We start from the raw sequence: 144,179 nt of genomic DNA, 5'->3' as shown, positions 1-144,179 counted from the left end.
TTTTACTTTTGATACTTAAGTACATCCAATATCCAAACACTTCTCCACTTTTACTTAAGTAGAATTAAAATTTTTACCAGAGTACTATTTCATCTGGGTATTCCTACTTGAACCTAAGTAAAAAGAACTGTGTACACCTCATCCACCACTCAAGCATGCCAGAATTATCTCCCGGGCAATTAAAGATCCGGTTAAAAGGTAGAAGGTGGAAGGTGGGAGGGGAAGGCTGGGCGGCATCAGTCGCACAGACAGTAATGACGGCGCCACTGCTGTTTAACAATCAAAGATGGGAGGCGGGGGTTCGTAAGGAAGTCTCTCCCTGAAAATACAGGTGTTTGGTACAATCAAAGTGCAGCTTGCAGAAATGACTGGGTTTGAAGTTGAAAGAGGAGGCATCAGGGAACGGTGGTGAGTGAGGGCCTATAGTGTAAGGGAGAGGGGGGGGGGGGGGGGGGGGGAAGTGACTCAGAAGACGACTGTGGGCAGCTCCCTCCTCTCTGGGATTTTGAATAATCAACCAGGATAAGGAAATGGACTACTAGGTGCTTACTGTTCACTTTGTTTTGATTCCCTTTTTCTCCCTCCCAAGGGGAAGTGGGAGCTTTACCGGGGCCTAGCTCTCTGGAGGCGGTCGGCGTGTGTTGGCGGTGGGATTTGTCTAGGACTCACAGTGAAGTTCCCGTGGGACTAAAGAGCAAACCAGGCCAGCAGGAGACCACGGAGACGGAATCACAACCGCCCCGTGTAGTATATACAGAGCATTTGTCTTGGGGAAAATATTAGTAAGGGTGCAGCTTAAAAATAAATAAATAAAACAAACTCTCAAAGAGGTCGTTAAAACTTGCCCTGTGCTTAATGTCGACGATTAAAATAACAACTTTATTAAACTGGTCAAAAATGAATGTTTGCACTGCCACACAGCCTTCCTCAGGAGGAAATGACCAGGGGTGGAAGAAGTACACAGTTCCTTTATTTAAGTAAGAGTAGAAATACCCAGATAAATAAGTACTGTGGTAAAAGTAAAAGTCTTCCATTCAAATTCTACTTAAGTAAAAGTAGAGAAGTATTTGTTATTGCATTGACTTAAGTATCTAATGTAAAAGTATGCATTCTACAGGACATTTGTGTATTTCAGTGCTCGGGTGCGTTCAATCCTCGATCCATTGACCTCTACAGGTTATGTTAAAGGTATGTCGTCCAGTTATGCTGCTCCGATTATGTCCTCTGTGAAAGTATATAATCTTCATACATTTTTACCATGTTTTCTATGCAAAATCTTTTTCTTCAAAGTAACTAGTAACTGATGGGTTCAGATAAATGTAATGGAGTAAAAAGTACAATATTTCCTTTGAAATGTAGTGGAGTAAAAGTATAAAGTTCCCTAAAATGAAAATACTCACATAAAGTATACAAGTAGCTCGAAATTGTACTTAAGTAAGAGGAAAGGTCATGTGGTAGTAGAAATGTCAATGGAAAGATCTTTTTAACCAGTTAAATGAAGTTATTTTAAGAACAGACATTGGGCGTTGTACTTTACCATAGATATATACTAGATGGCGCAAGGCGGAGTCTCCCGCGTAGTTCACCGGTGGCCATCTTGCTACAGTTAACTACTGCTTTAAGGTGAGTGATCTGCACAAACAAAAATACTCTTAACTCGCTTTTTAGTACATGCACTATAGACATTCATGTTATGAGTGGGCGTGCTGCCCTGTATGTGGCAACGTCGGTCTCCGTTGTCCAGCAGCGCAGATGAGTCATCTAGTCTTTATATATATATCTATGCTTTTTACTACCCCTTGGGAAAATATTGTCAGAAATATAAAATGTTTAGAGTATAGCTGTAGCCATGGAGGCAGTCAAAATCGGACACATAAGCTGTATATTCCTGACGGTCATCTTACATCCTATTTTTTCAGCTGATGAATGAAATATGGGACCAAATCAAAATTAGCCCTCAAAACTAACCAGCTCTTTACTCATGTTTATGAATATAAATTAAGATATGATACGATGTTCCTTTATTAATCCCATTGGGGGAAATTCAGGGGTCATGGCAGCACAGGAGAGGGGAGGGGAGGTACAGGCAGGGTAATAGAAATGACAATAAAATATATGTGAGAATAAAAAATATAGGCGGATTATCAAAATATGCATATACAAGTAAGAACTATGGTGCTAGTAAATTAATGAGTGATTCATGTGAGTCCTTGTGCAAGGTGTTCAGTAGTTAAGAGTCAAACAGAACGCAGCGGCCCGCCTGATCTCAAACCTACCGAAGTCGGCCCATGTCACCCCACTTCTTAGGGACCTGCACTGGCTCCCCATTGCTGCACGAATCCGCTTCAAGGCCCTTGACCTAGCATACCGTGCGGCAAAGGGAACTGCTCCCGCCTACCTCCGGTCAATGGTCTCTAACTACACACCCTCAAGACCCCTACGCTCTGCATCTTCTGGCCGCCTCAGACCTACTCCTATCCAAGCTCCGGGAGGGTCATCAAAGAGAAGTCGCCTATTCTCAGTCCTTGCCCCACAATGGTGGAATGAACTACCCACCCCAGTTAGGACAGCCGAAACACGTCCAATCTTTCGCCGTCGACTAAAGACTCACTTCTTCAACCATTATCTGAATTAAAAAAAAAAAAAAAAAAAAAAAAAATCTAACCCTAACTAACCATACTGTCATGCACTTGTCCTAATAAACTAACCTACACTGTAGCACTCAACACTTTGATGAACATTGTTACTCAGCTGATAGAGTTGTGCTCTTCCTGATGGCTTGTCGTACAGAACTTGTAAGTCGCTTTGGATAAAAGCGTCAGCTAAATGACTAAATGTAAATGTAAATGTAAACAGTTCTCAAGTTCTCCAGGCGTTAGTTCTCCATCCGTTGGCCAACCTGCATGGCTACTAGCACAAAGAACTGACTGAGGCGTTTAGAAATGAGATACCAATAAAAGGGCCACAGTATGGGTGGGGTCTGTAGTAAGAATCAGACATGACAAGGCTTAATTACACACATTAATTAGGCACATTTTTAAAAGAAGTGATTATTTTAAAATGGATCATGCAGAGTTTTCCTCCCTGTCCAGGTAATAGCCTGCCATCTGTGCACCTTAGCACCAGTATGTGGATTGATTATATCAGTTGACTGCAGGTGTGGTGGTTAGATTTAACTATATATCATAAATCTATGCAAAAGTCAAAGATCCTTTTTGTGCACAGTTAGGCTACATTCAGGTATGCAGAACCAGGAGCCATAGAAACGACGATTTGGGAGAAATTGAAAACAAAACCAATTTCACATTTGTATTGTCCTTTATATAATTAAAATAAAAAGTGTACTCTATAGTAAAATGTCATCTATCTTGGATAATTTATTTTGGCTGGATGATTATAATAGACTTCAGTTGTGTTTCAGGAAAAATACTTTATTTGTGACAAATGTTATTTCTAAAGCATGGGAGAAAAGACTGAGGGTTAGATCCACAAAGAATGGATTTCACAGTGCTAATTGCACCCTTACTTACAATTCATTATGAATTGAAAATGGGGGACCCTGATGTAAACAAGACGAAAGTCTTTCTCTGGTCTGCATCCCCTTAACAATTGTGTGTATTGAGCCGTACTGTATTGTACCCATTCTGCAATCTGCTAATAAAATTTGCATTCAATCAATCACAGCGCAGGTGATTTTTCAAAAAATAATCAAATCAAAACAATCAATCAATCAGTCTAGCAGCATGGCTCGGGTCTGGGGGGCAACTATAAAAGACATGTGGTTCACAATTATGGGACATTTAGTAGGCTGGCTGAGACAGAGTGACTGGTAATCTCAAAACCAATCACTGAGCGATTGCCACACTTTAAACCCCACCGTAAATGCTTTTGGAATTTTCAAATAGAATAAAGCATTCCACCATAATTACACAGCAATACTTAAGTGTTATCTCTGAGATTCCGGTTATATTTTGTCACCTTTTCACGACAGCTAGAAAGATAGAGGAACCACAAACATATAAGCAAACAATTTAGACATCTAAAGACCCACACCAAGAACAATGCAACCACCAATAGAAAAAGACTGTCAAACAAGCCTTCTTAACAGATTAAAAACATTAGGAGAATTTGTAAGCTCCACTTGTAATTCATATAAACGCAGTGAAATTAAACGTTATTAAAAAGTCTCTTTTTTTAATTGAGCTGCATTTTATCCATGAGGAAATATGCATGACTATTGAGAGGCTTTTGGTAAACACCATTTAGACTGTGTGTGTGGTCTTCAATTCAGAGGCTTGATCTCCTCCATGTGTACATGTACATTATACTGGGAATAGAAGATCAAACCCAGAGGAATTGTTTCTGTGTGAAGATTGCAGTGCTGTTTATGGGGGCTAACGAGTAATAGATCTCTCTTACAGCTCCATGGCCAGCAAGGTGCATTATGGCACTCTGTTTCAATTGCTTTTCAAATAAATCTCCCCATAATTTGTCTGATTTCGTTAATCACTCTCTCCATAATCTCAAAGAAACGCTGCTGCTCCTTCCAAATTCACCTATAATGCTGAATTTCTGAAAACGTAAAGAAGCTTGTCAATATTTGCTTAATCTGCTCGTGGATAATATTCTGCCTATACGGTATATCAGCATCATGTAATCAGTCAAAGGCTCAGCATTTTCTTTCTTTTTTTAAAGTGCTGCTTCAGAGAAAGAGGAGATGGCAGGCTCCCACTTCCCGCCGGTCTGTCTGTGGTCTTTGTCAGTTGATTTGAAGTTGCTCCACCGACATGCTGTGACAGGAAAGGAATTAACTGAGAAAGACAGAAAAAAACATCAAAGGGCTACTCTGATAAACTATTAAATGTGTGATGCTGCACACATAAGAGCATTGCAATAAATTAAGATGTGATACATTACAACGTGGGGAGAAAGTAGCCATTAAATGGCTATTTGGCACATAGCCTACTACTGTATATTGTTTTGATAAAACTAAAACAGCCAGCGAAAACAGCCAGTGAAAGAATGAAAGTGAAAATATCAGATTCAGATTCAGACAACTTTATTGATCCCACGTGGGGCAATTCATATTGTGGACAGAGGACACACTGATGAGGCAAAGTAGGTTCTCTTTAATGCTGGAGGAAATGGAGGTTGTGTAGGCCTACTACTATATGTGGGGAGAAGAGGTAAATTAAGGAGCAGCCATATAGACTGTATGTTGGCTGTCAGCAAGATAGATTTCCTATACATAGGCTAATCTATATTCATACAAGGACTAAGGATTGGCCTGGGGCGAACAACGCCCTCTCAGGGAGAAGCAAGACACCTCTCTCCAACGCTATAGTCTATCTAAAATCTCATGCTGGAGTCTGCTGCTAATTATGACACAAACACAAAACTGGGTTAGCAGTGGCTTAACCCTTTCACTACCACACTACAGCAGGTTAACCTTTCACTACCACACTACAGCAGGTTAACCTTTCACTACCACACTACAGAAGGTTAACCTTTCACTACCACACTACCTTTCACTACCACACTACAGCAGGTTAACCTTTCAGTACCACACTACAGCAGTTAACCTTTCACTACCACACTACAGAAGGTTCTGTATCGTTAGTGGCTTAGCTTGGCATCGCTACTGCACTATCTCGCGTACGTGCACGCGTACTGAATAAACCACAAATGTACCTCTAATACCAGTATTAGTCTGACCACACCCCTCATCAGCTTACCTTCATAAGCAGGTGTGTGGTCACCTGCTCTCCTCCTTCTCGCTTTCACCACAAGGAAGAGGTGCCTCGGTAGATCCCCACACTTGACACCATGATGGAAGAAATTGGATTAGGAACAGCTTGGGAAACAAGGATACGTTGACATCATATCTTTATTTTCTCTCTCACTATTTTCGAGAAAATACGGCGATATTGTCTTCGTACTGGAGTGTCTAGAAGATGATGATCATTCTACAAACCCTCCACCGGTTTTCGTATTGGGAGCACGCCGCTGCATGCTTCTCAACTGCAGTTCCTTGCTGTGTTTGTTGGGGTGAAACCTGTCAGGCCACAGCTGAACTGTCGGACATGCCGCTGTTGTGAGGAGCGGTGCGTTCCAGGTTGGGTGAGTAGTGTTTGCTGGCGGGCTCCACTTGTCTGTTAGTGCTATGGGGGCTACTTGACAAAGTTTATGGAAACCGGCCCCAGGCTAGGGTCCTTTGTTTAGCCGTCTAGGCGACAGAAGGCCTTGGTCTGGCGACCATTATAGTTTTAACTAGTGGGCCGCGACCATTGACACTGGTGATCCCTGTGTGTTCTGGACGAGTGGATTCTCTCTGTCACCGTGTTAAGACCCCATCTTTCATATCCAAATGAGAGTATTCCTTCACGAGGGGATATGTGCATGTAATGTGCGATAGCGGCAGATTCATGTTCAAAGTCAGCTATACAGGCCAGTTGGTACTGTGCTGATTCCGCCGGACGTGTTAATGTCACCGTTGTGAAGCGGTGTTGACGTCTTGTTTTCTCTTTTCTCTTAAAAAGTGAGGAGGGTTCAGAACGGCGGCCTGTCTGGGTGAGTGTTATGTCATTGTTTACATGTTCATAGCTTACGGTTAGCCGGTCGGTGGCCTGGCGCGGGGTAGCTTGGCTTCTCGCGCGCCGCCGGGAGCTCGCTCCTGATCGCGTGCGTCGTAGATCGGCGTCTCGCGAGCGGAAGCAATAGCACCCGAACGGTTGGAGCAGCCGTTAGCTTGATGCTATTCTGTTGAACGTGCTTTGATTTTAACATGTTTTACACTCTTGACCACGACGTCATCCTTGACAGGGGATGTTCGTCGACCCTGCCTGAGCCTAGACGGGGATTGCGTCAACAAAGAGGACTGTAGCAACTGGTGGAGCGGCGACGCTGCCCGGATCGAACAACACGGGACGGCTGTGTTCTACGGTGGCTTGTGACTGCACTTCGCTGATCTGCGTTCCGGGCAGGTACGGGGTTGGCCAGACCTCATAACACGTCTTCTGGTTTTACCTTGCTAAATGTATTGTGAATAACGGTGTTTTTTCCCAAAACGTGTGTTGTTGCAATGCATTTGAGATACGTTGCGGGTTGTGTGTGAGCTGTTTTTGTCACTGGCAGTTAGCTTCTCCGTGCAGGTCGTGATGTATTGATCTGGTTGTTGTGTGAGAAACATCATGGTGTTTATGTGTACCGTGTACTCACTACTAAGGCAACTAACCTATGAAGCTATGCTTGGTGACGAGTGAGTAAAAGAATGTTCTTTCTCAGACTGTAATGACAATGAACAGTGAGTTCACACATTAACAGGTTTTCCTGTTTTAACTGGCCGTATTGAGGGTAAAATAGGAGGATTGTGTTTCCCCCCCCGGTTCCCTGGGGACTTTATCACCTCCTATCAGACATGTTGTGCATTAATTGTGTCTTTTGTGTGGTAGGGATACGATGTAACTCTCAGCTTGATTGCTGAGGTTGTGCTAAATCTGCTGGAGAAACTTATTTCCTAAAGGGAAATTGGTTTGGTTGCTGTCATGTGTGCTTAGCAAGGCCTGTGGTCGATACTAATCAAGAATGATGTATTCTCTCATTGTGAAAAAAACGGCGTTCCTCTGTTGAGTGTTTTTGCCATTTTTTGTAGGTGATGATGGGTTGTGTGTGTCATGTGACCTACAACTGGGTTGTACTGGCCACAGAAGCACATGTGTATGTTGGACCGGGGTTCTTAGAGCCCTCTCTATTCTGTGTTTTTCCTTGGTAAAAATCAGATAGCAGGTTAGCTCGTGCGCTGTGTGGAGCTGTGAAACGCTTCATAGAGCTGACTATGACTGTGTCATATTCTCTTTTTGTCGTTACGTCGTATCATGGGTGTGGGGTCGTAAAGGGGTGAACTGGTAACCTTTCCTCTCCCCATTGTTCTGTCGGTCAGGGGTACACCCCCTGTCCTTCAAGGTTCCCGTCACGTGGCGGTTCGGCACGTTACGGGGGGGGGGGGGGGGGGGGGGGAGGGAGTTCCTGGTCCCACGGCCTGGTATATTGGGCGTGTGCACCGCAGGAATTCCCCCGCCATAGAGTACGTCACCGTGCGCGTCTCTGTTGGTAGGACTTCCGTGTGCTGTTCAGGTCCATGTGATGGATCTGTTTTCAGGGGGGGTGGTCAGGGCTCCTCCTCACCAAGCGCCTACTCAGGCCTTCTGTGAGTTCGGACTCCTTCTTCCATGTGAGGAAGCCTCCATCAGAGTACAGAGCCTTCCTCCTCAGATTGTCAAAGTGAGTGGACCCTCTAGAAGGGTCCTTTTCTATTGTATGTATATTCGATTCAATTCGTTTATTGAGTGTGTATGGGTTCGGTGCCTCTTCCCCGGAGGCCCTAAAACCAGTTTTTTACATGGCTCAAGGTGCAATATATTCTTTTCAATCTGTACAGCTCGCGTGGGAAGTCTCTCTGGGGATCCCCGTCTCTTTCCTATGGGAGGGTGGTGGGATGTAAAAATGTGAACATTTTTTACCCCGGCTGTGTAGACTGGGATACATACTGTTGATGCTTCCTTCTTTCTATTCCAGAAGTGTTGGAGTTAGGGAGTGTCACACCCCTCTTGTCGTTCCCCTGGGCGCCTTGGGGATTCAATGACAGGTCTAAATAGCCTGTTCATTGATGGGGGTGTGTCCCGACGCACGTATAGTGCTAGCTCGCTGTAAACAGGCGATTGACTGGCACGCCTTAGTTGCTTGTGGTTGAAACAGCGTTTTTATAAAGCAACTGGGATGGGGGTTTTTCCTCTTCCGGCGACCACATCCCATGACCTGGGTGGGTTGTCGACGGATTCTCGTTCATGTCTGGGGGATGATGACGGGATGGATCTGAACATATGTAGTGGGGTCTCACGCCCTTGGGGTGGGCCACCAGGCGCGGTTCGTCCCGACGTCTGGGTGGCGCCTTCTTTTCATGTTAAGATCAACACGCATATCTGCCCTTCTCCTGGAGTAGGCATGTCGGCGTGGTTAGGGCACGGGACTGGTTCTGGTCACGCTGGTCCAGATCAGTTGAACCCGTTGTCCGCCGGGGATGCAGATCTGCTGTTCTGGTACCCTGAGGGACTTGGGCTTTTTTCAGGGGGAAAAATGCCAGGTCGGTCTGGGTGTCACAGGGTTAAGCGCTATGGAGACCCTGGTTGGGTATGTTTTTACTCAGCACTGTCGTCATGGCTTACAGCCATGCCATTCTGTACGCGCTCGATCTCGTCGGATCTCGGCCGCTACACAGGTTGGTCCTGGTTAGTACTTGGTTGGGAGACCGCCGGGGAATACCAGGTACGGTGTGCTTAGGGGCTGGTTCTCCATTATTTTTCGCTCCTCTCTCACGCATGGCGAAGAGGGGCCTGTGGGGGTGGTTTTTTGACCTCCTCTGGTGACCCTGTGCTTCCCGTACCGCCAGGCCCGGTCCGAAGTGATGTTTGCGACCCGTAGGCCTGGGTTAACCCTTTTTGGAAACTGAAACACTTGTACTGCGGTATAGCCGGTGTATACCCGCAGGTGTGTTTTGGAGTTTTTTCTTGAGGGGTTATAGGAACAACCACCGCATTGGGTAACACCGAGGTGGTTGATTCCCTGGTGTGTTGGAGCAGTGTCAACTCCCGGGTTCACCGTTTGAGGGTGCCCCTGCACGTTCATGACGTCTGCCAATCGTGTCAGCCTTCTCTGCCTCGACCCCTCTGGGTGGGGGTTGTTAAATGGAGGCTTGGTCATGCAACACCGCCAGCTTACGCTCCTTCCGCCGGGGCGGCTGTGTTCAGCTGTCCCCTCTGGCGCCTGTCTCGTCCGCAGTCTCCAGGCTAGGGTTAACAGCCTGTTGCCTGGTTTTTCCCCGGTGCGCTGCCTGCTTCCGTTGGTTAACCTTTTTTGTGTGCTTACGGCCATGCTGACTGCCTATTCTGCAGGGTCAGTGTGCCAGGCGGTGTACTATTGGGGGGACGGGGCCCGCTCGGCTTACGGCCATACCGACCTGAACACGCCCGGTCTCGTCCGATCTCGGAAGCTGGGCAGGTTCTGGCCTGGTTGGTTCCGCCTGGGAATACCAGGTGCAGTAACTGAGGGGCCTTTGTCCGAATACGCTGGCGATGTGGGGGGCGGGGCACTACGTGCCCACCTGGTGGGGTCTTGATGCTGGCATCATGGACTTCTCCGGGCCCCCATTCCAGGGAGTCCAGTCCTTTTGGTGGGTCTGGGTCTTCCTTCGTGCTCCGCTGCTACGGCCTTGCCACGGGGTTGGGTTTGCCCTTGACCCCGTGATTCTGGGGGCAGTAACGAGGTTGTTCCTCCGTTCGTTCCCGGGTGGCATGCGGGTTGTGCGTGTGTGTAGTCGTGGGGTCAAGCCACGGTCTGCTCACCCTGTGCGTTGAGTTGCTTGAGTGCCTCTTCGCACGGTCGGGTCCGTCGCCCTCCCGTGACGTCCCTAATAGGGGGGCTACCCTCCATTAGGGGGGGTCGGGGGGGCTCGGCCCTCCCTGTTCTGATGGTTTTGGGGGGCTGTCAGCGGGGTGTATTTGTCAGCCAAGTGGCTCCGCTTGGCCTCCCTTGTGCAGTAGCGATGCCAAGCTAAGCCACTAACGATACAGAACGTTAGGTTATGACTATAACCAAGTTCTGTTAGTTAGGGGCGATGCTTGGCATCGGACGCCGCTGCAGCCCTTGTCCTCACCTTGTGGTGAAAGCTTGGGAAGGAGGAGAGCAGGTGACCACACACCTGCTTATGAAGGTAAGCTGATGAGGGGTGTGGTCAGACTAATACTGGTATTAGAGGTACATTTGTGGTTTATTCAGTACGCGTGCACGTACGCGAGATAGTGCAGTAGCGATGCCAAGCATCGCCCCTAACTAACAGAACTTGGTTATAGTCATAACCTAACGTTAACCTTTCACTACCACACTACCTTTCACTACCACACTACAGCAGGTTAACCTTTCACTACCACACTACAGAAGGTTAACCTTTCACTACCACACTACAGAAGGTTAACCCTTTCACTACCACACTACAGACGGGTTAACATTCTGTAGTGTGGTAGTGAAAGGGTTAATGTAAGGTTATGTATATAACCAAGTTCTATGAATACTGGTGACGCTCAGCGTCATCTGCATGCACTTCACTTCGTGCACGAGCACTGAATAAAAATTCCACAATGTACCTTTACATCCCAACATTCGTCTGGCCACACCCCTATCCGCTTACCTTCATAAGCAGGTGTGTGGTCACCTACTCGCCTCCTTCCCAAACTTTCACCACAAGGCGAGATCAAGGGCCGCAGTGGCGTCCTGACGCTGAGCGTCACCAGTATTCATAGAACTTGGTTATATACATAACCTTACGTTCTATTTCATACTGGCTGCCGCTCAGCGTCATCTGCACTACAGGAGCTGAGCGGGAGCCTGAAGCTCGACAAATGTACCCCACTGAGGCCCCCCACAACCATCAGACCGGGGAGGACCGAGCCCCCCGATCCTCCCTAATGGAGGATACCCTCCCTATTGGAGAACGGGAGGGAGACGGATCCGACCGTGCGAAGAGGAACTCAAGCAACTCAACGCACAGGGTGAGCAGATCGAGCAGACCCTCGTTACTGCCCCCAAAATCACGGAGTCAAGAGCAAACTCAACCCTGTGGCAAGGCCGTAGCAGCGGAGCGCGAAGGAAGACCCAGACCCACTGAAGGGACTGGATCCCCTGGAAAAAGGGGGGCCCGGAGAGGTCAATGACGCCAGGCATCAAGACCCCACCAGGCGGTCACTTAGTGACACCGCCCCCCACATCGCCAGCGTATTCGGATAGGGCCCCTCCAAGAGTGGGCCCTTTCCCCCCCAATAGTACACCGCCTGGCACACTGACCCTGCAACACAGGCAGTCAGCATGGCCGTAAAGCACTCAAAAAGGTTAACCAACGGAAGCAGGCAGCGCACCGGGGAAACCAGGCAGCAGGCTGTAGACCCGAGCCTGGAGCACTGCGGACGAGACAGGCGCCAAAGGGGTCAACTGAAAACAGCCCCCCCCGGCGGAAGGGGCGTATGCTGGCATTGTTGCGCACCATGACAAAGCCTCCATCAAAAAAAAACCACCCAGAGGGGTCGAGGCAGAGAAGGCTGACACGATTGGCAGACGTCATGAACGTGCAGGGGCACACTCAACCGGGTAACCCGGGAGTTGACTCTGCTCCAACACACCAGGGAATCAACCACCCTCTAGGTACCACATACGGTGGTTGTTCCTTTTTTTTTGGATCCACCTTTTCTCCCATTTTCTATATTTTCTCCCATCCCAATTTCGTATCATCCAATTCAACCCTCCCCTGTCACGAACGCTGTTTCTTGCCTCCCACAAGCCGGCTGCAATGTGGACTAAGTCATACATAGCACAAGTCCCCTCCGGTACTTGAGGTAACAGCAGTCGCATCTTTTCACCTGCGCAGCTCGATCTCTCAGTGGCGAGGAGTAACGCGTGGGAGGCTCACGCTGCCCCCGACACTTCCTGATTCTACTGCGCAGGCGCACCAACCGACCTGTAGGAGTCGCTGTCCACAACGCCCGATCCCCACCCATCAGTTTCCCACCCCCTAATACGGCCAATGTGTATTAGTACGGACGACCAGCTAAACTGAAAGCAAATGTGGAGCGCTGGGCTCGAACAGGCAAGCCCAGCGTCTCCAGATTTCGTGGCGAGCGCCTTGCCCACTACGCCACGTAGCCGCCCCATACGGTGGTTGTTCCTATAACCCCTCAAGAAAAAGGGTTATCCCAGGCCTACGGTTTCAACGAAACATTACTTCGGACCGGGCCCGGCGGCTCGGGAAGTACACAGGATTACCAGAGGAGGTCCAGAAGACCACCCCAACAGCCCCCTTTTCGCCATGCGTGAGAGAGGAGCGAAAGAAAGGAGAACCAGCCCCTTACAATAGTGCCAGGTACAACATGTACCGAACAAAGGGTCTCCATAACGCCTAACCCCGTGACACCCGGGCCGACCCGGCATTTTTCCCCCTGAAAAAAGCACAAGTCCCTCAGGGTACCAGAACAGCAGATCTGCATCCCCGGCGGACAACGGGTTAACTGACCTGGACCAGCGTGACCATAACCAGTCCCGTGCCCTAACCACGCCGACATGCCCACTCCAGGAGAGGGGCAGGAATGCGTGTTGACCTATGTTCCGATCTATTCCGTTAACATCCCCCAGATATGAACGAGAATCCGTCGAGACCCAGTAACAGGCTCTCGGAAGAGGAAAAAATCCCCCATCCCAGTTGCCCTATAAAAACGCTGTTTTAATAACAAGCAACCAAGGCGTACTAGCCTCCTGCATGATTCTTAACAGAAACACCCCGAGCCAGCACTATGTATGCGTCGGGACCCAAAACACATCAATGGACAGTCTAACCAGACCCCACATTGATCCTTCAAGGCGCCTGGGAGAACGACAAGAAGGTTGTCGTGCTTCACATTCTCCACTCTTTTTTATTAAAAAAGAAAGAAACACCGACTGACATGAATCCCATGTGACGCAGCCGAGGGTAAAAATTGTTTAAATTTTTACATCCCGCCACCCTCACCACAGAGGAGAGACGGAACTCCTCAGCGAGACTTCCCACGTGAGCCATAGATTGAAAAGTCACGGTAACATTGAGTCATGTGACCAACCGACTCAAGTTACACGTATATCGAGCGTAGTAGAACAGTAAGTCCCTACGCTCTGCCCCGACAACTTGACAACAACAGACCCTACATACGGGTCTAAACTCACGGAAGCCGTCGTCCAATAGAAACGTGCCTAGTGACGTTTGCTATGACGGGGGGAAACCCAAGACTCAATCGCCTGTGATAGGTGCAGAGTCTGGGAAACCCTTCCCCCCCCCCCCGTGCCAAGCCGCCTAACAGCTTGGCCCTGACCAAATGAAAAGAGAGTCCAATAAACCCCCTGACCAATCAGAAGAGGGAAGGAGGGGTTTATCCGGTACCCCCTCACAAGCCCAACCCTTGCATACGACAACAACAATAGCCATATGATACCTTCAGTAGCAATGCTAATGAATAGCGCAAGCTAATTCAATGCACGCTAACCACAGACACATCTGTGAACAGGGTTTATAGCAAGACCAAGTTGTGTGTGTGTGTGTGTGAACCCGACACCCGTATCCATGTTGTAAGACACAGAAAAAACTGATAGAGAGAGAGAGCGGCTGAGCCACGGTACGTTTTCATACGAGCATTACTGCAAACCAACACAATAGTGTTGCAGCTCAATATCACTGTTTAAGCAACAGAGCACACAACTAACCTCTACCTTTATGTGGAGATTCAGGTCGAGGCAGAAAAAACCCTTTTTCAACCGAGTGTAGGCTGCAGGCCTTGCTTAAGCTCTAACATGAAGTAACGTCTAGCCCTCCTATCAACCCATACTAGCGAAAGATTCACACGTTGCATCCCCATCATATGTTTGGTGAATAAACACACAGTTTGTTAACAAAAAATACAGTCCCCCTTTAGGGGGGACTCTTTATTTTTCAACAAAAATCATAGAGGGGCCGGGAAGGGAACAGGGGGGGACCACAGAGGGAAAAAGTCAACTGAAGTTTTAGCAACGCCTGCCACGAGCCGCTCGGGGCTTCCCACCCCGTGGAGCCCCGGAGGGACGGTAAACGATCGGCGGCTGGTCTCGACGATCCCTACCGTCACCTCCGGGCGTAGATGGGCCGGCTGCAGTGGTGGAGGCGCCCTCTCTCCTCCTGGTCTTCTTTGCTGAAGGTCCATCAGTGGCGGTGGTAGCAGCGGCGGCCACGGCGGAGGAACCTCGACGACGCGGCGGCCGTCTGACTCCACCGGCAACATCAGTCAGCTCCGTGCCGCCCGTCAATATCCCGGACATGAATCTCGCCAGCTGCGCGATGTTAGAAGTGGCAGCTAGAGATTGTGTTCCGGAGATAAATGACTGGTCGCTCCAAAATGCCAACCGCCTCGCCGATTTCCCTTGGGGAACCGGCTTCCGTAACGGCTCCCACACCACCTCAGGACAAAGGCCTATCAAGCCGTGGCACGCCCTCCTTCATGCCGTCTACCAAACCCGCCACCCATGTGACTTGCACGTAGGCGGGAGTAAGGCCCATGATGTGGGAGACCACCTGGCCCTGACGGACGTAGGCCGCCATTGAGGGGAAAAATGGGTAGACAACGTCCACCCCTCTCACCGGGCGACGTTGCCATAGATGACCTATGAGATCGTCAGGGACAGGAACAGGCAGTGGCTGCGGCAGCGGCACGCCGTTTGCGACTGCCGCCGCCGCCATGAGCTCGGGGAACAAAGCAAGCAGTTCCCCCTGCATACTTTCCTCCTCCGAGCCCGCGTCCCTCACATACAGCAGACTACTGGTTAAGGAGCCACATTCTGATGTGGCTGATAGCAGGGCATCCCGCCGCCGAGTCGGAGGTTCTAACCCAACATCTGCGGACGAGGAACCCCAAGGAGACATCTCACCCCCCTCCAGTGTTACCTGGACAGGCAGGGGACATGTCTCCACCGGGCCTTCAAACAAGAACCCGTCCGCCTCTATCATGTAGTCCTGTCTCCATCGGGCATGTAGAGACCGACGCATCCTCATCTGGCTCCAGCAACTCACCAAAACCAGGCCGTTCGCGTCTGCAAGCCACCATCTTGCGACGGGAGCGAGCTGACGCAAAAAGTTTGCGTCTCAAATCCCCCGCAACCAAAGGAGCCAGCCGCCCAACAGCGGACGATGGAGAACCGCTGGTGAAGAGTGGCGTTGCGAGTGCGACCCTCCGAAGTAGACATTATGACTTAGCTTTTTTCTTTCTAAATATATGAGAGAAGAAAAAAGCAAGAAAAAATTTAAACACGTCTCAACTTTCTTCAGCTAACAACCTCGTCAAGTGTGGGATCTACCGAAGGCACTTCCTTGTGGTGAAAGTGAAGAAGGAGGCGAGTAGGTGACCACACACCTGCTTATGAAGGTAAGCGGATAGGGGTGTGGCCAGACGAATGTTGGGATGTAAAGGTACATTGTGGAATTTTTTATTCAGTGCTCGTGCACGAAGTGAAGTGCGTGCAGATGACGCTGAGCGGCAGCCAGTATGAAATAGAACCTTCTGTATTGTCGCAGTGAAAGGGTTAACCATTTGGTAGTGTGGTAGTGAAAGGGTTAAAGCAGTGGTTCTCAAAGTGGGGGCCCTGTGGGACCTTGAGAGGGTTCCTGGGGGTCCCCGTCAAAATGGGGAATGGTTTGCTTTCACTAATATTCACTTTTATTCACAAGAAGGTAGAGAGGTGGCCTTGTGACTGGAAGGTCGCTGGTTACATTAGACCCACGGAGCGGCAAGAAAACCTGGGCTGGGGAAGTGAATGCCCCCCCCTCCCCCTGAAAAAAACCTCAACATAAACGGTTGGAAGTGCCTATGAGCAAGGCAGTGCAGCTGCTCAGTGGCCAACAGTCGGGCAGCTCCGAGATGTGCGTGTGTGTGAATATGAAGCAGGCCATTCCTGAAAAAGAGGATACATGCTCAATGAATCTACCCTGGTTAAATAAAGGGGGGAAACTGCAGTTGTATCCCCCCCTCCAGAATTGTAGGCTAAATCTCTCATATATCTATGGTAATCTGCATGGGGGGGGGGGATACCTTGTACTAGCTGTCTTTGTATAAAATAATACAAGCTGATCAAACCATGTGTATCATATATGGCCTAACTCAATGAAAACGTGTCCCAGCTGCAAAGTAAAGTTTGTGTTCACATAGTCTGTCCTAAAATTATAGTCCTAAATCCTAATGGTGGCCATGGCCCATGGCGTTCTTTGGAATTTCGCTGGACGCCGATTCTCCCATTGCCTCTCCTGTTGTCTCTAGTTAGCAGCAGCTTCCTCACCTCCTGCCGAGGGCGCATCTTCAAAGGGGAGACAGACAGACACCAGAGAGGGCGGAGCTTTGAAGAAGTAAAGATACATAGCCTATCATCAACTGTGTCACCGCTGAGTGTAGAGTTTACCTGTGCGCGAAAACGTTATCGCTTCGCTTGGACCGTTTTAGATGGAGAAAATCACGTGAATATGAGGACAATATTTTTCTATCTGTTTACAAAGGGAAGAAGAAGTAGTAGAAGTGAACTAAACCACTGCAAGTGTTTTTCTAGCGAGTTAGATTTATTCTTAACAAGATTGCCTAATAACTACAGCACGCAGATGTTTTCGCAGCCAAAGGGACAAACAGGTAACCATGCACGTACAATGTATTTTTTAGGACTATGTTGATTTATTGGCACTACGTTGACTATGTTGTTGTCTTGTTGTAGCCTACACGTTAGACTTGACGCGATATATCAATTGAATTACGAATGGCAAAAGCGATCATAGGCGCATCCTCGTTTCCGTTTATTTTCTTGTGCGGGAAAAGAAAGAGGCAGGTCTGTCACACAGTGACCCACCTAAAGGAAAGCTAAGAGAAATGTATTCCTTTTTATTTCAATTTACACATAGCCTAATTTAAGTCTATTCAACAAAACCTGCCAAAAGTTGTCTTTTGTTAATTATTTTTTAATTTTGTAAGCCTTTATTGATGTCAATAGTCTATATTGATTACTTACATTGGTCGCTGTGTAGCTTTAATGAATAAAACACGTGTTGAATATATTTGGCCGTGACATATAGGTCTATTCAGATAAAAAAAAAAAAAAGATATTAGCCATCAAAGTGGAAATGGGGTTTGTCTGACAGGTTTCATAATTGTTACAGACTTTGAATGGACCTATAGTTTGTATTTGTTTGTTGTTTTTGGTGTTGGCTATACCTTTGATAACACAAAGGGGCAAGTATGGCTGACAATTTATTTTATTCAGAGAAATAAAATATGTCAATTATGAATGATGATCATTATGAATTGAAAATGGGGGACCCTGTAAACAAGACGAAAGTCTTTCTCTGGTCTGCATTCCCTTAACAATTGTGTGTATTGAGCCGTACTGTATTGTACCCATTCTACAATCTGTTAATAACGTTTTCTATCATTCAATCAATCAATCAATCAATATAAAGAGGCAGAATAGACCATAACATGGAGAATCAAAATTATTAAAGGACATCATCTACTATATATAACCTATAGCCTATACCCCCCCCCCCCTTTTTTTTTTTTTTTTTTTTTTTTTTTTTATAAAATAAAATATATGATATATTATTGAGAATCTATAGTATTATTATTATACACCAGATTCTGTTGCAGGGCAGTTTGTGTTCCCATACTATTCTCACTAGAGTAGATGAAGGGGAAAATGACCTTGAAGACGGTATTCAAACTACATTTGGAGTTAAAGAAAATGAAGAAATGACATGCTAAATAAACAAAAAGGAATTTCAAAGTGCAAAGGCGATACAATATCAATAGTACATTGGTCAGCATGAATATATTGTTTGATGGCGATAAGTCAACATTGCAAATTATATCTACATTGCAAATGATCTACATTGCAAATAGGCCTATATGTCACATTATGTACAGTTTGACTGGCCGTATCTTTTTAATAGTCTTTTGTTGATTTTTATCTAGTTTTAGCTCCATTTATGTTTTTTTTACTAGTTTTAGCCCTTCTTATTTTATGTTCATTACTCTTTTACTAGTTTTAGCCCTTCACATTCCATGTTCTTTTGACTCCTTCCTAGTTTTAGTCTTGCTTATTTTCTATTTTTATTTTTTACTCTCTTGCTAGCTTTTATGTTCTTTTACACTGTATCGCTTTGAGATTTGTTCCACAATTATAAAGCGCCTCTACAAATCAAATATATTATTATTATTATTTATACACTGTCTGCTGAAACCGGCATCCTTACAAAGAAACAAACAAGCACCATTACTGTTAAAGGATATGACTTGTTTTCCATGTTCTTGGGTTCTTGGGCAGTAAAAGAAATAGGCGGTCAATCTCTATGCCAGCATGTGTCTTTATTATGACACTGGAGAGTCAAGACAGACACAACTCCACACAGCAGCACACAGTGGCAGGTCTCAAAAAGGTTGAAATCAGATACATCTTTTTGTAAGATTTACATCTCTTGTTATTCTCTTTATTTTGGTTGACAGGAGACATGGGTCATAAATCATAGGTATCGTCTCAAGGCTATCGGAATGCAGAACTATGCATCTACAGTATGAAACTATGAAAACTATGACGTTGAATTTGCTTCAGGGAATGCACGTTATGCAATGATGTACAAACCACTCACTCGCTGACACTGTTAACGAACATGCAGTTGTCTTCCATGTAAACTATCATCGCATCACTGGGACCTTCTCATAATATTTCAAAATGAACTATCCATCTCAAGCCAATTGCTTGTCCCCTCGGTTGAACAACACAGCTGAGATCAGATCCTGTTGTAAGGTGTAGTGGAAGTACCATGTTACAATTTATCATTCGGGTATACAAATGTTGAAAGGCTCTCAGGGTTTTTAAACAATGGCTTGGGACAGGGACCCAGAGGCGGGCCGCAGTAAGATACAACCGCGTCCCCAAATTATTCTGTATTCTGGAAAAACCCTATATGTCAAAGTTGATGTATGTTATGGTGCCAATGATTTCTGTGGATCCTGCGACGCAAAATTGTCTGACTAAAACACTGAAAGCCGGTAGTCTTAAGAGTTTCCTTTTTTATTTATTATTTATCTATTTATTAGCTAAATAATAAATCCCAAGGAAGAAAAAAAGGAAACTCATTGGACACTGTATCTGGGCTTATACTTATACATGCGCTTTGCCAATTCTTTCTTTCACAGGTCGAGTCAAATTAATGTAGGAAAGTCATCCTTTCATATGCTATACCCCCCCCCCCTCTCTTTCTGCCTCTCTTCGCTGTAGCAGACTTGTAAACTAGGGGCTGTGTTGGGTCTTGGTCGGGCAGGTTTTATGACCAGAGCACTGTCGTCGTTCTGTACCCTCCTCCTCCTCCTCCTCCTCCTCCTCCTCCTCCTCCTCCTCCTCCGCCTCCTCTCTGGCTGCCCTGGGGCCCTATGCCAGCTGTTTCCCCTCGGAGCTCGCAGAGCTACCAGCACTTTTGTGAATGGAGGAGGATGCCGCTCTCTTTGTTTGTTTACGGTTGTGTCAGAGAGTGGAGGAGAGCGAGAACAAGGGACGGCTCCACCGTGCATCTGACTTACATTCCCCAAAAATTACAGAGCAGAGGGAGAGGCTCGGGGGCAACATGAAATAAATCAGCTTGACCTTTAACACCAGACCTTTCATTAGGGAATTCCAAACTAATTGCTTTACGATTTCATTATAACTAGAAAACATCTCTTGGATCTCATGGATTTAAGTGAGCCCTTGAGAAGTAATCATATTGATGTTGGTTTGGGCCATTATTGACCTAACAAATTGAGATCACCGGAGGGGAGTCGTTGAATGTCTAGCTTGACACCTCCTCTGTGCCGTTGAACCCTTTACCTGCTCAGCCTCTGGCTCGGATGGATCTAGATATGGGAAGGGATGCCAGTCCTCCCTGGAAGCTACAGTATAGACCCCTGTAGGGTGACTTTACGTTTGTTTGGCCCCTCAGATATCATATCACACCCAGTGATCTGCAAGACCAGATACTAACCTCTGAAGTTTCAGACTGCTTTACTATTTCCTGCAGTAAAGATAATTGTAGATGTTTGGGGAGGGGGTGGGGACATTGGGGTTGGAAGGCAACAGATTGTTTGGAGCCGGGGCATGTTTGGAGCCGGGGCATGTTTGGAGCCAGCACAAGCCTCCTGTAGGTTGGGCCATAGCTTCTTTTCAAAATCGTCAACTTCTTGAATTTTAACGAGTGTTTCGTCAACTTTGGAAATTCCAAGCCAGCCTCTTGTGGAGGGAGGTGTGCTTATTAATTTTGTTCCGGGGTCCCTTGTGCAGCACCTATAGCAGGAGTGTAGTGGGGACAGGATGCTGGTTATAGGAGCGTGTGCCCATAATTATATAGATAAAGTAATTGTTCTCCTGTTGTTTTTGGACTTCTGTTTCTCAGGCTCCCAAATGCCGTCAGTCTCAGGCTCCTAAATGCCGTCACTCTCCAACTGTTGATGCTTTCTGCCGCCAGGGTGTAAGAGGCGGGGTGTTTTACGGGGCTCTTTCTGTAACCTGCCCAGAGGGATGTTGTTGTAAATCATGATTCATAAAAAAAACAGGTTCTTCTGTCTGCCAGACTTCATCTCTGCAAACCCCAGAGACGTACAAATAGACTTTGGCCTGCAGCCATACCTCCCTGGATCTTCTTCCTTTACCACCTTCTTCTCCTGTCAACACTCCCCCCTCGCTCCTCCCCCCATCTCACTATATTTATCTCCCTCCCCCTCTGCTTCTGCACCGGGCCGACGATGTTGTTTTCTTAGCTCTAGTCTTCTGACTGTCCTCCATGGGAAGTACCTGGCAGCGGATGCATGTCACAGGTTTCTGCCCGGACACGTCTCTCTCTCTCCTCTCCCGCTCCCTCTCTTCTGTCTCTGCGGCCATGCAGCGTGAGAATTGTGGTATCCATGGCAACGGGAGAGGTGTGTCGGGGCGGCGGGGAGTGCGGTATTGAACATGTGGTTAGTTGGATGATTTGGGCCGAGGTGTTTACACATTTCGCATGCGTAAAGGTTTAGATTTACTATATATAATATATATATATATATAATCTCTCAAAGACATCTCGCGTTGATGTGGTTTAAATGTGTTGCTAGGTTACTTTAGGCCTACTGAGGGCAGATGAGACAGCATAATGGATTTTGTAACAATGTATCTTTTTGCTTTTTGTTTGCAGGTTTTTCAGTACATTCCCACCAAACCATGTGGTAGACGTCTCAGCTTCACCCAGTAGACCAACACCACCGCCCTGACCTTCGACCTCGCACCCGCGACAGCCGGTGTCATGGCCCACCCTTATGAGCCCTGGCTACGGACGGCAACCCCTGGAAGCAGCTCAGACGACATGAACATCCCCTCCTGGTGGGACCTCCACACCGGGCCCGGGAGCTGGATGGACCTGCAGGCGGGACAAGGCGTGGGGTTGCCTGCAGTGGGTGCAGGCAGCTCCATGGGATTGCAGGCATCTTTGGGGCCGTACGGCTCCGAACCGCAGCTGTGCACTTTGCCTCCGGCTCAACTCGGCCCGGCCTCCCACTCCGCTCACCTGTTCTCCCAGGATGGGTTCAAGATGGAGCCGATGTCTTCTGAGCTACTGCAGCCAGAGGCGTTCTCCCTGGAAGAGCCGCAGGAGAACACGGCCTCCATCCGACCTAAGCCCCAACGACGCTCCTCCTCCAGGGGTGCCGGCCAGGCTGTGTGCCGCTGCCCTAACTGCGTCCACGCCGAGCAGCTGGGTCAGAGCACCGACGACAGCAGGAGGAAGCACATGCACAACTGCCACATCCCCGGTTGTGGCAAAGCCTACGCCAAGACCTCCCACCTGAAGGCCCACCTACGGTGGCACAGCGGGGACCGGCCGTTCGTGTGCAACTGGCTGTTCTGCGGCAAACGTTTCACCCGCTCCGACGAACTGCAGCGCCATCTGCAGACGCACACCGGCGCCAAGAAGTTCAGCTGTGCCCTGTGCCCCCGCGTCTTCATGCGCAACGACCACCTGGCCAAGCACATGCGCACTCACGAGTCCCCGCCGGGACACGGGGAGGAGAGGGTGAACGGAGAGGGAAGGATGGAGAAAGGTTTTGATACGCCCACACCTGCTCTGTCATCCTCCCAGGTGTCCGCAGCTGACGCCACAGAGCCTTCTCTTAAGCTGAAATGTGAGTCAGACCAATCACTCTCCAGTGTAACAGGACAGTCTGGCTAATCGCGTTACTTCAAGAAGAGATTATTTTGTTGGTGTTTTTTTTTTTTTTTGGTTTGTTAAGATTGCAGGCTGTTGGTCTTCTCACTCATAGGCACGCCATAGGTTTAATATAGGATAGAACTCGAGCCTAAGTTTGGAATAAATCTAGATATTTCCTAGATAAGAATCTTGGACTGAACAGAAAACATCTCTCTGCTGGCTTGTAGATTTACCACATGGAGCAGCACACAGATCAAGACGCATAGACAGAGTAGTGCTAAAAGTAAAGAAATCTGCAACGACTTGACTATTATAGCAAAGAGAGACGAATACCATGAGGCATCTACTCTGAAGTGAAGTCATGTGAATGAGGACTTTCTCATGCATTTGAGAGGTAGCTTAGAAGGCAACCAAGATAGAGCTACAGCTCGCTGCTAGGACTTCTGTCGCTGCTAGTGCTACTATACTACCAGTAGATATCCAAAGAGACCTGGAATGAGCTAATTTGAAGGTGGCTTAAATAATGTGTTTACAATGAAACCAAGTAACTAAATCTGTTACTTGAAAACTTGGAGATATAGATCCTCCAACTGCCGGATCTAATTTGCCTCGTCAGCGGAATCTTCTTCAAGGTCTATGTGACCATGGAGTAATAACACAAGGAGGATTCTTCTTTTTGTCTGGAGCAATAACACAAGGAGGTTCACCATTTCTCCTTTCCAACAACTCTTACCTTGATGTGTAGCCTACTGTACATGTTGTAACAAGACACTGGAAAATGATACAACATTTGTATTTTTTCTTTTAATGGTATATCAGACATTATGTATAATTTATATCACAGACTTAATGTGGTATATTGGTGCAGTTAAAATAGCTAACAGTAAGTCCAATGCTGAGCTATGGCAGTAAGCGTGCTGCCATGCCCAGTGATGTCGTTGTTATTTTTTAAATATTTGAATTTAATTTTAATGCTGAACACATAATTCAGCTGTAACCATTTTGAGTTACATTTATGCTATATTTGACTGACTGAAGCATTATATATGTTCAGACTTGGCAATATCTTGATTTTGCAAGGAGATGTTAATAACGTGATATTTTAGGCCTATGCCTATATATCATCTATGGATATGTTTATAACTATATGGATATGTTTATATCCTTTTATGTCAAATCAACAATAAGTAAAAAATTACTAGTAATAGTCAGTTCTGAATACTGTATGAACCACTGTTTGGTTAAAAGGAAACCAAGTTCTCCCTTGATCCACTATCAGAAAAAATCTAGTCGTACAAAATATATTTTTGGAATGCAATATAAATGTCCTGCTTCCCTAAGATTGAACATGTAAGCAAATATTGTGCTCTTGCATTATGAGCTACAACATAAAAAGCACATAAGATTAAGAAATATTGATTATCACTAAACATGCAGGATAACAGTAATTGTGTTTTTTTGTTTTTGTTTTGGATGGCTAACCATATTCACAAATACAATAAATAGTACTTAGGTAGTTCTGTAGCAAGCAATACAAGCATTTTGCAGTTTTAAACACTATTAGGATGTATACTGAATGATCACAGATTATAGGCTGAGATTTTGGTTTAATATGTTAGGGAGCTTACATTATTGTAGGCTGATAATTTCTTTATTTATGTATAGAATTAAAGGAATGGGAGGCAGTTATTATGTATTAGTCAATCATTTTGTATTGACAATTTATTATTTCTATTGTTGGTTGTTGTCATTACTATAAATTGGCTTAATAAAATGTTTTACGTTAGTCAGTAGGACCCAATTGAAAACTGTTAAATGTTTTTCAGTGGTATAATGTTTTAGCTGTAGAAAGTGTTATAAAATCATTTAAAAACATTTAATAATTTAAGTAATGTGTAGTTGCTTGCATTGTAATCTAGAAATGTTTTTTGTGAAATAAATATAAATATTTAATGTCTGTTTCAAAGCTTGATTTTATAATACAATGCTAGATGCTGGGTCATTGATTGCAAATTCGTTTTGCATCATTTAGTTCACTCACTCTTTCTCTCCCTCACACACACACACACACGGTTCGGGGGTGACAGTGGCTCAGGAAGTAGAGTGGTCGTCTGGTAATCAGAAGGTTTCAAGGTTTGAAGGTCCGGCAGTGTGTTGAAGTGTCCTTGAGCAAGACACGTAACCCCCTAACTGCTCCCGATGAGCATGCAGGTTGGCACCTTGCATGGTTGCCTCCGTCGTCAGTGTGTGAAGGGTGAAGGTGAGGCTTACATTTTAAAGCGCTTTGGATAAAAGCGCTATATAAATGCAGTCCATTTACACACACACACACACTCACGTGTTCACAAAACAAAAAAGGATTTAAAATGAATGCACGTGTGCAGCAAAGAGTTCTAATATAAAGTGTGTAGGTGAGGTAGCATTTAATAATAGATTTATGTTATATAGTGCCTTACATAAAGTATCTCAAAGCGCTTTACATACATTACATCAGGGCCGGACTGGGGAAATAATTCATACCGGGAGATATAACGCGAAATATAGCCCCAATCAGGCCACTTTTTAAGTGGGGGGTCTGGGGGTCCCCCACCCGGAAGTTTTTAGTTACAAAGACTTAATTTCCTGCATTCTGGTGAATTTTAGTGCATGTGAATCACAAACTAATGAGCCAACAATTGCTTAGTACAATGTACTGTTATTAACCTCAAATAAAACTGTTGTGGCACTAGCAATGGTACTCTCTCCACCTTCAAAAAGAAAAAAGCAAGAGCACAACATATTTTTCTATTTACTATTATAATACAGTTAACCACTCTCTCCACCTATTCAAACAAGGCAAGAGCACAATACCATATTCACTTTACTGATGCACTACCCATCAACAGTTAAAATAGCCCTTTACACAAACATTAAATAACAGACCTTTCATTACAATACTATAATAACAGTAGCCACTGCCAGCACACGCATGCATGCACAACGAAGACAGAAGATTGCGTTGTCTCAATCATTTTAACTATAAAATGAGCTCAAAGTATGAGCTCACTGACTGAAATTTCCAACAAAAAGCATCAATTGTCAAATAATATTGATCACATTAGACTAGATGTTTTTGAGGAAATTAGAAAGGGAACAACAACTTAACCCTTGTGTCTGATCAGATTCTTATTTTTTTGATAACTTTGCAGTGATTATGTTTGTAGCCAATGTGGCAAAAGTGTGTAATCTTTGAATTATCTTGAATTATTTTGACTCTCTCTTTCATAAATTGTTTATTCAACTTCAGCCCCAATCATAACCACCACATATTGTTTTTTGTAATGTCAGATTTAACAACTCCTTTTGGGAGTGTGCCATCTGCCATTCCATTCGCCGCCTCCACGGTCAATCAGTTGTATCGCCTGGTCCCGCCTCCACCAATCACAAGCGGCAGCACGGCTCCATTGTGTGTGTGTGTCCGCGTGAGGGAGAGAGAGTCAGATAGTTCTCCAACTCTATAGCAGACAGTGAAATCCTGGTTGTTCCCCACCCACCTGGTTATCTAAAAACGATCGCGCCGCACCGCCGCCACAACTAGAAACAATGGCCTATAATAAAAAAAAAAAAATTGCAGGCCAGGCCACCGGGAAAACTCCCGGTGCTCCCGATGGCCAGTCCGGGCCTGCATTACATTATGGTATATGGACAAACACAGTATGGACTTTCACAATGACAACATGGTGGAGATACTACAGAGAAAGGGAGACAGCTTAGAGACTAAACAGAGAGACAATTTAAATAAGTAATAATACTAAAATATAGGTGTGTACAGAAGTGAAGATGTAAGTGATGCAGGGGTTGGAGGGTCAGGAGTGAGGGTATGTGAGGTTGAACAGGTGGGTTTTGAGGTGGGACTTAAATGTTTCTACGGATAGGACTTCTTTGATGTGTGATGGGAGTTGATTCAAGAGTATGGCATTTGATGGGCCTACGGTACATGATGATGTGAAACCAGTGATGAAGGAAGTACACCACCAGAGGGTATACAGCAGAGGGTAGTACACCATGGAGTACAGCAGAGGGTAGTACACCAGAGGGTAGTACACCAGAGGGTAGTACAGCAGAGGGTAGTACAGCAGAGGGTACCTTTTTATTTGTCAAATAAATTTTGCCATGCACCATAGAAAAACCCTGATAGAGATAGTACCTGGTTAAAAATGCTAATTATTGGGAGCATTCGGTCTAATTATGTTAAATGGGCTGGTGGTCCACTTAGAATGGCTTCTTCCTACAACTTACTGCAATAATTTTTTACGCACACACAAACAAACAAACAAACAAACAAACAAACAAACAAACAAACAATGACTTTTCTATGATTACTCCATGACATGATAAGTCTTAAATAATTGTGTTTAATGTCCCAGCTAGCTGCACCTATCATTCCACTTGTGTATTCAGGAAACCTGTTGTGCTATTATTCTTTCAAAGGCAACAAGATGTAACAGCAGCCAAGCTTGACATTACAATACAACATTGTATCTGTAAAACAAAACAAAGTTTCTAGATTTTTCTTAAAACCATGAGTAACTGAAAAGAGGGGAAAAGGGATCACATTCTACCAGACCAAGTCCTTGCCTCTTACCTTAACTCTGGTCCTGGAGGCTCCAGTCGTTAGCCCCAAGCCATCTCTCCCTCAGGTTAATGCTGCATGCCAGTTTTAACTTCTTGGAACAGATCTTCAGGATGCCCAAATGGGCCAGGGAAAATGCTAAATGGGTTAAGGTTAAACACAACACAATACAAACAAAGAGATCAATAAATCACACATGGCAATACATGGAGTGTGATTAATCATTTTGTAAGTAAACATTTAAATCAGTGGCAATCTAGAGGATTTATTATTATTATCATCATCATTATTACATCAGAAAAGTAACTTGATATACAACTTACATTAAATCCCTATTATAAACTTGAGGGCTGAAAACACATTAGACCCAACAATGGTCTCATTCACCAACAGACTTACGACAAAAAGGGCTTTCTCTTAGGGCCATTTGAGACATTTTCGGGCAAGACATGAATATAGAGAATATATTATAATATAATATTAATTATATATGTTTTATTGGGACGGTTGGTGAATCCCAAAATCGGCCCGAAAAGGTCTCAAATGGCCCTAAGAGAAAGCCCTTTTTGTCGTAAGTCCTTGGTGAAGTCCTTGGTGAATGAAGTACCTGGAACAAAACTTTAGCAACTTAGCAAGGCTTATGGACAGATATGATTAAACTGCAGAATTAGAGGTAGACAGGTAGACCTTGGTGATGTGAGTCAAATTAGATTTGATTCGATTCAATTCAAATGCATTGTGATCGTACAGCACAAATACAGTACAACAAAAATAAGTTGGCATCTATACAGAGTGCAAGTTAACAGTAGAAGCCATTCCAGAAGGACTGAGGCATCAGATGAGAGACTTGGTTTATCAACAGTTTAACATGTAGTTCATCATTAGTTCCTGGATACTTAATAGTTATTATTGTGCCCCTTGAAGTAAAGTTGTTAACTATATATCTGTCTATATACTAATAACTTTATTTATATAGCACCTTTCATACGTGGATTGCAGCTCAAAATGCTTCATAGCAAATAGCATAAAATTTGCATACAGTTGACAGAATAAAAGCAATGCATAAAGGGCAGACATAAGAATAGGTATAAAAGACAATAAAAGTAGTGCAATATAGAAAGTACAGACATAAAAATAGGCATAAAATAAGTACAATAAGTACAGTGTTGCTTGAAAGAAAGCATGCGAGCAACATTGCACTTGTAAAATTCAGCCAGTCCCCCAAGAGTATTTGTTTCGAGAACTATACTGGAATGCAAGCACATGGTACACATATAGTAGTATAATAGTAGTTATGTTGCAGTCATGATCAAATGCACAGGGAGTCCAACAAAGGGATCCCAATGGACTCTTCCACATATTACACACTGAATGCACCTAGGAGCACCTTTGGGTGCTAAATGTGCTAAATGTGAATCCCTAATTCACTGTACTCTCTCTCCTACACTGCCTAAACAGATCGGACCATGAACCTATTTATTATCATGCTATTTAATTGCTATCCAATAGAACTACAGCACAAATACAGTACAACGAAAAGAAGTTTGACATCCAACCAGAGTGCAAATGTAACACTAAAGTGCAATAGTAATATACAATGCACAGGTAATTAAACTGGGTACAACATATATAAATGAGTACTACTGAGTATAGTGCTAATCAGATGTGTACAGAGTTGTAGTATTAATAGGTGCAGAGATACAGGTATAAAGACACCTGGCCAGCAGCGTAACTAGTAAGAGTAGGTAAGACTATAGGATAGGTGCTATTTATTATTAACTGAACAGTGTACCAGAAGTATGTTCTTGCTTTTTATTTATTTATTGATAAAGTCAAATGATAATAGTCTAAAAGCCTCCTATTATCAAATGTCCTTATTGGTTATTTCATACAGTAACTAATAGTTGAATGAAGTGTGACAGGAGCATGACAACTGAGTGACACATAGCTCTCTCTCTCTCTCTCTCTCTCTCTCTCTAAACGTTATAGGGTGTATAGGGTGTATACGGTCGCCAGTTTCGAATTGCAGCCTCCCGTAGGTGCTCTTTAAGAGCGGTTTTGAATGTGGGCAGGGATTCACATTCCTTTACAGCTTTGGGTAGGGCGTTCCACATTGTTGTGGCATAATTGCGAAACGTGTTTAGTCCCTTGTTTGAGCCGAATCTGGGTTTAACATGATTTGTTGAGCTTCCTCTGGTGTAGTGGTTGTGGTATTCACTGACCTTTGGGAAGTATTTTGACATGTACATGGGCACCCCGGTCGTATAGTGTATCTTGTAGACCAGGCCCATTGCAAGTTGCTGCATATGATATATGTCACAAATGTGTACTATAGGAAGTTCCAAGTCAGCCAGAAGATCCTTAAGAACTTCTACTCATGTACAATAGAGAGCATCTTGACCGGCAACATCACCTCCTGGTTTGGGAATAGCACTGCAAAAGACCGAAGCAGACTACAAAGAGTGACACGTGCAGCCGAACGCACAATTGGAGGGGGGCTCCCCACCCTCCAGAACATTTACTACAAGCGTTGCAAGGGCAAGGCTAAGAGAATCATTAAAGACTCCAGTCACCCGAACAACTGCCTCTTTGAACTGCTGCGGTCAGGCAAGCGATACCGGAGTCTCAAGGCGAGCACAGAAAGACTCAGAAGTAGCTTCTATCCCCAGGCCATCAGGCTGCTAAACGAACAATGAATGAACACTACACAACAACAACCACCAAACGCACATAGCACACACATCCACACGCACACACTCACTTTAAACAAACACACTGTAGCACCCACTCCACACACTTTATAGCACACACCCACTTTAAACAAACACACTGTAGCACCCACTCCCCACACTTTATATTTATGGATGAAGGATTGCACTACAACTCGTACACCTTACTGTAAATTGTACCTAAAATTGTACCTCATCCCATTTCTGCTTTGCACTAGATAGTACTGTACATTAGTACACTGCATAGTATTGTGTATTGTATATTATATGGTAACTCAGAACATTGTACATATGTCTATACCGAACACTGTGACCTCATTTTCTTCTTCTAAATTCATGCTATATTATGTTATTATGTTATTTGATACTATCTTGTCTAGCACAGTCTCTGGAGCGAAACAGTAAGAAGCATTTTGTATGAAAGTATTCTGTACTTCTGTATGACAACTATTAAAGAACTTGAACTATATACTGTGTGTATGTCATGTATGTCCCTATGCCATAAATGTCATGATGTCACGTATGTTATGTCACAAATGTCACTATGAATTGAAAATGGGGGACCCTGATGTAAACAAGACAAACGTCTTTCTCTGGTCTGCACTCCTTAACAATTGTATGTATTAAGCCGTACTGTATTGTACCCATTCTGCAATCTGTTAAATAAAGTTTTCATTAATTCATTCATTCTGTGTATAAGTGTGCAATTGTATTGCTGAGAGACGGATGCAAAAATTAGGGAACTATTGGAAATACTTTAATAAAGTAAAAGCGCTGTAATCGTTGAAGTACAGTAGGCTAATTTCACTCCAGTATGGTTTGGATTGGAACGCTCCAGTTCTATGGAACGCCCCCATACGCGTGATTACATGTGCACGCCGCATTTCTCGGAGACGCTCTCTGATTGGCCACTGACGCGTTTGCCCAATCCGTGACGAGCTGTGTCTTTTCCCATTTCCTCGTCGAACAGCCTGCAAACTACCTGGCGTTCTATCGCCATGCTCTAAGACAAACTCTAACCTTAACCAACTTCGAAAGAGTGCCTAAGCTTAACCGTCGAAAGAACTTGCCGTCACGCTCTAAGACAAACTCTAACCTTAACCAACTTCGAAGAGTGCCTAAACTTAACCAGTGTAGAAACAGGCGTCGGCCAATCAGAGAGCGTCTCCGAGAAATGCGGCGTGCATATGTAATCACGCCCCCCATACGTAATGACCGGAAATGAATCATAGCTAACAGGAAATAAAGACACAGAGGTTCGCTTCTAGCTAACGTTAGCTAGCTAAGTTACGTGCCCGTCTCCGTATTTCAGCTACTTTTATGTTGTTCCCCATAGTGTAGTGTAATTAATTGGACTAGTATAGTCATATATTCCACTCAAAGGACAGTTTTGTTCATAAAAGTTAATTTTTTTGGACTAAAACGACAAGGTTGCCAAGATGGGAGGCGGTGACCTCGTAAGTATCAGCTCATTTAGCTAACGTTATGCTAACAACACTTAGCCGTCTGCATCGGATGAAGTGATTGATTGATTGAAAACTTTATTAACAGATTGCAGAATGGGTACAATACAGTACAGCTCAATACATACAATTGTTATGGGGATGCAGACCAGATAAATACTGTCGTCTTGTTTACATCAGGGTCCCCCGTTTTCAATTAATCATAAACGGATGAAGTGCCTAGTTTAAAGCCCCAGTCTGTATGTATTTGACCATATCAATGTGGGGTATATTCACATACACCATGACGAGTTTTCATGGAAAACACACTACCTGCAACTTTCTTTTCAACTCATTGTAAATCGGATTATATATCTGTTTTACCAAGGTGTTTACAAACATTACCAACGTAAACTAAACTTTTACAGTTTTTAATACAATACATGCAATTTAAAAACTCAAAGTAAACTCATATTCACTGTTGTCGTGTGTTAGTCTTTCTATCGATTGCCCAACTAGTGGTGGTGGGGGCTACCCATTTGTTTACGTCTGGATCACTGATTAAGCTTTATTTCTAAAGCACAATTCATTCACAAGTTGCAACGCAACACAAAAAAAATGAAGCATACAAGACTGTAAGATAACTAAAAACAACATTATATCATCATGACATGGTGCTTTTTCCTCATTGTCTGACAGAACTTGAAGAAGAGCTGGCATCCCCAGACTATGAAAAACATTGAACGCGTCTGGAAGGCTGAACAGAAACACGAGGCTGAGAGGAAGAAGATCGAGGAGCTCCAGAAAGAGCTGAGAGAAGAACGAGCGAGAGAAGAAATAACTCGATTTGCGCAGGAATCGGGCGCTCTGAAGTATGTTATCATTAACAATATCCATGCTTCCTGCCCTTGTCAGTGGTGTCTTATAGAAACAAGTTGATTGCCAGTCATGTGTTCTAATTGGTTGATTTTGTACGGCGACAGGAAGAAAGATGACCGCTTGGACTGGATGTACCAGGGCCCAGGTGGACAGGTGTCCAGGGATGAGTACCTGCTGGGACGTCCCATCGACAAGCAGATCACTGATCAGTATGAGGAGCCCGAGTGTGGTCCGTCCACCCAAACTGGCCTCCTGCCTGGATCCATCTTTAACCCCACTACCCCTGCCTCCAACCTGGACTTGGCTGCCAAGATTAGGGAAGACCCCTTGTTTGAAATCAGGTCAGGTCTAATGTCTCTGGTGTTCTTCTTTCTCGTGGCTATGTCACACTGACATTTTCCAAATGTCCTCCTTGCATGCTGGGGTTAAAAAGTGCGTTGTACACGCTATGATGCTACCTACCTGGAGTTCAGCCAATCACAGGCACTGTTCAACAGCTGAAATCATCTAAGGTGTTCTGACATTGGTTGTGCTGTGTCAGCAGGGTATCTGCAGGGTATTAAAAAGTACTGCATTCATAATCCTCAATTCAAGGCCATAAAAGGTATTAAAAAGCACAGGTATTACATTTTTGGGGGGGCAGCCCAGCTGTCGGGAGATGAAATATTATTAAATATGTGAATTGTCTTTGTATTCAAGTCGTGCTACTATGGTCATGAAATTGGTATTAAATGTTGCTCTAAGTGGTATTAAAAGGTTTTAGAAATCTTAAATTTAACTAGTTTAAACCTGCAGATACCCTGGTCAGGAAGTCAGGCAAGTGTCAACGTTGAACAAAGATGAACTTTTGACCTACTAGCAAATAAAGAGAAATACATTTGTGACTGCGACCGGACTTCAATCGCATGCTTTTCTATTCACAGAAGTTGAACGTGAAGAAAATGGTGCTACGCTGTGATCTATCCGCTTTCCCAACTAATCATTTTAAATTATGTTCTGCGTCTTTACAATTCTTCTTGTTTGTTTTATTTTTTTCCCCTAAAGGAAACGAGAGGAGGAAAAAAAGAGGGAGGTCTTGACCAATCCTGTGAAGATGAAGAAGATCAAAGAAATGGTAAGATAACTGTGTCCGGGCTCCACTGACTCATGTTCTGTTTGCCACAGAGCACAGCGCTGGTTTTTACCTGCTTTGGCGCCTGTGCTCTGTTTGGTGTAGTGGTCCTACCAAGTTGGTCTTGTGCAAAAGGAGTCGTCATGAAAACACAACACTTGCGTAAAAATAGGATTCTGCGCACAGCACACAACACAGCAACAGGTGCTCCATGAACTAGCTATTGTATCATTCATCCATTCTACTGGCAGGGAACCGTTACGGTACTTAGAGCTACTGTGTTACATCACCGACATGGTCAATGAAGCAGCCCTGTAACAAGGGAACAAAATTTACTTTTTGACTTACCAGCCAATGTGGCTGGTAGATAAAAAAAAATACCAGCCAGGCAGATTTTCTTTACCAGCCAAAGATTATAAATAGCTTTTTAGTATATCACCATGTGTTATTATTACTATATACAGGGCTCTACGCTAACGTTTTTCCCATGTCCCAAATTACGAGCACACAAAGAAATTTAGGAGCACAGTGAACATTTTTCAAGTAACAGAGTTTATTAACAAACTATTTATTACATGCATATTATACTGTGCGTGTGCATACTAAGGGGCAAACATCTGTGCAAATAGCACATATCACCAAAATCACACATTGGCCCATGCAAAGGATATCGGTTGTCAAGCTGCTTTTGTATGTTGTAGTAGGGCTGGGCGATATGGCCAAAAACGTTATTGCGATAAAATTATAAAATTATTTTCATATAACTCGATATTGATAATTATCGTCGATATAATGTCTGTCAAGTTTAATTAACTTCTTATGCCCGGCGCCGATGGAAGGGCTATTAATAGGCTTGTTTTGCTGCTGCGAATGTCTCGCGTTGATGTCGTCATCAGTCCGCGCACGTTAGCAGTTAGCTAGAGCAAGCAGTGTATCCCATGACAATGTACTAAATATGACCCTAAAATACTCCGTTTCGCCCCAATACATTGCAACGACGTCCACCGCATACCCCACACTACTCTAACCGTTACCCTCAGAATTCACACCACACACCCACTCGGCACGTAAACTATAAAATAGCGCCGTGCCAGGCCATGTGAGCGGATCGGAGCGTGAGCGGCGCGGGGCGCGGAGGGGGCGGTTTTGACGTGAGCGAGGAGTGGGTTTTAAAATGAGTCGGCGCGACGTCCGGAGCGAGAGTTCTCCTCCGCTCCAATCCACTCCAGGCCGCTCACAGTGGTTTAACACTGTTGATGTAATATATACATGCAGTACAATGCCAAAGCAACAGATGGCGATGTACAAACATGAAGGCCATTTTCAACCAATGAGAAGGGTTCAGGCTTCGTCACTGTAGAGACGCCCACCATAGATATCTATGACGCCCACACTCACTCCTGTTAGAAAAGGTATCGACGCCATTGTTGTTGACGTTAGCTTACATGCTAACGTTAATGGCAGCGACCATAGCATTGTGGCTCGGCTAGCCTATCATCGCTTAATAGAACTAGTGAATGGATAAACAACGTTATTTAACATTGCAGAATGGCTACAATTACAATGCGGCTCAATACAAACAATTGTTAAGGGGCCGAGGGGGTGTAGACTGTTGTAGTTTGAGCTCATTTACACCATGCTCCAAAAAAGAAAAAGAAAAACTGCCGAGCGATCTGGCGCGGGGAGCGCTCGATTCAAGGTGAGTGGGGAGCGAGCGGAGAGCGACTTGGGGGCGGGGTCAACATGAGCGATTAGCGGAGCGGACCAAGCTTTAAAGAGCGAAGAGCGGATTTCTCGGCCGCGCCGATCCGCTCACGTGGCCTGCGCCGTGCAAGCTAATTATCCTAGCCAGCCTTGTTTCCAAGCGGTGTATCCCATGACGATGTACTAAATATGACCCTAAAATACTCCGTTTCGCCCCAATACATTGCAACGACGTCCACCGCATACCCCACACTACTCTAACCGTTACCTTCAGAATTCACGCCACACACCCACTCGGCACGTAAACTATAAAATAGCGCCGTGCAAGCTAATTATCCTAGCCAGCCTTGTTTCCAAGCGGTGTATCCCAAGTTCAAGTTCTTTAATAGTTGTCATACAGAAGTACAGAATACTTTCATACAAAATGCTTCTTACTGTTACGCTCCAGAGACTGTGCTAGACAAGATAGTATCAAATAACATAATAACATAATATAGCATGAATTTAGAAGAAGAATGAGGTCACAGTTGTTCGGTATAGACATATGTACAATGTTCTGAGTTACCATATAATATACAATACACAATACTATGCAGTGTACTAATGTACAGTACTATCTAGTGCAAAGCAGAAGTGGGATGAGGTACAATTTTAGGTACAATTTACAGTAAGGTGTACGAGTTGTAGTGCAATCCTTCATCCATAAATATAAAGTGTGGGGAGTGGGTGCTACAGTGTGTTTGTTTAAAGTGGGTGTGTGCTATAAAGTGTGTGTAGTGGGTGCTACAGTGTGTTTGTTTAAAGTGAGTGTGTGCGTGTGGATGTGTGTGCTATGTGTGTTTGGTGGTTGTTGTTGTGTAGTGTTCATTCATTGTTCGTTTAGCAGCCTGATGGCCTGGGGATAGAAGCTACTTCTGAGTCTTTCTGTGCTCGCCTTGAGACTCCTGTGTCGCTTGCCTGACGGCAGCAGTTCAAAGAGGCAGTTGTTCGGGTGGCTCGAGTCCTTAATAATTCTCTTAGCCTTCCCCTTGCAACGCTTGTTGTAAATGTTCTGGAGAGTGGGGAGCCCCCCTCCAATTGTGCGTTCGGCTGAACGTGTCACTCTTTGTAGTCTGCTTTGGTCTTTTGCAGTGCTATTCCCAAACCAGGAGGTGATGTTGCCGGTCAAGATGCTCTCTATTGTACATGAGTAGAAGTTCTTAAGGATCTTCTGGCTGACTTGGAACTTCCTTAGGCGCCTGAGGAAGTAGAGGCGTTGTCGTGCCTTCTTCACCACACTGTTAATGTGTATGGTCCATTTCAAGTCCTCGGATATGTGGGCTCCGAGGTACTTGAAGCTGTTGACTCTCTCAACCGGTGCCCCGTCGATGCTGAGGGGGCTGTAGTCCTTGACCCCCGACCTCCTGAAGTCCACAATCATCTCTTTTGTTTTGCTGACGTTCAGGGAGAGGCTGTTTTCCTGGCACCATCCCGCCAGGACCTTGACCTCTTCCAGGTAGGCCCTCTCGTCGTTGGCAGAGATCAGGCCCACCACCACTGTGTCGTCAGCAAATTTGACGATTGTATTGCTACTCCGCTGAGCCACACAGTCGTGTGTGTACAGGGAGTAGAGGAGGGGACTCAGAACACAGCCCTGGGGGGCCCCTATGTTGAGGGTGATGGATGAGGAGGTGCAGTTGCCTGCTCTCACCACCTGGGGTCTGCCAGTCAGGAAGTCCAAGACCCACTGGCAGAGGTCATAGCCCAAGCCCAGGTCCCTGAGCTTGGCTATGAGTATGGAGGGGACTATGGTATTGAATGCCGAGCTGTAGTCGATGAATAGCATTCTCACATAGTTCCCCTGCCTCTTGTCCAGGTGTGATGCTGCTGTGTGCAGCACATGGGATATGGCGTCCTCCGTGGACCTGTTGGGGCGGTATGCAAATTGCAGGGGGTCCATGTTGATGGCAATGTACTAAATATGACCCTAAAATACTCTGTTCCGCCCCAATACATTGCAACGACGTCCACCGTATACCCCACACTACTATAACCGTGGCCTCAGAATTCACGCCACACACCCACTCGGCACGTAAACTATAAAATAGCGCCGTGCAAGCTAATTATCCTAGCCAGCCTTGTTTACTACTTGAGTCCTACGTCTCCTTCCGCTGTCGGCCATCTCCTTCACTGATTGGTTGTTAGCGCGTGTGTTCATATCCAAGCTTGGAAAATCGATATATCGAAACTTTGCGACCACGTTTCATGTTTATTTCGAGGAAATAATTTATCGCGATAGTTATCGTTATCATTTTATCGCCCAGCCCTATGTTGTAGTGTTGTCACGATACCAACATTTTGACTTTGATACAGATAGGAAAGGTAATGGAATATATTATTAGATGACAGAACATGGACAATTATGTATACAATTATTTAATTCATTATAATTTAAACGCTATTGAATAATAGTTAATTAATACAATTATTCTGTTACAGCTACTGAGCTATATACTATAGCTACTGTCCATCAATATCTTCCTTTTGAATGAAATAGGTTCGGGAGAGAGACACACACTGAGAGAGACACAGAGATTCTCAGCCCCCCTTCCCTCACTATGCCTCTGAGCGTTCCCAGTAGTTAGCGTTAACTTAACAGTACAGGTTAGCTTAGTTGGAGTACTCGGTTAGCAGATAACATTACAGTAGTTAATGTTTTAGCACGACGTGGGTATACAGGACTGGCGAGGATGCAAAGCAGGTTAGACAATTGGAACCGCTGCTTGCAGAGTTTTCGTTGCACATAGAAGCAGACTCCAGATTAGTTGTTACAGAGCTGGCCCACACTGCTCCGTGTCTTGTCATGAAATGACAATTGTGCAGTTGATACGCCCACTACGCAAGACGATTACTCGCACACTGTGCTCCTAAATAATTTTTCAGGTTCGCACAAATCTATTTTTAGGGGAAAATGCGAGCAAAATGCTCGCACTGTATAGCTCTGATATAATACTCTCATATGCTCATATATGGCTCCCAATTTTTTTACACGCCAGAGTGGCCGAGTAGCCTCTGTAATTTACCATGAGTAAATGGTATGCAATTCAAATGCGATTAATTAATTACAAATCCTGTAATTAATTAGATACATTTTTTTAATCGCCTGACAGCACTAGTTTTGTATGTTTGTCCGTTTTCATTTTGACAGCAATTTTAAGATTTTTATGTTTCAGTGGAGGAGTTGGACGCGCCTTCCCAGAAGGAGACTCTTACTGTGGTGCTATACTGGTACTTCAAAAAACAACATAAGGATGTATGGCAGCACTCACTAACTTTGAAAAAAAGGACCGGGACAGTGCCTCAGTTTCACCAATTTATGTTGGCCGTTTCACCCTAGTCGTGTCCTTGTCGGTGAGTAGACATATATAAAGTAGATGACCCACCCACTAGGGATGGGTACCGTTCACATTTGAACCGATACGGTACCGGTACCTGTGAATCGATACCGGTACCCAACGGTACCTTTTTTCGGTACTTTAGTCTCTAAAAATTTAATCTACCTACCTCAGTTGTGGGAAAAAAATCCAAACTTCAAATAACCACACTTTCGATCGTTTTCGGCTTGCCATTGCCCCGACTGCTTTGTTGTTGAAGCAAGTCAAATCCTAGGTAAGCGTGAATCGATACTCGGTAGTACCGACGTGTTTCGTTAAGTACCTTTTTAAAAGTACCGAATTCGGTACCCATCCCTACCACCCACGCTGCTGGCCAATGGAGAAAGATGTTGCCACATGGCAGCCATCTTGCCACAGGCAGCAGCCCACTCATAACATGAATGTCTATGGTGCATGTACTATTGAAATAACCATATCTTGCTAAATTTTCAACCGATTTACAAACAATTTGGTTTATTACAACATTATTAATGTGGCTATGATTCAGGGTGCTTGCACATGTTGAAATTATTTTCATATGAAAGTCCATTATAAGTATGCAGTATGATAACTACATCTCTGACGTTATAACAAACCAAACCGTTTGAAAATCGGTTGGAAATTGAGCAAGCAATGGTGATTTCAATATTACATGCACCATAGACATTCATGTTATGAGTGGGCGTGCTGCCACGATGGCCGCCGGTGAACTATGCTGGAGACTCTGCCATGCACCATCTAGTTATATATATCTATGAGTGCAGTATACGCGTTGGATCAATAAAAGGATTGATTTTTGGAATGGCCATCAGGAATTGGAATAATCCATTTGGATACCATCTGATCTCAGGTAAGGAATCTATTTGATCAGTCTTAGGATAATCAGACCTATTTTCACGGAGATATAAGCTTTTCCCCTATATGTGATATGGCTGTTTGACTGTGCGAGCGATCAGGAACTAAGAGAATCGATTTTCAGCTCGCGGCACCAGCGTGCATACGTACACATATACTATCGATAATCTAGCGTTTATTTGAAAACGATTAATAAATAGGCCGAAAAATGACAACGTTCTAGAATATTACAGTACAGGGCGTTTATCGCGGATTCTTTTTTTCCCCCTTGAAAACGAGGGCTTATTTTTCAAAATGCTATAAAACGGAAATGAACCGATAAAAAAACAATCCGCTTCGACAATGTTGACTGGAAAATGAGTCATTGATAAGCGACGGGCAGATTACACACACAGCCATAATTTAAAACATAGATTAGGCGATATTAATGCTAACATTGAAGTGGATGGTGGGCATTCAAGCACTAAATGTGCACCCCCTGCTGGGCACTGAAAGTGTTAATGCCCTGTTGTTGGCAACGCAGATCTCAGTACTGCACCAGCACTAACGACTAACGTTAGGTAGCTAGCGACATCCTGGCGATGATGTGGGAGTCAAGTGGTAGCAGTATGGGGGGTGGGGGGGGGTACAGGTAGGATAGGTAGTAATACTAATAGAACATAGAACAAAGTCCAAGTAGTAATGATAACAGTAGTAGTAGTGAACAGTAGTGAGCGGCAGTCAATCAGTAATAGTTATGATGGTATACATCAGGGATCAGCAACCTTTTAGACATGGAGTGCCTGTTTGAAATATAGTTGTAACTAGTGTGCCTCAACAATATTCCATGCATCGTAAATATTTTTTCTCATAATCAGGTCTTTTTAACACTTTGATCGCCATGGTTAAATTCATAATTTACCATCCCTCGCCAGCTCTATTTGTCTATGGAGAAGTTCCCCTTCTTTGCAGGGCTATAACTTTTTAAATTGTATTGCTAAATTGACATTATTATGACCCATTCAATGTCTTATATCTATTGTTCAGGGTGTAGCAACGTTATACTTTTTCATTCACATATTCATACTAAAATACGGTCTAAAGTATAAGTATGTTTTTATCGTTTTCTGCAGCTTTCTCCAGAACTTGATTTATAGCCCTAAATGCATTATATTGATGATCAAATACAGTTTGGTAGGAATCTGTGCGAGATAAAAAATGTCAACTGGATGTGCTTCTAGGAGTTACTACTTATCATCTGATGATGGGCGGGGGGTCGTTTATAATTCCGTGGGCAACGTTATATCATTCATCTAGTGTGGGTGATATGATCATCAGAGCAGTTTATATGGAACAAACGCTGAATCTTACCGTAGCTTCCTCGGGCCGTTGGGCGATGAGCGTGGAGCAGAGATATTCCTATTATGGGATGTATAAATACCCGATCCATTTCCAGGTTGTATAATAGTATATACGTCCAAATCATGTTGTTTATCGAGTTATTTGCACCGATCGGTGTTCACTGTGTCAAGATGGAGTCCCTCTAACGATAGCGAGTGCCCGGACGAAATATGGGTGAGCACCACTTCATCCACAGATCACTTCCTGTTGGGCGATCTGCCGATCGGCCACCAGATGGCGCTCTTGAACCGCTAGAGAGTTGAGTGGAGCTCAGCAGTATATCTCAGGTCCCCGGGGGAGAAATATGATTTCGATCACAGATTTTTGAAATATTGATATCAAAGACGTGTTACGGCGTCTTCGGCAGAATGAGCATGGCGGGGAATGACGAGTTTCGGCGTCTCCGGCGATTAAAGTGTTAATGATAATTTTTACATTATTACATCATTATTGTTATTGTTATTATTAACAATATTATTATGATGGTTGTATCAACCCTAAATCTGAGTTGGGGGGGGGGGGGGGATGCAATGCAGACAAACAGCTGCATACAGTGCGACCATTTCACTCACATTTGCCCATTCATTTTTGGACACATCACACACCATCGGTGTGTGTACTGTACGTGTGCTGTCATAGCTCCACCTACAGGCCTAATGGAGAACACCAGGATGTGAATGGAGGGTGAATGTGAGGTATATCGTGTAAATAAGTTTTGATTGATCGCAAGACTACGCTGTAAATTTTTTTTTAAATAAGTTACCAGAACTTAAAAATATTGAGTTCAGTTACTGTGCATTAAGGTTTTCAGTTTTCAATCCATAATAAGTTAACAGAAAAATAAGTACACAACCACATTATTTCAACCTAATAAAACTTTTTTTTTATCCACTTTTTTCTCCCATTTTCTATATATTTTTCTCCCATCCCAATTTCGTATCATCCAATTCAACCCTCCCCTGTCACGAACACTGTTTCTTGCCTCCCACAAGCCGGCTGCAATGTGGACTAAGTCATACATAGCACAAGTCCCCTCCGGTACTTGAGGTAACAGCAGTCGCATCTTTTCACCTGCGTAGCTCGATCTCTCAGTGGCGAGGAGTAACGCGTGGGAGGCTCACGCTGCCCCCGACACTTCCTGATTCTACTGCGCAGGCGCACCAACCGACCTGTAGGAGTCGCTGTCCACAACGCCCGATCCCCACCCATCAGTTTCCCACCCCCTAATACGGCCAATGTGTATTAGTATGAACGACCAGCTAAACTGAAAGCAATGTGGAGCGCTGGGCTCGAACAGGCGAGCCCAGCGTCTCCGCATTCGTGGCGAGCGCCTTGCCCACTACGCCACGTAGCCGCCCTTCAACCTAATAAAACTATGTTTATTGTCATTGTTTTAAGAACACAAGTTGACTTGGTAATACTCACATTTTGAGTAAAAAAAATTGCTTTTAACATGTGCAATGTTCAATGAAATAGAAAAATAAATAATAAAATTTGTTGATTAATCCCACTGGTCACAATGGTGACCGTAATAATGTTTTTGTTATAAGGCTCTGCAAATGTTACTGAATGATGTAGCAATGTATTTCCAGCTCAATTGAAATAATAAACAAATAAAGGGTCTCAATTAAATATGTGGTAGTAAAAAGAACCTGTGGGAGGATTTCAACAAGATAAATGTGACAACAGTGCAAAATATTTCACTATAATATTAAAAAAATATATATATATATATATTTTTTTTTATTATTATTGCTGCCCCCTGTGCCTATAAAAATGCCCCTGCGTGCCTAGGGTTGCCTACCCCTGGTATACATGGTCCAAACGGTAGTAACACACTGCACCAGAGTCTGTGCAGTGTTTATTATTAACACATTGAGTGCCAGCAGGGGCCGCACTATTTATCGCTTGAATGCCAGCCTTTTTGGACTGATTTTCCGATATTTCATGATTTTCACTGAGCTATTTCTATATTCTATATTATGGCTATGTGTCTAATACGCCCGTCGCTTATCAATGACTTGCTTGCAGTCAACATGTACGAAACTGATTGTTTTTTCAGCTGTACATTTCCGTTTTATACCGTTTTGAAAAACTGTTTTTTTTTTTGAAAATTTCCAAAAAAATAAAAGATTCCGTGAAAATAGCTCTTTAGTGGAATACACAAAACACGTTGTCATTTTTCGGCCTATTTATGAATAGTTTTCAAATAAACGCTAGATTATCGATAGTATATGTATAGTATATAGTATAGTATATGCTAGAGAAGCGGGCTGAAAAATCGATTATCTATTTCCTGGTCAGCGCTAACGTCATACACGCACACACACACAGACACGTTGAGATATATGTGAAAAATACATCTGATTACCCCAAGACTGGTAACGTAGATTCCTTACCTCACATCAGATGTTCTGCAAAAAGATTATTTCAATTCCTGATCGCCATTCCAAATATCGATCGCGTTTATTGATCCAACGTTAGGTACTCGAAACACATATTCCACGCTGTTCTGAGGGTCCACAATGAATCCGATCGGCTCGGGTTACATGCCTGAGAAGTAAAATGTGGAACCTGGATTTTTTTTTTCTCATACATTTTCATTGAGTCCAATCCAATGGGTGCATTACCATCCGGGAGACGATAGGGGGCGGTATTTTCTCTGTTCGAGCTCATAGACAGTCCCAATGGTAACGTGAGGCTAGATTGATGAAAAATGAATGGATATCGCTAATAAAAGCAATAGCGATTAAATTACCAGATTTCTCGTCATTGGCACTCAACGCATGGCATGAAATAACGAGATTTCTCGTGGTTGGCACTCAAAATGTTAAGAGTCAGATAGTCCTAAGAGTCGTTAGCTCTCCAGCAATTGGCAGCAGTCCGTGCCCACGGTTGTGGAGCCTGATGGCTACTGGCACGAAAGACCAGTGGTGTGTCGTGGGGGGAGAAGTCTATGGCTGAATGTGCTCCTCATCCTGGCTAGCTCCTCACAGAGGGGTTGGGAGGGGTTTTCCAGTATAGCATCCAGCTTTTTCCTCGTCCTCTTCTCTGCTACCACCACTAGCCACATCACAGCATTTTCTTCATAGGTTTTTCTGTTTCTTTCTTGAATATGAGTGGTCAATACGCTAGGGGCAGTGGTATGGTTTTTCCAAAGACAGGAAGATAGTGGCTAGAAGGCATCCAGCATTACAGCAGGCTGTCCGTGACCACAGAAGAAGTGTGCTCAGACTGTGCGCATTGCATTGTGGACCCTAGATGACATCTCGGCAGCTTTATGAATGTCCGCCGTTTTAGTTCATGGAAACTCATGGCATTGTAGTTTTCATCACATTCCTTTTTGTTATTTTTGACTGTCTTCAGTTTAGCCCTCTCCCGGTGCTAACCATCTATAGTTGCAAACACTCTTGCAACAATATTTCGATAAAGCTTTTCAACATCCGATATACAAGATCTTGGCGTAAAAGTGTAACAATGTCGCTAGATAGAGAGATAGCAGCTGTTTCTCTGCATCTTGAAAACGTCAATGTTGTTCTTTCGGGGATCATATAAATAGATTGCGGACATCAATTCACAAACGCCATGATTCAGTACTCTAGATCAGGGGTTCTCAACCTTTCTGCTGCCAAGGCACCCCTGTGTTCAATAAAATATACCAGGGCACCCCTACATACGATTAAGACTTTCCCGGTCCTGTCTTTTTTGCTACAATGATGATACAATGACTCTTTATTTGCCGTGCTGTCGTTGAGATGTTTTGTTGTTTGTTTGTCTTTGTTGCTTGTTGGTGAATCTGCAAATATGAATTGCCCCACGCGGGATCAATAAAGTTGTCTGAATCTGATGACAAACGTTTTTTTTTTTTTAAATACAGAAAAGGATCACTAAAGTGCTATCTGTTGCAGCTGCACTGTTCTCCATAAAAATAGCATATTTGGATAAGTTTGACAATTTCTCAAAAACAGAAAATCATGTATTTTTTTTAAATACAGAAAAGGATCACCAAGTTACCATTTCTCAAAAAATATAAATAAATACAGAAAATAAGCACTTGTTCACTCAGTGGACATTTCTAGCTCAGTGCGAGGTCCGCTGCTGCTGGCTAATAATACGGTCAATACGTGGGGAGATCTTTGACAAGGCAACACGCATGTCATCATCAAGGCTCAACTTGGCCCTATATTTTGTTTTCAGAGCTGTCATGGATGAAAAGCCAGCTTCACACAGATATGTGGGGCTGAATGGTATCAACACCTTAACTGCAGCATCATGAGATATTTGGTACTCAGCACCACACTCTGAAACTAGCTCTCCAGGTGGTATCAGATGAGATTTCAATGAGTTCTTCCAAGAGTTTGGATGGAGATGTGTCAGGAAGCTTTGTCTCAATGTTGTCTGTAAAGTTTTTTTTTATCCAGAGTAACTTGGTGATACTTTTCTGTGTTTTATTAAATAATGATTTTCAGATTTTTAGAAATGGTCAAACTTATCCAAATATGGTATTTTCATGGAAAACAGTGCAGCTGCAACAGATAGCACTTTAGGGATAATTTTCTGTAATCCAAAAAGAATTTGGATTCACTATAAAGTGCCTGTTCACTATAAAGTGCCACGTTTTGATATATTGAAATTTTTTGGAACACGCAACCTAAAACACCTTCCTCTCCCAAACCGTTCCTGCAATTGTTTTATGTTGCATGATGATCATGGATACATTTATTATGTATTGTATTTTTTATGTTTAAATATCAACATAATCTGTCTGTCTACCCTCAGTACATTTACTATCAATATAATATAGTAGTCTGACTTCATCATCTTTTCAAACGCACACACATAGAGGGAGAATGCCCCCCCCTCCCCCCTTCCTTCATCCTTCCAACTAAGTCCCCACCCTGCTGTTCTCTGTCGCTCTGAACAGGGCTTTTAGCTTGTTGTTAGCTTATGGTAACGGGACATTAATTCCGGTCTTAAACACAACGTGGTCATAAAGGAATGGCAAGGATTGCAAAGCATGTTATATGCATTTGACCCGTTGCGGAATAAAACAGCAGGGATTTGTTTTGGGTCGCAAAAACACTACCCTTGCAGCTGCTGTTTTCAATGTCCGCGTTCCAGATCCAGACGCTACTACTGCTGAGCTGAGAGACGCTACTGCTCAGCCTGCTGTGTGGAGATGCATCCTATTGGCTGTGTGCTGGAGCGGATATGAGTCACGACACCACGGATTTTCAAAATAAGAGTATCATAATGACCTTAATGTTGCTAGCTTTCGGAGCCTAGTTATTATAGCTGGAGCTGCGCGTGGGCATAAATGAGACCCGCTATAGGATTTTCAAAATAAGACTGTTGTCATTCTATATTTTTAAAGAACATTGCCAGGCATCTCGCGGAACCCCTGACAGCTCTCCGTGGAACCCCTGTGTGCCGCGGAACCCCTGTTGAGAACCGCTGCTCTAGATGATCCCTCTGTGAACAGGCTGAGAAGGGCAGCGGGAGGCAGAGTTGAGTCGGGTACCGTGTATCTTATCCCTCTATCAAGAACACTCCTCCCACATATGATTTAATGTAAAACAGCCTCAACAAACCGCTTCAGCACGTTGAATGTCCAGTAGTCTGTAAATACATTTTCCTCAACTAAAAGGCAAACCATTTATCATAGTCCTTTGTTAGTATAGTTTGCATTTAGTTGTAAAAAGCAAACAATGTTGTTGCTGATGATATATATTCTGTAATATATATCCGCACAAGAACCAGCTGGTTCAGGGACGGCTTTTACCAACAACCCACAAGACTCCTGAACAAGGACAAGAACAGGAGATAGCCCTATTAAAAACTCTTGAACACACACACAAGACACATGCACCCTGCACTTTAAGATGCTATACACTTTTATGCAAGACACTTTCTGTAGAAATTTACTATTTTATTTTATCTACCTAATTTTTTGTATTTTATTTTTTTATAATTTTTTAAACAAACACATAAACAAACATGACAACACACGATAAGATATACAAGCATTAGTTGACAGTGCACATCCAATTAAATCACCATTTAGTTAATTGTCTTATACAGGATATACCCCTAATACCTGTTATCTAAAAACCTATACACATATGCTCTAGCTCGTACCCCCCCCCTCCCGGACCCCCCATTGGATAATCCAACCATTATAACTTGTTCCTAACCATACACTACCATTATATGCTAGCTTTTATTCTCTCCACCACTTCTAACCACATTGTCATTTTGGATTCATTGAGACCCAAAATTCTTGCTGTAGATATTTCTTGATAAATCACATCGAGATATGTAAGAATCCAGACCTTCCGGCACATTTTTTCCGGTTGAAACCATCGTGATGCTATCAGCTTTTTAGCCACTGTGATACCAGATAAAACCAATCTCTTTCGCTGTGGATGTTCTGCATACTCAAAAACATCATTCAGCAGTAATACAGAGGGGTGTACAGGTATATTCAGAATTAAGAGATTTGATAATTGCCTGGTCACTTCTTTCCAGAATATCTTAACTGGTGGGCAGTCCCAGTACATGTGCATAAATGTCCCCTCGTCCCCATTTGTACATAAGGAGTATTTGGAGTCTTGTTTAAGACTCATTCTGTTCAGTCTTATAGGAGTCAAGTATGTCCTATGGATATAGTTAAGATTGATTTGTTGATGGTCCGGGTTCCTTGATGCAAGTCGAACATTTGCCCAGGCTTCTTGCCACTCAAAGTCTATTTCCAGGTCTGGTATATCCCTCCTCCAAATAGAGTCTAGATGGAGGGTTTCTTACGAGGCCGTTAGTAATTGATGATAAAAATCTGATACAAAACCTCTCGATGTCTCTCTTTCATAGAAAAATTTGTGGTATCTGTGGTGTGCAATTGGTATCGTTAATGGAACACTGTGAGCCTTCAAACATGCCAATAACTGCGCGTAAAAATAATATGTGGACTTGGTGAGATTACATTATTTGCGTATTTCATCGAAACTACAAAAACCCTGTTTGTTGAAAACGTCTCCTAATGAGTGTATGCCTTGCTTTTCCCATCTAGGGAATCTTATAGGTTGTTTTCCAATCAAGAGTGCATTGTTATTGAATAAGGGAGTATGATTATGCCATTTATGTGGGATAGAATCTTTTTTTTGTGTTTCACGCCATATCCGGATCGCATGAGTGATTATGGGGCCAAATTTCCGTTCGCATTGCTTAATTGATAATTTGGTGTATACTATGTCCTTCAGCCTATATGGAGCTACTATATTTTCTTCTAAATTTCTCCAGGATACTGATGCTTGGGGATCAAACCATGTTGTTAGTGGTCTTAAAGTGTACGCCTTAAAATAGTGGTAGAAATCTGGAAATGCCATACCACCGTCTGCTTTGTTTCTCTGTGCGGTGGATCTTTTTATACGTGGTGGTTTGTAATTCCAAATAAATTTGTATGTGGAGGAGTGTAATTCTTTCCAGTAACCCTTTCGAGGGGGTAACGGTAGCATTGAGCTGAAGAAGTTGATTCTAGGTAGGACGTCCATCTTAACTATTGATATCCGTGCCTGTACTGAGTTTTTAAGTTTTGACCACCTGACAAGGTCGTATTTGATTTTGTTTTGGATTTTTATGTAATTGTGCTTCACCGTTTGGCTTATGGTAGGAAATATTTCAACTCCCAAACATCTAAAGTGTTTTACCATCGGTATCTTTTCTGGGAGGGTTATATTTCTTTTTGCAGGGGCGTTAAGTGGGAGGAAGGCCGACTTCGGCCAATTTATCCTAAATCCCGATAAATCGCCAAAGTCCTCAATCAACTTGAGAAGATGAGGCAATGCAGTGTTGGGGTTTTGCATTAACAGTATTACGTCGTCCGCATATAAACTAATTTTGTGTTGTGTGCCCTTGATTACGATTGGTTCTATGGATTGGGATTGTCTTATATATTGTGCTAAAGGCTCTAATGATAGATCGAATAGTCCGGGACTAAGAGGGCAACCCTGTCTGGAAGAACGTGATACCGGAAAGATTTCGGAGGTGATTGTGCCTGTTGTAATCATGGCCGATGGGTCTTTGTATAATACTTTAATCATATCAATGAATCCTTTTCCTAACCCCATCCTTTCTAATACTGCCCATAGATACGACCATTCCAACCTGTCAAAAGCTTTCATTGCATCCAGGGACAGCATCGCCTTAGGTGTGTTGTCTTCCTTGTTAGCATCTAGTACGTGTAGTAATCGTCTTATGTTATCAGTGATCAAGCGGCCTCTTATGAAGCCAGTTTGGTCCGGATGAATTAAAGACATCATATGCTTTTGTAGTCTGATGGCTAATACCTTAGAGTACAGTTTGATATCGGTTCCGAGGAGGCTTAAAGGTCTGTAACTACCGCACTCCGTGGGGTCTTTGTCTTTTTTAAGGAGGACTGTTATGAGTGCAATATTGTCATTCTTATGGAAGTTCCCCTCCTTGACTGAGTATAAAATCATATTTAGTAATAAGGGACCAATTATGTCCCAACAGGATAGGTACATTTCTGCCCTACCACTTTGCATTTCAGATATGGCCTCCCTAAGTTCATCTAGTGTGATCGGTGTTTCTAACTGTTTAGCGTCATCCTCTGAAAGTTTAGGAAGGTTAATTTGATTAAGATATGTGTCCGTTTTGTTTTGATCGAAGGTTGTTTCTGATTTGTATAAGTTGGAGTAGAATTCTTTGAATGTCGTGTTTATTTCTTTGGGTTCTGTAACAAGTCCTTGTTGTGCTCTAATGGTAGTTATATCTGCAAATTTTGCGTTGACTCTTAATCGCATAGCTAATAGGTGACTTGGTTTGGAACCTTGGGAGTACTGCTGTTGTCTTGTGCTACGTATTTGCATTTCAGATTGTTGTATGTATATGGCGTTAATCTCTTTTTTTAGTATATTGACTTGATTTTCCAGTTGAACCGAGTTGTTGTATTGTAAAGAATTAAATAACGTTGAGTAAAGCGTTTCCAGTTCAGCCAGTTTTGAGCATCGATTCTTGCGTATTTGGGAGGGAAAGCTATCAGTGAAATCCTTGATCATTCCCTTTGCCGACATCCATAATATTCTGGGATCCTGCACCGAGTTTGCATTCATCCGTAGGAATACCGTAAGAGCTTCGTTGATTTGTGTAATGAATTCCTTGTTATTAAGCAGCATCGTGTTAAATCGCCATCTTGGGGCTCGGGATGATGGTATACCAAATGTTCCTTTTAGGAGTAAATAACAGTGATCTGATAATGCATTAGGTATCATTTCCACATCGTAGTTATCAAATAGTCTCGGGGATGTAAAAACATAATCTATTCTGGATAATGTGTTATGTCTCGCAGATCGACAAGAGTACTTCCGGGTCGTGGGGTTAAGTGATCGCCATAAGTCATTTACACCTTTAATCTTCGACCAATCCTTTAATGCATTAGATGAATTTTTTTGTTCGCTGGAAAAGGTGGGGTTTGATTTGTCCATCCTTGGCATTCAAATCTGCACCAATTATAAATGAGTATTCGGGAAGGTCTAACATTACTCTGGTAAGTGTAGTGAAGAAACTAACTTCGTATAAATTTGGGGCGTATACCGCTACCAACGCTATTTTCCTGTTCTTGTGTAAAATCTTAGCTATAGTTATCCGACCATCTGCATCAGACCATACTCCCTTCAATTCAATATTCAACTTCCGTCTAACGACTATGGCTACTCCCCGAGTTCTCGTTCCAAAGGAAGAGTGACTAATGTTATATGTGTTGTCCGCTAACGTATCTGTCTTTCTCTAAAATGTGCGTTTCGCTTAGCAGAGCCACGTCCACCTGTTCTTTTTTCATCAGTGTGAGCACGCTTTTGCGTTTGTGTTGATTATTTATTCCACCAGTGTTCCAGATCATTATATTCAAACTAGCCATAATCTATACATGTTGTTGTGTAGTTGTTGGTAATGCTTCTGGAGTGCGAAGCTACAATAGATGTACATCCAATTATTGAGGTCCCGTTGAGAGCCGAGCTTAAAAACATACATGTATACAATTAAAAATCCCCTATTCCCCCCTCCCACCGAGAATCATACAGGACTGTGTTCCATGAACACAACCTTCGCGTATAACTCCCTCCCTTAAACCACTGGATATCCCAGAATGATCCAATTATCCTTAACATTCCTATGTATACCATAGGATCTAACATTCTAAATTCTACCATAAGTAGAATGTCAACTGTGGCTTGGCCGTTAAATAAAAATTAAAATAAGATAAAACTAAAAATAAAGACAAAAAATAAGCTTCAATTATCATGCCATAATCACTTACATTTTATAGGAACTTGTGTAATTTATAATAACCCAAGAATAATATAGAGGTATTGAACTGAGAAGAGAACCTCAATAAATCAGAGAAAATAGAAGAAAAAAAAAGAAAAGAAAACATTAACTCTTGAAAGAGCTTTGCTATGCTTAATCACGTAGAGTATAAATTGGAGAAGTAGTGGAAATATTTCCAATTAGTAAAAAGCAGTTTTTAAATACGTATATGCAGCATTTCCCCTGGCCAGGGGTGGGCGATGATCCGTTATGAAGAATATTATTCCGAGATGGGCCCACCGGTCCTCAGCCAGCCGCTGCTGTGATGGTTCTGTGGTTCTGCAGCTAGATGCTATTGGTTATTCCCCCAGAAGGTCTTCTGGCTGTATGTCTGGCCACATATTGCTGTTATTCCAGAATGTTCCATATATCAAAGAATGTTTTAAATGTTCTAGATCAGTGGTTCTCAAACTGTGGTACTTGGTGGTACTGCTGGTGGTACTTGAAAACATTTCCAAAAAAGCTAAAAAAAAAAAAAAAAATTTGCAGTCAGGCCACTGAACTTAGAAGCAGGCCAGGCCAGTGTTTCTGGTTGCAGCAGCGCGATAGTCAGATAATCTAAGTGGGGAACAACCAGGAGATCACTGTGACAGAGTAATGCAGTCTAAACAGTCATAAATCTTTCATTCAACTTCAGCCCTGATCATAACCATTTATTTTTAGATTTCTTGTAATGTCAGATAAAAAATGAAATACTCCCACTTTTCTGAAAATAATTGGTGTTAAATCTGACATTACAAAAAATCCATCAAAATATGTGTTGCTGCTAATCATTGACACATGCCTAGCCTGTAATAATCCCCCCCAGAAAAATGTACTTTGCATTTGATATATTGTAAATATTTTACTTTTTGTGTTTTTTTTTTAACAATAATTTGTGATGCCATCACACAAACTGGCATTTAAAGGGTAAACATTCAGAAATGTATTGAATGTGTTTTCTTTTCTTTTTTTACAATAATTTGTGATGCCCATCATAAACACTGGCATTTAAAGGGTAAACATTCAAAAATTCCTGCACCAGAATGCAGGAAATTAAGTGTGTGTGTGTGTGTGTGTGTGTGTGTGTGTGTGTGTGTGTGTGTGTGTGTGTGTGTGTGTGTGTGTGTGTGTGTGTGTGTGTGTGTGTGTGTGTGTGTGTGTGTGTGTGTGTGTGTGTGTGTGTGTGTGTGTGTGTGTGTGTGTGTGTGTGTGTGTGTGTGTGTGTGTGTGTGTGTGTGTGTGTGTGTGTGTGTGTGTGTGTGTGTGTGTGTGTGTGTGTGTGTGTGTGTGTGTGTGTGTGTGTGTGTGTGTGTGTGTGTGTGTGTGTGTGTGTGTGTGTGTGTGTGTGTGTGTGTGTGTGTGTGTGTGTGTGTGTGTGTGTGTGTGTGTGTGTGTGTGTGTGTGTGTGTGTGTGTGTGTGTGTGTGTGTGTGTGTGTGTGTGTGTGTGTGTGTGTGTGTGTGTGTGTGTGTGTGTGTGTGTGTGTGTGTGTGTGTGTGTGTGTGTGTGTGTGTGTGTGTGTGTGTGTGTGTGTGTGTGTGTGTGTGTGTGTGTGTGTGTGTGTGTGTGTGTGTGTGTGTGTGTGTGTGTGTGTGTGTGTGTGTGTGTGTGTGTGTGTGTGTGTGTGTGTGTGTGTGTGTGTGTGTGTGTGTGTGTGTGTGTGTGTGTGTGTGTGTGTGTGTGTGTGTGTGTGTGTGTGTGTGTGTGTGTGTGAGAGAGTGTCAATTCTCCACTTGCACAAATTGAAAGTAGGCACTTCCGGCTGACTTCCGGTTGCCAATAGTACTTCCTGTCCCATCCAAGTACATTGGTTTTAGCTACTTTTCTCCCCTTATTTAAACAACTTTGTCGGCACAGAGAGGCAATGAAACGTTTGTATTATTATAGTATAGAATGTATTTAATAAGCAAACGTTTGTCAGCAGGGTTTTTGGGCTGTATTTCATGTAAAAACGTTTACTGTTAGTTTCCTTGCTCAGCCAGCATTAGCCTTCATTAGCTAACAGAAGCTAGTGGTTAAACAGGCCGGATTAGCTTTGAGCTAACTATCTTTCCCGACCCATGTATTCCCATTCTAAACATAACGTCAGTTTACAAAACATGACCTGTCTATATAACGTTGAGGAACAAATTATAAGTGTGTGGGTGTGTGTTTTGGTGAACATTGGACTGCAAACAGAAAATGCATCACAGTTAGACAGTAGCTACTGTTAGCTGCCCTCCGGATTAGCTTTGAGCTAACTATCTTTCCCGTTTACAAAACATGACCTGTCTATATAACGTTGAGGAACGTTATCTCCCGGGACGAGTAGCCACGTTAGTTAGCCAACAACCAGCCAGGCAGCGCCGTTATCTCCCGGGACGAGTAGCCACGTTAGTTAGCAACCTGCTCTCACCATGTCTCCCTCCCCAGCCCCCTGCTCTCATCCAGTCCCCTGCTCTCACCATGTCTCCCTCCCCAGCCCCCTGCTCTCATCCCGGCCCCTGCTCTCACCATGTCTCCCTCCCCAGTCCCCTGCTCTCATCCCTGCTGGCTAACTAACGTGGCTACTCGTCCCGGGAGATAACGTTCCTCAACGTTATATAGACGGGTCATGTTTTGTAAACTGACGTTATGTTTAGAATGGGAATACATTGGTCGGGAAAGATAGTTAGCTCAAAGCTAATCCGGAGGGCAGCTAACAGTAGCTACTGTCTAACTGTGATGCATTTTCTGTTTGCAGTCCAATGTTCACCAAAACACACACCCACACACTTATAATTTGTTCCTCAACGTTATATAGACAGGTCATGTTTTGTAAACTGACGTTATGTTTAGAATGGGAATACATGGGTCGGGAAAGATAGTTAGCTCAAAGCTAATCCGGAGGGCAGCTAACAGTAGCTACTGTCTAACTGTGATGCATTTTCTGTTTGCAGTCCAATGTTCACCAAAACACACACCCACACACTTATAATTTGTTCCTCAACGTTATATAGACAGGTCATGTTTTGTAAACTGACGTTATGTTTAGAATGGGAATACATGGGTCGGGAAAGATAGTTAGCTCAAAGCTAATCCGGAGGGCAGCTAACAGTAGCTACTGTCTAACTGTGATGCATTTTCTGTTTGCAGTCCAATGTTCACCAAAACACACACCCACACACTTATAATTTGTTCCTCAACGTTATATAGACAGGTCATGTTTTGTAAACTGACGTTATGTTTAGAATGGGAATACATGGGTCGGGAAAGATAGTTAGCTCAAAGCTAATCCGGCCTGTTTAACCACTAGCTTCTGTTAGCTAATGAAGGCTAATGCTGGCTGAGCAAGGAAACTAACAGTAAACGTTTTTACATGAAATACAGCCCAAAAACCCTGCTGACAAACGTTTGCTTATTAAATACATTCTATACTATAATAATACAAACGTTTCATTGCCTCTCTGTGCCGACAAAGTTGTTTAAATAAGGGGAGAAAAGTAGCTAAAACCAATGTATTTGGATGGGACAGGAAGTACTATTGGCAACCGGAAGTCAGCCGGAAGTGCCTACTTTCAATTTGTGCAAGTGGAGAATTGCTTGCTGTGTGAGAGAGAGAGAGAGAGAGAGAGAATGTTAGTTATTATGTTCTCAATGCCCCTTGCATTGTATGAGTTGTGTGGAAGCGTTTGCTAGTTCTAGTGCTATCCCTTTGTACATTGTGGCTGTGTCTGACAAGTTAACAATAAATAATGGTATTAGGAATACATTTGCCTCCTGCGTGAACTGTGCATAGCTGAATAGACTGTATTTTAACGCCGGTCATATGGTGGTACTTGGAGAGCCAGCTACGTTCTCAGGTGGTACTTGGTGTAAAAAGTTTGAGAACCACTGTTCTAGATTATTCCAATATGTCGTTTTTACAGTGTTGAATGTTCCAGTATGTTCCGGAATGTTGTTAGAATTCCATACTCTTAAAATAAGGACCGCTTCAACGTCATGTTCATCTTCTCTGTATCGTTCCAATTTTAAATCCAATATGTCCTCAATAATAAAAGTCCAACGGGGAAAACATTCAATAACTCCAAGCTCGTAGGTCTCTCTGTCCCAAATCAGCGGTTCATTAAACTTTATACAATATGGTGTCCATGCCTAACAGAGATTAAAAGGCTGTTTATACACTATCCTGCATTTTGTGCTGCCATATATTTGACTGCATCTTCAGGCGAGTTGAGGAAAACCCTTTCTCCTTGTTTATCGACGATGCGAAGTCTTGCAGGGTATATTAATATGGGTTTGTATTTCTCCAGATAGAGTTGGGACATCACCGTCTTGTACTTGGCCCGCAAGATCACCACATCCCGACAATAATCTTCAAAGAAGTGTATTGATATATCCTTGTGTTTCAGATTGCCTTTCATCCTGCGGGTCTCACGAATGATCATTTATTTTGTTCTGACTTGACGCAGGACAACCATTATCACTCTGGGTCTGACGTTATTGTCGTTGGATCGGGTCCCCAATCTGTAACACTGCTCCACCTCAGGTACCGTAGGAAGGATTGTTGGTCCCAGGATTTTCTGTAATTCTGTCGCAAACGCTTCAGGATGTGTGCAGCTCACCGACTCGTCCAGTCCGACTATACGAATATTCAACTTGCGACTTTGATATTCCATCTCGAATATTTTAGCTTTTTGTCCTTCATTGATTCGCTTAAAGGAAAACTCCAACATTTTGGGAAATTAGCTTATTTAACATCTTCCCTGGAGTTAGACAAGAAGATGCATACCTTTTTTGTCTCTGTGCGTGCATTTAGCTTAGGGAACAGTCGCTCTGTTAGCGTAGCTTAGCTTCATCACTAGAAGTGGGGGAGGGTTTGAGCCTGACGTTCCCTACAGTGCCCTACAGTCACGAAATACACTCCAAATACAACTCCAAAACGTTACCATGACTTAAAATCCTCTTACCTTGACGATTAAAAGCCTCCTCAATTTAGAAAACAGTAATCCAATGGCTGGTATTGATATACTACTAACTACTGCACGCTAACGGAGCTAACCGGACACTCAAGCAGATAACGAGAGCAATGACTTCCTTTCTGGGGGGTTTCAAAATAAAAGAGCGACGTCTATAGCAGCGGAATACGTTTATTTTGTACATTATCTAACGTTAACACGAACCTAAACTAACTTTAGGTTAGTTGTAACGTTAGTTTAGGTTCGTGTTAACGTTAGATAATGTACAAAATAAACGTATTCCGCTGCTATAGACGTCGCTCTTTTATTTTGAAACCCCCCAGAAAGGAAGTCATTGCTCTCGTTATCTGCTTGAGTGTCCGGTTAGCTCCGTTAGCGTGCAGTAGTTAGTAGTATATCAATACCAGCCATTGGATTACTGTTTTCTAAATTGGGGAGGCTTTTAATCGTCAAGGTAAGAGGATTTTAAGTCATGGTAACGTTTTGGAGTTGTATTTGGAGTGTATTTCGTGACTGTAGGGCACTAGGGAACGTCAGGCTCAAACCCTCCCCCACTTCCAGTGATGAAGCTACGCTAACAGAGCGACTGTTCCCTAAGCTAAATGCACGCACAGAGACAAAAAAGGTATGCATCTTCTTGTCTAACTCCAGGGAAGATGTTAAATAAGCTAATTTCCCAAAATGTTGGAGTTTTCCTTTAAGCTCAGCCGTTATATCGTTGAGCTCCGTCTTGAGTTATTTTTTTTTATCCACTTTTTCTCCCATTTTCTATATTTTCTCCCATCCCAATTTCGTAACATCCAATTCAACCCTCCCCTGTCACGAACGCTGTTTCTTGCCTCCCACAAGCCGGCTGCAATGTGGACTAAGTCATACATAGCACAAGTCCCCTCCGGTACTTGAGGTAACAGCAGTCGCATCTTTTCACCTGCGCAGCTCGATCTCTCAGTGGCGAGGAGTAACGCGTGGGAGGCTCACGCTGCCCCCGACACTTCCAGATTCTACTGCGCAGGCGCACCAACCGACCTGTAGGAGTCGCTGTCCACAATGCCCGATCCCCACCCATCAGTTTCCCACCCCCTAATACGGCCAATGTGTATTAGTATGGACGACCAGCTAAACTGAAAGCAAATGTGGAGCGCTGGGCTCGAACAGGCAAGCCCAGCGTCTCCAGATTTCGTGGCGAGCGCCTTGCCCACTACGCCACGTAGCCGCCCCGTCTTGAGTTCTTTGTAGTTTCCCTTCATCTCAGCCGTTAGTTTATTGTTGATATCAGCTACGTCTTTGTAGATCCGACTGAAATTCTGTTGGTGTTCCTCCAAACCAGTTTCCAGTGCTACGGTGCGCTTAATATGTGCGTCGGCATCCACCCTTAGCGCTTCTATTTTGCATTCGATAGATTCTTTGATAGCATCTACTTTTTCGGTCGGTTATTGTCTTTTCCATTTTTTTCATTTCCCGGATGATATATTCCGTATCTGCGGAGATGTTTATAGGGGTTGAGGGGGATGCCAACTCGTCCATATCCTCTGCTATTTTTCGCACGTATCCCGCGGCCATAGGCGGGTCCTCTGCGCTTGGTTTTGCAATCGTTTTATCTTTCCTTGTTAATGGCATCTCGAATCTTTCAGTCAATATAGTTAGTTGATAATCTCAGTTGATATATGCGTCAAGTTTTACACGCATTGGTGGTATATAAATATGTTTTTAAAACGGAAAAAAAAAACGGGTGAGCAGCTGTGTCACATGCGACTTACTTCATTCTATAGCTAAACCGGAAGCCATCTACCTAATTTTTATATTTAATGTATCGTACTACTACTTATTGTTATTGGACACACACACCCTGCACCTTATCATGCACATACACTACACGCAAGACACTTTCTGTAAATAATTTACTATTTTATCTCGCCTCTTTTTATATTTTATTTTGATGTTACTACTACCGCCTATTGTTACCATTCTTGTATTCATTGATGTTTCTTAATTGTGCACTGTTGAGTCTGAGCTCGAAACACAAGAATTTCATTACCTGCAATTAGGCCTGCCGCGATAAGCAATAAATCGATTAATTGCTGCGATAATTAAAATGAATGCAATGATTTTGACGGGCGCGATTAATTGCTATTTGCGCGTTTGTTTTAATGAGGCGGAACCAGTGCCCCTTGTCAGTCACTGTCCGTGTTGGGAGGCGGGCCGCTGACGTTACTACAGAGCACAGCACGGGAGCTCCGTGGGGCAACGTCACATAGCTTAACTACATTTCTCAATAGTGTTGCTCCTTTTAACCAAGTAGCGTTATTTATAGTGTAACGTTAGCTATTTTTAGACCCAAGTAGTTACTCGCTACTGCCCGGAGAAACTGGACTGCTAAATAAAGATGAAAGATAGAGCTTTGATTCTCATTCCATGCTAACAACATTAGCTAAATAGCTAACAAACGAAATACAACGTATAGCATAGCTACAAGTACAACACAGAATAACGTTAATACAATTACATGCATCATTGTTTACAATGAACGGGTGGGGCTAGTCAAAGGACTGGACACGGGGACAAGTTAAACATGAATTAATTTATTATAACACTCCGGTAGTTTCGAGTCGTGCTGCAGTGCTTACGCACCACAGCTATTCTATTATATACTGCTTTGACGCTTCCTCCTCATCGTTGATTGCCTGTAGTAGCTGCATCTAACGTTAGTAGCTAACGTTAAAACTAACCTAAAGTTAGTTGTTCACCAACATTTGTTTTATCATTAGCTCAAAAACAGAACCGGACGAGACAAGTTGTAGGCTCATAGGTTCTGCTTAGGATAATCACAACAATACTTCCGGTCCGGTCGGTGGGCTTCAAAATAAAAGTCTAAAACACCAGAAAAGACGGAGCGGTGGGCTTCAAAATAAAAGTTTTGGGAAATAAATGTCTCAAAACAAATTCTCTAACCGGTCGCAATAATATCGCTTATCGCGATATTTTCGGGGGCAATTAATCGCCCAGCAAAATGTGTTATCGTGGCAGGCCTACCTGCAATGCCCCCTGTATTGTTGTGTATTTGACAAATAAAGAACTTGAACTAATAAACAGGGAACAGTCATAACATGTCCTGAAAAGCAGCAACATATATAGCGGTTAACTCTGAATTGACTCTGAAAGGATATATTTAGTGTTTTTGGTATCGCATGTTATCTGTTGTGCGGTTTGCCAGAATTGATTGAGTTGCAGCTTGAATAGCTACAACCAACTCGACTGCCCAGAACAACAACCAGTCACTCGATAATGAGCTTTTGGTTAGAATCCTAACGGTATGATGCCAGGTGACATTTCAGGTGAAACATAATGGAATAATCTGCTCTTTCACAGCTTCGTCAGAATCTTGAAAAGAAAGACAAGAAAAAGAAGAGGAAGAAGGAAAAGAAGGAGAAGAGGGAGAAGAAGGAGGAGAAAGAAAGGCGAAAGGAGAAGAAACACAAGAGAAGGAGCTCAAGCTCTGAGGAGGAAGATGACAAAAAACACAGGTACGCAAGAGACTTGGTGATTTAATGGAACATGCCAACAGAGCTCATTCGCATCGGCGACCCTAAAAACAGTGCATGTGTGTTCCTGTGTGTGTGCCGCCCATCGCTGCATGCCGAATAAAGACTTCTGAGTTAAGTCCTGCATTATATTCTATTATTATTATTATGGGAAGGGTGCTTACCGTCTTCTCCAGAGTCGGACAAGAAGATGGATACCAATTTCCCCTCTGTGCGTTCAGTAGAAAGCTATCCGGCTACACTAGCCTAGCTTAGCACACTGAATGGAAGCGGATACAGATCAGCTAGTCTAGCTTGAAGCTCCGGGAGAGGTGTTTCTTTGGCCAACAGCTAGGCTCGCTGGTTCATATCTGCTTTCATCCGCAGATATCTTCTTGTCTGACTAAGCACATGTCCCATAATGTTGGCATGTTCATTTAAACATAGCCTAGCCGTTATACTAATAGACTGGAAAGTCACTTTGTATGAATGAATGAATGACCTTTATTTATATAGCACCACCCCCCCCCCCCCCCCCCCCCCCTGGCCTAATAAAATACACACCCAAAATGTTTCAACTCTACCAAAATGCACCTCATCTTATATTTTTGTATTGATGTAAATACAGTTAATGTAAATTATTATCAGGATGCTCAATGACAATGACACTATGTAACAACCCATCATCAACACTCACTGCACAGTGCACGCACATCCACATGTACACTCACTTTAGACACTTTAACACACTTTATATTTATCTATTATTAAAGAGATTTGCACTACATTCATACCTCATTTGCACTAAGTTTTGTACCTCATCTCCTTTCTGCATTGTACCTCACTGTTACTCATTTTACTCTGTATTGTATATATGTATATTGGCTGAACATTCCCATACTTACTTTTTACTTACTTCTTCTTAACTCATTCAGCGCCGCGGGCCTAGCCCATCTTTGTTCCTACTGCGCCACCGCTCTAAGAGATAGGAATGCGTGGCGGTGTTTGCAGGGCTATATCTATATTATAGCTATGGAGACAATACTATGGCTCATTTGACATCAACTATCATTGATCAAACATCGTTCAAAAGAATACCTTTTTTCATGTATACGTTCGCGTGTTATACCGTGGTGAATATAAGTATAATTTCAGAGTGATCCTGGCTAATTCCACAACTGCGCTATGGACCAATACGTGAATTTTACTAAAAACGTTGGCGTTGCTCGCCTGGACACACTACTATTTCCAAATCAAATGTATATAATAGGTATTATGTTTCATCATGAATGCATGACAGGGGGGGGGGGGTCGTTTTTTATGCTTTGATCGTCACCAACGGCATATGTTCTGGAGTGCGTTACACATGGTCCAGGCCTGTACAGTGCGAGATATATCTCGCACGTGCTACAGCAACAGCGGTCTGTGCGATGAATGGATTTACTTCACTAGCACTGGTGCGATAGGGATTCGGTTCATATAGATACTCTTATTTTGAAAATCCTGTAGCGGGTCTCATTTCTGCCCACGCGCAGCTCCAGCTATAATAACTAGGCTCGACAGCTAGCAACATTCAGGTGCATATGATACTCTTATTTTGAAAAAACTCCGTGACAACTCGACGAGTCATATCCGCCCTATCCGTGCTTGCAAGCAGAGCAGCGTGTTGGTGCGCACTGCTGCTGCGTAACACAGCAGTGCGCCTACACGTCCCGAAATAAGTCCGTGGTGTTTTTTTTTTCTCGCAACGGGTCAAATGCATCTACATGCTTTGCACCGTCGCCATTCCTTTATGCGCACATCGCCCGAAATTAACGTTTATGTACCATTACAATCACTACAACGTTAGCAAGCTAACAAGCTAATCCTGATCACAGGCAGAGCCAGCAGACACAGTGTGGAAAGGGAAATGGGGGGGCACTCTCTCCCCTTCCCTGTGTGTGTGTGTGCGTGCGTGCGTTTGGAAAGACGATGAAGTCACTAGTCAGGACTCAGGACAGGAGTATATTATAGTAAACTGAGGATGGACAGATAATGTTGATATTCAAATATAAAAAATTTCGAGAGGAGTGGAAGTTTGAAGACAGACTAGACTACAATATGATGCAGGGGTGGTGAGTTGAAACAGTGTGTGTGAATGAATGAATGTAAACTTTATTTAACAGATTGCAGAATGGGTACAGTACAGTACGGCTCAATACACACAATTGTTAAGGGGATGCAGACCAGAGAAAGACGTTTGTCTTGTTTACATCAGGGTCCCCCATTGTGTGTGTGTGTGTCCCAACCGACCCCACTTCTATGTTTCAATAAATTATTTGCATTTAAAACTATTAACGCTGACTCATTCCTTCAGTCCACTCAAAATTATGCTAATATTCCTTATGTTGTTTATGATATTAATTGAAAATAGCATATGAGAGTATTACTATTATAGTAATAATAACACATGGCGATATACTAAATGACAGCCAAACATGGCACTGCAACTAAATAACACAAATACAATAGGCACATTTGTGACTGTTACAAATATAACATGTTTTATACTTGTGCTACAAGATTTTGGCCTGTGCTACAAAACTATCAACCTCTGTAGCACCAGTGCTATGTGCAAAAAAAGTTAACGTACAGCCCTGACATGGTCGTTGTGATCGATGTGAAATCATGGTTGGATCAAAGCAGGGTTGATGTCATATAGTCCAAAAAGAATATTCCAATTGTCTGATCGCGATTTCCAGTATTGGTGTCCATCGTGTCGCCAACATAATCCACCACAACACATGCATCGGGGGCATTGGACGAGTTTCAATGTCATGAGTGAACCACTAGACTCGCCTGACCAAAAAAAACTGCGCCCGGAGTGAATTAAACGTAATACCGGGTGTGAAAAAAAGGTTTTCGAAGGGTGGGCGATACTGCCACCTACCTGGATGCGGCCGGTATTGCACTCTAGCAATCTCAGAGTGGTTCCTTATGGTAACCCAGAGGTCCGTGTGAGAGCAATGAATAAAAATATTGAATAAAAGAAATAACGATGAATAATAATAATAATTTTCTTTTTTTCCCCTGTATGTAGCACACTCAGGGGCTCATACATAAACAAGCATTTCATCATAAAGTATTCTGTATTTTGTTGTGACGAATAATAAACAAACTTGAAACTTATTTACAAGAGATCTAAGCATTTGTTTCAATGACGTCTTCTCAGGTCACACTCAAGGGAGGAATCTTCAAACAAACATCATTCTCACCACACTGGCTATGGGCTCCAGGTCAGTAAGCAGTGCAGTATTTCCTGACAGTACCGGTGACATCTTAACACTTTGAGTGCCACGCTGTTTGGTTAATTTACCTTTACAATGCCAGCCTTTCTAGTTGTTTCCGTGGTTGTTGCACTATGTTTGCGAAGCTGTGTTTGTGTTCTGTATTATAGCTGTAGAGACATGGTGTGGCCCATTTCGACAAACATTACTTGTAGTCCAGCCTGGGAATAATAGTTTGTTTCCACACGCTGTAGTTTGTAGTTTATTACACGCTAAACATCGCATTTTCAAGATAATACAGTATTTTTTCATAGATCGCGAGATAAAACGCATTATGTGCAATAAGCCCAAACCGTTCTGGCTGATCCCCTGAAACCCAGAATACTCCCAAATCACAGGTATATGGCTTGTATATATGTATCATCACAAAATCATCAAGGGGGGGGTCATTTTAACTAAAAAAACTATGATCGTGTTTGCCAAGCATGTTTTTCGTCTGGTGAAACACATAACTGTGATCGTTAGAAAAACACGTTTCAGATTCAGTAAAATAGACATAGAATGTACCTTACCTTAGCCAGAAGGTATTCCAAAAGAATAATTCCAAGTGATCGCATCGCCATCGCGATTACCAGTTTATATGTCTATACACGTTTCGATGGTCAAATACGCTTATGCAACGGAATTCCGAGGCGAGGACTGTGAATTTCTGTCCGAGGAGAAGGAGGGGCCACTCGCGAGGAGAAACTGAAACTGACTATCAGCCCAGAGCCCCATGCAGTTCAGACACGGGACGATACTGCCACCTGATAGCAGTTCCAATGTGTCGGGACGTGCCTAAATGATGCAGCAACTGTGTAGAGCGGGGATCAAAGTAAAAAGATCCAAAAACAACTTTTTACGTTTATGGCACTCAACGGTCGGCGGCCAAACACATAAAAAGCTGTTTTTGGCACAGACTTGTGTTAATGAAGTGCACTTAAGTTGAGATGATATTCGGTTGTTCAACCTCCATTAGAAGTTTATTACACACTAAGGTCTCATCTCCTCCCTCAGGTACCTGCCGGGAGACATCATCAATCCACAGCTCCTTCCAGCCACTCTGGGCGCCACGAGAGGAGCCTCTCTCGATCGCCTCACAGGAACGGCAGAGAAGACCACTCCTCCCACAGATCAGACAAGAGGGTCCACGGCAGAGCTCCTAGTCCACAGAAGGAGCGTTACCACAGACAGAATAACCACAAATCCAAGTAAGGGTCTTGCAGTGCTCCGGTAACAAACACAACATAATGTATAATCGTTGAAGTGGTCGTACTGAGACCATCATGCTACAGGGTATCTGTGGGGTATTAAAAGTCTTACATTTAATTTGCACAGGTATTACATTTTTAGTTTTAGTTTTTTGCTGGTATGATCGTGAAATTGCTATTAAATTTATCTTTAAAAGTCTTCAATTTAAGTAGTTGAAACCTGCAGTGTTACAAATATTTGAATGTCTTAATTTAGACAGCTTTCTGCTGAAGAATTGGAGCGGAGACGAGTGCAGATGATGGACTTCGCCAAGCAGAGAGACGAGGAGAGAGAAGATAACGTGAAGAGCTACAAGAGACAAGAGGAGCAGGAGAAAGAGCGGGAGAAAAGTGTCAAGCATGATCCCTACGCTGGCTTCATCCAGTAAGTGTTTGCTTGATATAAGGCTTGGTATCCACTTGGGCACCTGTGTCTTTACAGAGGTAGCTTCTCTAGTAGTCGTCAATGGAAAGGATATACGATAGTGGTGGGTTTTCATTGGAAAGAAGGGTGCACTTTTGTGAATTCTTTTGTAAATTCCCAAACAGCTTGGCACACTTTTAGCACTTCATTTAGATTGGTAGACGTTACAGATATTAAAACTTTCAGCAAATGAGCACCACTCTTCAAATGGGTTTTCAGTAGTCGCTTAGAAACTAGAGTGGACACGATCAGTGTTTCCCTCAAGCATCGGTTAACGACGGTGATGTACCCCTCCTGCTGACTTGTTGTTCACAATTTGTAAGTCGCTTTGGATAAATGCATCAGCTAAATGACTAAATGTAACTGTAATGCCAATGTTTCCTTCCTGCAGCAACATGAAGTTGGAGAGTGCTTACAGCTCTTCCTTAGAGGACAGAGTGAAGAGGAAAATCCACTCCATACAGAGGACCCCGGCTTCCTTGGAGAAGAACTTCATGAAAAGATGAAGACCTTCGCCACATTAAAACCTTTGAGCTGGTAGCAAAGACCCTGTTTCTTTCTTTATTGAGATATTGTGGTCCATCTCCCTTTTGTGTTTTTTTTCCCTTTATTGTATCAAAGAAGATGGAAGGCTGCTCTGGTGGGATCCAATCCCATCTCAACAGGTGTCCAGGTTGTTCCAGAGGTAGTGGTCTCAAAGGAACACACCAATATTATGGGAAATGTGCTTTCAGTCATTTCTTCTTTTCTTTAAAACTCCAACTGTTAGTGGTCTGTATCTGCTTCCATTAATTTGTACTGTGCTAGGCTAGCTTGCAGCTGGATAGCTTTTTACTGAACGCACAGAGAAGAAATGATTATCCATCTTCTTGTTTGACTCTAAAGAAGACTGAAAGCGCATTTCCCATAATGTTGGTGTGTTCCTTTAACTCTTTTACGAAAGGTATGGTTTGAATTATGGTGAATGGTGATACTATGACTTTTACCACGACAGTACCATTTCTCCCATTTTCTATTTTTCTCCCATCCCAATTTCGTATCGTCCAATTCTACCCTCCCCTGTCTCGAACGCTGTTAGGCCATGCCTCCCACAAGCCGGCTGCAATGTGGACTAAGCCTTACATCACGTGTCCCCTCCGGTACTCAAGGAAGCAGCAGTCGCATCTTTTCACCTGCACAGCGCGATCTCTCAGCGTCGGGGGTCTGCGTTTGAAGGGCACGCCGCCCCCGTCGCTTCCTGATTCTGCTGCGCACCAACCGACCTGTAGGAGTCGCTGTCCACAACGTCCGATCCCCACCCATCAGCTTCCCACCCCCTAATACTGCCAATTGTATTAGTATGAACGACCAGCCAAGCTGATAGCAATGCGGAGAGCTGGGCTCGAACCCAGCGTCTCCTGCATTGGTGGTGAGCGCCTTGCCCACTGCACCACATAGCCGCCCCATTATACTTTTTTTTGTAAAGGAACAACTAAGCTATCTCTGGGGATTGAATACTTTCCTGTTTTAAGGGTATATTTATGCACCTTTGCATTTGCTCACTGGTTAAGCTATAGACAGTTTTGAAGTGACAACAACATTCTAAACGGGCCCACGTTTATTTCCTGTTGCAATGTTTGCTAATGCAATAGTTGACGGGAAATACACTTGGGTCCAAAACTTCCCTAGCAACAGAATTCCAGTGAAACAGTATAGTTCTGACAAAAGTAGAGGGTCTGTGTCAGCCAGTTCAACATGGTCAGTTTCCAGCAAGCCACGGATAAGAGATTAGTATTGTTTTGATTTTTTAGTAGGTCCTCATTTTATCAGATGTTTTTATACGATATGTATATTATGAGATGGTATACTGTATTCACAATAAAAAGGATTTCCAGAACTCTTGTATGGTATGGTCTCTTTATATTAAATTCTGTAGATACTTTTTGGTATTATGTATTTTTGATGCAGGCTCATGGCCACATGAATTGCTGTCATATTGGGCTTGGTTTGTTTTGGCCCACTAGGATTCGACTGAAATCCACCTAAGTTTGCTAGGTGAGGGGAATACAACACAATTCCAGTAATAAATTGTAATGAGTTACATTTCTTTGAGTGAAGGGTGAATGAATGAAAACTTTATTTAACAGATTGCAGAATGGGTACAATACAGTACGGCTCAATACACAATTGTTAAGGGGATGCAGACCAGAGAAAGACGTTTGTCTTGTTTACATCAGGGTCCCCCATTTTCAATTCATAGTGACATTTATGACATACACAACATGCATGACATTTATGGCATAGGGACATACATGACACAGGTATATAGTACTGTTACATTTGTGACATGATATGCAAATATACAGTACCGTTACCCATAGATCCTGACAGAGTATATGATGGGGAGGAGACTGTACATTGGGTGGGAGACAAATATACATACGGTGGGGAGGAGACTACATTAGGAGGGGGGGGGGGGGGGGGTTGGACATTTATGGTGGCCAGTTTCGAAATGCAGCCTCCCGTAGGTGCTATTTTATAGCGGTTTTGAATGTGGGTAGGGATTCACATTCCTTTACGGCTTTGGGTAGGGCGTTCCACATTAATGTGGCATAATTGCGAAACGTGTTTAGTCCCTTGTTTGAGCCGAATCTGGGTTTAACATGATTTGTTGCGCTTCCTCTGGTGTTGTGGTCGTGGTATTCACTGACCTTTGGGAAGTATTTTGACATGTACATGGGTACTTTAGTCGTATAGTGTATCTTGTAGACCAGGCCCATTGCAAGTTGCTGTACTCTGTCGTCTACTCTAAGCCATCCTAGGTAGTCAAAGTGGGCAGGGGTGAGGTGGGTTATAGGAGTAAGGTCAAGTAGTAGTCTGACCAGTTTGTTTTGTGATGTTTGTAATCTTGTTTTTAGCGCCTTTGAGGTGCTTTGGTACCATGAGGTGCAAGCATAGTCGTAGTACCCTTGAATGAGTGCTCCTGCCAGAGTCTTCAGGGTATTCTTGTTTACCAGAGAGGAGATCCGGTACAAGAATCGAGTTTGTTGGTTGACTTTTTTTATTACCTTGGATGCCATTTTGTCACAGGAAAGATTAGCCTCTAGGATGGACCCTATATGTAATTTCATCTTTCCTTGTGACAATATTGTCACCCACTGTAACTGAGAAGCCGTCGGTCTTGCTGAGTTTGTTATTTGATCCGAAGAGAATGGACTCTGTTTTACCCAGGTGTAATGATAGTTTGTTATCAGCGAGCCAGGTGCAGATTCTGCCGAGTTCTGAGCTGAGGGTTTTTTCAACCTGTAACTTGTTCTTGTCAGAGACCAGCAGGGCTGAGTCGTCCGCGAACAAGAACAAGTTGCAGTCACAAGCTGACGACATGTCATTTGCATAAATTAGGAACAGTAGCGGTCCTAGTATGCTTCCTTGTGGAACACCACAGCTCACTCTGAGGGGGGGGGGGATAGAGTACCGTTTACCTCCACCATCTGTTCTCTCCTCTCAAGGTAGGATTGCATCCAGCTCACTGATAAGTGATAAACTATCAAAACCAATAGCTTTTAGCTTGTCAATCAGAATGGAGTGATTGACAGTGTCGAAGGCCTTTTGTAGGTCCAGCATGACCATGCCGCAGTATTTGCCCGAGTCCACCTCTTGTTTGATGTGGTCGTTCAAATAGAGAAGGCATGTGTCAGTGGAGTGGGATGTTCTGAAGCCAGATTGGAATTCGTAGATTAGATTTTTTTTCCGCTAGGTACTTTTCGACCTATTTTTTCCATGACTTTCGAGATGGAGGTAAGAATAGAAACAGGGCGGTAGTTGCCTGGGTCTAATTTGCTGCCCTTTTTGTGCAGAGGGGTCACTCTCGCAATTTTGAAGTCCTTGGGGACGTGTCCCTGTTTTATGGAGAGGTTTATTATGTGTGTGATGACTGCGGGTGATGGCGGCTGCTGAGTCTCTGAGGAATTTGGAGGGGATGTTGTCATGGCCAGTGGCCTTGTTAGGTTGGAGGGCGCTCAGTTTTTTGAGTACCTCATCTGTTGTTACCATTTTCAGTTTGAAGTCGTCTTTGCGGACCCCTAGGTTTTTGTAGTATGCTACTATGTGTTCATCATCATTATGTGTTCTACCCCATAATGCCCTTAGTGGGAGGGTAGTTTGTTTACCAGTGTTGTGGCTATGTTTGTGAAGAAAATGTTTAAGTAATTGGCTACATCTAGCTTGTCTGTGATGAGTGTGTTGTCCGTTTTTTTTTTTTTTTTTTTACTTACATTTTTATTCAACATTTATGGACATACAACATAACATTTATATTGACATCCATAGCATATCGACATTCATATACGGGTACATTCATGAAATTAAATATAAACATACAATAAAAGAACACTGTTAAACAGACCTAAATAATAAAGTACAAAAAACATAAAACAATTGTCATACCCAACAGAAATAAAAATAGAAACAACTAACTAAAGCAAAGGTGTGTGACACGGGTTCAGAGACCCTCCTTGAACCTCTTTCCTCCTTTACCCTTCGCCCTCTTGTGTTGCATTTGGTTCCTCCTCTGTGATGTCGTTTTCGTTCCCCTTATAATCCTCCCACTTTCCCCATCTTTCCCCAAATTTCTCTTCCTGTAGCCTCAGCATGTGTGTTATCCTCTCCATATCCTGTATCTCCTCTACTATTCCTACCCATTGTGCTATTGTCGGTGGATCTTCTTTGTACCACAGTCTCGTTATTGCTTTTCTGGCCGATATCAACATTATCTTTATTATATACTTGTCCCCCCCTTGTATTCCCTCGTGCGTCAGGTCCCCTAAGTAAAGCACCAGTCCCGTTTGTGGTAACCCGTATCCTAATATTCTGGTTATTGCCTCCCCTATCTCCTCCCAATACCCCTTCAGATTCTGACATCCCCAGAATATGTGTGTGTGATTTGCCCCCTCTTTCCCACACATCCTCCAGCATGTCCTTTGTGTTGGTGCATACTTTCCCTTCAACTCTGGGGTTATAAAGAATCTGATTATGTTTTTCCATCCAAATTCTTTCCATACCCTTGATCCTGTTGTTGAGAGCTGCACCTCGCATATGTTACCCCATTCCTTCTCTGTTATTTCTATCTATAGTTCTCTCTCCCATTTCTCCCTTATATAATCGGTCGTGTGTCCCTTGCTGTTCATTATAGCCCGGTACAGTGCTGAAATTACCCTTCCTTTCCCCCCTTCGTATGCCCATACTATCATCTCGATTATTCCATTCTGTTCTTTGTCCTTGTCTCCTCTTATTTCTTTATTGTAGTAATCTCTAACCTGTAGATCGTGTTGTCCGTCTTTATGTTTATGTGTGAGAATCTGGTTTTAAGTTTTTTACTGCAGCCTAGTTGATTATTGAGTAATTTCCAAAGTTCACATGGTTTGTTTTTGTTTCCCTCAGTTTTTTTTCATCAGTTTCTTTGAATTTTTTGTTCAGGGTCACTGCTGTCCCTGAAAAAATAGGCTAGAGGGTTAAGTAAGGGATAATGTATGGTAATGTATGTATCAGTGTTCTAAACGCAGTGAAGGTCAATTATTTTGCGACAATGACCGAGTATAGCTATACATTATCCCGCTTATTACAGGGCTAACTTACTAACAAAGTAACAATATACGTAATTCATTTTACACCATCGACAAGACGAGATCAAATGCAGACGCAGTTGTTCTGTTGCTCCTCTGTCATCGGCAGACGGCAGGTGTGTGGTCTGATTGCACCTGATGTAGTGCAGCTGTGCATATGCTGAGTTTAGCTTTCGTGACTGCGATCAAAATGCTTGATTGTGATTGGTTAATAGCGCTCTATCTGGATCTATTGGTCAATAGGCAAAATCTGCACCTGGCTCGCCGATAACAAACTATCATTACACATGGGCAAAACAGAGTCCATTCTCTTCGGTTCAAATAACAAACTCAGCAAGACCGACGGCTTCTCAGTTACAGTGGGTGACAATATTGTCACAAGGAAAGATGAAATTACCTACCTGGATTCCATCCTAGAGGCTAATAGAATAGAATAGAATCCCGTGGGAAATTAGACACTGCAAATCGCTCAACATTTAAACATTTAGACAGGACAGGTCACAAATTAGAATAATAACACAAATCAAATCAAGTTGCCTAAAGAGTAGAGTAAAATAAAATAGGATGAAATGAAATGAAATAAAATATACAGAAATAAATACAGTAAGAATATACTGAGCATACTGAGCATGGGGTAAACAATTTGGTCAATATAATTATAATTTAAATCTAACTAAATGAAATATGAAATATATATTCCAGTATTCAGTGTCACAAGGTGCAGTATGCTTTAGGTAGTGTATTGTCCTCCTTGGATTCCAATAAGACCTAGATCAATGTCTGGCAGCCGTCGCTGCCCCCTGTTGTGGAGCCTAGAGGCCGCTAGTCGTGTCCTCCTGCCACTATTGAGCTGCCGCTCTGTGCTCAGTGATGCAGTGAGGCACAGTGATGCATTATATAGTCTGATGGCTGTTTGAATGAAGGACTTCCTGTGCCGTTCAGTGCTGCATTTGGGTAGTGTGAGCCTAGTACTGAACATGCTCCTCCTGTCAGCCAGGTCTGTGTATAGTGGGTGGGTGGGGTTTTCCCTGATGGCCTGGAGCTTAGCGAGGCTCCTCCTCTCCGCCACCCTCGCTAGAGAGTCCAGCTCCACCCCAACCACGCTGCTGGCCTTCCTGACCAGCTTATCCAGCCTGGTTGTGTCCACTTTTGTGTAATCTTTCCTGTGACAAAATGGCATCCAATGTAATAAAAAAAGTCAACCAACAAACTCGATTCTCAAGTTCAAGTTCTTGTATTGGATCTCCTCTCTGGTAAACAAGAATACCCTGAAGACTGGCAGGAGCACTCATTCAAGGGTACTACGACTATGCTTGCACCTCATGGTACCAAAGCACCTCAAAGGCACTAAAAACAAAATTACAAACATCTCAAAACAAACTGGTCAGACTACTGCTTGACCTGACTCCTATGAACCCACCTCACCCCTGCCCACTTTGACAACCTAGGATGGCTTAGAGTAGACGACAGAGTACAGCAACTTGCAATGGGCCTGGTCTACAAGATACAATACACGACCAAGGTACCCATGTACATGTCAAAATACTTCCCAAAGGTCAGTGAATACCACGATCACAACACCAGAGGGAGCTCCACAAATCATGTTAAACCCAGATTCGGCTCAAGCAACTCTCAAAGAACACCTATGGGAGACTGCAATTCGAAACTGGCCCCTGCAAATGTCCTAACCCAACCCCCTCCAATGTACAGTAAATGACCAAGTATGGCTTTGTCAATATTCCAATGTACAGTGTGTACAGTGTATCACAAACAGTACTGTATTTGCAAATCTGGTATGTCATAAATGTATAGATGTAGCAGTACTGTCTATCTGTATGTCGTGTGTGTCATATATGTTATGATGAATTGAAAATGGGGGACCCTGATGTAAACAAGACGAAAGTCTTTCTCTGGTCTGCATCCCCTTAACAATTGTATGTATTGAGCTGTACTGTACTGTCTGTACCCATTCTGCAATCTGTTAATAAAGTTTTCAATCAATCAATCAAACTCCGTTGCCCCTAACAGCGGTCATTATTGCGCGTTGCCCATAGCAGCGGTGAATTATCGAGAAATAATTGACCGCTGCTATGGGCAACCGAGCGCTATTGACCAATCACAATCAAGCATTTTGGCGAATGTTAAAACGCCACGTAATAATATGGATGTATTATATAGTTGATAGAGTTTATGATGAATTGAAAATGGGGGACCCTGATGTGATTGATTGATTGAACAAAAGTCTTTCTCTGGTCTGCATCCCAGACTGCAATCTGCATCCCATTCTGCAATCTGTTAATAAAGTTTTCAATCAATCAATCAACTGTCTCTCAGGCTCGTCGTGCGTGTCATAGATATATCTATGGTGCGTGTAGTCTGTTTCAATTATTTAGCACGCTTCAACCAACCTAGTCCAATTCTAGCCTTCAGGACGATTTCCTCCAATGGCAGCGGCGGTTAAAGCTAGAACCTTTACCTCGGCCAATCGCAGCTTCGCAGAGAATCACGTGGGCGGAGTCAAGGTTGTCAGATCTCTCTAAATCGTGTAGTCACTGTGGGAAGCTAAGCTAGCATTCATTCACAACAGCGAGAAGAGTGGAGCAAGTTTGCATTTGATACGAATATACCTCAACGTAATCACAATGGTAAGATACGGATTGCTAGACAATGTTATTACATTTAGTTGAAGCGGGTTTGTAATGTAAACACAGTCACAACGAGATACGTTAGCTTGTGAGAAGTTGTGTTGGGCGAAGCTAACGTTAATGCTAGTCATCTCCCCCATCTAAAGCTAACTATGTGGTTTGTTAAGTTAACGTTACTCTCGTCGTTGTTAGTTTGACTATTCTCATGAATACAATTGGAATGACGTTGGCTATATTTGAAACTTATCCAAAGAAGTAAGTACCGTTAACTAACGTTGTGTTCTCACCAACACTAGCTAACCCCCTGGGCTAACAGACATGGGCAGCACACATCAACGTCTGAGATCAACAGCACACATCAAGTCACAAAGCTAACGTTAACTTCCAATACAGTGCCTTGCTAAGTTATTTAACCTAGTTAACTTGTATCAATCTTCTCTTAACTTAACAAGTATGCGAGGCTGACAGCGAAAGTAACTTCCACTGTACAGACGATGCTCCCTAACAATGTTCCCTTTGATTGATTGATAACTTTATTAACAGATTGCAGAATGGGTACAATACAGTACGGCTCAATACACACAATTCCATAGAAGATGTTCAGATCTCCCCTATAGAAACTTGTTGTATTGTTCCTCTTGGTCTGTACCTGTAATAGGCTAATAGCTTGTGACTGACCCCCCCTCTCCTGTGTCATCTAGTCTATCATGTCATATAACGGTGGGGCCGTCATGGCCATGAGGGGGAAGCAGTGTGTGGCGGTCGCAGCCGATCGGAGATTTGGCATCCAGGCACAGATGGTTACCACAGACTTCCAGAAGATTTTCCCCATGGGCGACAGGCTGTACATTGGCCTGGCTGGCCTGGCCACTGATGTACAGACAGTGTGAGTCTTCAAGCCTCCTCACCGAAACATCTACGATAACAATTTTGTTCAGCAGTATGTGAACGATTAGAAGGAGGATAGTTTGTGATAACTGTAATGGATACGGGTAGCCTCGTATTGGCTTGCAACAGCTTCCCACCTAAGCAAGCTGGGATGCTGTGACTAGCCTTGTATGTGATTTGATATGCATCAAGTCATGTCAATTCCCATTGCCTTTTCTTTTGACTTTCCGACTCCCAGAAACTAGCTGTCCCCGAAACCTGCTGGCATACAGTGAGGCAAAATAAGTTAAAATCACTTCTATACTATAGTTAGGTCAAACCTTGAATTGTGATTGGCTGAGCAACATTCCAATGGGTGTCAAAATCTCTTGATAATGCACTCGTAATCTAGCAACACCTTTTAATTCTATTTATTCTTGTTTGTCTACTCATTAATTTAATTAATTTACAATTACTGCTATACTTCAATCCTACACCAACAAAACCGTGAACGTAACCATTGGTTATAAATGTACGTTTTGATAAAATCTTGGTACACTTAGATCATGCTCTGCTACAATCTCAGTGTAGCACCCCCCTCTTGTATTAATTACACTCACTTCATCCAGAGTAACTCTTTCTGTTACTCCTATTGACATTGGGACTATAATGGATGGTAATGTTATTGACTGGTTTTGCATTTGTTTAGATCCCAGAGGCTCAAATTCAGACTGAACCTCTATGAGCTGAAGGAGGGTCGCCAGATCAAGCCCAAGACCTTCATGAGCATGGTGTCAAACCTGTTGTATGAAAAGAGGTGAGTACTAATCTAATCTTTGCTACGGATGGAATTTGTCATGGTGCAGTTTTGATTGGGTATATAGTTATACACAATCGGGGTGTAATGGTACACAAAACCCATGGTTTGGTTCATACCTCTGTCTTTTAGTCACAGTTCGGTAGATTTTTGTCATGCTGCATAGAAGTTATAAAATGTGTAAACGGTGGCTAATTGGCTATGATTTCCCGGACAAAGGAAGGCACATGAAGTCTAGGGATCTGTGAACCACTACACGTTTAAACATTTCTGCAACTTAAGTCCAAAGCGGTGGGTGGGTTATGTCGTGGACCAGATGGCGATAAAAAATGTTGGAATATAATTTTTGGAATACTCCCTGATGTAAATTCTAGCTGATCGTGCAATGTTTTTATACCGATCCAGCTGATCAGCGTTTTTAGTAGGGATGTCCCGATCGCCTTTTTTTGCTTCCGATCCGATCCCGATCATATGATTTTAAATATCTATCGATCCGATCGTTTCCGATCCGATCTTTCACATTAGTAATCAATTTTGACGCATTTTTGTCAGAAACTGGCAGAGTGAGACAAGCCCATCTGTTGCCTATAATAGGGCGCGAGAGCGGAGGCTTTTGTTATTACATTCACCCTGAGAAATGTGCTTCTGCTTCATATGAGAAATATTAAAAGTTTCAATATATGTTTGCACATTAGTATACATTCAGTGTTCGACTTACGTAATGGTCCATTCTGGTCTCAAACGCAGACGATAATCCTCAGTCACGTAACGTTATCCTCCAGTTGAAAAGTTAGTCTGAAAACTTCGCCTCCAGCCTGCTGCTTCATGAGTTTTTCCTCCACGCGGAATCTCCTCCTTGCAAACATTGCAACTGGATTGACTTTCTATTTTAAAATGCTTAGTTCCAAACCTCTGACATTAAGTCTAGCTGCTCAAGTCAGTGGATATTAACCGTGTTTCGGGAGCGACGTGTTGTTGTTGTGATGTGGTCGCGACTCGCGTGTAGCGTGTAGCGTCTAAATTAAAGGGAATGTTTGTTGCAACGGTGAAAATTAAAGGGGAATGTGTTTGTTGTGGATAATTATTCTGCTCTGTGTGACAATAAATACATTAATGATGATATATTATATGTAATTTAAAACCAAAACTAAGGCCTCCGTATGAGTTTAAGACGTGGACATGGTCATGTTTGTTGAATAAAATGTTTCTTTTTTTGACTGCCGATCTTTATTATTATTTTTTCCCGATCCCCGATACTCTGAAAAGCACGTGATCGACGCCGATTCCGATCACGTGATCGGATCGGGACATCCCTAGTTTTTAGTGTTCAATACGAATGCCGTTACTGGCAATCAAAAAATCAGAAACAACCTCCCCCCTTTCATGCATTCATGATGAAACATAATACCTATTATATACATTTGATTTGGGAATAGTAGCGTGTCCAGGCAAGAAACGCCAAAGCTTATAGTATTCTATAAGGCTATAACTCAGCCTTTTGGGAATTACCCCAGACCACTCTGAAATTATACTTATATTCACCACAGGATAACACTCTAATGTGTGCATGGAAAAATTATCTCTTTTTTGCATCTTGGCCGGAAGAAAGTCACTGTCAAATGACCATAGTATTGTCCCCATAGCTATAATATAGATATAGCTCTGCTCTACAAACAAGGTGACTCACTCCCATCTTTAAAGCGTGGCATAGCTACAACGGGACCCGGCTAATGGCTGGCGCAGAATGAATTAAGAGTCGACACCGAAAATACTATTTGGTTAAACTATTTTGATAAATCCACCAGTTAAATGTGTGAAAACAGCTGGAGCTATATATTTATTTGCGCATTCTTAAATGCTGCTGCTCCTGAACACATCCCTGGCTCTTTGCTGCTGGCTCTCGTTCACTGCCACGAATCTCAAAGTAAAACTCTGGAGCTAGTTTTGTTTTTGGCAACATGCTGTTACCACTCATTTGGAAAATACTTGGGAGTCCGCTGTTTATGTTGCATGGCAAGATTCGGCAATCGGCAGAGGTACATATTCATCTGTAGATTTAGCAAAGAGCAAGTACTGGTCCACTATGACAGTACGAGGATCCACGTTCACCAAAAGACATGCATGGGGACTACGGATGAAAACAAGCTCATTAGCTAACTCTGGCACATTTACATTGATGTGGAAACTGAAAGTGTTGTGAATTGTCCCTGGGTAATAAATAAATAAACTTAAACTTTCATTGTATTTTCTGAGCATGTTATTACTGGCATCTTATTTATTTTTTATCGTGTGTTTAAACATCAGTGAAATTAAACATAATGCACTGCACTATTAATTCTGATCACAACGCAAACTGAACATTTTGTACATGTTCAGGGTATTAAAAGTCTTGAATTACATTTGGGGGGGGGGGGGGGGGGTTGGGGGTTCATCCCGGCTGTCAGGAGATTCAATATATGAGATGTGTGTGTGTATGTATATATATATATATATGAGTTTTTGTATTCAATTTATTTTTCAAGCTACCAGGAGTAGAGTTGTTCCGATACCAGTATCGGAAATGCCGCCGATACTGCCTAAAATGCTGGTATCGGCGAGTACCCTCTAATGCTGCGCTCCGATACCACGTAATTTATCAACACTGCGGTCTGTTGAGTGAGCATTATAAAACAAACGTGTGTTTAACCGACCGTGAATTAAAGTGTCAATGCTGTTTGTCATTTTAACAGCAGATACTTTCTTAAATGCCATCCTCCCGACAGAGCGGTGTTGACTGGGAGCTCAGATGGGTTCGCTTGGTGGTGTTAGCATTGAACAGCTAACCGAAAGCTAGCGTTAACTAACGTTAAAGGTTTAGCCATAACGTTACCTTGGCTAAAGTTGGGGCTATTCATAATCCAGCAATAATGGCTGCAGACCTGCAAGCAAAGTACAGCAAGTTGGCAAAGGAGTATTCCAACGTAAATCACATTTTCACCAGTAACGTTAGTCTTTCCATCTGCCGGTAGCTCATGCTAGCTAACCTAGCTCACGTTAGCGTCGTCACTGAACCACCTCGCGTACACAATTAATGACATGTTGCGGACAGCCATATCGGTGACAATGTTTAGCTTTTAGTGCCAAATGATAAGAGTCTGAGGCGGAGTCTCAAAAGAGAATGTTGAATATTTATTGTGCAAAAATCACAACAGAGCCTCTACTACTAACTGAACCGGAGCCTTCTGGTAGCAAGTGCAGCAACTAATAATGTCAGTGTGGATCATTGGAGTAGGGTATATCTGCAGTGCTGCAGCCCCACTCATTGATTAATGATACTTGTGCGGGAGCTTAGAGGACTGTATATAAATTTCACCTTAGGGGGTGTGGTAGGATGCCTTAACTCTTAAACTAATTGTACCAAATACACAACTGAGTGAATAACTTAAAATGGAGTCACCTAAACTAGAAAGAGCGAGGAAACTGTTTGAATCATAATGCCATTTTTATATAAGCAAAAAGGGGGAAAAAACATACATACAAATATTATTATCACTTTACACAATGCCTAATTAAATACTATAACAACATTTAGATGGGCGCCCAATTGTTAAAGTGTTCTGGCCAAACGTTGCCGCGGTTACCACTGCAGCAGAGGAACAATTCCCTCTGCAGTACGAGAGAGGTGGAGAGAGTTAGTAATCCTGGTGGTGAGAAAGAACCCGGATGGGTTCTGTAACGAGGAGTAGTCGACCGCTGCGTGGTGATGAGGGTGGGAAGACGCTGCCCGGTCCTATTGGCGCCACCAGTCTGCTCCTGCAGACCAGATGCTCCGCTGTGGTGGATCCGAGTGTCTCGCTCCACTCCGTAGTGCTGCACGGCGCACGCCGACAGCTACTGAAGACACGCTGGTCCCTCTGTACAACAGGCTACTGCTAGTGGCTACTACATAGGACTGGTTGTGTCCTTTTACAGCGTCCCTCCGACACAGACCCTATCTAAATGTCCTCTGGTCTGTGCTATTATCGTCTGATATGTCCAGTATAGATCAGCTATCAACGCATGAGCTGGAGCTATGTTAGGTATTAGCTCCGAGCTAGCTAGCTTCGGCTAACTGTTAACGTTAAATGGGGAATACTATAGTCCGCTGTAATGTGCTAATCCCAGACGTTTACTAAACATCGAATTAGCTGGTTACTAAAAACTCACTCTCTCTTGGTGGTATAATGTCCGCTTGGTAAGCAACTTTACATCCTTGGTCACCGTCAAACTATAACGTTACGAGACCAACGCTGGATGCATTTCTCCCGTCTGGTTCTCTAACAAGTCTGGGCAAGTTCAACGTCAATACAACGTCTCCTACAGGAAGTGACGCACTTACGCTGGAACACTACCACCTCTGGCCCACTAGATGGCAGCACTGTCATATAACCTGAGATGCCAGCAGTAGGCAGACAGTGTAACATTATGTGGTAAATAATAACTTTAACAGGTTGGTGAACTTAAAGGGGGATAATCTTAGGTCTAATTTTACCTAATTGCAGACCCTTCAGCACAATACTAATACAAATCTATACAATCACCTGTTGTTGAATAAATACCATTACTTTCTAGTTATTACTAAAAAACAGTATATATAAAACAGTAGCTGTATATATATAAAAAAAATATTATAATTTATATAATTTCTTTAAAATCTTTATTTTTTTTAATGTATGCACTGGTATCGGATCAGTATCGGTATCGGCCGATACCCAAAGCTTAGGTATCGGAATCGGATCGGAAAGGAAAAAATGGTATCGGAACATCTCTAACCAGGAGCTTGGTGCATCTGGTGAGAGCTTGTATGGAATGCGCAATAATTAATAAAAATTTGCGTGCAAGTGCAGCCGCCAGTTCAGTATCACTGTTTTTTTTGTTTCGTTTTTTGCTAGTATGGTCATTGGTATTAAATTAAGCTCTAAGTGGTATTAAAAAGTCTTAAATTTAACTTGTTGAAACCGGCTGATACCCTGATGTTAGGCACATGTTAACTGGTTTGATCAACAAGAAATGACCTTAATCCGTTTCATCAGGTTCGGGCCATACTACATTGAGCCTGTGATCGCTGGACTGGATCCCAAGACTTTTGAACCGTTCATTTGCTCCCTGGATTTGATTGGCTGCCCCATGGTGACGGAGGACTTCGTTGTGAGCGGCACGTGCTCGGAGAACATGTATGGCATGTGTGAATCTTTGTGGGAGCCAGACATGGTGAGTTTTGTGTTTAGTATCTCAATGTAATTTTCTTGAATTAGGTATTGGTTGAAGGTGAGTTGGTCTAACCCCAGAATTGTAAGAGTGCATTTGTTGCAAATCTTCTCGCTGAAGAGATTTCTGTGTAGAGATGATTGTGTGTGGAGATGATTGAAGTGTGTTGATTTGAAGTGTCCATCAAAATGCTTCAATAGCGACACTACTGGCTATGGCTATTTAACTCTTAAATGAAAATACCCTATATGGACAACAAACAGAATGAAGGTGTCTTGCTATCACCATCTATAGCACTCTTTGTGAATTGAAAGATGATAACCGCTTCTTAGTTCACCTCGCAAGCTAGCCCAATTAATAACTGCAACACTAAGCTTGGCGAGTGTCAGCCAGACATTTTCATAATAAAAGTTCTCCAGTCAAATAGATGCATTTTGACCAACAAGAAGGTAATGCAGTGAGATGGATAAAGTGTGTAATGAGTGGGGAAACGGACAAAGGGAAAAAACACAAGAGCTTTCCAATGATTTTCAGTGTATTTGTACGTCACATACTGTCGCAGCAAGCTGTCAGGCCAGGTCTCTGACCAGCTGTTATGATGTACCCAGTTACATTGTTTGCAGCTGGAAGTTTAAAATACTTTATTCCCCATTATTTATGACCAGCTGTTATGATGTACCCAGTTACAATAATTTATTCCCTATTATTTATGACCAGCTTTTATGACGTTGTTGGGTTACAATACTTTATTCCCTATTATTTATGACCAGCTGTTATGGTGTACCCAGTTACATTGTTTGCAGCTGGTAGGTACAATACTGTATTCCTATTATTATTGATTCATTAATATCATGGACTAGCACAGGGGTCTTTAGGTTTATTTCACCTATGAACCTGGATTAGAACAATATATTTCTCCATTTATTGTTTTGAGTCGACGCACACTCTTGGAGCACCCCCCCCCCTTTTGCAAGCACCTGTGTGACCCCCCCCCCCCTTCTTGCAAGCACCTGTAAAGCACACTTGTTAACCAGATGTGCGACTTACGTCAGATTTAGATGTGTTTATTGTCACATCTTTCATACATTACAGCATAAACAAGCGAAAACATTTATCTGCCTTGTAGCAGCGACAAACAAAGAAACAAAGCGATAGAGCATAAAAAAATAGCATGATATAGCTCCAATTTGCAATAGTAATTAACGATAGTCACATTGTGGGTGTAAGGTGTACAAAGTGGCAACAATGATATGGCAGCTCTAGACTATAACATAACAACCACAGCATGGGTGTAGTGTGTGCAAAGCAGCAGTAGAAAACAACAGTAAGAATAGCACTAAGTTACAATATAACAATCACAGTCTGGATGTAGTGCAGGGCTCTACGCTAACCTTTTTCCCAAGGAGCACATGTGCTCCTAAATGAAAGAATTTAGGAGCACCCAAAAATATTTAGGAGCACAGTGAAAATATTTCAAGTAACAGAGTTTATTTATTTATTTTTAAATAAATGTATATATGTACTGTGCGTGCATGTGCAAACGGGAACGGGACACACATCTGTGCAATAGCACATACCACCAAAGTCACTGGCCCACTGTGTGCGTGTGTGTATCTGCGTGTGCAAACGGGAATGGGACACAGACATTTGAACTATTAATTAAGTGATTAATGCCTACTGTGGCAAAGTTGTAGCCAACAACTAGGCCTAATAAGAAAGGCAGTGACATTGAACAAAAAGGAGACACTGGCATTACCACCAGGGCCATCAGTAGAGGGGGGAGCTAGTGTTGCTCTTCTAGAAAAATAATCCTTTCAGGGTTGCCTATTGAAATACTGTACACCTCCAGTACAGAAACATTGTTTATGAGTTTGCGTGTCAGGTAGACCATTGATTGACAGTCGATTCTGCCAATTACGTCACACCCAGGGCCGGACTGGCCATCGGGAGCACCGGGAGTTCTCCCGGTGGCCTGACCTGGACAGATTAAAAAGGAAAAAAAGTATATAATTACATTTTTTTTTTTTTTTTTTTATTATTATTATTATAATATTTTTTGCCCAGTCAGGCCACTGAACTTAGACGCCATTGTTTCTAGTTGCGGCGGTGCGATAGTTAGATAATAGGTGGGTGGGGTGGGGGGAACAACCAGGATTTCACTGTCTGCGACAGAGTTGGAGTAGTGTCTGACTCTCCCCCTCTCGCGGAGCATTCTCACACACACACAAATGGAGCCGTGCTGTGATTGGTGAATGTGATTGGTGGAGGCGGGACCAGGCCATACAACTGATTGACAGCGGAGACGGCGAATGGAATGGCAGAGATGGCACTCTCACGAGATAAAGCTGGGAACGAGGTTACACTGAGCCAGGTAGTGAAGTGGGGACTCGGGAGAGAGATAGAGCGAAAGTAACATTGATGTCAAGATGGACAGTGGAAGAAAGAGAGAGGGTGGATCAGAGAGGGAGAAAGCAAACAAAAGAAAGGCCCTTGCATCAGGAGATGAACATTTATCAAATGTTTTCTTGCACCAAGCCCAAAGTCAAGGGACCAGCAGGTTAGTCAGTGAGAAAAATAAACACGTGGATGTTAGCTTGATTGATTGATTGATTGAAAAGTGTATTAACAGATTGCAGAATGGGTACAGTACAGTACAGCTCAATATACATACAATTGTTTATTTGTTTATTGTTATTCGCACTTACAAATATACATTCTGGAATAAAATAAGTAAAAAGAAGAACAGTTAAAATGTGCAGGAAAGGTCAAAAAACCCAAGGGCTTATAAGCGACCTCCCCTCTTAAACCTATATAGGATAACTACACAAAAACAATCCCCCCCGTCCCCACATTATGCACAAACACATGTGCATATCCCTCTCTCATACACACAGATACATACAATACAGCATTATATATTATATTATAATGTTGGGTAAAAGATTTTAAAATACTTTACACAAATACACATGGATACTATAGACTACAATTGTTAAGGTGATGCAGACCAGAGAAAGACATTCGTCTTGTTTACATCAGGGTCCCCCATTTTCAATTCATCATAACATATAAGACATGCATGACATACAGATAGACAGTACTGCTACATCTATACATTTATGACATACCAGATTTTCAAATACAGTACTGTTTGTGATACAAAAAAAAATCCAGAAAAAGAGTGTATATACATTTGACATAGAAACTGTGCATTGGGGGAGGTTGGGTAGGTGGGGTGGGGCTGTACATTGGAGGGGGGGGGGGACACTGTACATTGGAATACTGACCTACATTTGACATAGAAACTGTACATTGGACGAGGTTGGGTAGGTGGGGTGGGGTTGGGTGGGGCTGTACATTGGGGGGGGGGGGGGGGGGGGGGGGGGGTTTGGGTACTGTTACATTGGAATACTGACAAAGCCATGCTTGGTCTTTATTGTACAACTGGGTTAGGACATTTGTAGGGGCCAGTTTTGAATTGCAGTCTCCCGTAGGTGTTCTTTGAGTGTTTTTGAAGGTGGGTAGTGATTCACATTCCTTTACAGCATGGGAACTGGATACCAGAACATTTATTTTGTGTTTACTGTAGAGTGGAGGGACTGAGTGACCCATGTTACTGACCAAACACTCTTATCAGTGATGGCTGTCAGAATCATGTAGAGCAGTGGTCACCAACCCGTCGATCTTGATCGACTGGTCGATCTTTGAGACTGTCCCTGTAGATCTTTCCATGAATTTTTTTATTTTTTATTTTTTTTATATAATAGATCTTACCCTCAGAGTCCACATTACAGTTCTACCTTTGTTTGGATGTGATAAGTGATGCTGCACTTAGCACTGACTGCACTTAGCACTGACTGAGAAAGTACACATTACAGTTCTACTTTTGTTTTGATGTGAAAAGTAATGCTGCACTTAGCACTGACTGAGAAAGTACACATTACAGTTCTACTTTATAAAATGCTAATTGTAAATATGTTTGTCAATGTTAATAATATGAAGTCCACATTACAGTTCTACTTTTGTTTTGATGTGAAAAGTGATGCTGCATAATATGACTGCACTTAGCACTGACTGAGAAAGTACATAATAGTTCTACTTTGACGTTTTAATGTTGGACCAAAGAATTGCATGTAATTAGAATACAGGCAAATAAAAGTCATTTAGTTTAAAGTACAATCTTGGCTGTCTTTTTCTCTCAACGCTTCAATAGGTAGATCTTGCCTTCACCAAAAAAAAAAAGTGATCTTGGGCTTAAAAAGGTTGGTCACCACTGATGTAGAGCTATTATTTTAACATGTATTAAAAAGCACGTTGGATACAATTTGTCACCAATATTTATATATTTTTTGATCTACTTTTTCTCCTTATTTTTCTATTTTTCTCCCATCCCAATTTCGTATCGCCAATTCTCCCCTCCCCTGTCTTGAACGTTGCTAGACTATGCCTCCCACTGATCGGCTGTAGTGAGGATGGAAGCCTTGCATCACGTGTCCCCTCCGGTACACGAGGAGGCAGCCTGTCGCAGCTTTTCACCAGACAGCGTGGACTCTCAGTGGCGAGGAGTAACTCGTGGGAGGCTCACGCTGCCCCCGATACTTCCTGTCTCTGCTGTACAGGCGTCACCCAACCGACCTGTAGGAGTCGCTGTCCACAACGTCCAATCCCCACCCATCGACTTTCCACCCGCTACCTCTGCCAATTGAGATAGTATGACGACTGGCCCAAGCCGCAGGCAATGCTGACTCGCGGAGTCGAGACCGGAGTCTCTTGCATTGGTGACGAGCGCAATCTCCGCTATGCCACCCAGCCGGCCAGTGTCACCAATAATTGTTATTCTGTGATGCACCGCTGTACATTGGCATAGTGGATATTAGAGCAAAAGTGAAAACAAAAATTGTGACCACATGCTATAAGCCAGGGGTGCCCAACCTTTTTTGAACCAAGATGTACTTTTTAATTTACCACCTAGCCGAGAGCTACCAGCCAAAATTTGACCTACTCTCGGCTAGTATTAGTATTAGTAATACCCATTCAATATGCACATGACAGAACATATTATATGGCGGCTATATAATATAATATGATATTTTATATATCATTGTAACTGTGTAGTGTAGCAATTACAAGAATGACGAGACTAACTTCTCACGTTGGGCATGCAGGCAGCATGACTCATTTATTTCACACTCTGCATACACAGACAACACACACACACAATTCAATGGGCATGAGAAAACATGAGTTTACATTGCCAAAGCAAAAGTGGAACAATACAATCAAAACAAAAATGATATGTACAATTAAAAGGGAATAGGAATGATGTGTAAACAGAGCTGTCACATTGCAACTGACAACACACTAGTGTTGTCACGATACTGGAATTTCGAACTTCTATACGATACCTTGAAAAGTATCGTTATTCGATACCATTTTTGATACCACAGGCTTTTGTTGCTGGTCGATTCTCCTCAGCTTCTCTCTGGTACTATAAGAGAAGATAAATATAACACTTTTAAAACCCTTTGTTTATCTTTAGATCAGACATTTAAAAATAACTAATTGATCTAATCTTAGAAATTAAGTAAAGTTAATGGTACTGCATGTTAAGCATAACAGATTGATTGATTGAACATTTTATTAACAGATTGCAGAATGGGTACAATACAGTACGGCTCAATACACACAATTGTTAAGGGGAGGCAGACCAGAGAGACTTTCGTCTTGTTTACATCAGGGTCCCCCATTTTCAATTCATCATAACGTTTGACATACAGATAAACAGTACTGTTACATCCAGCCATTTATGACATACAAGATATACAGTACTGTTTAAGAGACAGAGTTTCTAAAAGAGAGTATATACAGTTAATTTACTTCTGACCATTATAGTCAAAGTATTTTCCTATGAACTGAAACTCGTAAGGCTAGCATCATTGTACCAATTGCACATCGTTGCGGGCAAGACCACCCGCATTTCATTGTATATCCGTATGCCGTGACAAATAAAACTCTTGACTTGACTTGATTCTGTTACAGCTATATTGGCCAACATTAGCCAGCTATCTAGCCAGCTACTGCACCACAAACTGCCAGCCAGCCAGCTGGCTAACTTAACCCACAATACAACAGCTATCCAGATTCCAGACAGCTACTGCACTACGAACTGCCAGCTTGATTGATTGAAAAGCTAGCCAGCTGGCCACCCCCAATCCAGCCAACCATACAAATTATGGTCTTAGCAAAAGCACATAGATTTGTACAGTTAGCTAGCCATTCCATTGCGAATTAAAAGGTAGGCCAGTATTAGCTAGCTAGTAGCTAACGTTAGCCAACTGAGAACGATAGCTGTCAGTGCCGAGTCCGACCTCATCTTAAATAACAAACAGCATTGCTTGTTGTAGTTAACAAAGAGAGGCAGTTGATTTTGCAAAAAAAAAAAAAAAAAAAATGTAATCACATTTTATTACTCGAGATCTACTTGAAAGCAGCCCGCGATCTACCTGTCGATCGCGGTCGACTGGTTGGGCACCACTGCTATAAGCCAAGACTTTACTTAACATTGAGATATTGCTATGTGGGATTTGGACATATATTTAGCTAAATCATATGTCATCCAGCTTCAGCTATACGGCTAATTGCATGGTATATACTGCCTATTTTCAATGCAAACTGGCAATTTTTCACTACTCAAAGCTGTAGCAACATAGCGAAATGAGATCAACAAACGTGAATACAAAACCAACCTCATTATTAGTCATTGGGATTAATCGGCTAGATCAAAATAGCTGATCCCAGATCAGTTGGTGCACTGATGTACCAGACAATATTGGTCTATCACAGATAATGTCGGTGCATGATCATATTTTATCCTATGGTATCGTGCACTGATAAACCTAATACAAAAACATATTTCAGCACAATCACTTATAAATATTTAAGCTCTGTATGTACACTACCGTTCAAAAGTTTGGGGTCACCCAGACAATTACGTGTTTTCCATGAAAACTCGCACTTTTATTTATCAAATGAGTTGCAAAATGAATAGAAAATATAGTCAAGACATTGACAAGGTTAGAAATAATGATTTTTATTTTGAAATAATAATTTTGTCCTTCAAACTTTGCTTTCGTCAAAGAATGCTCCCTTTGCAGCAATTACAGCAATGCAGACCTTTGGCATTCTAGCTGTTAATTTGTTGAGGGAATCTGAAGAAATGTCACCCCAAGCTTCCTGAAGCACCTCCCACAAGTTGGATTGGCTTGGAAGTGCCTTCTTGCGTACCATACGGTCAAGCTCCCACAACAGCTCAATGGGGTTGAGATTTGGTGACTGCGCTGGTCACTCCATTACAGACAGAATACCAGCTGCCTGCTTCTTCCCTTTGATTCATTGACAATTCTATTAACAGATTGCAGAATGGGTACAATACAGTAAAGCTCGATACACACAATTGTTAAGGGGATGCAGACCAGAGAAAGACTTTCGTCTTGTTTACATCAGGGTCCCCCATTTTCAATTCATTCATCAACCCTAAATAGTTCTTGCATAATTTGGAGGTGTGCTTTGGGTCATTGTCCTGTTGTAGGAGGAAATTTGCTCCAACCAAGCACTGTCCACAGGGTATGGCATGGTGTCCTAAAATTGAGTGATAGCCTTCCTTATTCAAAATCCCTTTTATCTTGTACAAATCTACCACTTTACCAGCACCAAAGCAGCCCCAGACCATCACATTACCTCCACCATGCTTGACGGATGGTGTCAGGCACTTTTCCAGCATATTTTCACTTGTTCTGCGTCTCACAAATGTTCTTCTGTGTGATCCAAACACCTCAAACTTCGATTTGTCTGTCCATAACACTTTTTTCCAATCTTCCTCTGTCCAATGTCCGTGTTCTTTTGCCCATATTAATCTTTTCCTTTTATTGGCCAGTCTCCGATATGGCTTTCTTTGCCACTCTGCCTAGAAGGCCAGCATCCCAGAGTCGCCTCTTCACTGTAGACGTTGACACTGGTGTTTTGCGGGTACCATTTAATGAAGCTGCCAGTTCAGGACCTGTGAGGCGTCTTATTTCTCAAACTAGAAACTCTAATGTACTTGTCGTCTTGCTCAGTTGTGCACTGGGGCCTGCCACTTCTCTTTCTACTCTGATTAGAGCCTGTTTGTGCTGTTCTCTGAAGGGAGTAGTAGTACACACTTGTTGTAGGAAATGTTCAGTAACTTTCTTGGCAATTTCTCACATGGAATAGCCTTAATTTCTAAGAACAAGAATAGACTGTCGAGACTCGAGTTTCATAAAAGTTCTCTTTTTTCTGGCCATTTTGAGAGTATAATCGAACCCACAAACGGGATGCTCCAGATACTCAACTAGCTCAAAGGAAGGCCAGTTCTCTAACCAGCAAACTCGTTTTCAGCTGTGCTAACGTAATTGCACAAGGGTTTTCAAGGTTTTTCGAATCATCCATTAGCTTTCTAACGCGATTAGCAAACGCAATGTATTTAGAACACTGGAGTGATGGTTGCTGGAAATGGGCCTCTATACACCTATGTAGATATTCCATTAAAAACCAGACGTTTGCAGCTAGAATAGTCATTTACCACATTAACAATGTATAGTGTATTTCAGATTCATTTAATATTATCTTCATTGAAAAAAAATAATGTGCTTTTCTTAAAGACATTTTGAAGTGACCCCAAACTTTTGAACGGTAGTGTATGTATGAATTATTCAAATTGTTTGGGTCTTGAGGACTATGATAATGGCTTATATAGCAGTTATACCTTGAGAGCCTAATTTGGGTGACTATTTTCAATTAGTCATATCTTGGCACACAACCACAAATATCATTTATTTCCTTTTCAAATATTGACAATGGTGTAAGGACCCACACATTCTGTATTGATCAGGCTCTAATGACTTTAGCCACCTCTTCTTACATGATGGATTTGATTTGTTCCAGGAACCCGAGGACCTGTTTGAGACCATCTCCCAGTCAATGCTGAACGCATTAGACAGGGACGCCGTATCTGGCATGGGAGTCGTCGTGCATGTTGTGTAAGTTCTGCTTAAAGATGACTTAAAAATATATATATATATACATGTGTATATTTGAAATGTTTTGACTCTAAATATTCATACTTTTGCAGTGAGAAAGACAAGATCACCACACGTACCCTGAAGGCCAGAATGGACTAGAGCCCCACTTCATCCCCCCTCACACTCATCTGCTTAATCCCCGTGGAACATACGGCTGTGACTCTCTGCTTCCATCTGGTCCCCGTGCAGCATGTTGAGCCTTGTTAGGTCTGCCGTGCTTCAGCTCCCAGGTCGCCACCAGGTTGTTTTCTAGCCTCCCTTCCTTTCCCTCTTCCCAGGTGGGGGTCCATCTCAAGGCTACTACTCTGAGGACATGTCTGAGCCATTGGAGCGGTCAGTGTTTTAATTTACAACACCACATCGTGACAGTTCGTGTTTTTGTACAGGTCCTCATTGGAAATCTTTTCTGACCAACACAATATTTTGTATAAAAGAGAAAATTACTCAACAATGCTTGTACTGTTTTTTTTGTTATTGAAATATTGTTCAATAAATGACTTTAGGTCGAAACAATGATAACCTGACTTCTGTGTTGTTAACTGGGAGACGTGAGAATGTTTTACAAATGATTTAAATTATAATCCGCTCTAGCCACTGGTTCTGGAGTACATCTGCTGGAAATGGCTCAAGTCTAGTTAATGATGCAGCAACATTCATCATATAGGAAGAGTTGGAATAATGTTTCTTTCCATTTTCATCCACCAGAATACAATGCAGACTGGAGAAGATGATACAATATTAATATTCAATAATAGAGATCCATTGTCGAGAATGGTGTGAGAAAGGTTTGTGTTAGTATTGCCCTGAGATTATAAATAAATGTAGTCCCAGAGCAAAAACAAGAAAACTCCCTTTAATATGCAATGAATCATTTTCAAGTAACTGCTAATGTCTGGTAACAAAACAATACTGTATACAAACACAAAATTGCTACATTAATGTAAACAAGATATAAAAATGATTCTTATGGTAATAAAACAAGTATTTGCTGTAGAATTCCCCTTTTTCTGAGATTTTTTTCTTTAAATTTCTTTTTTTCAACCAACCTCCACCAAGCTCACGTTAATTTAAAAAATATTTCATAACAATATGGCAACATAACATTCAAACACCGATGTTTTGCTTTTTTACGTAGTAAACCTCAGATGCTAAGTTCATTGGTTTGATGTTTCAACTTACTGGTGGAGTCATGTACATATCAGCCATGCATTTTTGATATTGCATTCATTTACTTATTAACCATTAAAATATTAATTCGTTTATCTCCTGTGGTTCCAATTAGTTTCTGGCCGCTGTGATCCTGCTTTGAATTGACTGTATTCACACGGCGGCCATTGTGCACACTCACTTCACTCTGGTTGGGATTCCTTTCCACCCTGTTCCAGGTGGGAATAGGGCGAAAAGGAATTCCAACCAGAGCAAAAAACGGCCACCACATGAACACGGTCCATCGAGGAGTCGGCCTGTGATGTTTATACTGCCATAAAGAGTTGTCATGCGATCTGACCGCTCTGCATCTGTGCCAGAGTGCAACACGTGCGGTACATGTGTCGAATAAAAAGAAGAACAACGACATGAACGGAAACTGAACAGACAGTACTAATAGACTCTTACTGCTGAAGCTGACACTCGTTCAAGGCATTAGTGAGACAGTTCCCGTGCTGGCATGAGGAGTACAGCGTGGCAGGGAAGGAAGGCAGAAAAGTGGGACAGGGAGATTCTCGGATATCATTCCAAATTTTTCCTTGTAGGACGCTTGCACTGTAGAGGCAGGGAGAACTTTGTGTGTGGGGGAGATAAGGGCTTCAGGAGAGCAGGGGGCGCGTTGCTCTTTAAAGAAAGAGTCCAGCGCCCCCTCTCTGTGGGACAATGTAACAGCTTCGTCTCTGCATCTCTTTCTGTCAAGTCTGTTGGGGTTTAGTGGGGCCGGGCAAAGCCAAAGGTGTGGGGAACAGAGATAAGTTGGTGGGGTTTGATGGATCTATGACGGGATGTGATTGGCTGGAGCAGGAGGAGAGATGATTCTATGATAAGATGTTGGACATGAACTCAAAGAATCTTTTGGAGTACTGCTCTGGGTTCACCGTCGAGATCTCAGCCCCAGCCTGCAAGAAAAATGGAAAAAAAAGCTAAATTAGAATGCAACAGTTGTGATTGGAGGATCAAGAAAGGAGGGCAGAGTTTGAAATAGATCAATTACACTATCATCTCACGTGTTGGAAATGTCATTAATTAAATATCTCAACTAATCTCAATTCCTTGATTAATTAAAAGGATAATCTATCATTTGGCATCATTTTGATTCATTTAATTAATTCAGCCATTATTTACTCTTGATGAGATCACAGAGGACAAGCATTTACAATGATGTAGAGCGAGCAAAAGAAGATACTTTTAATAGAAAAACATTATTGCAGCCAAAATCCCACCAATTGGCCTATCTCAAGCCCTGCCTTCTTTTCTTGATCCTCCAAGATCCTTCTTGATCCTCCCTCGGAAGCGACAGTTGCGATTGGAGGATCAGGGAAGGGGGAATGGTTTGAGAGGGGCCAATTGGGTTTTGTTGAGTTGTGTTTTTAGCAGAGCTCGACTGATTTAAATCGGCCAATATTGGTCTATCACAGACATATCGGTATGTCTGTGATACCGATATGTTGACCGATAGGTTCCCGATATTAAAACGTATTTTCTTTTAGAACATAATGAAGAGAAAATGCTTGGAGTAATTTAGAAATTGTTATCCAGCAGAGCACACTCCGACTGCAGTTTACATATAACCCAGTCATAATACTCAATCATTTAACCCTTTCACTGCCCCAGACAGAAGGTTAACCCTTTACTATCACACAACCAACGGTACTATCACACAACCAACGGTACTATCACACAACCTCTCTAAATTGGTTGGTGCGGCTAAAACCTCAACCTGTCTGTTTGGCCCTCTTCCAGCAACTCATCAAAAAACTTCCCAACTCTAAGCCCTGCCCTACTCAATATCTTCAACACCTCCTTGTCTACTGGTGTGGTGCCCCTGGCCTTTAAATCAGCAGTCATTAAACCACTACTTAAAAAACCGAACCTCGACCCTCTAATCTTGAAAAATTACAGACCCATCTCCAATCTTCCGTTCCTATCCAAAGTGTTAGAACGGATTGTCGCAACGCAACTTACTGACCATTTATCAAACAATAATCTTAATGAATCTTTTCAATCTGGCTTTAGAGCCTTACACTCCACTGAAACGGCGGTTACCAAAGTCACAAATGACACTGCTCTCTCTTGACTCAAACCTAACTTCTGTTCTCTTATTGCTTGATCTCAGTGCAGCCTTTGACACTATCGATTAGGGCTGGGCGATATGGCCTAAATATGATATCACGATATTTTCTGACCTTTCGGCAATACACATCACGATGTTTTTCCTTTTTCCCCCAAACCATTCATTATGAGGCTTACCAAGACAGTATTTGAGTTTGCAAGCTAACATTAAAGACAAAAGACTCATGCATTTAGCATTTTTATATTATATTATTATATTATATATTGTAACAATTTATTTATGTATACATTTATTATTTGAACGGCTTAAGGCTATATCTGTACTTGATGTTTGTTGTTGTGTTGCATACTTGAAATAAACTTCAATCAAATCAAACCCCCCCTCTTAAAAACAAAAACCTGTGTTTAACCTAGCCATCTATAAAACATCATGCTAAAACTGTGAAACAAATGTCCTACTCCCCTAAAGAAAGAAATACATAGCAAACATGACTCAGTTATCCAATAGTGCTGCTGCTTTTTATTTAGTTAAAATCTTTTAGTTAATAAGACTACAATATGACTACAACGGTTTCATGACGGCTTCCTGTCCTCGCCGGAAGTGCGTCGGATACCTAAGTTAACTTAACGTTAATGTTCAACAACAGAACAGATTGCTGCTAATTAAACACTTCATGGAAACGGAGTAACGTTAACGTTATGTCGAGTTCATACGTGTAGTGTAGTATGAACTCGACATAACATTAACATTACTCCGTGTCCACTCTTGCGTCGCAGATGGATGGTACACTATGTTAGCTCCGTAGCGAATCCGCTCATAGACTAATTTACCAATAGCAGTACTGTTAACGTCGGAGCTTATCAATACTCCTGGGTTTCGGGGGGCATCCCTAGCACCGAACCACCGCCTCTCTGTCTCTGGCTAGGTGTGTGCGCTTGCATATGTGTATGTGCGTGTAGATGACGTAATGTGGGCAAGTGTGTGTGTGACTGACTTTTTTTTCCTGCAAGAGGGAGAGGAAAGCATTTAGCACTGCGCTTGTAAGTCTCATCTCAGCTGCGGCGGCCTCTAACGCGAGGGCAAAACATCACGCTATCCACGATACGTTTAAAAAGTGTATCGTTAATGAACTCTGTACCCAATATTTATATAATATCGTCATATCGCCCAGCCCTACTATCGATCATTCGATTCTTCTAGGTCGGCTTGAGAATCATGTTGGCATTCAGGGTCACACACTTGCTTGGTTTAAATCTTATTTAACTGATAGAAATCAAATCAAATACAATTTATTTGTAAGGCCCGACAACACACGTTAATGTCCCCATGGGCCGGACACGTCTTCTTTAAACAAGTCAAGAAGAAACATCACAATAAGTCAAGAACAAAACAAGAACACCATAAGGTCCAACAAATTTTAAATAAATGCAAAATAAATGAATGCAACACTCCCAGACATACCCCACGCGAAGGTAAGGAAAAACTCACTAAAACCTAGCAATAGGAAAAAATGCACCACAGGCAGTCTGGAGGAGAGAAACCTTAGAAGGGCCATTCAAGGGGGGGATCTCCCTTCTTAGATGTCGGTGATAGTAGTGTTGCAGACGGACAGTTGGTAAGCATGCACTCATGTGTGTAGTGAAACACAGATGAGTGCATGCAATAGCAACTGAACATTTAGAAAAATTTAAGAGAGCTGATAACGATAGCAACTGAACATTTTGAAAGATTAAAGATCGAGCTGATAGCGGATCTATTTGAGGCACAGGGCGGCGCAAAGAAGGTCGCGTCCTCCCCGTCTTAATCACGGGACGTTCAACACTCCGATCATCACTCCGAGACAGGGGGCAGCGCAGAGAGGGTCGCAACCTCCCCGTCATCATCGCGGGACGTACAGCACTCCGGTCATCACTACGAGACAGCCGGAGACAGGAAGACAGGAGGGCACTGCGTGGTCTATAATGATTTAACATCTGAGACCCTCCCAGTGCAATGTGGTGTCCCACAAGGCTCTGTCCTGGGCCCTTTGTTATTTTCGATTTACATGCTACCCCTCGGCAATATCATACGCAAATTTGGCATAAACTTACATTTTTACGCTGATGACACCCAATTATATATACCTATTAAGCCAAATGATTCCTCCCAATTACAAAATATTGAGGCCTGCCTGCTTGCCGTCAAAAAGTGGATGTCGCAAAACTTTCTACTCCTTAACACTTTGAGTGCCAACGACGAGATTTCTCTTTAGTTCATGCCGACCGTTGAGTGCCAACGACGAGAGATCTTTTATTAGCGATTTCCATTCATATTTCATCAATCTAGCCTCACGTTACCACTGGAACTCTCTGAGCTCCATTGGGAAAATACCGCCCCCTATCGTCTCTCTGTGTGGTACTGCACCCCTTTGGATTGGATTGAATGAAACGTATGAAAAAAAATCCTGCTTCCACATTTTACTTCTCAGGCATGTAACTCGAGCCGATCGGATTCATTGTGGACCATCAGAACAGCGTGGAATCGGTGTTTCGACCACCCAGCGTTGGATCAATAAACGCGCTAGATATTTGGAATGGTGATCAGGAATTGGAATAATCTTTTTGGAGAACATCTGATCTGAGGTAAGGAATCTATTTTACCAGTCTTGGGATAATCAGAGCTTTTTTCACAGAGATATCAACGTGGGCCCTATGTGTGTGTGCGTGTGTGTGTCAGGAAATGGATAATCGATTTTTCAGCCCGCTTCTATAGCGTGCATAAGTACACATATACTATCGACTACCACCTAGTGGCAAGGGGAAATATTACCTGCACTATTCTTACCCAGCCTACTTTTATACACTGCCTATCAAATTCATGTCGGTTCTATGCAAATTTGATCTCACTATGCACTGTTCTGTTGTATGTTAAATACCCTGTTGTATGTCCATTCTATTTAAAAAAAAAATTACCTTTTAAACTGAATCATTTTAAACTATTTTTATTATTTGTATTACTGAATGAAACTGTAAACAGAGAGCCTATTGGAATGCTAGATCCTAATGTGAAACACTGATTTACCATACCTTGCTATCTGTCTATCTTTTTTATGCTCGCTCATGCCTGTAGTTTCTACTGTTGTGAAGCACTTTGAACTGCAACCTCTGTATGAAACGTGCTATACAAATAAAGTTATTATTATTATTATTATTATTATTATATACTATCGATAATCTAGCTTTTATTTGAAAACTATTCATAAATAGGCAGATTTTTTTTTTTGTGTATTCCAGTGTATTCCACTAAAGGGCGATTATCACAGAATCTTTATATTTTCCTGAAACTTTCAAAAAACGAGTTTTTCCAAAATGGTATAAAACGGAAATTAACCGATTAAAAAAACAATCCGTTTCGACAATGTTGACTGCAAACAAGTCATTGATAAGCGACGGCCATATTATACACATAGCCATAATTTAAGATATAGTTTATGCATTCCGGAGCACCGGACCCATGGCACTGAAAGTGTTAATGCAGATAAAACTGAGATGTTAATTGTTGGCCCCCCAAACCACAGAGGCCTGTTTCAGGACATCTCCCTCAACTTTGATACTTGTCATGTATCCCAGAGCTCCACCATAAAAAACCACAGAGTAATTTTTTATTCCTCCCTCTCATTTAATGCACATATAAAAAATGTCACCGTGCCTTCTTCCATCTTCGTACTATCACAAAAATTCGCCCCATTTTAACTCTGGCTGATGCCGAAACCCTGATTCATGCTTTTGTCTCATCACGTCTGGACTATTGTAATGCACTTTTTTCAGGCCTACCTAATTCAAGCATAAAAAATCTTCAACTCGTGCAAAATGCGGCTGCACGGATACTAACTAGAACTAGAAAATTTGATCACATCACACCAGTTTTGTTCGCCCTACACTGGCTTCCTATTCAAGCCCGATCTGACTTTAAAGTGCTACTCCTCACCTACAAAATTTTAAATGGGCTTGCACCGCTCTATCTATCCGATCTCATCTCCCGATACTCGCCCGCTCTTGCTTTGCGCTCACAAAATGCGGGGCTTCTATCGATTCCTAGGGTTAAAAAGAAATCCGCCGGCCACAGAGCCTTTGTCTACCGCACTCCCTACCTGTGGAACAAATGACCTGCCGTCGTCAGGGGCGCCTGCTCTATCGAAGCTTTTAAATCCCTGCTTAAGACCCATCTTTTCTCTCTCTCCTTCAACCTACCCTGATCTCACCTGGTCGGGGACTGACCTTTAGATTAATCTGTCTAGTTTAGTTAGGATGTCTATTTTCTCCCATGTCTGCTTTTCGGCAGACATGGGAGAACCTTTTAACCTCCGTCTCCGTCTCAACCGGTCCCATGGAACAGCTTCATACCGCCTTCTGTCTGGCCTGCAGTGCTGAACCTTCTGAGTGACTCCTCCTGCCCCCATGGGGCATACGGCCCTGAGCTATTGTCTTGTATCTCACCCTTTATCCATACGCTTGCAGTAGTTCTATCTATTACTCTATTTCACAATTTTCTTATATACTATGATTCTACTGTCACCATGTATGCATATGCTCATTACATGTATTTATTGCTCCATCTCCGCCCACTACAAACATGGGAACTCTCTAACCCCCCCCCCCATCTCTCTGAGTACTTGTGTCGTAGTGCTGACCAAGGTGGTGTATGTCTCGGGGTCTTGGCCAAGATTGCAGTGACTGTTCTATGTGCACCACCGAGGCCATGGATCAGCTTCTTACCGTCTTCTGTCCGTGATCTGTCAACGTGGTTTCATTGCTGGGTTAAGTACTTCTATTCTATTCACAATTTCACATAATATGCTCACTTCATATATCTATTCTATTCACATATATGCTTACCACTTGTATCTATTGCTATGTCCCCCCATTACAATCATGCAAGCTGTCTAACGCCTGTCCCATCTCCCTGTGAGTTGCTGTCCCGGAGTGATGACCGGAGTGTCGGACGTCCCGTGATGAAGACCGGGAGGATGCGACCCTCTCTGCGTGCCCTCCTGTCTCCCTGTCTTCGGCTGTCTCGTAGTGATGACCGGAGTGCTGGACGTCCCGCGATGATGACGGGGAGGTTGCGACCCTCTCTGCGCCGCCCCCTGTCTCCGGTTGTCTCGGAGTGATGACCGGAGTGTTGAACGTCCCGTGATTAAGACGGGGAGGACGCGACCCCCTGTGCCTCAAATAGATCCGCTATCAGCTCTATCTTTAATCTTTCAAAATGTTCAGTTGCTATCGCTATCAGCTCTATCTTAAATTTTTCAAAATGTTCAGTTGCTATTGCATGCACTCATCTGTGTTTCACTACACACATGAGTGCATGCTTACCAACTGTCTGTCTGCAACACTACTATCACCGACATCTAAGAAGGGAGATCCCCCCCTTGAATGGCCCTTCTAAGGTTTCTCTCCTCCACATTGCCTGTGGTGCATTTTTTCCTATTGCTAGGTTTTAGTGAGTTTTTCCTTACCTTCGCGTGGGGTATTTTGCATTTATTTTAAATTTGTTGGACCTTATGGTGTTCTTGTTTTGTTCTTGACTTATTGTGATGTTTCTTGACTTGTTTAAAGAAGACGTGTCCAGCCCATGGGGACATTGTGTGTTGTCGGGCCTTACAAATAAATTTGATTTGATTTGAGTGGTGCGTGTTCACAAATACTGACTGAACTGTCTGGGGCACAGGTAGTGTATGTGAATTCTTCAAATGGGTGGTATTTGATTAGATTCAAATGTATTGTCATTATACAGCACAAGTACAGTACAAAGTAAATAATTTTGGCATCTAACCAGAGTGCAAATGTAACAGTAAAGTGTAATAGTAATATACAATGTGCAGGTGATTAAACTGGGTATATAAAATATATAAATTAGTACTACTGAGTAATAGTGCTATCAGATGTATGTACAGAGCTGTAGTATTAATATGTACAGTGATACGGGTATAAAGACACTATGGTAGTGAGTCATACTGGCCAGCATAATTGGAATAAGTATTAATAATGATTATTATTCAGTGGCTGTTCAGTCTAGATGCTGTGATCTTCATACTCACCCCATGTTTCACAGTCTTGGCAGCATGCGCAGCTTTTTTCTTAGTGTCGTAGTGCGTGAGGATGTCAATGATAGCCATGAAGTAAACCTCTTTCTTCACAGCACCTAGGCAGAGGAGCGAGACAAAACACATTGTGCTTCACTTTCTTCTGGTGATAAACAAGGACGAGGGTTGGAGATTAATCGCCGTCGTCGGACCAAAACCTTGCGACTGCGATCTGAATTTAAAGTCAAAGTGGTCATTTTATGTGCTGGGTACGCTTCCCGACTCTTTGTTTCATTTCATTTCAAACCTTTGCTCGAAAGGCAACTGAGGTTTCCCTCATTTACACTCACGTCGAGTGTACATACAGAAATTAGCAAAACAAAATCATATAAAATCATAATAACAACAGGGCAACAAAACAAATCAATTAACACATTCCCTGCCATGCAATTTGAGCATCTTATACCATTCTCTGCCAGCACTGTAAGTCTATGGAGATGTTCACCTTCTTTGCAGGGCTATAACTTTTTAAATTGTATTGCTAAATTGACATTACTATGGCCCATTCAACATCGATTATCTATCGTTCAGGATGTAGGAACGTTTTACTTTTTCATGCATACATTCATACGAAAATACAGTCTAGAATATAAATGTTTTTATCGTTTTCTGCAGTAATTCCTAGAACGTGAGATATAGGCATAAACGCATATATAGATTATCAAATGCCGTTTGTTGCCGATCCACGCTATATTAAAAATGTCAACTGTACATGATCCTAAACGTTATGACTGATCATGCGCGGATGAACGGGGGGGGGGGGGCGTTTATAATTCCGTGATCGTCATTAAATGCTTTATGTAGTATGGGTGATATATTGATCAGAGCAGTTTGCATGGATAAGAATAAACAAACAGGGGAGCTCCCGTAGCTCACCGCATATCTCGGCGCTATTTCTGCGTCGGGGAAAACCGTGCTCGTCACGGATCTGGGGGACACGAGTTCGATTCCCGGACCCGCCGTCATTTCTCAGAATGTCTTCCCCTGCTCTACATCCCATTTTCAACCTGTTTCTGTCGGTCATGCTTGACCAGAAAAGCGATAAACGCTAAAAAATAAAGTAAAAAAAAAAAAATAAACAAACAGGCTGAAAGTAACGTCAGCGTCCTCTTACCGTTCGGCGATGAGACTGGAGGAAAAAGATCCCACTTATTTGACAGCGATCGCCAAAATCCATTTCCGGTTTGTATAATCATAATACACGGCCAAATCGTATCGATTATTGCGTTATGGCAGCGACCGCTACACACGAACGTGTGTCTACAGTCCCGCAACAATATGCGAGTGGCCGGACGCATTTCAGAGACGCACCGAGATCGACTCGGCCATTTCCGGTTTGGCAACTCGCAGATCATCCACCAGGGGGCAGTATTGAAGCGTTGCAGAGTTGTGCCGGCTCACACTGCATCAGACCAGGCTCCGTGAGGGAAATATGAATAACATGGCGAAAAAATTTAATATGATCTCAATAACGTCGTACGCCGTGGAATGGCAGAATTAGCATGAACTTGAAACACGTTGTACGACGCGGTCCCTGGCATCACTTCCATGGTGTACAAAGACTGTTCTGCCTCTCGGCTGATTATGTGTAAAATTCTATTTCTATGGCGGCTCTACAGGGATATAATATTTGGACAAAACTGGGCAGGAATAGTGAATAGTAACAGGTTGTTCATGTGACATGTGATTCTACCCCGGTTGTATTTGGTGGAGCTTCAGTAGCACTAGGAAGAGGTAGATATATCCAATCATCATCAAATCTACTATGGCACAGTCACCTCTTATTGTGGATTTGCCAAATATCAAAGTATCCATTCCAGGCTCCGTGTCCCTCCCAGTACAGCTACGTACGCCAGGTGAGTGCCACACAGCTCTTACATCATGCTTCTCACACACTCCTCATCCTTGACAGAAGCTATTGAGCAGTTAGAACAATTGAAAGAGTCTCTCACTGTCGTTGCTCTTGATCGCGTAAACGTCCACGGAAGGATCGAACTCTCCGGGGCAGAAGAAACCGCCGAAGTTGAGGGGGTTCCCGGGGCTGTCGGGAGGGGTCCCAAAGGAGCCGGTGAGCACTCCTCCGCCTATCCCGTCATTCTCGTACTCCTCCTCCTCGCCTCCGGCCTCCACCTCCATCTCTTCCTGCTCCGCCCGCTCGACGTCGTGGATGCCGACCAGCAGACTGTAGTCCATGATCTTCAGGGTGGCGAGGAACTGACAATGCACACACACACACAATGAACCTTAGGTGCTTAGTGTCTGTACTGTAGTGCTTAGATTAATGTCAATGTAAGGTATTACAATGACGAACTGGTCGACACATTTTGAGTCAGTTACAGTAATTACAATCATTTTAATAAATATTAACAAATACATTTAGAAATACAATAACTAGGGGGAGGAATGTCTAATGTCTTTTGTGTTGTTTGTGATTTTTTTATTATTTTTACTTGGTATTTTTATTTTGTATTATTAGTTAGTCTTGATCCATAAGTATTTCTTATTGTCTTATCATTATTATTATTGTTGTTATTATTGATGTTGATGTTGTGTTGTTGTTTGTTGAAATTGAAACTAATTTCTTTTTATTATCAGAAAAAATAAGGAAATGATGTTCACGAGGTACAGGGATGAGGAAGGGACTCGATATTCACGGGTGTTTACATTTTTATTTTTATTTCTTCATGTTTTACATATATAGTTTTTGTTTTGCATATATATATATATATATATATTTTTTTTAGATGTTTTAAATTAGTACACTCATTTGAGTAGTGGAAAAGGGGTAGGATTAAATAAGTGTATACTTCTTCCTACTCCTTTTCGAACATGTAAATTAAGTTATGTTTTGCTTTTGTTTAGTTATTTATTTTGTTTGAGTTATGTTTTGATTTTGTTTAGTTATTTATTTAGTTTGTATTCATTTACATGTTCGAAATAAAGATTTCAAATCAAATCAAAATGAAAGAAATACAATAACTGAAAATGTACTAGCCTTGATGAATATTCTTACCTCTACATCACGCTTTAGCTTCTCCAGAAAGTACTTCCTGTTGTCGTCCCCTATCTGCAGCTTGTGGCCCTCGTTCAAAAAGTCATTGTCTTTGAAGGTGGGTAGTTCCTTTGCCTGAAGATAGGTAGATCATTAGTCATACCGTACCTACATACACGTACAGCCCGACACTTACAAAGGTCCTTTTAGCTTTTATTTTTTGTAAATATGTATTGCATGTCTATATACTCTTCCATGTTAAGTTGGGAGAAATATCACAGTAACATTTGAGAGTAAATCCAGGGCTCTACTCAGCCTAGTGCAATTTCACCAGGGGTGTAAAAAGTACGCAGAAATGATACTTAAGTGAAAGTATGGGTACCGTCTCAAAATTGTACTCAAGTAAAAGTCAGAGTACCTGGCTAAAAACACACTTGAGTAAAAGTAAAAAAGTTTCTACTTTTAAATGTACTTAAGTACTTAAAAGTAAAAACCTTTTTTCTGACTGTCTATTCTTCTGATAGCAGGTGTTTAATCAAAGATCCCTGCTTTCTAGTCTTGCACAAGGACCAATCAGCATGGGTATGGGCGGGTTAATTTTCCATTGATGGGGATTTGATTGGCTGTTTTTAAATAAAGTGCGGCCGCATGATTAATAATGTTAACGTTAGTTCAGCCAGAGAAACAAATATACTAATTAAAATGGTTGGACCTGTGAGATTTGTACTTTGTAGGTCTGCATTTTTTATGTAAGGAGTAAAAAGTATGTTTTTTTTCTCTGAAATGTAATTGAGTAAAAGTACAAGTATACAAACCTAATACTCGAGTAAAGTACAAATCCCCAAAAACAGTACTTGAGTATTGTAACAAAGTACAATTACTCAAGTACTTTACACCCCTGAGTTTCACTTTGGATAGGATTGTTTCGTGACCATCAAAGGGAATTTATTCTGGTCACGTGACACCAACAGCCCTAGACGGAGAGAAATGAAACGCACCTTCTCCTTGTCGCTGGCTTCCCTTGAGACCGTAGAACCCTGGATGTGAGAGAAATGAGAAACGCAGCTGACTGAAAGTGATGGAATACAAATCAAAGCAAATCAAATGCTAAATATATCGTTTCTGTCTCCGTACCACAGCATGGCTTTAAATAGTCAAGTATTAGGAAGCAAGTGTTGTGTTCTCCAGGGAATATTTGGCAGGCGAAGACATTTGTGGTGAAGGATTTGTTTTCTTCCGTTTTCTTTTTTTTATGAGCCACAAAGTGTGCTGTCAGCGCTTGGTGCCACGGCTAAACTTTAGCACTGGTGCATAGTTCTACGCCTTTTGTGGAGACACTGAAAATCGGCCAAAACTTACCATGAGATTATAAGCTCTTATTGCTTTTTTTTTTTTTTTTTTTTTAAACTTTGACCAGTCAGCTGGTTCTTTTAGCGTTTATCGCTTTTTCTGGTCAAGCATGACCGACAGAAACAGGTTGAATGGGGTATAGATCGGGGGAAAGACACTCTGAGAAAATACGGCGAGTCCGGGAGTCGAACTCGTGTACCCCAGATCCGTGACGCGCACAGTTGTCCCCGACGCCGAAATAGCGTCCGAGGTACGCGGTGAGCTACTGGAGCTCCCCTCTCTCTTATTGCTTTTCAAGTTCATTGATATTAATTATGGGTTATTCCTTCTGAAGAAAATAATGCAGTGCAAATCAAACTAGGAATCTGTATGAATTTCTGATTCACGATGATTTTCAAAGAATGTAAAGAGGACTGTGGATGTGAACGGATAATCGCACCCTCTCTGATAAGCAAATTCACACCGATGACCCGTTTACAGTCTTCATTCAGTGAGACTTTCAAAGATTCTCATCACCACAGATTCTTGGCTACAAAGTTATTCCTGTGCATTGTTTATTAGGCTTAGTTTACACACTAAATGTAACTTAATATACAAAATTGTATTGTTGCTGTCCATCTGTGAGGTTTTCAGCTTGTTGCAGTCGACTGTAAACAAAAAAATAAAGAATATATCGCAGACGCTTGTCTTTTAAGTGGTACCTAATTGTCTAATAGTGTGTACAGGTAGCAGGAAATCGTGGGGTTTTCAAAAGCGGTTCCCCAAAAATGAGGCATAGGCAGTGTGCCTACACTCGTGCACGGGGTGTGTGCACTGGACAGATTACATTCTTTCAAAAATAGAATGTAGGCGGAGATTGGGCACAGATTTATGCTACACTTGTCTGCTGGTAATTTAGTGTCTCTGCTCTATCAGATGCTACTGTACCACCTGGAGAACATATTTCCAGAGTCGTTACTGTCAACCGTCAAATCACATAAAATCATGTCTGAGAAAATGTCATAAAACTTCAGTTGTTAAGATTGCACCGATGAACAAACCAAACAGATAATTCTAGAGTTGCCCTGTAGCTCAACGTGAGTATGGGTTAGGGGTTTAGGGGTTAGGGGTTTAAATCCCAAGCGGGCTACAATAAAATATATTATGCACTACTATACGTTTTGGATAAAACTGTCCACAAAATGGCATATGTCATTCTACAAGTGCCTCCAATTTTTATTTTTATTTTGCGGCATAGTAAAGGGAAGGTAAGCCTGTATAATTTGTTTATATGTCTGTGTGTGTATGTTTATAAAATAATTATTATATATATATAAAGAGAAATATATATCCACATGTAATGCCCAATAATGTGTGTTTGGCATTATATGTGTATATATCTTTCTTTCTCTTTTTTCTTTCTTTTGTTATATACTAATGTTTAAAATGGACTAACTTATCCTAATGGTAAAATGGCTCATAAATGATGCGCACGTGTATTGTTTTGTAGTAAAAGTACATAGTCGGTACCTTCAGGTCATACTTGCGGTGAACGGAGAGGCGATGGCTAAATACATTCCGGGTCACCACCATGTAGGTCTCCACCCCGTCCACTGTTAGCCTGTACATGCCCAGGAACTGAGGGAGCAGTGTGTTGCCATGACACTCCACTATGAACTGGACCCAGGGAGGAGAGAGAACCAGACCGAGACGGTGGTGTGGAAACAAACACGGAATAAGAGGAATTGAGCAAAGAAATTACAAATGATCCCATGGTACAAACATGGGTTTATATATCATCCAATCTGACACTGTTGAACCGTAGTGGGGAAAGTGTATGTTTACATGTATGTGGTGGTTAAAATGGCCTCTACCTGGTGGTATTTCTTGAGGATGTTGTGCATCTCAGCGATGTCCTCACTAGAAACTGTCTTGATTACGAAGCGGTGGTCGTAGCTAGAGAGGAAGCGGTTGCCAAAGCGACCCTGGGAGTCGCTGTTCAGCGGAGCGCTCCTCGTCAGAGAGTTCTAAGTTCACAACAAGCAAAAGGAAAAAGACATTAAAAAATAATCGAAGTTATTGTTTGTAATGCGATAACATTTAACTATTTTTGAGAGCAAAAAGAGTGTGTGAGTTCCACCGTCATTTCCCTGTTTGGTCAGTAACATGAGTCCCTGCACTCTGCAGTAAACAACAAATACATTTGTTGGTATACATTGGTATCCCTTCCCACTTTGTCCAATCGGGAGAGAGAACCCTAGATATGTTTTACTTATTTCAAGAAATCTTACTTGTTTCAAGGACACATTTGCTTAAAACTAGTTTTTATTTTTGTCAGACAATTTTTTCAGTGTGTTTTCTCTCCTGATTGGATAAAGTAGGAAGGGGATACCATACAATTTATTTTGTGTTTACTGCAGAGCGGAGGGACTGGGAGACCCATGTTACTGACCAGACACTAATAATAATAATAATAATAATAATAATAATAATAATAATAATAATAATAATATATTAAATTTATAGGGGCACTTTATATTTGTGGAACAAATCTCAAGGCGCTACAGTGTAGAAGAACATAAAAACTAGTAAGAGAGTAAAAAGAACAAAAGATAAGTAGGGCTACGGCGGCTGGGTGGCGCAGCGGACTAAGCGCTCGTCACCAACGCGAGAGACACTGGTATCGAATCCGGCTGTCCGGAGGCTTGGCCGGCCGTCATACTGACTCAATTGGCAGAGTCAGCGGGAGGGAAGCCGGTGGGTGGGTCCGGGTCGTTGTAAACAGCGACTCCTACAGTTCGGTCGGGGCGCCTGCACAGCAAGGGAAGGATCTGGAGGGAGGTAGTGTGACCTTCCACACATTACACTCTCCCAGTGAGAGTCCGCGCTGCCAGGTGAAAAGAAGTGGTGGGCTGGGTACTCTTGTGTCGGAGGAAACATGTGATAGTCTCCGCCCTCCCAGACCGACGGTAGGGGGTAGAGTGCGCAACGACAAGGAAGGGGATTGGGAATTGGCATAACGACTAACATTGGGAGGGGAGAAAAAACAGAAAAAGAAGGGGTGAAAAAAAGATAATTAAAAAAAATATATAAGTAGGGCTAAAACTAGTAAAAGAGCAAAAAGAACATGAAATGTGAAGGGCTAAAAGATAGTAAAAGTGTAAAAGAACATAAAATAAGAAGGGCTAAAACTAGTAAAAGAATAAAAGAACAGAATATGTGGGGCTAAAACTAGATAAAAATCAACAAAAGGGGCGCCCTCGTGGCGCACCGCATAGTGCCTCGCACACCTATGCGGCCGTCCCGGGTTCGCTTCCCGCTCCCGGGGGATAATTTGTCGCATGTCCTCCCTACATCTTCTCCCTCTCCTCTGTCGGTCTTGTATGGCCATAAAAAGCTGTAAAAATGCTAAAAATAATAATTAAAAAATAAAATCAACAAAAGGCTCTATTAAAAAGACGTGTTTTGTGGCCCTTTTTAAAAGCATCCACACACTGGTATGAGCAGAAAGCCGGATCTCCCATGGTGCAGAGTTTGGTCCTCGGGCGCTGAAGGAGGTTTGCCTGGCCGGAGCAGAGGTGCCGTGAGGAGGATTGAGGGGTGATCACAGTTCTTTAACACATTGGGTGCCACGCCCCTTTGCCCAGATAACCCCTTGAGTGCCAGCGCTTTAGTCAATGGGAGGTCGGGGATATTTGCGAACGCTTAAACTATATCTTAAATTATGGCTATGGGTCAAAAACACCCCTCGCTTATCAATGACTTGCTTGCAGTCAACATGTATGAAACGGATTGTTTTTTTCATTGGTACATTTCCGTTTTATACCGTTTTGAATACGAGTAAAGTTTCGGAGAGTTCTAGTAATTTCAGAGAAATTCCGCGATAATAGCCCTTTAGTGGAATACACAAAACACGTTGTAATTTTTCACCTGATTTATGAATCGTTTTCAAATAAACGCTAGATTATCGATAGTATATGTGTATTTATGCACGCTAGAGAAGCGGGCTGAAAAATCTATTGTCCATGACCTGGTCAGCGCTAACGTCATACACGCGCACACACACACACACAGACACACAGACACGTTGTGATCGCTATGAAAAAAAACATCTGATTAACCCAATACTGGTAAAATAGAGTCCTTACCTCACATCAGATGTTCTGCAAAAAGATTAATCCAATTCCTGATCGCCATTCCAAATATTGATCACGTTTATTGATCCAACGTTATAGTACGAAACACATAATCGACGCTGCTCTGAGGGTCCTCAGTCAATCTGGTAACACGACACTGCTTGCCAGAGATAGGAAAACCCTGGACCGGAGTTTTTCTCTGATGAACATGGCCACTCAATCAAATCCAATGATGTGCATTACCATCCGGGAGACGATAGGCGGCGGTATTTGCCCTTTTCGAGCTCAGAGCCATTCCCAATGATAACGTCAGGCTGGATGGATGAAAAATGAATGGATATCGCTAATAAAAGAAATAGCGATAAAACTCGTCATTGGCACCCAACGCATGGCGAGTTAGGACGAGAAATCTCGTTGTTGGCACTCAAAGTGTTAAGGTAGGGGGGGGGGGGGGCGTTTCCGTGGAGGCACTAGTGTGTTAGCAGGGAGACATTATACTATACCAGTGATGGCTGTCGGAGTGTAGAGCTATTATTCTAACATGGAGACCACTTTAACGAACAGAAGAATACCACTGACTTACAGCCCCTTCAAAAGTACGTGGTGAGAGTGCCTCACCTGGTAGTCCTGATCGTCGATGCAGAACCGCTCCCTCAGATTTCGGAACACCATTGGACAGTACTCTTTGAACTTAAAGCGACTGGGCAGGTTTTCTCTGAGGCAAGAAAAGCATAGCAGTGCGTCAGTAAAAAGAAAAGGGTATAATATAGATGGATTCACCTTGACAACATAAACATTCCAAAACAGACCCACGTTTATTTCCTGTTTGCAATATTGCCAATGGGTGACGGGAAATAAACTTGGGTCCAAACTGTTGCCCTAGCAACGGAATTCCAGTGAAACCATCTATAGGATGACACAGACTTGTGGGGAAATGTGGCAGAATCAGACCTGCCAACCCTGGGTGGTGTATTTTTAGTACTGCATCGTCGGCGTAGTTGTGAGACAAGAGATGCAAATAATCACTACAGTTCATACAGCAAATTATGTATATTGTCCCAGCAGCTAAATGCAGCAAACCAGTAGCTAGGGTTGACAGTCATTTTTAATGTGGAGTATCCAGAAAGTAAGACTTCTGAAACCATAAATATCCGTGCAACATTGCTATTAACAATCTGTAATACTGACACATTTACATTTTGTCATTTATTTGACGGTTTTATCCAAAGTGACTTACAAGTTCTGTACAACAAGTCAGCAGGAAGGGTAAAATTCTGGCAGCTAAGGGTAAGTAACATTGTTGGTCAAACAGCGTCGGTCTTGAGTGCATAGTAGTGTAGATATATTAGCATAGTAGGTAGTAATATAAGCAAGGTAGATTACTTAGTAGCAAAGTGCAATGGTAAAAGACAGTACGAGGGGCGGTCAGGTGGCGTAGCGGAGATTGCGCTTGTCACCAACGCAGGAGATGCTGGGTTCGAGCCCAGCTCTCGGCGTTGCTACCAGCTTGGCTGGTCGTTCATACTAATACAATTGGCAGTATTAGGGGGTGGGAAGCTGGTGGGTGGGAATCTGGCGTTGTGGACCCTACAGGTCAGGTCTCGGCGCTTGCTCAGCGGGGGCAGGACTTGGTGGAGATAGCGTGCCCTCCCACGCGTTACACTTCACCAATGAGAGTCCTCGCTGCCAAGTGAAAAGACGTCACTGGCAGTCGCCGCACGTATCGGAGGAAGCGTGCGATCGGCTTCGGGACGCCCTTGTACCGACTCGTAGGAGAACATGCGTACAACGACCAGGTAGGGGAGGGGGGAGAATTGGCACAACGCTAAATTGGGACGGGAAGAAAAACAGAGAAAAATTGGAGAAAGAGAAGGTTAAAACGAAGGTTAGTAGGTCTAGCACTGTACTAAATGAGATGTAGGCTACTGTATGCGTAGGTCTAGCACATCTAGATCTAGGTCTAGATGTACTGTATGTTGTATGTTCTTGTTGATCCACTTTTTCTCCCATTTTTCTATATTTTTTCTCCCCATCCCAATTTCGTATCATCCAATTCAACCCTCCCCTGTCACGAACGCTGTTTCTTGCCTCCCACAAGCCGGCTGCAATGTGGACTAAGTCATACATAGCACAAGTCCCCTCCGGTACTTGAGGTAACAGCAGTCGCATCTTTTCACCTGCGCAGCTCGATCTCTCAGTGTCGAGGAGTAACGCGTGGGAGGCTCACGCTGCCCCCGACACTTCCTGATTCTACTGCGCAGGCGCACCAACCGACTTGTAGGAGTCGCTTGTTCACAACGTTCGATCCCCACCCTTCAGTTTTCCCTCCCCGTAATACGGCCAATGTGTATTACTGCGGACGACCAGCTAAACTGAAAACAATGTGGAGAGCTGGATTCGAACACGCGAATCCTAGCGTCTCCACACTGGTGGCGAGTGCCTTGCCCACTACACCACCTAGCCGCCCTGTATGTTGTATGTTCTTAACACTTTCGGGGCCAACCACGTATATATACGTTATTGGGCGCCAACGGTTAATCGGTTAATTTTCCTTTTTTATTTGATTTTAATATCCTATTCAATGTCAGGGACCTGTATGTTGCCGTTAAAAGGCATACTGGGAAGGCGGTCAGGTGGCGTAGCGGAGATTGCGTTCGTCACCAACGCCGGATACGCTGGATTCGCCTGTTCGAATCCAGCTCCCGGCGTTGTCACCAGCTTGGCTGGCCGTTCACACTAATACAATTGGCAGTATTAGAGGGTGGGAAAGCTGGAGGGGTGGGTCCGGGTCGTTGTAAACAGCGACTCCTACAGTTCGGTCGGGGCGCCTGCTCAGCGAGGATAGGATCTAAGGGGGGGTAGTGTGATCCTTCCACACGTTACACCCTCTCAGTGAGAGTCCGCGCTGCCAGGTGAAAAGAAGCAGTTGATTGGCTAGATGTGTGTCGGAGGAAGCACGTGATAGCCTCCACTCTCCCAGACCGACTGTGGGGGGTAAGTGCGCAGCGACCAGGAAGGGGCTTGGGAATTGGCATAACAACTAACATTGGGATGGGAGAAAATCGGAGGAAAAAGGAGGGGGAAAAAGATTAAAAAAAATAAAAATAAAAAAGGCATACTGGGACTCCGAAGTAGGGCTGCACGATTAATCGATTTTAAATCGAAATCGCAATTTGGAATGATGCAATTATCAAAGTCCCATTGAGATACAAGATCGGTTTGGGAGAAGGAGGTAAGGGGTTTTAGATTGTGTGTTGTGAAGTTTAGACTTCAGAGAGGGAGAGTAAAGTACAGAAAAAAGGGTACCGTTGTGTACCGGTATCGATTCCCAGGTAAAAAGAAACATTTTCAGGCTCTGTGTCCTGAAAAGACCCACCGCGTAGGCCAGATGCAAGCCGCATTTTACAATAAACCTCTGTGGGGCTGCTTAAAAAATATATATTATAATCGCAAATTTAATCGCAATCGCAATATCTGTCAGAAAAATCGTAATTAGATTATTTCCCAAAATCATGCAGCCCTACTCCAAAGGTGCAGTACCGGCCAGATCCTACTAGTAGGCAGTATCGAGAGTGCAGTAAACCCTGTTCCAGACCGGGTGCTACACTCGAATGTCTCCGGGTGCACTTTTCTAGTAATGGGAAATATAGGGCTTCACTCGATCGCATTGAATCATTTTCGGGACCCCCGATCCATATGTTGTGGTGGGTTATGTCGTGGACCAAATGGACATACGATGAACCAGATGGCGATCAAACAATTGGAATATTCTTTTAGGAATACCACCGACCACAGGTAAGGTCTATCTGACGTCAATTGCAGCTTGATCGTGGAAGGTTTTCATACCAATCCCCCTGATCGGCGTGTGTTGTGGTAATAACGAATGCCGTTACTGGCAATCAATTAATCAGAAATACGCCCCCCCCCCCCCCCCCCCTTCATGCATTCATGATGAAACATAATACCTATTATATACATTTGATTTGGAAATAGTAGCGTGTCCAGGGACGAAACGCCAATGGTTTTAGTAGAATTCACGTTGCGCCCTATAACCAGCCTCCCAGGAATTAGTCCGGATCATTCCGAAATTATACTTATATTCACCACGGGATAACGCATCAACGTATTCATGAAACAATTTATAGTTTTTTGCATCTTGAATGGAAGATAGTTACTGTCAAATGACCATGGTATTGTATCCATAGCTATAATATAAAATATAGATTTAGCTCTACAAACAAGGTGACGCACAGCTAGAGCTAGAAACCTGGCCCAGCTAGAGCTAGATGGGGAAATCGAATGGCCACGAACGTGTTAAGAACCAGGAAGGTGACCGACAGAGGGACCCTAGGTACAGTAGGTAGGAACTGTCCTGCAAGTGTGACAGCTACACAACATTTTAACATTCACAATTCAACAGTTTACTTGGTCTTCTACATTATAGCCTACATGACTGGAGGGCGGGTTTACAAATTGATGTGTTGTGTAGTCATTGATTTTCACTGCATTGTTTTATTTAAACAATAATGAGCAATGGGTGACATTTAAGTGATCAAGAAACGTCCTAATCCATTATATATATATGATTAGTAGTATATATATGCTCATTCATATATATATGAATCACTGCCAGTTGAATAAAGAAGGAAATCAAGGTGCACTGAACAGCAAACAAAAAACCTCTTCAAACATTACGTTTTCCTAATGATAGCTATTAGCTTCATTCAATTTCAGCCATGCAAGGAATTACATTGAACATTGTTGAAAATGAACTTGAGACGGATAGTTAGTAAGGGTGGGAGAAATAATTGATTCATGTAATAATCGTGACTCCTCCTTTTGTGGTTGTGCCTTGATGCACAAAATAAAATGAATAGATTTTCTCAGTCCAGTTTTATGGTCTCTGAATGTGGTCCTAGCACTCTGTACTCTAGCCAATTACTCTTAGTAATTTAAGTAAATTATGGTGACTCCGTTTTTTGACAATGATGTATAACAGCTATACTTTTGGGGGTATTATGCATTGAACTGGTATAAAAATAATTAAGATCACCATGTATTGCATGGGGTCTAATAAAAAGGAAATTGTGATTAATCGAGAATCGTTTAAATAATCTAATTGTCACAAGATCCCTGGTGATTCCCAGCCTTAACAGTTAGTCAGCATAAAAAGCAGCCAGTCAGGTCTATGCCATTCCCCAAACCTGTCGATGGAAACCTACACATTATTGTTTGTTGGTTTAAGGACATTGTCACTCTCTCCACTTGAGACAGTTCTCCTCTTTCTTATGCTCCGGTGCAGAGGGTCAATGTGGGCACTGTGTTTGGATATTGAAGATGAAAAAGGACATGGTTACCAGCAGGCATGCGTTCGTCATGGGACGGGGTTGTACTCCGTGCAGGCCCAGGGTAAGATAAGTACTCGCTATAAGTAGCCTACCCACCTGGGCTACTTTGCATATCAATAGCGCCGGTCGTCAGGTGTGTTAAATAAGTTCTCAGATACATTCACACCTAACTTGTTGTGAATGATAAGTGTTACATTCCATTCGTAGAGGCAATTAGGCACTGTCTGTAGTCTGTGCTCAAGCGAGGGGACATTTATGCGCATTCGCGGGAACGCGCGCACGCGCCGGGAGCGCGCGTGCACGTGGCACCATTAGGTGCGTGCAACCCCAGTTGATTTCAGGAACGCACGCCTGGTTACCAGGCCACAGTCCTGCCTTCTCACAGGACCACACCCCCGTGCTGATGAAGGACAGCTGCATCCACACCAGGGGTATTTGCATTGCAAAGCTGCTCAGTTAAGTGCTACATGGGGCTGCTATGATAACAACATCAGCGGTTACTACAATCGGGCCCTGTAGTATCACTACTTATCATATTGTATAACCCTGTAGTATCACTACTTATCATACTGTATAACCCTGTAGTATCACTACTTATCATACTGTATAACCATGTAGTATCACTACTTATCATACTGTAACTGTATAACCTTGTAGTATCACTACTCATCATACTGTATAACCTTGTAGTATCACTACTTATCATACTGTATAACCCTGTAGTATCACTACTTATCATACTGTATGACCCTGTAGTATCACTACTTATCATACTGTATAACCATGTAGTATCACTACTTATCATACTGTATAACCCTGTAGTATCACTACTTATCATATTACTGTATGACCCTGTAGTATCACTACTTATCATACTGTATAACCCTGTATCACTACTTATCATACTGTATAACCCTGTAGTATCACTACTTATCATATTACTGTATGACCCTGTAGTATCACTACTTATCATACTGTATAACCCTGTAGTATTACTACTTATCATACTGTATAACCCTGTAGTATCACTACTTATCATACTGTATAACCCTGTAGTATCACTACTTATCACATATTGTATGGCAACTGACAATCTCAAAAGGAGATATTTATAGTTATTTTTAGCAGCATGGCTGAATACAGCAACATCTTGAGTAAAATTTGGATATTATAATTCAAAGAGCAATTTTCTGTTTTGCCTGCTTTCCTATTGGGATGGTGTTTGATGTGTGTTTGACTGTAAGAGCAAAATGGCCACCATGTGAATATGGTCAATACGGAGACCAGGCAATACCTACTTGTTAAAGAGGTGGTTGTCCACTTTGATCTTACTGTAGGCTTTAAAGTCGTCTGGCATCAACATTACTGGTACAGGCACATTACTTAATTCGTTGATCTGAAGGAGAGAACAAGGAGAGAGAGAGAGAGAGAGAGATCAGAATAGAACTCCAGTTGAAAACACTAATAGAACCCACTAGATTTACCACGTCATGAAACATCCGGGGATCAAAGAGCACAAGCTAGTGGTCTATTGACACCCATCTAAATCAGCCAAGAGACGTCCACACAGCAAAAGCTCAGCTATATTGATTAAAAAAAATTATCTCCTTGTGGATTCATGACAAGTTAGCATCCAGCCAGAAACACAGGAGGAGTACAGTGAACAATTCAAAGCATAAACAGATAAGACTACCCAGGAGACAGGCGTGAAGGCTAGAACAGAGGAGAGCAAGAGCAACCTTGAAAGAAATATGAAGGGGTGCCAGGAGATCACTTTGAATGGTAGTGTGAGTAACTGAGACACAGCCCTTGTAAAGTGCTACAATAACAGATGGTGGTAATGTTGCACTGGTATAAGTTTTCCCCAAGAAAATTATTAAAGCAATATTTCACTTGAGTGTAACAGGTTTCAACAAGTTCAATTTAAGACTTTTTAAAACATTTTAATACCACTTTTAAAATTGTATACAAATTTCACAACCATACTAGCAAAAAAAACACATAGCAACACTGAACTGGCGACTTTAATACAAAAACATATACATTCATACATTTAGGCCTAATTTTATTTCATCTCCAGACACATGGGCTGGCCGCCAAAAAAAAGGTAATACCTGTGCAAATGAAATTTAACACTTTTTAATACCTTTTAAGGCCTTAAATTGAGAATTATGAATTTAATATTGTTAATACCCTGCAGATACCCTGTATAATATTTCTCATTTTAGTAGGCAGACCTCCCTTTCATGACCGGTCAACCTCGAACATCCTCACCCCCTCGCCACAAATGCTTGTTATCAATGAATGAAAATCTAAAAGTTACTCCCTTGAACTTACTACCACGGACAGAAATATTGCCATGGTTTTCTATGTGAATATTTAGTCTATATTTTCTAAATGAAAGCAGGTGATTCGTGCGACTACAGGTGCCTGTACAGCCAATACCAGTGGATGTCTGTCAGTTCATGAACTTGTATAAAGATAAAGCTTGTTGTGAAGAAGTAATAGTAACATCTGTGAACAAGCCAAAGGTGAAGCTAAATGTTAAAACCAAGTTGAACATCCCTTTAGTTTAATGTAATACCAGTCCAGTGTGAAGCCGTTTCTAACATGAATACAGCATATTCTACTACACTATGCATCCTGAGTCTCATCAGACATAGGTCTTGCTTTGTAATGGGAGTTATGTTTACACTTTCAGTGTCATCAAATATGCTAAATGGGAAGCAGATAGATTTAAAGAGGCTGAGATTCATTGACTTTAATGTCAAATCCCTTTATTCAGTGGCAAAGTCAGAAATCAGAGTGTGTGTGCACCCAGAGAGAATCAGGTGGGCCTTGCCTGCCGCAGCCCCGAAACACAAGCTTATGTTTGCTGCTCGTGTTTGTGAAATGCACTGCCACTCAGAAAATCACACATCAAGTGAAAAACCAGAAGACTACGGTTTTATTTTTTATTGGTTACATAGTTAAAATAATTCCCCCATTCCCCCAAGGGGATTAATAAAGGAACACTTGACTTGATAACTGAAGCCATATTCAATGCTAAATGGGACGGGTGATCAAGTTTATAAAGATGAAGCCCTCTGATTGGGTGGCCAAGTGGCCCATCGACAGCTACACCCCTGCCTTTCTCACATCCGTTATTTTTTTTTATCCACTTTTTCTCCTCCTGTTTTTCAGTTTTTTCTCCCATCCCAATTTAGTCGTTATGCCAATCCCCCCCTCCCCTTCCTGGTCGTTGCTCGCATGTGCCCCCCACTGGTCGGTCTAGGGAGGGTTGATAGATACTATCACATGTCCCCTCCGATACATAGAGTCAGCCAGCCACTTCTTTTCACCTGCTAGCGCAGACTCTCATTGGTGAGGTGTAACGTGTGGGAGGCTCACACTACCCCCAGGCGCCCTGACCGACCTGTAGGAGTCGCTGTTTATAACGACCAGAATACCACCCCACCGGCTTCCCTCCCGCTGACTCTGCCAATTGAGCCAGTATGACGGCCGGCCAAGCCGGAGGCAACACTGACAGCCGGATTCGATACCAGTTGTCTCTCGCGTTGGTGAGGAGCGCTTAGTCCGCTGCGCCACCCAGCCGCCTCACATCCGTTGTTTTTGAGGAATGGGAAGTGTCATGGAAAACGGTGCAGGCTAAATGAAACACTGTGTGGAACTGAATTTCTCCAACATCACAACTAAGGCATTATTAAAATGCATTCAGCTTGTAAGAGAGAGCTTTGATGGGAAGTCTGTTTGATGTCCTGAATCAGCTTACCACCTACACACACGCAAGAGTGTAGCAATCTGGGCCCTGTGCACATCATGTGTTTCTGTGCTCCATTCCCCTCCCCGACTGCGACTCATACACACCTTTTAGTAAAAACCTTTAAAATACTGTGTGTATACACACACACACCTCACCTGCACATAATCCTTTTACATAGATACTATATCTATATCTGTACATACCCCTTACTAGTTATGCTGATGGCCAGTATGACTACTACCATATTGTCTTTATACCTGTATTATTGTACATATTAATATTACATCTGATTAGCACTACTCAGTAATACCAATTTATATATTTTATACCCAGTTTAATCACCTGTACATTGTATATATCACTATTGCACTTTACCGTTACACTGGTTGGATCCCAGACTTCTTTTCGTTGCACTGTACGTGTGCTGTATACTGACAATACATTTTAATCTAATCTTAAAATGATTTTAGTCCAGACCCTCTGAGGGCCCACCCCCAGCTCAGGGCCCTGGGTTAGTCAGTTCCATGCCTATGATCACCCACAGAATGCACGGAGCAATGATTATCGTGTTCATATTGGTTTACCAATTCCCTGTGTTCTATACACATAATCCAAAAGGTAATTTATTTCTCACAAGGCTGAGATAATGCCTTGCAATTATAATATTGAATAGGTTTATTGCTGCCTGTTTTGATTGATTGATTGAAAACTTTATTAACAGATTGCAGAATGGGTACAATACAGTACAGCTCAATACACACAATTGTTAAGGGGATGCAGACCAGAGAAAGACTTTCGTCTTGTTTCCACCAGGGTCCCCCATTTTCAATTCATCAGGACATATATGACATACATGACATACAGATAGTCAGTACTGCTACATCTATACATTTATGACATACCAGATTTGCAAATACAGTACTGTTTGTGATACAGAAGGAGTCAAGAAAAGGGAGTATATACATTTGACGTAGAAACTGTACATTGGAGGAGGTTGGGTGGGGGGGGGTTGGGTACACTGGGATATTGACAACCATACTGGGTAATTTACATTGGAGGTGGTTGGGGGGGGGGGGGGGGCACACTGTATAAGCAAGCAAAACTGTACATTGAGGGGGGGGAGACTCTGTACAAACAAACAAAATTGTACATTGGACTATTGACAAAACCATACTAGGTAAATGACTGTACATTGGAGGGGGTTGGGTTAGGATATTTACAGGGGCCAGTGTTGAATTGCAGTCTCCCGTAGGTGTCTCTTGAGAGAGGTTTTGAAAGTGGGTAGTGATCCACATTCCTTTACAGCTTTGGGTAGGGCGTTCCACATTGATGTGGCATAATTGCGAAACGTGTTTAGTCCCTTATTTGAGCCGAATCTGGGTTTAACATGATTTGTGGAGCTCCCTCTGGTGTTGTGATCGTGGTATTCACTGACCTTTGGGAAGTATTTTGCCATGTACATGGGTACCTTGGTCGTGTAGTGTATCTTGTAGACCAGGCCCATTGCAAGTTGCTGTACTCTGTCATCTACTCTAAGCCATCCTAGGTTGTCAAAGTGGGCAGGGGTGAGGTGGGTTCTAGGAGTAAGGTCAAGCAGTAGTCTGACCAGTTTGTTTTGAGATGTTTGTAATTTTGTTTTTAGCGCCTTTGAGGTGCTTTGGTACCATGAGGTGCAAGCATAGTCGTAGTACCCCTGAATGAGTGCTCCTGCCAGAGTCTTCAGGGTATTCTTGTTTACCAGAGAGGAGATCCGGTACAAGAATCGAGTTCGTTGGTTGACTTTTTTTATTACATTGGATGCCATTTTGTCACAGGAGAGATTAGCCTCTAGGATGGAACCCAGGTAGGTAATTTCATCTTTCCTTGTGACAATATTGTCACCCACTGTAACTGAGAAGCCGTCGGTCTTGCTGAGTTTGTTATTTGAACCGAAGAGAATGGACTCTGTTTTGCCCATGTGTAATGATAGTTTGTTATCAGCGAGCCATATGCAGATTCTGCCTAGTTCCGAGCTGAGGGTTTTTTCAACCTGTCAAGTGTTGTTTCTGGTTTATTGCTTGCAGACATCAGGTTTAATGGAATATTCATACTGAGGTCAAAAATGAAAACTGATCTCTCACACCTGTAGGCACACAGTCAGTGTATGGAAATAAATTGGACGTGTCAAATCATGTGAAACCAATGTGAAACCTGCCTGGACTGTAAAGGGCCCAGTAAAATACATGTAAAAGAAGAAGACAAAATAACAATAGTGGATACAAAGTTAAATGATTTGTTGACATCTCACCAAACTAACTTATTTACCGTTGAGGCCAATGTATGCGTTTCGTTTTGTACTCAGAATGCATCCAGAACTTAAAAGTCTCTGGCATCATATTCACTCCAAGCCATGCAGGCTTGATCCTCCCAGCATCGATCATGCATGCATCCCCAACAGCAGGAAAGGTCTGCGTTTCAATAAGCAGCACCGTAAGTTCATGCAATACTGCTCTAGTATCACTCAGTACCGTCGACTTTGTCCTCCCCTCAGCTTTTCATAGCCACACATAGCTCAGCTAAAAAAATGAATGCGATACGTTTCTATTCTATTTATAGGACGATGATGATGATGATGGTGTGTTGCGAGCGTTCCATTGCAGAGAATGCATGCATGCAATAAGCAACGATTCTGTAAATGAGAGCCTGGGCGCCTTTACTTCGACCGGTGACGGCTGTGTGCAAATGATACCTTTTTATTAACAATAGGCAGCAGGCCGTCTGCAGTTGTGGCTCAATGGCTCTGGCAGCCTCTCTGCCTCTCTGCTGTCACACCCCTCTGCCTTCACTCGAACAGGCGCATGAGGACGAGCCAGGGGGCAGCTCACGACTCCACTCCCTGAGACTGACTCAATTCACAGGGGTGTCCCCCCCCCCCCCCCCCCCCACACAAACTTTGTGAATCGTGCTTGCCAGCGATGTACCTCTGTAGCAAAATTACTAATGTGCGACAACCACGCGGGAGAATAGTGATGCTAATTTCAGAGCTGCAGAAGGCTGCATACGCGCACACACACATTCCATACGCACGCAACTGGCACCCCAAACCAAGCTAGCCAGCCAGCCAGCAGCGGCTTGCCACAATTGATATGCAAAGATGCAACCTGCCGATTTCAGTCAAAGCCGACTTATTTCTCGGCGAACATCCATGAACTAGACAACAAGCCACACCGTGAACAGAAAGCTGCAACGCTGGCTTGATGGATGAAGGCAGCTGGCTATAATAAGCTATAGCTAGCTATAGCTCGAGCTAAATCAAAACACCAGGCAGGAATTATTAATAACTTGCGTGTCAGTAAACATGGAGAAAAAAATATTTACCGTATGGTTGACACCCCACATTAAAACGCTGAGAATAGGCTCACTCGCACGGAATAGTTTCACTTTCTGTCCTATAAAGTGTTTCTTTTTCGTCTTGGTCTTGCTGGCGCTCACCGGCGCCGCGCTGGTGCAGTTGGATGACATGTCTCTCGCTGCAGGAACACTCGGGCAACGCAAACCTCACTGTCTCCAAGCGAGCAGCACAGCCTCTCTTGACTAAAAACTATTAGGTTAAGAGCATAAAATGTAAAAGTGCATCATGTTCGTTGTCCAACGTATGCAGTGTCCTTGAATCAAACGCTATCTCGCTGTGATCAATGGTATTGCATTTTGCGCCGTCACCACCCTTCCTCCCGAGCAGCAGCAGGCCGCGGTTCTGTCCGGAGAGACGGCTACACACAGAGCAGCAGCTGCCGGCCATCCAGCTACAGCCCCTCTCCTGCTGTCTAATAATACCAACCACCGGTAACTCAAAACGATCTGAGGGGATTTATTTTGAGGTTAATAATCCCATTATGATAACGCCTGAGATTGTTGTCACCCAGATTTGGGGTCTCCTCAAGATGGCGTACATTACACTACTTCGCAGTGAAGTGCACCCCCAAAAGGCGATGTGTATCATTACAGGCCTTTGCCAGAGTGATGGGTCAGGGAAGTCCTCCCAAGTTCTGGTGACTGGGAATACTAGCTACCCTTTCCCTACTAAACGTTAGGATTTCAAATGTTCAAATGCAGCAACCCTTGTCTATCCTCTTTGATGGTAGTTTGATGCTCATTTTAATTTGACCATTGTAGCCTATAAATGGTACTGCCATAGTAAAAGTAGCCTATAAATGGCCACTTTTATTATTATTATTATTATTATTATTATTATTATTATTATTATTATTATTATTATTATTATTATTATTATTATTATACTTTTGATTATACCATGGTACAATCCAATTTAAGCCATGATACCGATGGTAATACAGTATTTCCAATTCCACCATTTTCTGGGCCAATTTGTGCTCGTTAATATGATGGAAATACCATCAGTGGCCAAAATAGGAAATACCACAATTCTTTATTTTTGTTTTAGGAATACCATGATACTTTTTGTAAGGGAATTTCTACTTTTCAGCTGGGTCTGTAATTCAAATGAGTAAATCAGGGATAAATAAATCATAACTCATATGTGCTTTATAAATGGACAAGGCTGCAATACATGACTATGTGCTAAAAGTATTTTATCTATGATCTTGAATAGACTCAAACCTGTGTGTCAAAAGATAGCTGAAATAGATGATAAATGAACTGTAAAACTCAAACACTCAAATGAGTTCTTATTAAGTACAAAAAGCTCTGAACCGGAAAGTGTCCTCATATCACCTCCACCATGGCTGTCAGTGTCAGGTGTTGTAGTGGAGCCTCCTCCTCCAAGCTAGGATCAAAGATCATACCTGTTTCTAGCTTTTCTTTTCTTTTTCTCCCATCTTCACAGATCTAGATTGAAATATGTGGAGTGAAACTGTGGAACAGTCTGAATGTGGTGCTAAAGCAATGTCCAAATATGAGACAATTCAAACTTATTTATAAGGAAATTATGTTCATGAGGTACAGGGATGAGGAAGGGACTTGATATTCACGGGTGTTTACATTTTTATTTTATTTCTTTCATGTTTTACACACACATATATATATATATTTTTTTAAATGTTTTAAATTAGTACACTCATTTGAGTAGTGGAATAGGGGTAGGATTAAATAAGTGTATACTTCTTCCTACTCCTTTTCGAACATGTAAATTGAGTTATGTTTTGCTTTTGTTTATTTATTTTGTTTGAGTTATGTTTTGATTTGGTTTAGTTATTTATTTAGTTTGTATTCATTTACATGTTCGAAATAAAGATTTAAAAAAAAATAAACTGTTCAAGAGTGGAATAATTCACTTTCCCATAGTTGAAGTTGAGAAATAGTTAAAGGCCCAATCAATGATCCAAATCTAAACAAATTGGTAGCCCCACCACTAAAAACAAGAATGAAAACGTATTTTCATCATTCTCTCGTTGATTGTCTGAGCTCAACAACAGGAAAATATGAGTTTTTAAATTGCACTTGCTGTATTACGTTTATGTACTAAAATGTGTATTTACCTTGGTAATGCTTGTAAACGTTGGAGTAAAATAGCCACACTCTGCTTGAAATTCCAAAACATAACAAAAACATAACAAACGTGTTTTTTTGTTAGACTCAGAAGAAGAATGAATGAATGAAAACTTTATTTAACAGATTGCAGAATGGGTACAATACAGTACGGCTCAATACATACAATTGTTAAGGGGATGCAGACCTGAGAAAGACGTTTGTCTTGTTTCCATCAGGGTCCCCCATTTTCATTTCATAGACATTTATGACATACACAACATACATGACATTTATGGCATAGGGACATATAGGAACATCAGACAGGGGGCGTGGCGGCAAGGTCTGGTGGAAAATAATGGTCTATTGAAAATAATTATTTGCAAAAGGGAAAATATATCATGGCTAATTTGTATTTGTATTGTTTGTATGCGCTGCTTGATCCTCTGCCTGTAGCTCATCTACATGAATACCCTGCATGCCCCTTGGACGAGGCGACAACATAATATCACGTGATTCAAAATGGGCAGTCCTCTGACGGTGATGAAAAAAAAGCCATTTTCTGGCGCTGCTGCTGCTGCTGCAAATTCTAACCAAGTCCAAATAATTTACCTGGAACCTCGCTGCGAGGAGAAGGAAACGTTTATGTCATATCAGGTAGGAACGAAGCGTCATTGATTACTATGTATTCTACGCGATGCACGGATTTTCTAAAACACACATTGAAGTGCACGGTGTCACATTTTGACTCTCTTGTTCGCCTCTGATACAACCCTGTCAGTGAATTTAAGATGGCTGCTTTGTGTACCAGTGTGATTTTTTTTGGATTCCCCCGTCCAAATCACTCTTAATGCCCAATATATTTTCTTTTGGTTCTCGATTACACGGGGAAACACTCTGGAAATCCCAACGTTCTTTGTTGTTCCTCGGCTTGAGTAACAGACCTGATGCACGAGATGAGGCCACACACAGGGGCTATTGAATACTCGGGTCCAGTGCAGCCCAGTGCAGTTCTATAGCCTGTATTTACACTATTTATTTGTTACCAAAGCGATCACAGAGATCATGTAAAATATTTGTTGTCGGCCCTCTGCCACCACTGTTGTGGTTCTCCAGGTCGGTATCCCAAGGACATGCTGCAGAGTGGAGACATTGTCTGAGTGAATATTGAAACAAGACACTGATTTGCCATAGGGTGAATGAATACTAGTTATAAGAAACATAATGCAACATGAGGCCATTCTTTACCATAATTTATGATCTGGGCCACATTCCTGGGCTCAAATTATGTCCAGTACTTAACCAATTATAATTTGTTTTCCTATGCAGATCTCTCCAAATGGATAAGATGCAACCCAACCGTATTAAAATCACAGATCTCAATCCAAATCTTACATGCCCATTGTGTGCTGGCTACTTCATTGATGCTACAACCATTGTTGAGTGCCTGCACTCTTGTAAGTTCCCATAACAAGTGCATTATCTTAAACGCATGCATATTATTTTTGATGTAGTCTGAATATAATATTTTACATATCTAGATACTATATCTACAGTATAACTGTATCCCTTACCTACAGTTACTAGTTATGCTGCTGGCCAGTATGACTTACTACCATAAGTTATACTGTATCACTGTACATACTAATATTACAACACTGTACATACATCTGATTAGCACTACTCATACTAATTTATATATTTTATACCCAGTTTAATCACCTGTACATTGTATATTACATTTTCACTCTATTTTTGTTGTACTGTACGTGTGCTGTATGATGACGATACATTTGAATATAATCTAATCTATAACAAGCTTAAACATTGTAGTGAGATGCACATTGATCGGGATGTGCACTAAGATATTCTCAATGTAGAGCATACGTATTCATTTCACTTATGTATTGAATCTCATGTTTACCTCTCTGTTCTTTCTGCAGTCTGTAAGACATGTATTGTTGCCTTTCTGGAGACAAACAAATTTTGTCCCCGCTGTGACGTCCAGGTCCATAAGACGTGTCCCCAGCTCAGCATCAGGTGGGACATAACGATGATGCAAAGCAATGATTATGAATGCAAAGAATACATCATCTTCAGTAATTTGACAAACAGTCCTTTTTTTTTCAGAGCGGACAAAACTCTACAAGACATTGTGTACAAGCTCGTTCCGGGGTTATTCAAAGGTGAGACTATTTTGTCTTGTGGAGAGGGCGAACAGTTTTTTTTTTTCAAGAGAAGACGATGCTTTCTAATACTAATCTGGGTGGGAGCTTCCAACACAAACAGATACTGGTACATTTTGGCTGTGGCTGGTGATTGTTTACTATACCAGCTACTTTGGCTTAAAAGGTCTTTTCTCATCTCAAAACCACTCAAGTTGATAAAATTAGTGAAGTGACTGGTACATTTTGGATAACGGTGGGCAATAAAAGTTAAGTGTCCAGCCCTGTCAACAGTACAATAAACCGTCGCTCTTCTCCGTCTGTCCATTTCATGTTAGACAGCTTTTATGTTCAACATTCAGCACGTAAAAAATATATATAATTTCTTCTGAACTCAGATGAGATGAAACGGCGGCGGGACTTCTACGCAGAGAATCGCGTGTTGGAGCCAGGAGAAGTGGTGGAGACGTTTAACATCGCAGAGGATGAAATCATCAGTCTCTCCATACAGTTCTATGAGAGGAACAAGTAAGTGCCTACATTCCTCACTTCCGGACACGGTTATAACAAAATAAAAACATTTCCGCTTTTAACCCCTTATTTTTGGCCTGTTGCTGGAAAACTAGATCTGATGACAAATTTTTAAACAATTATTAATTATTCATCATCTGGCTTTGGTGCTCACTTTAAGCAAATGGATAGGACACATTCCGTACATATTTTATACATGTCCAAACAAAAGCCATTTTTAAACAAACATGTACAGAAATCAATATGATATGGCTATAATCACATTGGATGCCTTTTTGAACTTGCCTGAATCTTCCATTTTCAATGGCATGGTAAGATAAGATATTCCTTTATTGATCCCCTTGGGGTAATTCAGGCATCATAGCAGCATGGGGTAGTAAAAAGCAGTGTAAACAATATAATAAATCAATATAATTAACATAACATAATGACAGGCGCACGTCTCCTCCAAACAATGCGCCTCACGTTTTTGAAGCACTGCTTTTTTCAGGCGCTCTCATTTGAAAAAGTTAAAACTTTTGCCGTGGAGCGCACAGACGACAATGTCACCTTCTTGTCAACGGACCAGTCAAATCGACCGAGGGGATGGAGTACAAATCTGAGGTATCTGAAGAGAAAGACGACAAAACAAACCAATCGATAATGGAGGAGAAGCTAATTTGGGCAGTTTCCAAAAACCTTGTTTGTACGAGCAGGTCTTACCACAACCGAGATATGAACAGCAACGCGTGGAGGGCTATGAGCAGTAATGTATGTAACTTTTGTAACGTTAGCTGAGGTAGCAACAGTAATCAGTGGTATCGCTCGTTACGCCCTGTGCAATTTCAATTATCTACGTATGTTTTGAGCGCAAGAAAAAAGTGTCCAATGTGATCACAGCCCAAGACTGAGAGCAAACACCCTCCCCTCACTAGTGCAAAAACTGTAGAGGACTGACTCCCCATGTAATATACAGTAGTCTATGTGCAGTGAGTGTGTCAGTCACCCAGGTGCCAGAAGAATTTCCCTCATTCTTTTCAGCAACTGCAATCTGCTGAATATGGGTGGCAAAATCACTCCACACATTCAGTCAGTCCAGAATCCTTCAAGGTAATACAAATGATTAAATAATATGTAACCGCAGTCAAACATAAATTAGAAACAATAAATACAGGCTGGAGAGTCCTTGTGGATTAAAATGAGGCAACAGAGGACCTCAGCAGACCATCTTTCTGTCAGTGCCTAGTGTTCACATAATAGCATACTGGTGTGTGTCATACAAAATATGGCTTGGCATGTATGCTTATCAAAGAGCTGGTGCTCTTTCACTCAGTGTACATGTATACTCCCTGTGCTTAAACACTACATGCTTTAACGTGATGTTAGGAGCAGCGATTGGTTGGGAGTTGACTATGGGTATTTATTTTATTATTTAATATTTACCAACATCCTGCTTCACTCACATGGTTACATACATTCACATCCTGCCCAGTACAACCATAGTCTGACACTGTTGACCACTAGGCCCTGCCCAGTACAACCATAGTCTTGACATTGTTGACCACTAGGAGCTGCCCAGTACAACCATAGTCTGACACTGTTGACCACTAGGAGCTGCCCAGTAACAACCACAGTCTGAGCAACTCCTCTCGAGCGGTTGGGGATTCAGTGCCTAGCTCAAGGGCACTTGAAGCGATTGGTATTGAGGGATGGGAGCGAGTTATTCATTCACTTTCCAGAGTTTTCCTGCCGGTCCGGGGGATCGAACCAGCGACCTTCCGGTCACAAGCTCATTTCTCAAACAGTTAGGCCACGCCGGTATTGTAATAGTTGTTATGGAAATGTCACACACAAAATACCTTCTTTCTTCAGACTGAGGTTGACACGTTCGTAACCAATGACCATTACAGTAACATACTGAACCATATTTATTTCCAGGAAAGTAAAAACAAGGCATCATTTGCAAATTATTGGACACTTATCACAAATTGAAAGTTTTGGACCACATGACCGATGTACTATGTCTGGAGCTTTTCACACTGCATGTTTATTATATTTACCCCTTTACCATGTTTATATTTACCTCTGTAGCATGATACATGTCATTGGGGGCGAGATATATTTGCTGCTAGTGGTAACGTTCTAGAGTGCTTGTGCTGTCCATCAAATAAATTATTCTCTTGTTTTTGTGGATTTGAGTAGACATTGACAATTATAGCAATCTTTTTCTCTGCCGTCAGAAATGATAGACAACATTCAGACATGGATGGAGATAAGGTAAGGACTGACCTCAACACAAAAGATGGTGAAAGCAACACTTTTTGAAAAACATGCATATACTGTATTCATACGCACCTAACTAGTCATTTATATTTGCCAATTTGCCATGCTGTTGTCCCTGGGTTTGTCTCTGGTTAAAGCGCCCTCTTTTCCTTGTCTTCAGTCCAATGGTAAACGCTTCCTGCAGTGTCCGGCAGCTATGTCCGTCATGCACTTAGCGAAGTTCCTGCGAAGCAAAATGGACATTCCCAGCAGCTATCGGGTAATACGGAGTCACAGAACTCGCCCCGCAGTGCTCTCTGATAGACCTGTTCGCTGTATACGTCAGACTCGGTGTGTGCATCACCAGAGCAGAAAGGAACATAAATCCTGGTCAGAACAACGGGGAAGACTACAATATATTTGCATTTGTTAGCGGTGCTAGCGATCTAAACGATCAATCCATGCCAAAGCTAGATATGTAAAGGTGAAAGACACTCGCAGCCATGCTGATTTGGCAAAATGACATCCAGCCGTTTTAGTTTGAAACAACTTTTAGTCAGGGGAGTGCCATGGTTTTTCCATAGAGCCCCGTCGTATTCTTTTAGCGCATCAACTCGCGCAGGTCCGGGGTAACTTAGTCACGTGACTCAGTTGGCATGTTTGTATACAGCGAACAGGTCTATAGAAAGAAATGTATGCTCCCAATTTGGTGAGCTACTAGTACATATCGATTTTGATGGTGGTCACATTGCTCCCGCCTTTTAGTATAATGGCTCTGTTCTTATACAGGTGGAGGTGTTGTACGGGGATGAGCCTTTGAAGGACTACTACACACTAATGGATATTGCCTACTTCTACGAATGGAGACGTGTGAGTGACAATTTGCATAATGTTTACTAACGCTATGTAATAAAACATTTACCAAACTTGACATACGATGTTCCACTTGCCAGCTCAAGGGGCGCGATAGAATTTGGTCAATGTCAAAACTAGAGTTTTCTGGCCAAACTAGGCCATTACTACGTCCGAGACAGCTGATTATTACCAAGTCCCGATGACCGTTTGTCTCTTTTATAGACTGGACCCATCCCTCTGCAGTACTTGGTCAAACCCACCAGGAAGCGCAGGAGGACCTCCCAGTCCGCCGCCCAGGGTCACTCCGACGGCGTCAACACCAGCCCCACCTCGGAGAGCGACTCCCACAGCGACAAGGTCCATAGTCCCACTGCAGCCCAACCCCCCAGAGTCTCCTCACTGCCCAGTCCCGCGTCTCACAGCCTCTCCGCCTCCCTCCAGAGCTCCAACGGCACCACAGTGCCCAACAACACTCAACAACGACATTCTCTGGCCTCCAAACCAGGGGGCAATACCCGGAAGGTGACTGTCAACGGCACCGGCTCTGGAGCCGGCAAGGAAGAGGCGAGGGGCGCAGACAAAAGCAGTTTGCCTCCTCCGACTTAAACCTGCATATATCTGAGCACCAGGGAGGACAGTGTTTGAATTGCTCCCATCTTTAGCATCACCTCTTTCCACCGAACAAAAGAACGGACAAGGCAAAAAGGCCTTCTCACTGGAGAAAAGGGGAGGCAGATCATCGTTTATCTGCGGAAGGACTGAAACAGTGCAGCCAAATAGACACTTGTGTGTGTGTGCGTGTGTGGTTGTGTGTTAGACTAGAACAATGCACACATACTTAACTGTACAGTATGTATCAAATATGAGCATGTGTGCATACATATGTATAAACTATCTTTTATACAAGATATTGTAATTGTTTTGTATTGTATATGCAGTAGGTCTCTTTCCCATAGTTCATTCAAATTGATTTGGCTTAGCTATATTTTAGACAAAATGCTTTTAGGCATTGCAATGGGAACCACCTCAAATTGGCTGCAAAAAAAGAGAAATATTGTCTTCCCTTTGAGTCACTACTGTAGAAGTGTCTCATAGAAGCAACAGCTCATCTGGTACTGAAGGTCTCAACACTTCAAGGATATGTTGCGTGACAACATTGATGCACTTTCTCAAATTCAGGCCACAGAATCAAAACCAAACCAACTGTGTAACAATTGGAAATGTCTTCACATTTAACACTCAAGCACTACCGTTGCCTAAAATGCAGTTGTCAAAAAGAGACCATCTACCTACCTGTACTTGTTCTTATGGCAGACAAGGAACTCAAAAGGGATTTGAATATTTGACCATGTAGTGTTTCCATAAATTTCAACATTCCTTTTGTTTCTTTTGAACATACAATGATACTTTATGATTATCAGCCATATGTGCATGTTTTAGGTCAATAAAATGTTTACTTACTAGGTTTTGACCGCAGTGTCCTGTTCTGAATTCAACAAGTTGTGAACCCCTGTTGTGAAAATATGAATACCTTGCAGTGAACCTCTTTAAGAAAGATCCTTTTATTAATGAATACATGAAATGGTACAGATATGCAATTACTCATAGCATAGGCTTAAAAATGATCCAATTATATGCTTATAATTCACACTACATTAGAAGACTTCACAGGTGAGGTGAAAATATATTGTGCGTTTCACGGCGACCAGGCCAATACACTATTACATAAAGAAGGAAACCAACAGGAAAAGAATTTAGCAGCATAAAACAAACCTGCCTAACATTCATATAGCCAAAGCTCTTGATATGCACAAAAGTCTATGCCAGAATCGCACACCCACCCTTATCCAGATTAGGTTTCCCCAATTAAATGACAGTATAGGTTACTACTAATCATGACATCAATTAAAATTTGCCCGTTTACCTTCAACCACCTGAGGCAAGGAACACACTAGAACATTTCTTGATCCAATTAAGCTCTCCTGAAAATAGGTTTACAGCACATTTCTTTTTGAGTACACAGATTTTTTTTAAATGTGGCTGTAATGGCACTTAATTGGTTCAGGAAATCTATGAATGTGGTGCAATGTAGGCAAATATCTCCTCAAACCAGCGGTCCGACTGGTTCTCAAGGACCCTGGTTGGTTACCTCTGAACTAAACATTCTCAGATGGTGATAAACTTGGGCAATTTTTGGGTCAATGTTAGATTGGCAATAGGCAACAAAGTGAGAGGATAATCAAATTATTCAAAATATCCTGGCAACATGTTCCAATGTGATTTACCCAGAAATGCTCAGATGACTCCTTATAGGCACTGTTGCCCATCGGAGTTGCTCTCTGTATCATCATCACCCCTTAGGTCAAGAGTCGGTCTGTTCTTGCAGAGGGGCAGATCTGATGAAGTCCTGCTTGTGTGTGCCATCACAGTAGGGTGGGTTATTGGTGTACTTGCAGCCACATAACCACGCCGTGGCATCTTTCTCAGGGACAAAGCGAAGTGGCATCAGCCCTGGGGCCTTCGCCTTGTGAGCTCCATCGCAAAAAGGCTGGCAGATAAAACGAGTGGGGTCAGAAGTACAGCGTGTGCTAGACAATCATGCAATAAGAGCTCTTTATGGAAGACTAATTGATCAAAACATGCTGGGAAATGATTGTGGTACCTGCTTCTTGCTGTGTCCACAGGTGCACCATGAATAACGCTTTCCACCCATCAGCTCCACTTTGATAGGCTTTTTGGATGCAATGACAGGTTCTGGGGGTATAGTGGAGTGATGGGCCTGTAGGAATAGTCGTTTGAACATATTTTAAAGGAACATGCCAACATTATGGGGAAATGTGCTTACCGTCCTCCAGAGTCAGAAATGTGCTGACTGAAGATAATACCAATTTCCTCTCTGTGCGTTCAGTAGAAAAAGCTATCCGGCTGCAAGCTAGCCTAGTTTAACACAAATGAAGGAAGCGGATAAGGACCACTAGTCTAGCTTAAAACTCAAGGGGGATGTGTTTTTGGCCAAGTGGTCTAGTTAGGCTAGTGGTCCGTATCCGCTTCCATTAATTTGTGCTAAGCTACGCTAGCTTGCACTGCAGCCGGATAGCTTTCTACAGAACGCACAGAGGAAATTGGTATATATCTTATTGTCTGACTGGAGAAGACGGCAAGCACCTTTTCCATAATGTTGGCGTGTTCCTTTAAGTATTTTAGACGTTAGCAGAAACATGACAACGAATTACAAACACATGACAAGTAGGCTACTTACCAGGGAGGCTGTCATAGATAGTGTCCACGGTTGTCTCACTGTTGAAGTAAACCATTTGCACACAGATACTGGCATTATTATGTTCATGTTTCCCCAGGTTGTGTATGCTGTCTGTGAAATCTTCCAAGGATTCAGCAAACGCCTCACATTACGAGAATGCGATTTAGAAAAAAGAGAAGAACCATTTAAAAACCATATTAAGTATAACGAAGTAAACACACGCGAAAAAATACTGAACCAGATACAGAAACCCTTATGTCTGAACTTGCAGTGTGTGTTTATGGTTTATAGCGAATATTTTACAGGTGACCTTCTTCTTCTTCTTAAAGGCGAATTGCAACCGGGTGGAGCGTTATCGCCACCAACTGTCGTATTACGGCGTTACATTGAAATTGTTCTTGTTTTGATCAGTCCTGTGTTTTGCAGGTGAAGACACGCTTTAAAATCTAATGTCAAGAGCTATTATTTGCGATGGTCCATGTGTTAAAACCCATTTACGTTCCACTTCGTTCCTTATTGACTGTCTTTTATTTGCATATCTAGGACAGAGAACTAAGAACGACATGATTTGATTGCAAATATCACATGTTCCCCTTGGATGCTTTCCAATTAGGTGTAGAGAGGAAATTCATTTAGTGTGTCGGAGTCTTATCCTACTAATCAGACACTCGTCTTTCCTACTTTCCCCTGACCACCCCTCTCCGACTTCTTGCTGGATTTGATACAAAATCTCCATTAGGCCTAATATATCCCACAACCTCCATAACTGCATCTTAATTTTGTCCCATATTAAAGCTTTGGTTTCTGCCTTACTGACGTTTGTATTAATTTGCCAACTCTACTTGATTTGCTTTTAATGCATTTAGGCCAGAAGGTCTACTGTTTCATTCCCATATGATGCTTATGTGAGTTGTTACCCATAAAAACAGCACATCAATTCCTAGCCCAATAATTCTAAAGATTGTAAAATGTCATAGAGAATACCCTGTCTGTGTGCCTTTTTGACACTAGCCAGGGCTGCACTTGAGTTGGATAGTAGTAGTAATTGCAGGGGTTTCATTTCCTCTATCCAATGTAGAGTGATTTGTAACGTTCTGCGTTTCTGTCCTCTCCCAGGAGTAGAAACTTTTTTTTTTTTTTTTTTACAAATAAACAAACGAAAAGGATAGGTTTGAAGCCGAAGCTTATAGAGCAACCTACCCCTAATTCAAAAACAAATTCAATTCAAAAAAGTTAAAGTTTTCAAAATATAACAAACAAACAAAAAAAATCAACAATCAAAAATCAACGAAAACCGATCCAGAAAAGAACAAAAAAAAGTTTGCAAGATAAAACAAACAAACAAACAAACAAACAAAAAATCAACAAAAACCGTTCCCGAAATTTACTGACTGACTGAAATTGAGGTGATTGACTATCACCTATGTGGTTTGTTGTCACTAATTACTGCATGTGGGTTGCACTTGCTGGAAGTTTTGCCTTAGTAATCCCTTCTTTCTCTGTCTGTTGTCGGATCTTCAACAGAACTACTGCGAGCAGTCGGCCACGGACAAGAAATGGAACCTCTTGTCTTTGCTGTTATTATTTAATTCTCTTTTCCTATACCCTCAGTTGAAGCCTGGCTTCTTATTCATTATCGTTACAGTTTCTTGCTCTAGTGATTCTGATAATAAAATAACACGTTTTCTTGAGAAGAGCAACCACATCTCTGTCTCCTTATTACCTTCTACTCAACTATGTGTCTCCTAGAACATTGCGATCATCTACTACTGGTCTATTGAAGGTTCCAAGCCACAGTCTAAGGAAAATCGGGGATGCAGCCTTTGCAAACTATGCACCAAAGTTATGGAACACACTACTTATGGACATTAGGGAAGCTATATCTCTTAATATTTTCAAAAATAAGCTAAAAACGTACCTCTTCACCTTAGCCTTCTAATACACTCCGCTGTATTGTAGCATTATTTTACTCTGTCCATTCTATTGCATAATTTTACTATCTATTCTATTCTACTATAACTATTCTATTATTGCACTGTATTATTTTACTCTGTCTATTGCTTTTTATTTCAGGTTAAAAACTGTCAGGTTTTTATTGCACTGGGCTACAGTTTTCTGTCTATTGTTTATTACAGGTTCAAAACTGTCGGGTATTGAACTGTGTGTGTATCGAGCAGAAGAGACTGTCATGAGCAGGAGACTACTCAGTCTGATACGGCTTGCCTTAAAATGTGCATTTGTGGTGTCAGGCAACAGGAGACTGTCATGAGCAGGGGAGACTGTCAGCTTTAATACTGTCTGATATGGCTTGCCTTAAAATGTGCATTGTGGTGTCAGGCAGAAGAGAAGACTGTCATGTTTTGAACGTACGGTTATGTCTATAACCATAGTTATATGAGTGTAGTGACGCTCTGCGTCTACTGGAATACTCTTCCATATCAGTACTAGCACTGAATACATTTTCACATGCACCTTTACACACCCATCCGCCTGGCCACACCCCCATCCGCTCCTCTACATAAGCAGGGGTGTGGCCATACTAACAGCTCCTTCCCAAGTCTTTCACCACAAAGGCGAAGACCACAGGGTCCTCAGTGAGTCCGACGCAGAGCGTCACTACACTCATATAACTATGGTTATAGACATAACCGTACGTTATAAGTCGTGTAGCTCCGCTCTGCGTCTACTGGAATACAGGAGCTGAGCAGAGCGGAAGCTCGACAAATGTACCCGCTGAGGCCCCCCACAACCATCAGAACCGGGGAGGACCCGAGCCCCCGGACCCCCCTAGTGGAGGACGGGAGGGTATCGGATCCGACTGTGCGAAGAGGAGTTTAGCAACTCAAACGCACAGGGTGAGCAGACCGTGGCACTTACCTTCCACAGAAGAACCCACGACTACACAAACGCGCAACCCACATGCCACTAGGGAACGAACAGGAAGAAACAAAACCCCTGTTACAACCCCTAATATCACGGGGTCAAGAGCAAAAACCCAACCCCGTGGCAAGGCCGTAGCAGCGGAGTGCGAAGGAGGACCCAGACCCAGGAAGGGACTGGACCCCCCCGGAAAAGGGGGCCTGGAGAGGCCAACGACGCCGCAGCATCGAGACCCCACCAGGCGGTCACTAGTGACACCACCCCCCACATCGCCAGCGTATTCGGACAGGGACCATCCAAGAGCAGGCCCTTCCCCCCAACAGCACGCCGCCCCGAAGCACTCAAAAGGCTACACCCACAGCGGGACCAGGCAGCGCACCGGGGAGACAACCCTCAAATAAGTTGATCCCTCAATCCAGGCAACAGGCCACTCGACCTGAGCCTGGAGCACTGCGGACTAGACAGGCGCCAAAGGGGTCTGCTGAAACAGCACCGCGGCGGAAGGGGCATACGCTGGTATGCCGTGCACCATGTCGCAGCCTCCACAACCCCCCCCCCCCCGACCCTCTAGCAGTGTTTCTCAACTGGTGGGTCGCAGGGCCATTTTGAGTGGGTCGCGGATGTGTGTTTTTTTTTTTTTTTTTTTTGTATATAATCTTTTTTTTGCACTACCTATCTTTGTGAAAGTGGCTTCTCAGCTCTGGTCCAGCTGAAGACAAAGCAGAGGAACAGATTGGACATTGAGCATGACCTCAGAGTTGCTTTGTCTACCATCACCCCAGACTTTACATTTTACATTTACATTTAGTCATTTAGCTGACGCTTTTATCCAAAGCGACTTACAAGTTCTGTACGACAAGCCATCAGGAAGGGCACAACTCTATCAGCTGAGTAACAATGTTCATCAAAGTGTTGAGTGCTACAGTGTAGGTTAGTTTATTAGGACAAGTGCATGACAGTATGGTTAGTTAGGGTTAGATTTTTTTTTCTTTTTTTCTTTTTTTAATTCAGATAATGGTTGAAGAAGTGCGTCTTTAGTCGACGGCGAAAGATTGGACGTGTTTCGGCTGTCCTAACTGGGGTGGGTAGTTCATTCCACCATTGTGGGGCAAGGACTGAGAATAGGCGACTTCTCTTTGATGACCCTCCCGGAGCTTGGATAGGAGTAGGTCTGAGGCGGCCAGAAGATGCAGAGCGTAGGGGTCTTGAGGGTGTGTAGTTAGAGACCATTGACCGGAGGTAGGCGGGAGCAGTTCCCTTTGCCGCACGGTATGCTAGGTCGAGGGCCTTGAAGCGGATTCGTGCAGCAATGGGGAGCCAGTGCAGGTCCCTAAGAAGTGGGGTGACATGGGCCGACTTCGGTAGGTTTGAGATCAGGCGGGCCGCTGCGTTCTGAATGAGTTGAAGAGGCTTAGTGGCAGTGGCCGGGAGGCCAGCGAGCAGTGCCTTGCAGTAGTCGAGGCGGGAGATGACTGTTGATTGGACGAGGAGTTGGGTGGCTTCTTTTGTCAGGAAGGGGCGGATCCTTCTGACGTTGCTCAGGAGGAATCGGCAGGTTCTGGTTATCGTCGGCATAACAGTGGTAGGAGAAGCCATGAGACGTGATAATGTTACCCAGTGATTTAGTGTAGAGGGAGAAGAGAAGGGGTCCTAAAACCGAGCCCTGGGGGACACCCATCCGCAGGGGGCGGGTGGCCGACAGGGTCCCTCTCCATGACACTTGGTAGGAGCGGTCATTGAGGTATGATGACAACCATGTCAGCGCAGAGCCAGCCACTCCCATTCCTGCGAGGGCCGCGAGGAGGATCTGGTGGTTGACTGTGTCGAAGGCTGCAGATAGATCTAGGAGAATCAGGACAGAGGAGAGGCCTTTCGCTTTTGCTAAGTGAAGTGCCTCTGTGACCGCAATGAGGGCTGTCTCTGTGGAGTGACCAGTCCTGAAGCCTGACTGATTAGGGTCTAGGAGGTCATTCTGTAAGAGATAAGCAGTAAGTTGGTTGGATACAGCACGTTCAAGTGTTTTAGAAAGGAAGGAGAGAAGAGAGACAGGACGGTAGTTGCCTATGACGGTAGGGTTCAGGGATGGTTTTTTTATGAGGGGCGTGACTCTGGCTTGTTTTAGGGAGGTGGGGACCACCCCCGAGTTGAGTGAGGAGTTGATGGTTGCAGTTAGGAATGGGAGGATGTCTGGTGCTATGGTCTGGAGGAGTGGGGAAGGTAGCCGGTCCAGCTGGCATGTAGTCGGACGGTTCGACGTTACCAGTGTCGAGTGAGACTCTTGTCAGGAGCAAACAACATCTGCAGTTATCCCATTAGTTCCCTGGGATGTTAAGCTAAGAAGTCTGCTAAGAAGCATATATTATTTATTATTATTTTATTTCATTGTGTTTTTAGCCCTAGTTGCACTTTTGTTGCAACCCCAGTTATCCCATTAGTTCCCCCAAACTTAGGTCTGTTATGCATTATCCATAACATTATCCAGCATGCTAATGGAGCAGCATATATCCTATCAGGATAAGCTAACCCAACGCACGCTAGCCACAGACGACAACACGTCTGTGAACAGGGTTTATAAACAAGGCTGAAGGCTTATGTGTGAACACGACACCAGTGTTTCATGTTTCAAGAAAAAAACACAGAAGATTGAGAGAGGGTCTATAAGACCGTGGTACAAGCTACACACACGAGCACTTATGCAGGCCAACACTCCAAAGTTGTGGACTCAATGCCACTGTTTCCAATGTAACAGAACACACAACCCCCTCAGACAACGGTAAACATTTACCACTATAGGAAGAAACATATTTCTTCAGGATGAGGAAAGAAAAAGCCTTTCGACCGAGTGTTAGCTACAGGCCTTGCTAAGCACATATATATGTAGCGACCAGCTAGTGACTAAAAGTCCTGCTCTCCTATCAACCCCACAACTTAGGCGAGGGTTCTACACATCGTATCCCCAACATATACAGTGAATAAACACACAGTTTGTAACAAAAAATAGTCCCTCACTAGGAGGGACCCTTTATTAATGTAACAAAATTATGTTTGGGGCGGGGAAGGGAACAGGGGTAACAGGGGGAGAAAGTCACTAGCGGTGCCTGCCGCGAAAGGCTCTGTGTTTGCCCCCACGGGGAGCAGGCCCAGAGGGACGGTACTGGGGTGCCTGGACACGACGATCCCTACCGTCACCTCCGGGCGTGGGTCGGCTGGCTGTGGTGGTCGAGGCACCCTCTCTGCTCCTGGCCTTCTTGGCCGAGGGCCCAAGCAGCGGCGATGGTGGTGGCGGTGGCGATGGTCGCGGATCCCCGACGACGTGGCCTCCGTCTAACCTCACCGGCAGCGTCGGGTGGGGGAAAATGGGGCTGGAGCATCGGAGAAGGGGGCCCAGCATCGGAGAGGGGGGCCATGAGCAGGGGAAGCCTCTTCCGCTCCGGCACCCGCGCTTGCTTCAGCCAAAGGTGGCGCTGGGTTAGAGTGGCCAGGGCGCGTACTTTCCCGGCGGCGATTGCCTGCAGCTGTACCAGGTGCAGGATGGCTCCAGCCGCCTGGGCGTGTAGGAACTGATGGTGATCGTCCAACATTGCCCCGCCCGCCATCATCCCCGCCAGCTGCGCGATGTTGGATGTCGCAGCCAGGCTCTGTGTCGTGGCAATGAATGACTGGTCACTCCAGTTGGCCAACTGCCTAGCCGATTTCCCTTGGGGAACCGGCTTCCGCAACGGCTCCCACACCACCTCAGGACAAAGAATAGATGCCATCGGGCTATCAAGCCGAGGCACCCCTTCCTTCAATCCTTCGATCAAACCCACCACCCGCGTGATTTGCACGTAGGCTGGGGTAAGGCCGGTGATGCGGGAGATTACCTGTCCCTGACGCACGTAGGCCTCCTGTTAAGTGCCACAAGTCAACGAGTGACACTTTGTATAATGACATCCTGTTCTTATGTTTATTATATATGATTAAGAGGAATGTCTGTATATTCTTCCTCCCACTTGTGTAAACTTGTATTCTTATATAACCTGTATATTTTTTATACACTTTTAAAACTATACTACAGTTAAATGTTAATGTTATGTTACAGTCAGAATGTTGGCATAAAGGTATATATATACATATAATGCTATATTAATTATATGTTTCATAATTCTCTGCTTAAAAAGAATGATATGCTTGGCGATGATACCTACAGAAGGTATCATAACCCTTGCCTGTCCTGCCTGTTCTGTACTGTTCTGTCTGTTCTGTACTGATCTGCCTGTTTCTCTTACTGTTAGAGTGAGTCAACGAAAGAGGCCCCATGTAGTAAGGGAGTTAACGAATGGAATGCAGCATGCAGAGGAGAGAAAGCCATGCAAGCATGAAGCAAAGAACCATTGTAGGGGAGCTCCCGTAGCTCACCGCATATCTCGGCGCTATTTCTGCGTCAGGGAAAACCGTGCTCGTCACGGATCTGGGGGACACGAGTTCGATTCCCGGACCCGCCGTCATTTCTCAGAATGTCTTCCCCTGCTCTACATCCCATTTTCAACCTGTTTCTGTCGGTCATGCTTGACCAGAAAAGCGATAAACGCTAAAAAATAAAGTAAAAAAAAAAAAAAAACTATTGTACACTGTAGACTACAGGATACATGTATTATGCTTGGGCATGTCAATCAGTGTTTAAAGTATATGAGTATTGAATAGTACAGGTATATATATATATATATATATATATATATATATATATATAAGCGTATAAGACTATTCATGCAAGAAGTGTATGTCATGTATTGTACACAGGGCATCCAATACTGACTGGACCCCAGAGGAATGTACTCCAGAGGGACTTTCCACAATATCGTATTCTGTTCCAGCAAAAACGTTACAAGTACTTTTTCAAGTTACAACCCAGTGGAATAGACGGCAGCCAATGACAACTAGGAGGGGAGGAGAGTTAGTCCTGATGTGTGAGATGTTGATTGGCTAGTGAAATTACATCACTGTATTTAAACCAATGGCAAAGAGATCTTGAGTTCCTTTATAAGGGCTAACTCGCCAGAACACAGCCAGATTTTTGAGATGTTGAGATTTTGATTGAGATTTTCAGATTTTGCTTGCAGACACCTTCTTCTAGCGGCCGATACCGTTGTCCAGGGTAAGGAATGGAATCTGTCTATTTTTCAAAGTGGAGTCCACATGACAAAGCTTTGTTTTTTTTAGCTCAGTTGCTCATTTGCTCAAAATGACAGAGAGTTGTTTTTGCTATGCTAGTGATTTGGATTTAGATTTTGCATTCTTTTGTACTCCTGTATTTTTTTTTATTAAAACTTTTTGGAAACTACTTCGTGTTAATCCTTTCTGCCAGCAATGGGCCACGATGCTGGCCGCGCCCTGATTTCCAATGAAGGTGACTATTTGTACTGGCAGCACGTACTACAGATTGAATCAATTGCTGGTTAATGCTTTTCAGCTAAGGTTATATATTATATATATATATGCTATTGGCAGTATTAAAACGTATTAGACGGTGAAGTAATATCACTAAGCTTGCAGGTAATGATCACATATGTCTTTCTTCTCACTACAGAGACCTAAAAAAGAAGTAGATAATATGGGCTTATTAAAATTATATAGAATTTTGACTCTGGATAGTAAGCGTTGCATTGTGACTTCGTAGAGTAACTCTCTCCAAGTTGCCGTGTGACGGATTAGGGAAATGGATATCATCTGATTAACGACAGGGTCATACTGGTCAGATAAATCCTTCCCGGTGATCAAATAAAATAAGAGATTTCGCAACTTCTATCACTTGACCTGGTCAATGACGGAGGGGGTCGGAACGATGCATTCGCTATCTCTGTCGGTCAGGTGTAACAACAACATTTTGTAGACGCATTGGATTCTGAATGTCAAACACATCGCAGGGCCCTGCTTGATGTCAAGATGAGCAGACCAATGAGTTATGGGGTTATCAATCTGACCTGAGATTTAGCGTGGCATATATCACCTCCATTGAGGGGAAGAATGGGCAGACAACGCCCATCTCCCTCACAGGACGACATTGCCAGAGATGACCTATCCAGTCATCAGGGACAGGTGCAGGCAGTGGCTGCGGCAACGGCACGCCATTAGCGGCTGCGGCAGCCGCCATGAGCTCCGGGAACAGGGCACGCAATTCCCCATGTGCACCTTCCTCCACGCAGCCCACGTCCCTCACGTACGGGAGGCTGCCACTCATTGTGGCGCCACCATCCGATGCGGTTGATAGCAGGGCATCCCGTCTCCGAGTCGGAGGTTCTAACCCAACACCGGAGGATGAGGGATCCCAAGGAGACATACCACCCCCTGCCACACCCGAGGAGGAGAGTGATACAAGAGCGCCTCCGCTTCCTCCATAAAATACTCTGTATCCATCGGACAAGGAGACAGAGCAGAAGCACCCTCGTCTGGCTCCAGCAGCTCTCCAAAGCCAGGCCGTTCGCCCCTGCAGCTCACCATCTTACGACGGGAGCGAGCAGAAGCGAAGAGCTTGCGTCTCAGATCCTTCGCTACCAGAGGAGCCGTCAACCTATCGGCCGACCGCCCACTGGCGGGGGAACCAGAGCTGGAACTAGGCCATCTCACAGGAGACGGCCATGGCTCAACAGCTCCTCGGAGAGGCAAACTCCCCACCGGACGCCGCTCGGGTGCGTCTGACTGCCACGACCGCGGAGTCAGCGCTGGTGAAGGGTGACGTTGTGAGCACTCGAACCCCTCGAAGAAGACATTATAACTTAGCTTTTTCTCTAAAATTGGTGAGAGAGAGAAAAAACAAGAAACAATGTCAACGCAGCTCCTCTTCAATATTTCACTAATCTCAAAGTGGTGTATACAGACACTCGCCGTGGTGAAAACAAAGAAGGAGCTGTTAGTATGGCCACACCCCTGCTTATGTAGAGGAGCGGATGGGGGTGTGGCCAGGCGGATGGGTGTGTAAAGGTGCATGTGAACATTTATTCAGTGCTAGTACTGATATGGAAGAGTATTCCAGTAGACGCAGAGCGGAGCTACACGACTTATAACTATGGATACCGAACAAAGGTTTGGGACGGCTTTGAACTGTTGAAACAGTAATTCAGAACAGTTTTACCATTGTACGACTTTGAACTGTTGAACAGTAATCCAGAACTATTTTATTGCACTGTAAAATATATATATTTTTTTATCTATTCTATAATTTTATTGCACTGCACTATTTTACTCTGTCTATTTTATCTTGCTCCTTTTATTATTGTCTATTTAAAACTGAATCAAACCATAAACTAGGTGGCCTGTTGGAATGTTAGATCCTAATGTGAAAAACTGTGATTTTATATGTCTGCACTTTATGTGCTCATTTTATGCCTGTCTTTTTTCTGTTGTGAAGCACTTTGGGCTGCAGTTTCTTTATGAAAGGTGCTATACAAATAAAGTTTATTATTATTATTACATTTTTAAATAAATAAAATAAATGCAACACTCCCAGACATACCCCACGCAAAGGTAAGGAAAAACTCACTAAAACCTGCAATAGGAAAAAATGCACCACAGGCAATGTGGAGGAGAGAAACCTTAGAAGGGCCGTTCAAGGGGGGGGATCTCCCTTCCAGCTTAGTAAGTTATACTGGCTGCCTGGTGGTATAACTAGTAAGAGTAGGTAAGAGATACAGATATAGATATAGTATATATACAGGTACTGTATGTAAAAATTATTATATGCAGGTATATTCAAACAGATGTGTATATATATACAGCATCTCGAAGCACTTCATAATGATGGGTGTGAGTGCGACAAGGCAGAAGTCATAATGTGCATTAGTCCTGCTCAGTGCCGTACACACGTTGGTGCGCGAGAGAGTGAGGGGTTGGAGGTTAGCAGGGAGAGCAGTCTTGATGGGCGCCTCCTGGTTGCCCCTGTCAAAGTGGGCATAAAAGTTTGTTTCCCAGTCCCGGCGACCATTTGCCGCATGTCTTCCCTACCTCTCCTCCCGTTCTCCCTCTCTCCCTCTATCGGTCCTGTGTAGCCAGAAAAAGCTGAAAATGCTTTAAATAAAAGTTTTTAATAATTAAAAATGTTTTATAAAAAAAAAGTGGGCATAAAAGTTCAATTCAATTCAAACCTTTATTTACTCTCGAAAAGGACAATTGAGGCCACCCTCATTTTCAATGTCGTCGAGACTTAGACATTTCAGTGCATATATATATATATATATTTTTTTTTACAATATAATAGTAATAAATAATAATAACTCTATAGCACCCTTCACACATGGACCGCAGCCCAAAGTGCCCCACAGCAAATAGCACAAAATGTACATAGGCATAAAATCAGCATACAATCGACAGAATAAAAAACAATGTATAAAGTGGAGACATAAGAATAGGTATAAAAGACAATAAAAGTAGTGCAACGTAGAACGTGCAGACATAAGAATAGGCATAAAATAAGTACAATAAGTAGATAGATAGATACTTTATTAATCCCCTTGGGGAAATTCAGGTATCCAGTAACAGCTCAGGCAGTTAACAGACAATAGAGCAATAAAAAAGGACAACCAATACAACAAACAAACAATGAAGGTCAGCGCTGAGGTACAAAGTTGTGATGAATTAAATAAATAAATGGTGAGCACTATTGTCAAATAAAATAAAATTGCTATATAAAATTACAGTATACAAATGTAAAATTAATTTAAAATGAATTGCACATTGTCCCAATGGGGGGGGTGCGGGCGCGCCCAGGTCATGACAGAGAGAGAGAGAGAGAGAGGGGGGGGGTCACATGGTGTTGAACAGTCTGATGGCTGTAGGGACAAAGGACAGCCTGAACCGCTCAGTCCGCGAGCGCAGCGATATAAGTCGTCCACTGCGACTGCTCCTCTGTCCTGTCAGGGTGTGGTGGAGAGGGTGGCTGTCATTGCTCATGATGGCCTGCAGCTTGCTCTGTGTGCGCCTCTCCACCACAACCCCCAGTGGGTCCACCCTCCTGCCAAGGACTGAACCAGCCTTCTTTACTAGCCTGTCCAGCCGCCCGGTGTTCTTGGCTGACATGTTGCCTCCCCAGCAGACTGCAGCATAAAAAACTATGCTTGCCACCAGCATGTCACTGCACACCTCAAACGACCTGAGCCTTCTCAGAAAAAACAGCCGGCTCTGTGCCTTCCTGTAGAGGGCATCAGTGTTCAGAGACCAGTCCAGTTTATTATCCAGGTGCACACCCAGGAATTTGTAGGACTCCACCATCTCGATGTCTTTCCCTCCTATGTTGACTGGATAACGGGGGGGCTTACATCTCCTGAAGTCTATGACCATCTCCTTGGTCTTGGAGGTGTTCAGAAGGAGGCCATTTTCCTCACTCAAGGGACCGAAGGCTCCCGCCAGGTCCCTGTACTCCCTCTCCTGCCCCCTCCTCACACACGCCACAATAGCTGTGTCATCAAAGTATTTATGGATGTGGCAGGACTCACTGTTGTAGCTAAAGTCCGATGTGTAAAGAGTGAACAGGAAAGGAGCCAGGACGGTACAGAACAGTACAGTGTTGCCCGAGGTGAACCCAGCCAGTCCCCCAAACACCCCACACATCAATCTCCACCACATCCTCATCCGAGACACATCCCCTGATAAAGCACGTCATGACCGAAGCAAAACACAAACATCCCGCGTGCCACTGACTCACACCGCCATGCACAGTGACGGGGATGCCACCCCCGCAGGCCGCACCATCTCGCCCGGTCCCGGCGACCTCGCCACCACGAGGAAACCAGCTAACTCCACGGAGGAATGACAGGCCACGTGGCCCAGGACCTGCAGCCAAGCCAAAGGAGCCATGCAGCAAGGCAACGACTCCAAACACAACAGCGGTCAAACAAGAAGACATGCAGCACCACGGACGGTCCGAGACGACACCGGGACCCCCACCGCAGAAGCCGCAGCGAGCCCCCTACGCAAGGAATCCCCAAAACACCAGCGAACCGAGGGAGCCCAACGATGAAAACCAACCAAAATCCATCAAAGCACACACAAGAGACCAGCACCCAACTCCAGGAAATGTCCAGCCGAAGCCATAGGCGCCATAGGCTCCAACCAAATCCCCCCCAGAGCCAAACACCAGCCTTCCGCATGCACCCCGTGAGGAGTTATTGAGCTCATCAGGGAGGGAGGGGTCAGTGGTTGGGGGAGAGTTGTTGGTGGGTTTATACTCCGTAATGGCCTCGATGCCACATGCGTCGGGGGTTGGAGTTGTTGAAGTGCTCTTCAACCCTTAGCTTGTGGCTGTGCTTGGCCCGCTTGATTCCCCTATTCAGGTTAGCCCTGGCTGAACAGTAGGCCTGCGTGTCCCTGTCACCAGATCTAAAAGCGGTGTCACGTGCCTTTAGCAGTAGACGGACCTAACAATAATAATAATACTAATAGATTCAATTTGTACCGCACTTTATATTCGCGAGAATCTCAGTGCTACAGGAGATAATAGACAAAAAGTTAAATGAATAAAACAATTAAAATGAATAAAAACAATTAAAATGAATAACAACCAATGAAATGGAAGAACATAAGAGTAAAATAAAATAAAATAATAATAAAATGAATAGAAGTAAAAATAAAAGTAAAAGAAAAATTCAGGCAAAAGCCTTGTTAAAAAGACATTTTTTTAGGCCCCTATTAAAAGCCTTGACGGATTGTGGTGCTCTCAGGTGGATGGGGAGAGCATTCCATAGTCTGGGTGCGGCAGAGCAGAAGGCTTGATCGCCCATGGTGTGCAGCTTAGTCCTGGGGGCTTTGAGGAGGTAG

The 144,179-nt window shown here is 42.9% G+C and overlaps 5 protein-coding genes across 5 annotated transcripts; 4 read left to right on the top strand and 1 right to left on the bottom strand.

Annotated features, from left to right (window-relative positions):
* Nucleotides 1–17,040: 17,040 nt before the first annotated feature.
* sp6 (Sp6 transcription factor) lies at nucleotides 17,041–24,747 on the top strand. Its single transcript, XM_084317841.1, has 2 exons — nucleotides 17,041–17,264; nucleotides 21,827–24,747. The coding sequence occupies exon 2, from the start codon at nucleotides 21,935–21,937 to the stop codon at nucleotides 22,853–22,855; it is 921 nt and encodes a 306-aa protein (XP_084173967.1). The 5' UTR covers nucleotides 17,041–17,264; nucleotides 21,827–21,934; the 3' UTR covers nucleotides 22,856–24,747.
* A 6,679-nt stretch (nucleotides 24,748–31,426) lies between these two features.
* On the top strand, nucleotides 31,427–66,624 carry cwc25 (CWC25 spliceosome associated protein homolog). The gene is made up of 9 exons (XM_084318604.1): nucleotides 31,427–31,632; nucleotides 32,317–32,489; nucleotides 32,601–32,837; nucleotides 33,541–33,610; nucleotides 59,624–59,778; nucleotides 62,987–63,050; nucleotides 64,098–64,291; nucleotides 64,548–64,715; nucleotides 65,146–66,624. The coding sequence occupies exons 1-9, from the start codon at nucleotides 31,615–31,617 to the stop codon at nucleotides 65,258–65,260; spliced, it is 1,194 nt and encodes a 397-aa protein (XP_084174730.1). The 5' UTR covers nucleotides 31,427–31,614; the 3' UTR covers nucleotides 65,261–66,624.
* A 6,246-nt stretch (nucleotides 66,625–72,870) lies between these two features.
* Nucleotides 72,871–89,458, top strand: psmb3 (proteasome 20S subunit beta 3). Its single transcript, XM_084317883.1, has 6 exons — nucleotides 72,871–72,999; nucleotides 73,701–73,885; nucleotides 74,576–74,683; nucleotides 79,735–79,912; nucleotides 88,871–88,965; nucleotides 89,058–89,458. The coding sequence occupies exons 1-6, from the start codon at nucleotides 72,997–72,999 to the stop codon at nucleotides 89,104–89,106; spliced, it is 618 nt and encodes a 205-aa protein (XP_084174009.1). The 5' UTR covers nucleotides 72,871–72,996; the 3' UTR covers nucleotides 89,107–89,458.
* A 386-nt stretch (nucleotides 89,459–89,844) lies between these two features.
* LOC311231329 (phosphatidylinositol 5-phosphate 4-kinase type-2 beta-like) lies at nucleotides 89,845–119,917 on the bottom strand. Its single transcript, XM_084317882.1, has 10 exons — nucleotides 119,337–119,917; nucleotides 113,515–113,612; nucleotides 107,487–107,583; nucleotides 104,607–104,759; nucleotides 104,263–104,409; nucleotides 102,402–102,440; nucleotides 101,425–101,538; nucleotides 100,364–100,625; nucleotides 98,367–98,470; nucleotides 89,845–91,112 (listed from the first exon to the last, which is right to left on the bottom strand). Exons 1-10 carry the CDS (start codon nucleotides 119,478–119,480, stop codon nucleotides 91,032–91,034), a joined length of 1,239 nt encoding a protein of 412 aa, XP_084174008.1. The 5' UTR covers nucleotides 119,481–119,917; the 3' UTR covers nucleotides 89,845–91,031.
* Nucleotides 119,918–122,008: 2,091 nt separating this feature from the next.
* LOC311231367 (polycomb complex protein BMI-1-like) lies at nucleotides 122,009–128,720 on the top strand. Its single transcript, XM_084317936.1, has 9 exons — nucleotides 122,009–122,120; nucleotides 122,793–122,920; nucleotides 123,407–123,503; nucleotides 123,594–123,649; nucleotides 124,027–124,156; nucleotides 126,379–126,415; nucleotides 126,582–126,680; nucleotides 127,190–127,270; nucleotides 127,478–128,720. Exons 2-9 carry the CDS (start codon nucleotides 122,803–122,805, stop codon nucleotides 127,859–127,861), a joined length of 1,002 nt encoding a protein of 333 aa, XP_084174062.1. The 5' UTR covers nucleotides 122,009–122,120; nucleotides 122,793–122,802; the 3' UTR covers nucleotides 127,862–128,720.
* Nucleotides 128,721–144,179: the final 15,459 nt, after the last annotated feature.

Source organism: Notolepis coatsorum (assembly GCF_963971535.1).
Source record: "Notolepis coatsorum genome assembly, chromosome: 7".
Classification (NCBI taxonomy): domain Eukaryota; kingdom Metazoa; phylum Chordata; class Actinopteri; order Aulopiformes; family Paralepididae; genus Notolepis; species Notolepis coatsorum.
The sequence above is the reverse complement of the archived record's forward strand: the minus strand, read 5'-3'. Positions and strand labels throughout refer to the sequence as shown.

Excerpts from the sequence above, each read along its gene's own strand:
- sp6 (XM_084317841.1), top strand. The coding sequence starts at position 21,935 with ATGGCCCACCCTTATGAGCCCTGGCTACGGACGGCAACCCCTGGAAGC.
- psmb3 (XM_084317883.1), top strand. Across the intron at positions 73,886-74,575 it reads GCCACTGATGTACAGACAGT|ATCCCAGAGGCTCAAATTCA; the intron begins GTGAGTCTTCAA and ends GCATTTGTTTAG. Across the intron at positions 79,913-88,870 it reads CTTTGTGGGAGCCAGACATG|GAACCCGAGGACCTGTTTGA; the intron begins GTGAGTTTTGTG and ends GATTTGTTCCAG.
- LOC311231329 (XM_084317882.1), bottom strand. The coding sequence starts at position 119,480 with ATGTCATCCAACTGCACCAGCGCGGCGCCGGTGAGCGCCAGCAAGACC. Across the intron at positions 113,613-119,336 it reads TGTGGGGTGTCAACCATACG|ATCAACGAATTAAGTAATGT; the intron begins GTAAATATTTTT and ends TCTCTCCTTCAG. Across the intron at positions 98,471-100,363 it reads CGCGATCAAGAGCAACGACA|GTGCTGTGAAGAAAGAGGTT; the intron begins GTGAGAGACTCT and ends TCCTCTGCCTAG.
- cwc25 (XM_084318604.1), top strand. Across the intron at positions 63,051-64,097 it reads ACACTGGCTATGGGCTCCAG|GTACCTGCCGGGAGACATCA; the intron begins GTCAGTAAGCAG and ends CTCCTCCCTCAG. Across the intron at positions 64,716-65,145 it reads CCCTACGCTGGCTTCATCCA|CAACATGAAGTTGGAGAGTG; the intron begins GTAAGTGTTTGC and ends TCCTTCCTGCAG.
- LOC311231367 (XM_084317936.1), top strand. The coding sequence starts at position 122,803 with ATGGATAAGATGCAACCCAACCGTATTAAAATCACAGATCTCAATCCA. Across the intron at positions 123,504-123,593 it reads TGTCCCCAGCTCAGCATCAG|AGCGGACAAAACTCTACAAG; the intron begins GTGGGACATAAC and ends TTTTTTTTTCAG. Across the intron at positions 124,157-126,378 it reads CAGTTCTATGAGAGGAACAA|AAATGATAGACAACATTCAG; the intron begins GTAAGTGCCTAC and ends CTCTGCCGTCAG.